Genomic DNA, 144,179 nt, shown 5'->3' on the forward strand with positions numbered 1-144,179 from the left:
GAGAAGAAAAGGACCTACAAGGAAAAACCTCCAAAAATTAAGAAAATAGTAATAGGAACATATATATCGATAATTACCTTAAATGTGAATGTATTAAATGCTCCCACCAAAAGACACAGGCTCGCTGAATGGATACAAAAACAAGACCCATACATATGCTGTCTACAAGAGACCCACTTCAGACCTAGGGACACATACAGACTGAAAGTGAGGGGACAGAAAAAGATATTCCATGCAAATGGAAATCAAAAGGAAGCTGGAGTAGCAATACTCATATCAGATAAAATAGACTTTAAAATAAAGAATGTTACAAGAGACAAGGAAGGACACTACATAATGATCAAGGGATCAATCCAAGGAGAAGATATAACAATTATAAATATATATGCACCCAACATAGGAGCACCTCAATACCTAAGGCAAATGCTAACAGCTATAAAAGGGGAAATCGACAGTAACACAATAATATTGGGGGACTTTAACACCTCACTTAGACCGATGGACAGATCATCCAGACAGAAAATTAATAAGGAAACAGAAGCTTTAAATGACACAATAGACCAAATAGATTTAATTGATATTTATAGGACATTCCATCCAAAAACAGCAGATTTCACTTTCTTCTCAAGTGCACATGGAACATTCTCCAGGATAGACCACATCTTGGGTCACAAATCAAGCCTCGGTAAACTTAAGAAAATTGAAATCATATCAAGCATCTTTTCCAACCACAACGCTATGAGATTAGAAATAAATTACAAGGAAAAAAACGTAAAAAACACAAACACATGGAGGCCAAACAATACGTGGCTAAATAACCAAGAGATCACTGAAGAAATCAAGAGGAAATCAAAAAATACCTAGAGACAAATGACAATGAAAACACAACGATCCAAAACCTATAGGATACAGCAAAGCAGTTCTAAGAGGGAAGTTTATAGCAATACAATCCTACCTCAAGAAACAAGAAAAGTCTCAAATAAACAATCTAACCTTACAGCTAAAGAACTAGAGAAAGAAGAACAAACAAAACCCAAAGGTAGTAGAAGGAAAGATATCATAAAGATCAGAGCAAAAATAAATGAAAGAGAGATTAAAAAAAAATAGGAAAGATCAATAAAACTAAAAGCTGATTCTTTGAGAAGATAAACAAAATTGATAAAACTTTAGCCAGACTAATCAAGAAAAAGAGGGAGAGGACTCAAATCAGTAAAATTAGAAATGAAAAAGGAGAGGTTACAATGGACACTGCAGAAATACAAAGCATCATAAGAGACTACTACAAGCAACTCTATTACAATAAAATGGACAACCTGGAAGAAATGAACAAATTCTTAGAAAGGTATAACCTTCCAAGACTGACCCAGGAAGAAATAGAAAATATGAACAGACGAATCACAAGTAATGAAATTGAAACTGTGATTAAAAATCTTCCAACAAACAAAAGTCCAGGACCAGATGGCTTCACAGGTGAATTCTGTCCAACAGTTAGAGAAGAGCTAACACTCATCCTTCTCAAACTCTTCCAGAAAATTGCAAAGGAAGGAACACTCCCAAATTCTTTCTATAAGGCCACCATCACCCTGATACCAAAACCAGACAGAGATACTACAAAAAAAGAAAATTACAGACCAATATCACTGATGAATATAGATGAAAAACTCCTCAACAGAATACTAGCAAACAGAATCCAACAACACATTAAAAGGATCATGCAACATGATTAAGTGGGATTTATCCCAGGGAGGCAAAGATTCTTCAATATATGCAAACCAATCAATGTGATACACCATATTAACAAAATGAAGAATAAAAACCATATGATCATCTCAATAGATGCAGAAAAAGCTTTTGACAAAGTTCAACACCCATTTATGATAAAAACTCTCCATAAAGTGGGCATAGAGGGAAACTGCTTCAACATAATAAAGGCCATATATGACAAACCCACAGCAAACATTCTCAATGGTGAAAAACTGAAAGCATTTCCTCTAAGATCAGGAACAAGAGAAGGATGTCCACTCTCGCCACTATTATTCACCATAGTTTTGGAAGTTCTAGCCATGGCAATCAGGGAAGAAGAAGTAATAAAAGAAATAAAAATTGGAAAAGAAGAAGTAAAACTGTCACTGCTTGCAGATGACATGATACTATACATAGAGAATCCTAAAGACTCTACCAGAAAACTACTAGAGCTAATGAATGAATTTGGTAAAGTAGCAGGATACAAAATTAATGCACAGAAATCTCTTGCATTCCTATACACTAACAATGAACGATCAGAAAGAGAAATTAAGGAAACAATCCCATTCACCATTGCAACAGAAAGTAAAATACCTAGGAATAAACCTACCTAAGGAGGTAAAAGACCTGTACTCAGAAAACTATAAGACACTGATGAAAGAAATCAAATATGACACAAACAGATGGAGAGATATACCATGTTCTTGGATTGGAAGAATCAATATTGTGAAAATGACTATACTACCCAAAGCAATCTACAGATTCAATGCAATCCCTATCAAATTACCAATGGCATCTTTTACAGAACTAGAACAAAAAATCTTAAAATTTGTATGGAGACACAGAAGACCCCTAATAGCCGAAGCAGTCTTGCAGGAAAAAAACGGAGCTGGAGGAATCAGACTCCTTGACTTCAGACCATACTACAAAGCTACAGTAATCAAGACAATATGGTACTGGCACAAAAACAGAAATAGAGATCAATGCAACAGGATAGAAAGCCCAGAGATAAACCCATGCACCTATGGTCAACTAACCTATGACAAAGGAGGCAAGGATATCCAATGGAGAAAAGACAGTCTCTTCAATAAGTGGTGCTGGGAAAACTGGATGGCTACATGTAAAAGAATGAAATTAGAACACTCCCTAACACCATACACAAAAATAAACTCAAAATGGATTAAAGACCTAAATGTAAGACCAGACACTATCAAACTCTTAGAGGAAAACATAGGAAGAACACTCTTTGACATAAATCATAGCAAGATCTTTTTTGACCCACCTCCTAGAGAAATGGAAATAAAAACAAAAATAAACAAATGGGACCTAATGAAACTTAAAAGCTTTTGCAGAGCAAAGGAAACTATAAACAAGATGAAAAGACAACCTTCAGAATGGCAGAAAATATTTGCAAATGAATCAACGGGCAAAGGATTAATCTCCAAAATATATAAACAGCTCATGCAGCTCAATATTAAAAAAACAAAGAACCCAATCCAAAAATGGGCAGAAGACCTAAATAGACATTTCTCCAAAGAAGACATACAGATGGCCAAGAAGCACATGAAAAGCTGCTCAACATCACTAATTATTAGAGAAATGCAAATCAAAACTACAATGAGGTATCACCTCACACCAGTCAGAATGGCCATCATCAGAAAATCTACAAACAACAAATGCTGGAGAGGGTGTGGAGAAAAGGGAACGCTTTTGCACTGTTGGTGGGAATGTAAATGGATACAGCCACTATGGAGAACAGTATGGAGGTTCCTTACAAAACTAAAAGTAAAATTACCGTATGACCCAGCAATCCCACTCCTGGGCATATACCCAGAGAACACCATAATTCAAAAAGACACATGCACTCCAATGTTCATTGCAGCACTATTTACAATAACCAGGTCATGGCAGTAACCTAAATGCCCATCGACAGACGAATGGATAAAGAAGATGTGGTACATATATACAATGGAATATTACTCAGCCATAAAAAGGAACGAAATTAGGTCATTTGTAGAGACGTGGATGGACCTAGAGACTGTCATACAGACTGAAGTAAGTCAGAAAGAGAAAAACAAGTATCGTATATTAACGCATATATGTGGAATCCAGAACAATGGTACAGATGAACCGGTTTGCAGGGCAGAAATAGAGACACAGATGTAGAAAACAAACATATGGACACCAAGGGGGGAAAGCAGCGGGGGTGGTGGTGGTGGTGTGATGAATTGGGAGATTGGGATTGACATGTATACACTAATATGTATAAAATATATAACTAATAAGAACCTGCTGTATTAAAAAAAATTAAAAAAAAGATGCAGTGGCCCCTGTTATTATGACTGCTGCTCCAGGGATACCCCCATTTACCCCCCCACACACACACTCACATACACCATGATCTGTGTTTCCAAAGTGATCTCTATAGTAAAAAGGAACCTGTCCTCAGATGGGGCCATCATTGAATATGGAAGCTGTTGTCAGGAAGCCACATAGATCTGGATGTTCTCTGGTTCTGGGCCCCTAGGTCCTTAAGGGCCCTACTGAGGGGCCAGCCCAAATGACCAAGACAAACATTAACTGAGCCTTTAAAATTGTTTTAACAGATGTTGTCGCTACCGTAGCTGTATTCCTTCAACACTTATTGCAGTCCTTGCCAACAACCTCATTTTGCAAGCAACCAAAACTCTCCACCTGATGGAATCACTTCACTGAAGCATGGGCAGGCCAGAAGTGCTAAGGGGTTAATGCCTCCAGGAATGGTGCTCAGCCAATGATGGGTGGAGTTGGAGGGTGAGTACCTAGCTTCGTCATTCCTTCAGTGGGCTCATTGTGAGGTATGAATTCTATACCCTCTCTCAGAGGTGTCCAGCAGGACTGAGTCTCAGTTTTCTACAGTGGTAGCCTGACCATTAACTCCCTCTTTGTCCGTTTCCTTCCCTTCCCTGTCACATTTCTCCACTCCTCTACCAGTACTTCCTGGGATATTTTCCTTGGATATTTCCCTAATGAACTCCTTGCACCCAAATCCTTCTCTTGGGGTCTGCTTCTGGGTTCAACAACCTGAGACAGTTGTCTATTTCTGGTTCCACTGATTTCGATTGCTTGTGGCATGTCAGGCACTGTTATCTGCATTTGACTATTATCATCTCAGTTTTGCAGATGAGGAAACCGAGGCTCAGTGAAATCAAATAACCTCCCTGAACTCTCACAACTAGAAAGCAGCAGAGACAGGATGTGAACAACATGGTCAGACTCCAGAACCCACACGATTGATCGTTGAGCTCTAATTGCATTATATGTGGCCAAAAGGCCCAGGCTTAGCTTGGGCTTAGAGTCCAATAGCAGAGGAGTACAGGGTTTTAGGAATCGGGTTTGAAACCCCCATCTACCATTTTCTACTTGTCTGACCCTCCATGCTCTTCCTTATACATTGACAATAATAATAGCAACTACCTTCCAGAGTTGTTGGGGGAAATTAAATGACATGATACATTCACTGTGCTTTGCACCATGCCAGGCACGTGGGACGTGTCCTGCTCCTGTGTTAGTCGGCTTCCCCATTCCCTCCTCCTCTCCATCAGGCCCCTTCCCTGGGTTGTCAGGAGGACGGGTAATGGCAGAGGAGAACGCAGCCTCAAAAGCCTGTTGTTGCCAGCAAGGATCTGGCTAATTTATTTCAAAAGGTTTTGCTTCTATGAAGTTTAATAGAGTTGATGAGTATTAAAGGAATCATTTAATCTTCATTTGAATGTGAGCAGTAAATGTGTTTTGGAGATTATATTCATTCCCCAGTGACTCCAAGTACTTTCCCATTCCAAAGCTGATTTTCATCCATCAGAGCAAAGGGTTTTCAGGTCTGTGGATGTGTCTGAATGAAAAGCAGGAGTTCCAAACAGAGGGTGCTGCTTAGCCTCGTCTCAAGCAAGATGGCAGAGTCACCTTCTGGGTGTAGGGACACATGTGACCCCTGCCTGACCCATCTAGTCCTGTCCGAAGCTGCTTCCCAACATGTCCAAGGCTTCGAGGCTCTCTAAGCGGGCTTCAGAAGCACAGGACGTAGAGACTGGCAGCCTGCTGTCCTCACCTTGGCAGCCTGCTGTCTCTTCCACTTTGCTGCACCTAATGGAAGGTCAGCCACATCCGCTAAAGGTGAAGAGGCTAAGATCCATCTGGGGAGGCATTTCACCAAATGAATTTTAACAGCTTGGAATCAGGTTAAACTCGTGTAGAAGGAAAGAAAGGGAGCCTTACTTGTTATCAAATGTGTAATAGGACATTTTTCCATCCTGCAAGCACTTGGGATGTGCATGTTACTTCGAGAGTAGGAGGAGTTTGTGCTCCCTGCCAGGAGCAATTCAGTCTTTCTGGGTTTTTTTGTTTGTTTGTTTGTTTGTTTGTTTTTATTTATGGCTGTGTTGGGTCTTCGTTTCTGTGTGAGGGCTTTCTCCAGTTGTGGCAAGCGGGGGCCACTCTTCATCGCGGTGCGCGGGCCTCTCACTATCGCGGCCTCTCTTGTTGCGGAGCACAGGCTCCAGACGCGCAGGGTCAGTAGTTGTGGCTCACGGGCCCAGTTGCTCCGCGGCATGTGGGATCTTCCCAGACCAGGGCTCGAACCCGTGTCCCCTGCATTGGCAGGCAGATTCTCAACCACTGCGCCACCAGGGAAGCCCAGCAATTCAGTCTTTAGCTAAGCCCAGTAGCGTCTGAGGAAGGGCTTGGAGTTTAGGGTTTCTCCTCTGGGCTAGCAAAACATCCCCGAATCAGGGCAGAACACTGATGGGGTAGTTATATAATACGTATGCGATGAGTGCAGTGGTGGGGTGTAAGGGGCAGTTGATCAAGGGGGAACATGGCCAAGGGTTTCCAAGGATGTCTAGTGGGCCTCATGCCTTCCCGCTTCCCACACTGTGTCTCTCATCCTCCCAGGCACCCTCTGAACTGTGCCTCAGACACACCTGAGCCTTGTTTTTTCAAAAGGGAACACCTAATTGGAGAGGTTAAAAAACTGACCAAATTCCATTCCCAACTGGGATTCGAACCCAAACCTTTCTGTGACCAAACCTGTGTACTTTCTCAGACGTCATGCCGCCTGTTGCCCAGGAGTTATGAAGACCTGAATTCAAGGTTAGCTTCAGCACTCATGTGGCCTTGACCAAGTCACTTACTCTGTTAGACACCCAGTTCCATCTGTAAAATGGGAATGATAGTGCTGACTTATATACACGATAAGATTGTCATGAGGAGCAAATACACGTGAAAGTGCTTGAAAGGCAGTTAAATGCTCTTCAAATATAACGCATTGTCATTTATCAAGGACGGTGATAAGGAGGACGACAATAATGGTAATCACTGGATCACCAGAGACATGCAAAAGGAGAATACTTTACCTTGGGGCACGCAAGAGCATGTGGCTGTTTGTGGAGAAAGCCGTGGGATATGGTTTCTGGAAGGCTGCTGCTAATCAAGTAGAAAGATGGAGCTAGATGCCAGGGAATCAAAGGCAGCGTAAGGCAGGAGGAAATGCATCCGTGTTCAAGTATTCTGGTGGTGAACTCAGACCAAGAAGCAAGAAATAGGGCAAGAGCTGAGGGGTCAGCTGGGTCAGAGGCCAGCAAGGCAGCAAAGGAGGGGGCAGGGGAGCAGCCGGATGGGATGCAGGCCCTGAGCAGCGGTGAGATCTGACTGTCTTTGTTAGCTGTCAGTTTCAGGTCATATTTTTGAACAGCAAGTGAGCAGCCTTATGCCAAAACCATCTGGGCCTGTTCTGGGACAAGCCCCCAGCTGCAAAAGTACATGGAGGTGGAGTCTTACAATATTTATGGATTTCAGATGCGTGCTCTCTGGAGCTCCAGGGGGCGAAAGCACACTCCAGATGCATAAAGGCTGAGTATCCGTGTGTGAAACACCACAGGAGGCTCTGGCTAAGACAGTTGTTCCCAGCTGAGCCTGGGTGGCTGCAGATGGAGAGGAGGCGTCCAGAGCCTCAGGCCAAGCACACTTCGGGGCGGGCAGGCTCTGGGGTGACTCCTCATGCTGCTTTTGGCTGAAGTACCGCAGGGGGACCCTGACTCAAGGACTTTCTTTCACGTGGCCACGTTAGCGTTCTCCTGTGGGAGCATGCGTATAGCCATCTGTTGGCTCTTTCTCCCCTGTTAAAAGCTGAACCCCTCAGGGTGACAGAAATAGGTTACACTTGTTTCCGAAGGTGCTAGAACTCAATCCAGCGCTTCATCGGTGTTTACTAAACAAAAGGCGGCTTGTTCTCGGAGGCTGGGGTGGCTGCAGTGCCTTTGGCCCTGGACCTTGGTCTCAAGCCCTTTGGCAGAGAGATTTTTACAAAGGAGTGACTGTAAGAAAATATAAAAGAGCACAGTCTGCTGAAGGTGAAGGGGTAAAGAACAGGAACTTTTGTCTTTTGGGGGCCAGGAGGAGCCACCTGGGGTTTCTCAGGTGTGAGTTTAATCTGCCCATGACTCGGATAAGGTGTCTGTTCTCCAGATACATTATCTGCCACCTTTCCACACCAGCCCTTCAACAGCTGAGAGAGTAGCAGGGACCCTGCAGAGGCTGTGAAGGCGACGTCAGGAGAGCAGAAATCAGGCATTTGGTGATTTAAGACAAGTTCGGCTTCTGGTAGGTAAAACGGAGATGAAAGTAGGGCACTGGGGCGGCTGGTTCACCGTGAGAGAGGTTCCTCCTTACCTCAGGAAAGGGGAAAACAGCCCAGGTGGTGCTTGTCAGTGAGGACTGAGGCATGGGAGGGTCCTGGCAAGTGTGAGAACAGCCTTTTCCCATGAACTTGAGATATTTGGACCTCTCAACAGCAGGCCTCGTCTAAAATGAGTGGAGGACCCAAAGCAACAAGGGGTACTTTGAAGCCTCGACCCTGAGGCTATTTTCCTGCCACCACAGAACCACACAATGCTGACCTCAGGGGGCCCTCAAGAGTCATGGAGCTCAATGTCTGTATCTGACCAACCTGGAGAGTGGGGAGCAGAGACCCCAGTTCTCAGCTTCTGTATTCCAGGCCATCTTTCCACTGCTCCCTTGTGTCTGCTCTACTTGGCAGGGTGCTTTTGAGGATAAACATAGCAAACTAAACAGCCGCCATGATTTTGATGTGTAATGACCTTACTAGCTGTGATTTCAATGTGTAACAACCTTATTCGTTGAACTTGTCCAGTGGCGGTAACTTTGAGAAACTCTTGACGATGTTCCGCTGCTCAAGTCCACAGATCTGTGCACGTTTCTCCCTCCCAGGGTCTGTTGCTCGGCTCCAGAGTATGGAGTATGGAGCACCCTTCTAGTGAATACCTTTCTGCCAGGGTTGACTTCTAGTGCTTCTAAGTGAAGAAACCTAACTGACATTCCCATTCATTCATTCATCCAGTAATCATTTATTTAGCACTACCATCTGTCAGGAACAGATGTCATTACAGGTAAAGCATGGCACCTGCCTTCAAGGACCTTAGAATCTAATGGGAAAGAGATACGAGTTAGAAGAGAGGCCGTACGTGTGTAACAGGGAAGGCTTCCAGAGGAGTGGAGGCTTGAGTTAAGTTCTGATGGGCGGGCAGAGGTGGCCCAAGCAGAGAAAAGGGGGAAAGATGTATCCCCTTTAGGCAGGAAAGCATTGTGCAAAGGCCCGAAGGTGTGTGGCAGCAGGGCACATCGGAGGCTCTGCTGGCAGCTTAGCTGGGACCTAGACAGACATGCAAATGCTGCAGGAGGGGCCGCGAGAGAGGTTGGCAGGCAGGCAGCGGACCAGGATGTCTACTGGTGATTAGCCAAAGAGACTGAACGTTGGCCCGGAGGAGTCACTGAAAACAGTTTGAACCAGAGATTGCTTTGGTCATGCTTGTGTGTGAGAAAGGTCACCCCAGCCTCAACTGCAGACTGATTTAGGAGAGGCCTTGGTGGAAGAAGGGAGACCAGTCATTCAGGGGGCAAGGATGGGAGTCTGAACCAAGCTGCTTGTTATGGGAATTGGAGTGCTAAGGTTCAGACCAAGGAGAGAGCCATTTGGAAAGCAGACTATTTAGAATATACTCATCTAGATAGGCAGAGGAGAACAAAGAAAAAGCCAGAAGATGGAGTCACGCTGGGCTCTTTCTTCCCTCTCACCTCCTATAGCTAATCTAATCGTGTCTTTCTTCTGGTGAAACTCTTTCTGTGACTTGCCTTAGCTTTCAGGAAAAAGTTCAAATTCTTAGGTTAATCAAATAAAGATTTTTCTAATCTGGTCCCTGATAACCTTTATGTTAGCAGGAGCGGGGGACAGAGTTTGCTTGCTTGATTCCCCATATTGTGCTTAAATGTATAAACCTGCAGAATAGCTGAAAGGATAGGACATGAATCCCTCTATATGCTTCCTCTAGATGCACCGGTTGTTAACATTTTGCTGCATCTGCTTTATCTCTCCCTCTATCTGTCTCTCGTTCTCAATGTATGCACATTCACACACCGAAACATTTTTTAACTGGACCATTTGTAAGTTGCAGACATCACGATATCTCACATCTAGATACATCAGGGAGTATCTCCTAAGAGTAAGGACATTCTCCTCCAAAACTGCAATACTCAATAAATTTAACATCAATCCGATAATATTATCTAATATACAATCCACTTTTACATTTCCCCAGCTGTCCCCAAATGTGTGCTTAATAGCTTTTAAAAACATCTAGAACTCAAGGATCATGAATTGCATGTGGTAATCATGTCCCTTTAGTCTCCTTTAATTTATAACCGTCTCCTCTGCCTTTTTCTGTTTTTTCATGACATGACCTTTTCTGAGAGTCCAGGCCAGTTGCCTTGTTGAATGAGTTGCAGTCTGAGTGTGGCTGATTGTTTCTTCATGATCAGATTCATTATGTATTTTGGGCAAGAATTCTACATGGGTGACCTTATATCTTTCCTGCTGTGTCATGTCAGGGACACATAATAGCTGTTTGTCCTGTTAGTAATGATGCTAAGTTTCATCTCTCCACAAAAAAGCCACCTTTCCCCCTTTGTAATTAATCAGTAATTTGGGGTGTGATATTACGTGTAAATATCTTGTTCTGAACAATGTTTCACCCTTTATCTATTAATGGTCCTTGCTTGAATCAATTACTCTGTTGTTGGTTACAAAATACTGATTTCCTAAATCTATCATACCTTATACATGTATTAGCTGTTCATCTGTAAAGAAGAGCTTTCCTTCTCCACTTCTCCCTCCTTCCCCTCACCATTTTGTAAAAGTACTGCCGTGGACTCCTGGATGCCTTTAAATTTCTATATGTATATAGGTGTATATAGGTGTATATATATATATAACTCTCATCATTCTTTCTGATGTTCTAATTGTCCCAAATCTAGCCAGTGGGAGCTTCTTTAAGCCAATTACTGTGTCCTTTTTGCATATCCCCAGTAGCCTTTGAGCATGTCTTTGCTTTCTGACATATTATTTTCCAGCAGCATTTGGTACTCTCCTAAAGGGCAGAGTTTTGGGGGCGAAGATGATGAATTATTTTTGCACATGCTGTATTTGAATTTGGCATACCTCTATGATATCTAGTGTCTGGTAGGCAATTGTGTGCACACGTACACACATACACACACACATGCACGCTCCTATATATATCTTCAGTTTTATCTTCAGTGTGTTTGAATGATGGTCTTTTCTCTTGACAGTCTAGGTAGCCCCTCGCAGCTGTGCTGCAACTGTGGAAGGGGAACATGTATTGGTGGTGGACTGCTGACTGTCTGTGCCATAGGGAGTAATCGGTTTGCCAATCAGTACTCTCTAAGAATGATGTGAGCAAGATAATCCATTGGGAGGGAGGAGAAATGATTAGAGCCTCATATTTAGATTTTTTCAAAATTCAACTTTCACATTTTATTACATACAAGTTTTAAAACACACAGAGTAAATAAGTACAATAATGCATGCATGTTACCCTATAAATAAAAAAATTATACATACAGAGGAGTCTGTGCCCAATTCTTAAAATAATAGCATGGACAAAAATATTTGGAGGGTCTTGGTATAATTGTAGTTGAAAGTGTGGATTGAAAGAAGTCATCTGGAGGTGTTTATAGAAGAAGAAGAGCAGAGGGTCTAGAATGGAAGCACAGGGAAGCCTCAATCTTTAGGACATGAGAAAAGTACTAGAGTAGACACCTAGAAAGGAGACAAGCCAACCAAGAAGTGGGAGGAAAACCTGGGTGGGTGATGTCACCAAAACATACAAAATGGTGGAAGTGCCACCAGTCCCAAATACCGGAGAGAGGCCAGAAGTGTGTCCACTTGATTTGGCGATATGGAGGCCATCATACTGCCGATTGATTGCAGTGTAGAAAGTAGGGGCAACTTAAAAACTGTGTCTGTGAAGGGCAGGAGAGCCATCAGACAGTTAGAGTATATGGAACCAGCTAGCATGATAGTCATATTAGCTGCTGTAACAAATAGCCCCCAGCTGTGAAGTGGGGATGATGATAGAAAATGGTGTGGACTTTTGAGAGACCTGTGAAATAGTCTAAAGGCTTTGAGAGAAAGGGGCTGAAGAAATCTGACTCGACATGGCTAAAGGCAGAAAGCAGCACAAATACACTTTGGGGGCATGTGTTTTGACATCACAGTTCCAGGCACAGAGTATGTCCTCAATCAGTATTTGCTGAATAACAGTGACCTTCAACTCTGCTCCACCATGGCTGGGCCCAGTGTGAGGTGTTCCAATGTTATGTCTTACATGGCCTAGACTGGCCTGGGAAAAACCTGGGATGGACTCTGTTCGGTCTTTAGCACAGCCTGTCTTCCATCTGGGGTCTTCTGTCCTGTTGAAGTGTCATGCCCATTCCAGGGCACACAGTCCTGTTCTGTGCCCCACAGTCCTGAGCAGAACCTTTCACTCTGGACCTCTTCTTACATTTCCTCCATCAGCATCGGCTGCTCTTGGGAGACTTGTTCTCTGCCAGATGATAATAGGAAAAGAATCTGTGCTAACGTGTGTTTGCTAATGTGCTCGTGGGAAGTGAGCTTTGGCCGTGCCTCAGGTGAGGATTCAGAGAAAGAGCCCAGGTGGACCAGTCAAAGAGGCTTCGGTTCTCATCTGGACCCTGCCACTTCCTGCATGGAAGGCCTGGAGCAGGTGCTTAAGTCTGCCAGGCCCAGTTTTCTCACCCATAAAATGGGGATGATGATGGTAATAATATCTAGCCTGTAGGTTACAAGGTTACTTATGAGAAGTAAATGAAGTAATCCTCAAAAAAGCTCTAGCTTGTCCTAGTAAACATGTTAATAAATTCATTCATCCACTAAATAGGTATTAAGCCTGTTTGGGGGCCAGGCATTGTTTCAGGCACTGGATAGATGACAGTGGAAGAAAAAAAAAAAGAACAAATACAGTCCTTGCCCTCAGGGAGCTCGCATTCTAGTGAGGGAGGGGAAAAGTAAACAAATAAATGTATAATAGAAAGCCAGATATTAATAAGTTCTAAGAAGGAAAAGAAAGGAGGGTGGGGCCCAGGGAATGGTGGGAGTGTGAACTGGGAAAGGTACAAGGAAGACCTCCCTGAGGGCCTGAATGTGAGTAGAGGCTCACCTGAAGTGAGCCTGTGAGCTACATGCCAATGGGGGTGGGAGCATTCCAGGCACAGGGGACAGCAGGCGTGAGGGTGCTCAGGCAGGAGCACCCAGGAGGGCACCAAGAGCACGCCTGTGCGTGGTAGGGGTAAAAGGAGATGCGACCAGAGGGGTAAGGAGCGGCCAGACCTTTTGAGTCTTGTAAGCCACTGTCAGAACTTTTGATACCCTTTTATTCTAAAGATGTTAGGAACCACTGGAGGGTGAGACCAGAGAGAGATGACATGTTTTCAATGACCTTTTTGGTGGCTGTGTGGAGAGCAGATGGCAGGGCAAGAAGGGAGCAGAAGACCTTTTAGGAGGCTCTCCGAGGGGTCAGGTGGGAGATGGAGCTGGCGTGCACCAGGGTGGGAAGAGCAGGCATGGTGAGAAGTGGTCAGATTCAGGACATGTTTCAAAGTTAGAGCTGACGGCATGTGCTGATGAGTTGAGAGTAGAATCAAAGAGCAGAAACAAGGGTAACGCTGAGGCTTCTGGCCTGAGCAACTAGGTAGATGGTAGTACCATTTGAAAGAATATTAGATATTAGCAGCAGCAGCAGCAGCAGTAGCACCTTGACATTGAATCCTATTTCATGACTACCTGGAACACTGCCTTGATAAGACAAGGGTTCCAAGGCTGTGATCAGGGTTAGCAGAAAAGTGAATGTTGACTTGTGAGCTCTTTCTGCCATCTTATATACTGAATAGTTAACAACCTGGGTCTACATCAGTGGCTCTCCAAGTGTGGTCCATGGACCTGTGGCATCAGCATCACCTGGGAACTTGTTGGAAATGAAAATTCTTGGATCCCACCCCTGACCTATTGAATCAGAAACTCCGGAACTGGGCCTGAACCCGTGTAACTCAGATTGGGACTCAAACCTGGATGAAACCCAGATTGGGACTTGAACCCATGGTCTTTTAACTGAGATCACACACCTGGTCTCAGGTTCTTGATGTCTTATTGCAGAAAGAATTCAGTGAGAGACAAAGTGACAGGTAAGAAGTGGATTTATTTAGAGAGAAACACTCCACAGACAGAGTGTGGGCCATCTCACAAGGCGAGAGTGGCCCCAGGGTATGGGGCTGTCAGTTTTTATAGGCATGGGTAATTTCATAGGCTAATGATGGGAGGAGTATTCCAGCTATTTTGGGGAAGGGGTGGGGATTTCCAGGAATTGGGCCACCACTTTTTGACCTTTATGGTTGGCCTTGGAACTGTCATGGTGCCTGTGGGTGTGTCATTTAGCTTGCTGATGTGTTAATAGTGAGCGTATACTGAGGCTCAAGGTCTAGTGGAAGTTGACTCGTCCGCCATCTTGGACCTATTTGGTTCTAATCAGTTTATGTTGTGTCCTTGGGCTATGTCATTCTTTTAAAGGTTGTGCCCTGCACCCTTCCTTCCTGTTTCAGGCCCAGTGCTCTTTTAACCAGCCTTCCAGGTGATTCTGATGTGAGATACCTTAGGTCAGTGTGAGGACCACTGACCTCAGGTATTTTTGTGATTTCTTTGCTGTTGGGCACCGCGTGAAAGCTGCAGTGTTCCCCAGGAATGGATCGTCATTCCTCTGTATCCCCAGAGGGTCTGTGTGACAAGACACCTCTGCTTAAAAGGAAAAGAAAGGAAAGAAAGTGAGGGGAGAACCTAGGATCCAAAAAAAAAGGGATTGCCTGGGGGTGTTGGGGCCCTTGGAAATGGGTCTAAGGGCTGAGTTGAAGAATCAGCCAAAGTAGAGCTAGAATCCTTTACTTGATAAACATGGCTTGTTTGTACTTTGTGTGTGTGTGTGTGTGTGTGTGTGTGTGTGAGTGTTTTCCTTTTTTTGCCCTTAGAATTTTAGATTTTATTTTTCAAATTCATAATCTTCTCAGCAGTCTGCACAGTTAAAAGGAAAGGCCTTTTCTCCCCACCAGGGACAGAGTTTTCAAGAGAGCCACCCCCGAGACTGGCTGCTGAAGTAATGGCGGCTGTGTGGGAGCTGGAGGGCCCCAAGGGGAAGGTAGAACCTAAGGTGGAGGCCCCTCCGCCACCCCACAACCTATTCTAAAGATGTTCCTTCTAGACAGTTGACTGAGCTCAAACCTTAGAGGGATCGAGGCTTTATTTTTATAAAGAAGGCCTCTTCTCCTCCCGCCAAATAAATAACAAACAAAAAAGGAGCCTCTTTCAAAGAAGGTGCTAAAGGTGGGAATTTTCAGGCCTGCCAGGCGATGTTTGTGGTGCGGCTCGCCTGCTTCCCTCACTCCAGTTGGCAGTTGGTGAAGCAGCCTCCACGGCCTGGGGGTGAAGTGGACCCTGTGATCCCTCAGCTTCCCTGGCAGGCAGCTGCAGGACTTCTGATGGGCTGACCCGTTAGTTCCAGTTCCTTAGAGTCATCACAGGATGCTTGCACACACGTGGGCCCCAAGGTGCCAAGGAACACCCCGGGCAGCGCGAGGTCTCCATTGTCTCTGCAACCGGAGCCGAGTCAGTGTCAAGGAAAACAACCTCCCAGGCTAAAGCTGCAAATGCGCATTGCTGTGGGCTGGCTTGCCCTCTGCACTCTGGCCAGGGTCTCTGCAACTGGCTTGCCGGCCTTGAAAGGCCCCCTGCTTCTCTTTAAGACTTTCTCCCTCTTCCACCTTCGAGGTTGGCCACGTGCCGTGGGCCCTGCTTGTATCACGGTCCCTTTCCATTTCTCAGCCCACCTGGCTTCTCAGCAGCATTTGGCACTGATGACCACGCTCCACTTTGAAAATGACGTTCCTCCTTGGCATCTGTGACCTCCAGTCCACTCCCGACCTCGCTGGCTGCTAGCAGGCTCCTTCCCACCCCAAACGTTCCTTAAGGGCTGATCTTCAGGATTCTGTCCTGGGCCCCCTTTTCTTGTCTGTGGTGCTCTCATCCATTTCTGGGATTTCAACCACTGTCTGCCTATATTCTCATGTGTCCCAATCTTCACCTCCAGTCCAGACCTCTCTCCTGAGTTTCGGACCCTCTGTCCACCTGGAGTCCCATGGCCGTCTCAAATGCAGCGTGTTGAAAATGCGCTCATCCCCTGCCCTGGAGACCTGTTCCTGGCCATTGTCCCTGATAGCTGTGAATTGCTCCGCCGTCCCTCCAGCCCTCGAGCCTGACACCTGCTCGCTGTCCTCACCTGCACCCTCTGCCTCCCTCCCCATTGCCAATGACTCACCAAGTCTATCGAGTCCACCTACAAAATGTCTCCAGTTCCGTGACCTCTGCCCACTCCCCTTCTCATCCTCTCAGCCCGACTCTGCACAGACCCTCTCTTGCCTCCAGGTCTGATATCATTCCACGTGTGACTTCCTTTCTCGGTCACGCTTGGATCTTCTCTGCCTCGCCACCGTTCCCCTTTGCTGGCTAGTGCCTCAGCTCAGGTGGCATATCTCCTCTGGGCAGCAAGACTGGAGTAGGCGCCCTGTTCTCCCTCTACTGCTCCTGCCCATTTATCTGTCTGTGTCCCACTCCAGCCCTAAATGTTGAGTCTATCTTATTCACAATTGTCCCTGCACTCAGCAGGGTGTCTGGCACATAGGGGCACAGAATAAACAAGACAGAGATGCTATTTCCCAGCGGACCTTTAAACCAGGTCTGGGACTGGTCTGGGGCTTAGAGCCACATGGGTTCACCTGGAGACCCTCTGGGTGTGGGGCCGGTGGCAGTTCTTTATCTCGATTGGCATCAGTACAGGGGGGAAAGAAGACCCAGCAGGGACTCCAGGTATACCTGCACGCCCCCTTCCTCTGGGCAGCTGGCCCTTATGGGCTGGCGGACTATACATCAGCTCCCATTACCGAGCATATTGTAAATGAGCGTGCACTGATGAGAAATGGTCTTATTTGGCTGGCTCAGTAATCTTCAGCTCATGAGCGAGGTGAGAACATGGCACCTGTTTCCAAGCCATTGTCTATGGTGCCTGGAACCCCCTTCTTTCGTCAAGTCCCTTAGTCAGCAGGTCTCAAAACCCTAATATGACATTTGTCACACTGGTTTGTAATTGTATCTTTACATCTCTGACCTTGGGAGCTTGGCAGGGACCAGATTTTACTCCTCTCTCAGGTCTCGGCTGGTGGCATGGAGGCTGGTGCAGACTAGAGGAATAGCCCGGGTATATACCATTTTGTTAAGGGATAGAAGCCAGGAGCGGTAGTGATGCCAGATGCTGCCAGAGCCCCCTTCCCATTCCACGAGGTTTGTCCTGCCCTCTCTCGGCATTATTCAGAGGAAAGATTCCACAAGCTCCTTTCAGGGGTGCTGGCGCCACTAGTTAGGTAACAACAGGTCATGATGCAATGTTACTGGGTCTCTGAAACAAGGAGGAAGCCATGCGAGAGGAGACGGGGTAGACGCCCCTGGACCAGGGCCAGAGCTTTCAGAACCTGTGCTTCAGAGAGTCTATCTGGGTGTTGTTGCCTCTGTGAGTTTCACAAATCTGTGTGTCCTGTCAGGAAAGGAATTCAAATGCTGGGCCTTCCACCCTCTTCACAGTATTGGGGCCGATGTAAAACCGGACCCAAAGGATTGCCCTTTCGCTTTGCCAGAAGGTCACTGCATAAGTTATGGGAATTCAGGGAGGAAACTATTCCCAAACATGGCCCACCCACCGAGCCACAATTCCTTTAGCCAGGGCTGAAGCCTTTCTTGCCCCTAAAAGAAATGAGATGCCTTAGGTTGGGTTTCCTGGGAAAGACACTCGGAGTCGGAGATTGGCGCACGGGAAGTTTATCAGGAGTGCCCTGGGGAGCAACACGTATTAGGAGGGAGGGAAGCGGGACGAGGCAGAGGCAGAAGTCATAATGTGATGTTGTTGCTAAAGAGTCCTCAGCTCAAGAGCTCCAGAGCTGGGAGTGTCTTGCAAAATTGTCCCAAATTGAGGGAAAGGGGCTGAACCTTTGTACCGCCTCCCCTTCCCACCCCGGAAGGAGGTGTGACTTTGGACAAAGAGGCTACCATCAGCTGAGAGCGGTTCCCGGAGTGGGGCTCAGCAGCTGACAGTCCCAGGGGCTAGCGGCTGGAGGGCCTCAGAGGAGGGGTCCGGACATTATAGCACCCACCATGTGAGGCTAAAAATGCAAATCTACCTGAGAAACACAACAAACTGTCTTCAATGGATACCAAGGGCTGATACTGGAGCCTTTTTTGGATAAAGTTTGGAAAAGGGTTGTTGGAGTGGATTTGAGGTTGAGGTGAACAGGACCAGGGTCAGGGAAGAGGAGAAGAGGATGCGGTGAGGGACAAGGAAGGGGGATCCGGGTTCCTGTGGCTTCCTTTCTGCGGAGTTCTGCTCCAAGTGCCTCGCTAAAGATTCCCGAGGACCCAGAGTTTCACCTGGCCCTCAGAGAGACCTTGGGCAGAAGATAATCTCTCGGCTTCAGCCCTCCCACTTGGCAAACAAGGACTGGTGATGGCACCCTAATCTGGGGGCTTCAGTGTTTAGGAGAAAAGAGGCAAACTACGCATGTATGTTTGCTGCAAGGGACACACAGGTAAAAATCAGCTCTTTGTTAATTTGAAATAAGATAGAAATTATCTGAATCATAGAGACTCAGAGGCGGAAGGGGTCATTCAACCCACTCATCTCACAGATGAGGCAACAGGTTCAGGGAGCAGAAGCAACTTGCCCGAGATCACCCAGCTTGTTAGTGTCAAAATCAAAAATAAGCCCAAGGTCCCTGACTTGTGGCTCAGTGCTCATTCATAACACCCAACTTCTGTGATCTTAACTAGGCTGGCTGCCTTCTTAAAAGCAACCCCAAAGTCCGGCAGAATCTGAATTTTCTAAGCCGGTTTTGTCGAAGGCGGCCCGCCCTCTTGGAAGCGCGTATTCTTTGCAGAGTTCTGTGGCTGCTACTCCTGCCAGCAGACGGCCAGCCAGCCAGCCAGAGAGGCCTTGGAGACATTTGCATTTGGGTGAAAGGGGCTGATGGTCTTGGACTCACAGCTGAAGGTTTTCTGGGGTGGAAATTAAAGTGGCAGCAGGAAGCAGAATGCGACCTAATTAGCAGTTTGGTCTCTGAGGCTGACCTCCTTTCGGGAAAGCTGGCACTCAGAGGAGCATAAAGCAGCTGTCGCCTCTTCCCTGCCTGGCCAGGTGGGCTTAGAGCAGTGCCAGCCCAGCCGTCACCCCACGCCAGTTGCCCTCCTGGAAAGAAGTCTCACCTCACGACCCCCCAACCCCCAAGAGCTCTCCATCTAGGGCTCCAAGGGGTTGTGCAAACAGGCAGCACTCCCAGCATGAAACCCTTAAAAAGGAGGGAAGGAAGAGAGAGAAGACAAAAGCCTTTCCCGGCTCTGGGGTGGAGGGAGGAGGCTGAGGACTTGACTGGAGCCCAGGAGGCTGAGCTGGGGGGGGCGGGGCATGGGGAGGGGAGGGGGGCAGAGGGCTGCGCAGGGGACAGTAGATGCGTTCACCAGCGTCTCGCACCTGTTGTCGTCTGCTGTGACCACACGTGCAGGCGACCCCAGGAGCTCCAGCTAAACAGGCGAGGAGTGTAATTAATCCATTGTTTAGCATTATTGAAGCTCACCGCTGTGCGGATCCTTCCTGGCAGTTCTCCCAGACCAGGGGAGGTTCGGCAGCGGGAAGGGAGTCGGAAGGATTGAGATGTCAGGTCTGAGGAGGGAGGCTCATAGCTGGGGGAGAGGGGAGGACAGTGCCCAGCTCCCCTCCCTGTTACCCTGTTACAGGGGCGCTTCCCACTGCTAGGCAATAGTCTATGTGTTTGGCGCCTGCTGAGAAAGCACGCTTTCCACCTTGGTCCCCAGGGGCTGGCTGAGCTGTGGGCGCAGCGTGGATGAGGTCTGTCCAGAGATCGGAGTTGCTTCCTACTGCCGGGCTTCTCATCTGCTGTGGGGTCAGCGGCTTTCCCTTGGCATAAATGGCCCAGCATCAGCCGTGACAGGATCTTAGCGGCCTCCCCAGGAGTAAGAGCCAACACTTTGACAGCTCTTACTAAATGCCAGGCACTGTTCTAAGCCCTGGACCTGTATCATCTCACTGAATCTTCACAACAACCCTACAAGATAGGTGTCCTCATCATCCACATTTTACAGATGGGGTTAGGGAGGGAGGCACAGAGAGGCTCAGTAACTTACTGAAAGTAGCACAGCTAGTAAGAAGGAGAAGTGGGATTCAAATACAGAGCCTGTGCACCCAGCCTCTGCATGTGCAGCCTTTTCCTGGGGTCGTGGTTCTCGGCTCACACGCCTGGCACCAGGGGAGCAGGAAGAATTGTTCTTGGTACCTCAGCCTCCACATCCACCTGCCAGGGCGCATTTCCATTTCTGCCCTATGGATTCAGGTCATCCATAGAGGGGCCTGGGCGTCTGAATTTTTAACAAGTACTCGGCATGCCTTCTAGGATCTGGTCTGTTTGGGAGATCCTGGAGATAAGGGGGTACTTCAGCTCAGTGGTTCTCAAACTTCGATGTGAAGAACAAACACACACCATGGAGGTTATTAACACTACCGATTCCTGACCCCTCAAGCCCCCAGATTTCTGTTTTAGACCTACTGGTTGGGTTTTCATCTCCCTCGCTTTCGTGGATAAAATATAACTTAAATATACATGCCTCTGGGCTCCATGCTGGTGCGTGTGGCCAGGAGGGCCAGAGCGGCCTGTGCATCTTGATTGAGCAGCCCTGGGCTGAGGCAGCCCTGCAGGGCTCACCAAGTCTCAGGGGCGGAGGGAGGGCTGGGCGAGGGATCAGGGAGAGCTCCAGCAACCTCCGCTTCTTAACTGGATGGTTACTGGATTGCCAGGGCTGGGCCTGCTGGCTCCTTACTTAGCAGAATGGAGCCACCCTGGTCCAGACAGCTAGGGAGGCTTTTTGCTTCACTGGACCCGCGTGGACTGTGGACGGTGCTTGTCTTTCTCTCCCAATTCCAACGCACTGGGAGGAGAAAGCACACTCCCGGAACTTGACAGCATCAAAGAACAAAACAAAAGACCACTGGAGCTTAAAAATATACATTTGCAAACCTGAGTCTATTCACTTGCCAGGCAAGGCAGCACAGGCCAATGAGTGGTTCTCTGAGTTAAGCGCTAGAAGGGGAAGTCCTCGGTGGTTATGCTAATTAAGGATCCAAAAGTAGCCCTTGGGATAGGACACTGTTGGTTAAAGCTCTGGACGCAGTTGGTTAAAACAAGTCCCTCGTTCCTTGATTGGGAAGGGGTCTTCAGGTGGGTCCAGTGAGGGGCTGGCATCATACAGCGTTCAGTTTTGATACCTCACAGGCAAGTGTGGCTACCAATGAAAAATTGTCCTTTTATAACTTGTTGGGATTGTGGCTGCCATAGGCCTGCAATGACCCAAATCTGTTCCCTGAGGTCACTTTGAGCCCCTTCATGGGAAGAAAGGGCAGCTGCTCACAGGTCACCAAATGGCCCAGGTTGGGGATCCTTCCCTAGCCAGGCAGAGCAAAGTAGGCAAGGTGCCCAAGGGGGGCAAAGTTTAAAGAGGCACAGACTCTCAAGGTTGTGCAAGTGCAGAGTAAGTACCTCCTTCAATTTTGTGCTGGCCTCAGCCTAGTCCCACTGCCTTCCAAGCTGTAAGGGAGACGTTTTCAGTGTGTTGGGCTCCATAGACAGCATTCTTGCTGGATGAGCGATGGTTTCAGTACCTCGAGATACGTGTTATTCCTAGTTGCTCTTGTTTCCCCCATGGTAGAAATGGATAGTGTGTGTTTCCTGGGACCAGGAAAGGAGAGTGGGGAAGGATGAATCTCAGGGCATGTCAACTTTGGCTCTGGATCTCCCTAGTTCCATGGATTTTACTCTTATGGCACAGGCCGTCTGTCCCACTACAGGCCTGTACTCGGGGTTCTCTCGTGTTCCCTCGGGCCAGAGACATTTTTTTCAGGAGCTATTTATTTGAAGTTTCAGGTCACCTGGAAATTACTCACATCAGATCAGATTCATGGGATTCTTTTCTCCTGGCCATTCATAAAACAGCACCAGCAGAATAAGTGTAGGAAAAGAGTTTCCTGATTCCAGTTTCCTCCTACAATTTCTAGAAAAGCCCTTGAGTTCAATCCCAGGTACACTGATTTGCAAAGAAACAGGGACCTCTGGGGGCTTCGGCAGGCAAGTGAATCATGCATGCCCTGGACTCTGGGCTGGAGTGGGCCTCGATTGTTCTGAGCAGAAAAAACTCTGTTCTATTTGTCACAGTCCATCATGAAGGCATGCTATAGTCTAGGACAGCCCTGGCTTCAGTGATTAAGCGCCCCCAACATGCTGAGCCAAGGCTGACTCATGATAGCATCTTCACCCCTGGAAGAAACAGTCCTTTCTGTGTAATGGAAATTGTCCATTAGTAGACCTCATTTTGTGGCCATTTTCAGCTGTTCCTTCTTGTTCCATCCTTCAGAGACACAGAGAGCAGCCAAGTGCCAGCTGCTAAGTCACTTCCTTCATTTGGGGCACTGGAAAAACACATAGGCAAGTGCACGGTTAATGTGCGAGCCTCACTTCAATTCACCCATGCAGGGATCTCAGGAAGTTTTGCTGCTGAATTTCTTCCTGAACATCAACGACGCATAATGAAGTCAGTTCAGGATGGGCTTTAAGCCCAAATTCACTTGCTTTGGGATTCGTCACTCAGGCTCCTATATTAAATTCACCTTGGGGTGTATGGTAAATTTTATGAAATGTTACTTTCGTCTTTACGGCTAGCATAAACATTTATGATACATCCTGTGATATATGTTTCTAGGAAGTAAGGAAATGCTGTTGTGGAAAGATAGGATTCCCAACTGATTTGAAATATAGACGAATAGCATGTTTTAGAAAGGGGCTGGGACTTTAATGGAAAAAAGTAGTTATCAGATTGTTTTTTCTTGTCTTTCTCTGCCTTCTCTTCTGGCACCAGTTAAAGGAACATTTCTCAGCCCTTCTCCCCATGCACACAAAAGATGATACTTGATATGAAATGCTGTCAAATCCTGCTTCATTAAAGCCCACAAAAGCTAATGCACAGAGCTCCCCTCGCACTGCCCTAAAATGGGAACAAAGAGGCAGAATAATGTCAAAATAGAACACAAAGGAAAAGAGTTTGTCCTCTGGGCCTGGGAGATGAAAGATAGGAGAAATCATCTGTGAATGTTGGGCTGGGCCAGAGTTTCTAGGGCTCATTTCAGAGATGATGGGGGATTGTCAGACTGGGCAGCTTGTGTAAACATAGCAAGAAGGCAGTGAGGGCCCTGCAACAAGAGCCCAGGCGGTGCTCCTGTTATCAATTCAGTCACGGGCAACAAGGAGGAGTATCGACCTCACGACGGGGACAGATGAACAGTTGGGGCATCCAGACTGCCACTCCCTTGCTGTGCAGTAGAATACCCCCTAGGTGAGGAATGAGGTCTGGGGATCTGAGCTCGGTTGGGAGACCCAGGAAACCAATGATTTTGAGGGGTGTGCTGGGTTCTCGAAGGGAGGTGACTGTAAGAAAAAGCAAGTCATAAAAAAAGCTCTCTCTCTTTCACGGTAGCATCATCAACCGTGAAGACCACGATACTTGGCTTCGTGGTGTATTAACAAAGTTCAGTAGATCACTGACAGGGTGAATGTATTCCACCAGGTCAGAATATGGCCTCTGGAGAGGTAAGAGGGCAAATTCAGGGTAACCTAGTTGACACTACCAGCTAGGATTTGAAATCGAGCACCATGGGATGCAGTTATGTGATACTGTCAGTAAAAGCAGTGACAGAACATAGCCCAGACCCTTCCCACCATCCACACCACCTCTTCACTTAGACTCCTGGCTTCCCCTCCTCCCTCCTTCACTATTCCACCATCCACAACTAAAGCCAGTTCCTGCGGTGCTGTCTCTGGGCCCTGTGAGGAGAGAAGCAGTGAGGGCTGGACAGCCACTGTGAGGGGTCACAGCCTCTTTGGTTGGCAAGCGAGACCATGTCTTACTTGGGTCACCCAAAGCAGAGCCTGAAACAAGTCTGTGAGAACAGGTAGTTTGGGAAGTGATTCCAAAGAGCAGGAGTGTGGGAGTGGGGAGTGTGAGCCAGGGGTGGAGAGAAAGCCAATATAAAGGCGCATCATCAGGGGCCAGTTCTGCCAGGACGTCTTACAAAAGCATCTGGGTTACCTCTAAAAAAGGTTCAACTAAAACATGGGAAGCAGGAACATTAGTTTACTGCCTCCCATCTGCCGTTGGTTGAGAGCTGCTTCTGTGTGTGTGTTGACATTTCTGAACTTCTGAGCTGGAAATGCAGTGTCCTGAGCCTCCTAAGTGCCTTGGGGCAGAGAGCAAAGGCGTGGTGCTCACTCCTGGTGAGACACGTGAACCTAAGCTCACATAGAACTGTCCACCCCAGTCACTGCTGGAATCAGAGCTGTGACCACTAGAATGTGTGACCGGGCGCCAGACGCATCTACTACAGGATGTAAGACTGCTGAGGGGAGAGAGAACAAGGAGATAATGTACTACCACATGGGAGCCCCCAAGTGAAGGGATCTTGGGTAAAAGTCCTCTCAGAAAATACGCTGATCTGGGATGATTCAAGCTGACAGAAGTAAGGAGGCTTAAAAGAAGAGTTGAGGATGGTGACTGGGAGTTGGGTGGGGGCTACTGTCAGAGGAAAGGGCAGAAGTCCTTCTGGATACCCAGCATCCTGCGCATTAGGATGCACTTGAGCCCTGACCCTGCAGAGTCCTCAACGTGAACTCACAGAGGAGGTGAGACCATACTATAATGAGATTTTCTGGTTCTAACCGTAATCAACCTCTGTGAGTAGGGACCAGGATGGCTTATGGAGTATTGATTTCAGGGCTACAGCAGGGTCATGCCTTTGTGAGGGTATTTCAAAAACTTGGAGTGCAAGGGATGGGGTGTTGGGAAACAGAGAAGGCTTGAGCTGGAATCTTGATGAGACTTTTGGAGCTGTTTGCCCTACAAAGCCAGAGCCTAGACATTGTCCTTCCTAACTGCAGCAAAGCACCTTGGGAGCAAGTCAAGGGTCTCTGAGGCACTGCAAACCCAAACTTGTAAATAGAAAGGAAACCTTCACTCCATCTCCATTTGGATGTGAATGAGAATGCTGATAAGCGCTGTTGGGAGCTGTTGACTGTTAGGGGATCCAGACTTAATGTGAGGATAAACTCTAGAGAAGGAAGAGCAGAGAGATGGATAGAACCTCCATGTGGCTGACAGGGTCTTGGTGCTTCGGCCGGGTGTCAGGCCTGTGCCTCTGAGGTGGGAGAGCTGAGTTCAGGACATTGGTGCACCAGAGACCTCCTGGCTTCACATAATATGAAACGGCAAAAGCTCTCCCAGAGATCTCCATCTCAACGCTAAGACCTAGCTCCACTCAACGACCAGCAAGCTACACTGCTGGACACCCTATGCCAAACAACTAGCAAGACAGGAACACAGCCCCACCCATTAGCAGAGACGCTGCCTAAAATCATAATAACTTCACTGACACCCCAAAACACACCACTGGACACAGCCCTGACCACCAGAAAGACAAGATCCAGCCTCATCCGCCAGAACACAGGCACCAGTCCCCTCCACCAGGAAGCCTACACAACCCACTGGACCAACCTTAGCGACTGGGGGCAGACACCAAAAACAACGGGAACTACGAACCTGCAGCCTGCAAAAAGGCGACCCCAAACACAGTAAGTGAAGCAAAATGAGAAGACAGGGAAACACACAGCAGAGGAAGGAGCAAGGTAAAAACCCACCAGACGAAACAAATGAAGAAGAAGTAGGCAGTCTACCTGAAAAAGAATTCAGAGTAATGATAGTAAACATGATCCAAAATCCTGGAAATAGGATGGAGAAAATACAAGAAACATTTAACAAGGAACTAGAAGAACTAAAGAGCAAACAAACAATGATGAACAACACAATAAATGAAATTAAAAATTCTCTAGAAAGAATCAATAGCAGAATAACTGAGGCAGAAGAACAGATAAGTGACCTGGAAGATAAAATAGTGGAAATAAATAGCACAGAGCAGAATAAAGAAAAAAGAATCAAAAGAATTGAGGACAGTCTCAGAGACCTCTGGGACAACATTAAACGCACCAACATTCGAATTATAGGGGTCCCAGAAGAAGAAGAGAAAAAGAAAGGGGCTGAGAAAATATTTGAAGAGATTATAGTTGAAAACTTCCCTAATATGGGAAAGGACATAGTCAGTCAAGGCCAGGAAGCACAGAGAGTCCCATACAGGATAAATCCAAGGAGAAACACGCCAAGACACATATTAATCAGACTATCACAAATTAAATACCAAGAAAAAATATTAAAAGCAGCAATGGAAAAACAACAAATAACATACAAGGGAATCCCCATAAGGTTAACAGCTGATCTTTCAGCAGAAACTCTGCAAGCCAGAAGGGTGGCAGGACATATTTAAAGTGATGAAAGGGAAAAACCTAAAACCAAGATTACTCTACCCAGCAAGGATCTCATTCAGATTCAACAGAGAAATTAAAACCTTTACAGACAAGCAAAAGCTAAAAGAATTCAGCACCACCAAACCAGCTTTACAACAAATGCTAAAGGAACTTCTCAAGGCAGGAAACACAAGAGAAGGGAAAGACCTACAATAACAAACCCAAAACAATTAAGAAAATGGTAATAGGGACATACATATCGATAACTACCTTAAATGTAAATGGATTAAATGCTCCAACCAAAAGACATAGACTGGCTGAATGGATCCAAAAACAAAACCCATATATATGCTGTCTACAAGAGACCCACTTCAGACCTAGGGACACATACAGACTGAAAGTGAGGGGATGGAAAAAGATATTCCATGCAAATGGAAATCAAAAGAAAGCTGGAGTAGCAATTCTCATATCAGACAAAATAGACTTCAAAATAAAGACTATTACAAGAGACAGAGAAGGACACTACATAATGATCAAGGGATCAATCCAAGAAGAAGATATAACAATTGTGAATATTTATGCACCCATAGGAACACCTCAATACATAACGCAAATGCTAACAGCCATAAAAGGGGAAATTGACAGTAACACGTTAACAGTAGGAGACTTTAACACCAACTTTCACCAATGGCCAAATCATCCAAAATGAATGAATAAATAAGGAAACACAAGCTTTAAATGATACATTAAACAAGTTGGACTTAATTGATACTTATAGGACATTCCATTGAAAAACAACAGAATACGCTTTCTTCTCAAGTGCTCAAGGAACATTCTCCAGGATAGATCATACCTTGGGTCACAAATCAAGCCTTGGTAAATTTAAGAAAATTGAAATCGTATCAAGTATCTTTTCCGACCACAACGCTATGAGACTAGATATCAATCAGAGGAAAAAATCTGTAAAAAATACAAATACGTGGAGGCTAAACAATACACTACTAAATAACCAAGAGATCACTGAAGAAATCAAAGAGGAAATCAAAAAATACCTAGAAACAAATGACAATGAAAACATGATGACCCAAAACCTATGGGATGCAGCAAGAGCAGTTCTAAGAGGGAAGTTTATAGCAATACAATCCTACCTCAAGAAACAAGAAACATCTCAAATAAACAAGCTAACCTTACACCTAGAGCAATAAGAGAAAGAAGAACAAAAAACCCCCAAAGTTAGCAGAAGGAAAGAAATCATAAAGGTCAGATCAGAAATAAATGAAAGAAACAATAGCAAAGATCAATAAAACGAAAAGCTGGTTCTTTGAGAAGATAAACAAAATTGATAAACCATTAGCCAGACTCATCAAGAAGAAAACGGAGAAGACTCAAATCAATAGAATTAGAAATGAAAAAGGAGAAGTAACAACTGACACTGCAGAAATAAAAGGATCATGAGAGATTACTACAAGCAACTATATGCCAGTAAAATGGACAACCTGGAAGAAATGGACAAATTCTTAGCAAAGCACAACCTTCTGAGACTGAACCAGGAAGAAATGGAAAATATAAACAGACCAATCACAAGCAATGAAATTGAGATAGTGATTAAAAATCTTCCAACAAACAAAAGCCCAGGACCAGATGGCTTCACAGGCGAATTCTATCAAACATTTAGAGAAGAGCTAAAACCTACCCTTCTCAAACTCTTCCGAAATATAGCAGAGGGAGGAACACTCCCAAACTCATTCTACGAGGCCACCATCACCCTGATACCAAAACCAGACAAAGATGTCACAAAGAAAGAAAACTACAGGCCAATATCACTGATGAACATAGATGCAAAAATCCCCAACAAAATACTAGCAAACAGAATCCAACAGCACATTAAAAGGATCATACACCATGATCAAGTGGGGTTTATCCCAGGAATGCAAGGATTCTTCAATATACGCAAATCAGTCAATGTGATACACCATCTTAACAAATTGAAGGAGAAAAACCATATGATCATCTCAATAGATGTAGAAAAAGCTTTCAGCAAAATTCAACACCCATTTATGATAAAAAGCCTCCAGAAAGTAGGCATAGAGGGAACTTACCTCTACATAATAAAGGCCATATAAGACAAACCCACAGCCAACATTGTTCTCAATGGTGAAAAACTGAAACCATTTCCACTAAGATCAGGAACAAGACAAAGTTGCGCACTCTCACCACTATTATTCAACATAGTTTTGGAAGTTTTAGCCACAGCAATCAGAGAAGAAAAAGAAATAAAAGGAATCCAAATCAGGAAAGAAGAAGTAAAGCTGTCACTGTTTGCAGATGACATGATACCATACATAGAGGATCCTAAAGATGCTACCAGAAAACTACTAGAGCTAATCAATGAATTTGGTAAAGTAGCAGGATACAAAATTAATGCACAGAAATCTCTTGCATTCCTATACACTAACGATGAAAAATCTGAAAGGGAAATTAAGGAAACACTCCCATTTACCATTGCAACAAAAAGAATAAAATATCTAGGAATAAACCTACCTAAGGAGACAAAAGACCTGTATGCAGAAAACTATAAGACACTGGTGAAAGAAATTAAAGATGATACCAACAGATGGAGAGATATACCATGTTCTTGGATTGGAAGAATCAACATTGTGAAAATGACTCTACTACCCAAAGCAATCTACAGATTCAGTGCAATCCCTATCAAACTACAATGGCATTTTTCACAGAACTAGAACAAAAAATTTCACAATTTGTATGGAAACACAAAAGACCCCAAATAGGCATAGCAATCTTGAGAAAAAAAAAACGGAGCTGGAGGAATCAGGCTCCCAGACTTTTGACTATACTACAAAGCTGCCGTAATCAAGACAGTATGGTACTGGCACAACAACAGAAATAGAGATCAATGAAACAGGATAGAAAGCCCAGAGATAAACCCATGCACATATGGTCACCTTATTTTTGATAAAGGAGGCAAGAATATACAATGGAGAAAAGACAGCCTTTTCAATAAGTGGTGCTGGGAAAACTGGATAGCTACATGTAAAAGAATGAATTAGAACACTCCCTAACACCATACACAAAAATAAACTCCAAATGGATGAAAGACCTAAATGTAAGGCCAGACACTATAAAACTCTTAGAGGAAAACATAGGCAGAACACTCTATGACATAAATCACAACAAGATCCTTTTGGACCCACCTGCTAGAGAAATGGAAATAAAAACAGAAATGAACAAATGGGACCTAATGAAACTTAAAAGCTTTTGCACAGCAAAGGAAACCATAAACAAGACCAAAAGACAACCCTCAGAATGGGAGAAGATGTTTGCAAGCAAAGCAACTGACAAAGGATTCATCTTCAAAATATACAAACAGCTCATGCATCTCAGTATCAAAAAAACAAACAACCCAATCCAAAAATGGGCAGAAGACCTAAATAGACATTTCTCCAAAGAAGATATACAGATTGCCAACAAACACATGAAAGGATGCTCAACATCACTAATGATTAGAGAAATGCAAATCAAAACCACAATGAGGTATCACCTCACACCTGTCAGAATGGCCATCATCAAAAAATCTACAAACAATACATGCTGGAGAGGGTGTGGAGAAAAGGGAACCCTCTTGCACTGTTGGTGGGAATGTAAATTGATACAGCCACTATGGAGAACAGTATGGAGGTTCCTTAAAAAACTAAAAATAGAACTACCATACAACCCCACAATCCCACTACCGGGTATGTACCCTGAGAAAACCATAATTCAAAAAGGGTCATGTACCACAATGTTCATTGCAGCTCTATTTACAATAGCCAGGACATGGAAGCAACCTATGTGTCCATCGACAGATGAATGGGTAAAGATGATGTGGCACATATATACAATGGAGTATTACTCAGCCATAAAAAGAAATGAAATTGAGTTATTTGTAGTGAGGTGGATGGACCTAGAGTCTGTCATACAGAGTGAAGTAAGTCAGAAAGAGAAAAACAAATACTGTATACTAACATATATATATATGGAATCTAGAAAAAAAAAAGGTTCTGAAAACCTAGGGGCAGGACAGGAATAAAGACGCAGATGTAGAGAACGGACTTGAGGGTGGGGGGAGGGGGAAGGGTAAGCTGGGACAAAGTGAGAGAGTGGCATGGACTTATATACACTACCAAATGTAAAATAGATAGCTAGTGGGAAGCAGCTGCATAGCACAGGGAGATCAGCTCGGTGCTTTGTGACTATCTAGAGGGGTGGGATAGGGAGGGTGGGAGGGAGACGCAAGAGGGAGGAGATATGGGGATATATGTATATGTATAGCTGATTCACTTTGTTATAAAGCAGAAACTAACACACCATTGTAAAGGAATTATACTCCAATAAAGATGTTAAAAAAAAAGAAAAGAAAAGAAAGGAAACCTCCCCCATGCATCTATATTCTAAATACTTAGCTTATAGAGAGAGTCTGAAGATGACAAGCCTCGGAGATGAGTAAGGTAAAGTCTGTTGGATTGAGCTAATTAAGCATATGAAAGGATCATAAAAGGTACACATAGGAGAGACCTATTAAGTCATTCATCAGCAATGCACCTGTGCCTCCAAATACCATAGTCTCAGAAGTTATAGCGACCATATGTTATTAGCCTTCTCAATGTCTTCTCTGGAGAACTGACTCGTCTCCATTCTATATGGTTCTGATAGGATATTAATCACAATGCCTTGTTCCTTGCCCACCTCGACCACCACATACCCCCGCCACAGAGGGGTCGTGCAAGGATTGGCCAATCAAATACCTCCATTCCTCTGGTTACAGTGTTTCATTCAAGGATGGGTTGTGAATTAAACAGGAATAATCGAAGTCTTCACTGAGATTTGATAAATGGATGCTGGCAGAATGAAGGTCTCTCATCTTTTTGATGGTGGATCTTCTTGAAAATAAAGTGGTACCCAGAAGGTAGAAAAGTTGAAAGATGGAGAGACTGAAAGATACTGTTGAGTCCTTGGATGCAAGCATGTCTGATGCCAGAAGTACCCTCCAACTTGCCAGTTATGTGAACAAGTAAATTCCCTTTTTGCTTAAGCTAGTCTGATTTGAATTTATGTCATTTGCAATGGAGAAATGTCTGACTAATACAGTATTTACAGAGCATATAATATGGCCTTTGCTAGGTATAGTGGGTTAAAGATATGTCCATGTCCCAGAAGCTGTGAATGTGACTTATTTGGATCAAGGGTCTTTGCAGACATAATTATATTAAGAACCTCAAAATGAGATCTCCTGGATTATTGAGACAGACCCTAAATCTAATGATGAGTGTCCTTATTAGAAACACACAGATCAGAGACACACAGACACAAGGGGAGAAGACATGGACACATAGAGGAGAAAACCGTATGAAGACGGAGGCAGAGACTGGAGCGATATATCCACAAAGAGTGCTGACAGCCACCACACACTAGAAGAGGCAAGGAAGCATTGTCCCCTAGAGCCTCCAGAGGGAGTACAGACCTGCTGACACCTTGATTTCAGACTTCTGAGCTCGAGAACTGTAAGAGAATAAATTTCTTTTATTTTAAGCCACCTAGTTTGTGGTAATTTGTTATGGAAGCCCTAGGGGACTAATACACTTGGTGCTTGACAATAGCTCAAATTTGAAAAGAGAGACTCATTGCTTTGGAGATAGTGGATAAAAATTATTATTTATTATTTATTTTAAATAATCATTATACATAATTGATTTAATGGAAGTGTGTGCAAAGTAGGGTGGGAGCAAAGAAGAATGGCTCATACAATGGGGTCACATTATAGTTACAGAACTGTATAATGGTTAAGAGAACTTCTTGTGTTCAAATGCTGGCCCACTACTTACTCCGCCATATATACCTGTGCATCCTTAGGTAAGTTGCCTCACCTTTCTGGGCCTCAGTTTCCCAATCTGTAAAACGGGAATGGCAATAATAATACCTTCTTCATAGGGTTTTTGTGAGCGTTAAATGAGGTAATACATGTACAGTGCTTAGACTAGAACCTAGCACATGGTAGGTACTTGGTAAATGTTATTCTGGAAGAACTGCCCTGTAATGAGGTATTCTATGCTATAGCGTACCCATTAGTGTGCTCTAGATGCTTTATGGTTATGTCTGGCTAGAGGACTGAAAAGGGGAGCCCTAGGGAAGTGGGAAAAAACTGGGGAGCCCACAGAGAAGGAGAAGCTTGTGCAAGTGACCCCATAAAGTTGTTTATGAATTCCTGGAATCATTCCAAACCTGTGCATTCATGGATGTGATCCTAAACATCATACCAAAGATTTTGAAAACTGAACAAAGAGATAGAACAATGTAAAGGTCAAAGACTGGCCCCTGAGTTGCGCACACATGAGACAGATCCAAATTGTACTGCAAAGGCTTTGAAAACAGAACTGACATTGAAAGCACAACTCACAGAAGGCTGGTCAGAATTTGCAGGCTGAATGCAACCAGGTTGATTGCCTGCTAAAACAAAAAATGGCAACACTCTCCATAAGATTTAAAGACCCAGAATATAATAACATAATATTCAAAACATCTAGGGTACAATGCAAAATTACTCAGTATACAAAAAACCAGGATTTAATGGTAAGATGACACAGATGCTGGAATTGTCAAGCTAAGATTTTAAGATGGCTATTATAGAAATACTCTAAGAAATAAGGATGAACACTCTTGGAATGAATGAAAGGATGAAAGGATAGAAAGTCTAAACAACAACAACAAATAGAAGATATATAGAAAAACTAGTAGAAATTGTAGAACAGAAAATATAATAACCCGTATTTTAAAAAAAAAAAACCTCACTTGATAGGCTCAATAGTAGAATGTAGATGATGGAGGAAATGATCAACAGAAATTAACCAACTTGAATATTGAAAAAAATAAACAGAGCCGCAGGAACCTCTGGGACAATACCAAGAGGCCTAATAATTGTGTCATCAGAGTCTCAGAAGAGGAGGAGAAAGAACTCTATGTTGAAAAAATATTTGAAGAAATAATGGTTGAAAATTGCCCCAGTTTGGTAAAATAGATAAATCTTTAGATTCAAGAAGATAAGTAAACTCCAAATAAGATAAACTCAAAAAAAAAAAAAATCCATAAGCAGACACAACATCATCAAACTACTAAAAACTAAAAACAAAGAAAAAAAATCTCAAAATCAGAGAAAATCAATGCTTCATTTATAAGAGAACAGTTGTTCCAATGACTGTGAATTTCTCCTCAGAAACCATGGAGGCCAGCAGAAAGTGACATAATATTTTTGAAGTGCTGGAAAAAAGATCAGTTAACCTAGAATTCCATATCCAGTGAAAGTGTTCTTCAGGAGTGAAGGTGAACTAAAGATATTCTCAGATGAAGAAAAAGTAAGAGAATTCATTGCCAGAAAAACTGTTCTAAAATAATTGCAATTTGGACAGAAGAAAATAATAAGGATAAGACAAAATAATGAAATTGAGAACAGAAAAATAGAGAAAATCAATGAAACCAAAAGCTGTTCTTTGAAAAGATTTATAAAATTGACAAATGTCTACCCATATTGACAAAGAAGGTAAAAAGAATCCAAATCACCAATGTCAGGAGTGAACAAAAGGATATTACAACAAACAAGTCATTAAACAGATAATAAGGAGATATTATGAACAACTCTACCCACATGGATTTGACAGTTTAGATGAAATGGATCAATTTCTTGCAAACTACAAATGACCAAATTCACCTAAGATGAAATAAGTAACTTGTATAGTCCTTTAACAATTAAATAAATTATAAATTTAGTTGAAAGCTTGTCAAAAAAGAAATCTCCAGGCCTAGATGGTTTCACTGGAGATACCAAACACTAAATAAGAAATAATACCAATTCTATGCAATCTCTTCTAGAATCTAGAGGAGTATGGAACACTTCCAAATTCATATTGTAAGGCCAGAATTACCTGATACCAAAATCAGACAAAGCCAGTATAAGAATAGAAAATTACAGATGAATATCTTTCATAAGCAAAGGCCCAAGCATCCTCAACAAAATACTAGAAAATTGAATCCAGTAATGTTAATTGCAGTCCTCCCCAGAGTCCTCTAGAACCAGTGGGCACTTTCCCCACATTACCCCTCTGGCTCTCTCCGACAATAAAACCAAGTTGACAGCATTTCCCTGGAAGGAGCTTGTCCACACCTCTAGTGCCCCAAATTTTATGGCTGTCACCCAAGCGATGGGCCCCCAAGTCATCTAGCTCTGGTAGCCAATGGGGCTTGCATTCATGAGCCCCACAGGACTAAAACAAAAAAGTAGTTTTCAAATGGGCACAGGAACACCCTCTGTGGCTATATACCTGGGCTCAGCACAGAGGGAGCAAGCAAATATGCCCATCTCCAGCCGCTGCCTGAGGATCCAGCTTCTAATTACCACACATCTAGGTGCTGATTGGGATCCTCTCCTTTGGGACACTGATGGGCCTTGGCACACCCTCAACTACTGGAAGCCACTAAGAACAAAGATAGCAGCTTGGACAATCACAAAGGTTTGATAGGCAGCCTGGAGCTTGGGCCAGGAAGATTGATGAGGTTCATCTCCTACATGAGACCAGTCTGCGTCAAGACTGGGAGAGAGGTGGCTGTTTTATCTAATGTGCAGAAACCAACAAAGAGAATCAAGAAAAATGAAGAAACAAGGGAATATGTTCCAAGCAAAAGAATAAGATAAATCTCCAGAAACTGATCTTGATGAAATGGAGATGAGTGATTTACCCAACAGAGAGTTCAAAACAGCAGTCATTAAGATGCTTCCTGAGGTCAGGAGAGAAATGCATGAACAAAGTGAGGATTTCAACAAAGATACAAAGAAAGTACTTTAAAAGTTCCAAACAGAAATTACAGAGCTGAAGAGTACAATAACTGAGACGAAAAATTCAATAGAGAGGTTCAACAAAAGACGGGATCCAACAAAAGAAAGGATCAGCAAACTCAAAAATAGGGCAGTGGAATTCATCCAAACAGAGGAGAGAAAAGAATGAAAGTGTGAAGATAACCTAATGGACTTATGGGACACCATCAAGTGGACCAATATATGCCTTATAGCACAATAGCAATAGTTAAGGTACGGAAACAACCTCAGTAATCCATGGACAGATGAACTGATAAAGAAAATGTTGTATATATAGTCAGTGGAATACTATTCAGTCTTAAAAAAAAAGAAGGAGATCCTGCCATTTGTGACAACATGGATGAACCTGGAGGGCATTACGCTACGTGAAATAAGCCAGACACAGAAAGACAAATATTGCATAATATCACTTATATGTGGAATCTAAAAAAAAAAGTCAAACTCATAGAAACAGAGTAGAAAAGTGGATGCCAGGGGCTGGGGGGTGGGGGAAATAGAGGTTGGTAAACGGGTACAAACTTTCAGTTATAAGATGAATAAGATCTGAGGATCTAATGTATCACATGATGATTACAGTTGATAACACTGTATTGAAATTTACTAAAGGGATTCTCACCAACAAAAAAAAAAAGAAAAGAAAAATAAATATGTGAGGTGATGAATGTTTTAATTATCTGGATGGCAGGAATCTTTTCATAATGTGCACGTATATCAAATCATCACATTGTATGCTTTAAATACACTACAATTTTATTTGTCAATTATACCTCAAGAAAGCTGAAAAAAGGCAGGTGAATAGATAAATTCTGCTACATTCATACAATGGAATATTATTCAGCAATAAAAAGAAGTGAACTGTTGATAAGCGCAACTTGTATAACTCTCAGAGGGTGAGTGAAAGAAGCCAGTCTCAAAAGACAACCTACTGCACGATCTCATTTATATGACATCCTCTAAAATACGAAACTATAGTGACAGAGAACAGATCAGTGATTGCCGGGGGTTAGAGGTAGGGACAGGAGCAGCTACAAAGGGATTTTGTGAGAGAGTTTCTTGGAGTAATGGAAATGTTCTGTATCCTGATATTGGTGGTGGTTACATGAATCAATGTATGTGTTAAAATTCATAGAAATGTATGTCCTCCCCCCCCCAGTCAATTTCCCTTTATGTTAATCTAAAACATAAAATTAAAAAAGAACAATATACTAATTATTAATGTGGTATTAGCACCGCTTACACAGCACTTGCTCTGTTCTAGACAGTGTTCTAAGTTCTCTCCATGTATTAACTCACATGTGGAAAATAAGACCCAGTGATTTGCCTAAGTCAGTGTTTCTCAGCTTCACCTGGGGATCTTGTTAAAATGCAGATTCAAATACAGTGGTGTCAGATGAGTCCTGAGTTTCTCTATGGAATGCCCATGCCGCTGGTCCATGGACCACATTTTAAGTAGCCCGAGCCTAACGTTCCACACCTAGTAAGTCAAGACCAAGAGCCACATTCTGATCATCAGAGACAGAGCCCAGTGTTCTTTCTGTTCCACCACTTCTATCTCCAGAGATTTTTTCCCTCCTACTGCAGTTTGATAGAAGGCAACAGGTCAGTTAATTACAGGCTGTCAGTTCCAGAGTGCAGTGCTGTGCTGCAGAAAACAGAAAGCGCCCTTTTTCACAGTCAGTGCCCTGCGCCACTAGTTGCCCTGGTGATGAGTAGCGGTCTAACCCCCAGTCGAGTTAACCACAGGCACATCGTGCTTCAAGATTGAACTTTTAAAAATGTGTTGATACTGATAAGCCAGCTGTAGACATTGGTGCGGGCCTTTGGAGGAGAAAGGAGAGAAGGAAGAAATGAACAGGCTTAGAAAAGAGAATTCGTGGACAATAGAAGAGAATGGAGGTCGGAGGAGGGGAATTTCTAAATGCCTTCGGTGGTCTGCTAGGGAATGCTTACTATAATAAGGGAATCACAAGGATGCCGCTAATGCTTCCTGTCAGGAGCAAGTCACAGCGGTTCAGGTGGACTGCTGAGCAGCGCCTCTGTCGAAGGAGCCTGGTGATTATTTATTTGCATCACGGAGTCCTCGTGTTGCAGGCCCGGCTCTCTCAGCCTGCATGCTGACTGGCTGTCCAGACATGGTCCCATCTCTGATGTTGGTGGATTTCTGAGTTAGTCCCATTCTCTTCCTTTGTGGCATGCCACACACTCATAAAGGAGCATGCTGTAGAACTCTGCATGACCCTCCTGCTCCTGGAACACAGTGCCAAGGACCGATGAGAGGCTCATCTCAGCAGGGCCTGGCACGTTTGAGATGTACACAGGGCCCCTGTATTTCTTCTTGCTGGATTTTGGTTTAAAAGAAGATCCTGGGTTATACTGGCATAGGCTTTTTTCTTTTCCTGTTTTATTTACTTTTTAAAATGAGATACAACTTACATACAATAAAATAAATGAATCTCAAGTTTGATGGATTTTTACATGTATATAACCCGCCATAGGCTTTTGAATCTGTCAACCCCTATAGACAGAATATCTTCAATACTCATAGCACAGTGGATATACTAATGGGAGTCACCTTCATGGTAATGAATCAAATTCCACTAGCTCTTATCCCATCACTGATAGAGGGCTCCTCTACAAGTGGTCCTTCAGGAGATGTTCTTTATGTGCTCATAAGCTGAATCAGCTACCTATTTCCATAATATTTCTTCATAACATATTAAACACCTCCATGGCATTCAACTATAATATTTATTGCTTATGCAGCTTGGGGTATGATGAGTATTGGCTGATCTAGGCTGGGATTCTCACACTTCTTGGCTAGAGTTTGGCTAATCTAAGCTGGGTCCAGTGGGGGTGACTCAACTACACTCCATATGAGGCCAATGGCTATCCCGGGCATGTTTTGTCCCATGGCAATGGCAAAAGGATGAGAAAGGAGACTTGAAGCTGGCACATCATCACTTCTGCCTCACTCTATTGGACAAAGCAATAACATGGCTGAACCCAGAATCAAGAAGTACGCTCTGCCTCTTGATGGCAAAAGGTACAGATACAAGGAATGATGAAGTGTTGTGTTCATTAATGCCATGCACCACAGTTGCCAAGAGATACTGCTTTCCCTCTTTCACCAGAATCTCCCACCACTGCTCTGCACCATGGTCAGGCCCAGGCCCAATGTGGTGGCACCAGACTCATGGCAGGGCCCAAGGTGCGGGGAAGGAAAGAGAAATGGAGTGCTCCCTCCTCTCTGTTACGGTTTGAGAGATGGATGTTTATAACCCTGAGTCTTTCAGAAAACTTAATGAAATGGTCTTTACTTATGGCCCTCTTCTCTCTAGGAACAGTATCACCATTAGAGTTGGGATAGGGATGAGTTTAAGTGAGAGCCATTAAGTATACTCAGAATCACTAATTTCCTCCAAAAATGTCATCAAACTGGAGCCTATCTTCTTTCCTTCCCTAGATGATCTCAGAGAATACCAGTGAGGTTGTACCTAATATCCCTGCTTCATTAAAAGAACTTCAGCTATTTCAGCATGACTCGGGCTTAAAATATATAAATTGACTTATCATAATGACTGTTCAATTAATGACTTTTTGTCATAACAGCAATTAGACACCTAATATCACTTTTAGAGCAATGGTTTCTTTTTTTATTATTCCTCTATTTAACTTATTTTATTTTGGTATAATTATTTTCTCACCCCAAACACACTAAATAAATATACTCTAAGAAGTTATATTTTGACATTGAAATTCCAGGAAAAGACACATTCACCAAATTAACTGACACATCAGCTTTTAGTCTGAGTATATCATTTGGAACAAGTTTGTATTGCACACCATGTTCGGATGAACCCAAAATGTTTTGCCTCGCATATGCAGACCTAGCAGGAAGGCTGAAGACGTAGCATCTTCTGCAACTGTTCTCTGTGGTTCATGTGAGCTACTTCCATGCTTCCAAAGCACTCTTTTGCTCAGTCTTTACTTTGTCCTAGAGGTGTTTTTCTACACTATAACATTATTTTTAAGGCACTTTGAATGTAAGATAACCATGTGCCCAAATAAGTTGAAAAATTGATGAAGAAAATGGTAGAGAAAAAAGGAAACAGCTTACAAAGAATGACTCTCTTGTACCCTTCCTCCATCACCCACCACTACTATTAAATCTTCTCTTCTTCCTTTGACAAGAACACTAAACCTTCATGACATGATATTTTATGTACCAACTGGATTTATTTACTTTCAAATTGTTATTTATAGAAACTTGTTTTATCGTTTAATTGATATATTTGTCTCTCTATGGATATTTCTTCTGTATCTTAGGTTGAGATGGAACACATCATAATTTTCCTCATTAAAATAAATGGAACTGATGGCATGGAACTCCAGACAGAATAAACACAATTCACCTTTTTTCCCCTAAAAACCCTGGAAAAACTATATAAAGCAAATGTCAGAAGCCACTGAAAATTAGAGAAAAAAAATGTGGTCTGTCTAGGAACCTTGGAATTTGAAGAGCAACCATTTTGCTTCCTCTGTATCCTGGCCTGGATGCCATAGAAATTCATAAGCCAGAAACACCAAGCACAGAAAAGTCAAATCAAAACAAAACCATAAAACAAGATAAGCCTTCTTTCTCTACACAAAGGACTGGGAGAGTGGAAACCCTTGCAGAACAAAACCCTTTTGACACATGAGCCCTACACCATCTGAACACCAGAAAAAAGCATGTGTCCTGGGCTTCCCTGGTGGCGCAGTGGTTGAGAATCTGCCTGCCAATGCAGGGGACACGGGTTCGAGCCCTGGTCTGGGAAGATCCCACATGCCGCGGAGCAACTAGGCCCGTGAGCCACAATTACTGAGCCTGCGCGTCTGGAGCCTGTGCTCCGCAAAGAGAGAGGCCGCAATAGTGAGAGGCCCACGCACCGCGATGAAGAGTGGCCCCCGCTTGCCACAACTAGAGAAAGCCCTCGCACAGAAATGAAGACCCAACACAGCCAAAAATAAATAATAAATAAATTAATTTAAAAAAATGTACTAAGAGTGGCCCCCGCTTGCCGCAACTAGAGAAAGCCCTCGCACAGAAACGAAGACCCAACACAGCCATAAATAAATAAATAATTTAAAAAAAATAATAAGCAGGACTACTAGTGACTTCCTTATTAAAAAAAAAAAAAAAGCAAAAAAAAAAAAAGCATGTGTCCTCTCCAACCCAACTATGCGTGACAGCCAACACCAGGACTGTGTGAGCACCATTTTAAAATGCCCACCAACAGTGCACAAAGATTCTCGACATCCTCACCAACACTTGCTATTTTCTGTTTTTTCGCTAGTGGGCATCCTAATGCATGTGAGGAGATATCTCATTGTGGTTTTGATTTATATTTCCCTGACGAATAGTGATATTGAACATCTTTTCATATGCCTGTTGGCCATTTGTATATCTTCTCTGGAGAAATGTGAAATACAAAGTTCCCATGTCCATTCTCCAGGCTGCTGGGTGTTGAGAGGCACTGGTGGCAGTGGGTTCAGGGGCAATGGTTCCTTCTTGATTCTGGTTTTCCAATCCCTGGATCACAGCTGTAATGCTCTGTTCTTGAACTCAGTATTCCAGTGGTGAACTCAGAGGCACTGCTACTCTGGTGGGTCAGTACTGTATTATTCCACAAAACATTCATGGGGGTGCAGCTTAGAGATTACTCCTTCAGGCCTTCCAGTGATATCATAAGCTGCGAATTCCCTGTCTTCAGTTCCTTCTTTTGCATAACACATACAGGGGTTTCTGTTTCCTGCAATGAACTGGACTGTTTCTTCTTCTAAAACACATAGCAATTAAACATACATGCTTATGCCCAAGTAAACAAGGGTCTCTTTGGATGTCAGCACTACCCGGGCATTTCCCTACTCTGCTTTCTGATATCATAGCTATATTCTTATCCATCTTTACCCTGCAATCCTTGTGGCATCTTTACTCAAGCGGACCTGGAGGTATAATGGGAGGACTACATAGAGAGGCAAACAGGAATCTCCCATGTGGCTAGTTCCTCCTGAGTCTCCAGAAAGGAGGGCTCTAAAACAAAGATCTTGACCATGAAAGGTTTTATGGATTAGAATTTGTTGCCACATTAGGAAATAAGCACCCTCACCTTCTTACATTATTTTCTTTTCCAAAGTTTTTCTGACTGCTGGTTAGGCAAAGTCTCCCTAGAACTTAACTCAAGAGGTCAGGTGGATATGGACCAATGCTTTGGTTTGGAGATGCTAAGTGACTCCTGAATTGTGGTGTGAAAAGCCAAAGGTTCACTTTCTACTGCTACCTGTGAGGGCTTTTTTTTTTTTTTTCCCTCTCTAGCTCCAGATTTCAGTAAACAAGTGAAACTCAGAATATACATTTAAGAAGCAGATTCTATCAAGGCGAGTGTTGTATTTCTACATGACGCAGAAATTGATGTAGCTAAAAGAACAACAGGAGAGGTAGGTGGGCCAAGAAGCCTTGTTATGAGTGAAAGGGGTCTTCATGGTGGGAATACACCAGTGGTGAGATACTTTAGGAAGAAGTCATTTGGATATTTGAAACCTAAATGCCTTGGGGTGGGTTTTTTATCAGACCTCTTCCTTCAAACGTATTTCACTTTGTAATAAATAGCTCCATAGAGATGACTCAGTGAATTAATAAAAGGACTAAAATATCTTGCTAAGCTAGAATTGTTAAAACTCTTCAATTTGCTCTTGTCTATGTTTTTTCAATCTGTAGAGAAGGGAAGATTATATGGACTATAGTTGGATTCTGGAAATAGTTATCAAGGGTTTTATTTTAAAGAATACCCTGATAATGTGAGGAAATGGACATACTTATACACTGTTGGTGAGTGTAAGCTGGCACAAGATTTCTGGAGGGTAATCTGGCAATACGTATCAAAATTTTAAATGGGTGCTTCTTGATCCAGAAATTCAACTTGTAGAAATTTATCCTAAGGAAAGAACCAGGCAACTGCAAAAAAGATGTCCAAGGATGTTCACTGAAGGAGTCTTTATAAAATATAAAAAGTGGAAATAGCCAAAAGGTCTGTTGGTAGAAGATTGGTTTAATAAAATATGATGGAGCTTTCCAGTGGAATATTATGCTGGGTCAGGGGGATTTATATGTTTTAACAAAAAGATATCTACAGTAAACTGGGTATTGATAAAAGCTAGTTAGGGAGAGTTTTTTTGTATATCCTGTATATTTTGCTATCACTTATACTTGACTCATGACAGATGCTTAATAATATTTAGTAAATTAATTCATGTAAATCTATTTTTATATATTTATATATGCATTATACATTCTGGAAGGATATACGCCTATCTGTTAACCGTGGTTATTTTTATCATCATTGGGTGGAGCTTGAGGCCATAGTGGAGATTATTAGAAACAACTTTTACTTTCTATTTTTTTTCTTCTGCATTATTTAAAATTTAGATAAACGTGTGTTATTTTTAAATGGTATTTCTATTTTGAAACAATGTGTGGTTTTCAATTTTTATAACAGACCAAGCCACCTAGAATATACTAGAATTCCTGCAAATCAAATAGAAAAAGGAAAACAGCCCAACAGAAGAAAGGGCAAACAGGTTATTCACAGAATAGGAAACTGAAAGGACCACAAACATATGTCAAGGTGTCAAAGTCACATAATGGCTTACCACTTCTCAGCCACTAGATTGGCAAAACTTTAAGTCTGACGATGTCACAGATTTTCAAGAATGTAGGGAACCAGGCACTGTCAATCACTGCTGGTGGAACTGTGAATGAGTGCAAGCACTTTGGAGGGCACCTGGTAAGATGGAAACTGTCCACGTTCCAGGAGCCCCAAATTGCCCTAAGTATATACCTTCGAAAGAATGCCTCTTCCCTGCAGCTACGGGAGGCCCCCACGGGTGAACCGGGGTTAAGTCGCTGTGCTCTCAGAGTGTGTGTGGTAGTGATTTGTGGAAGAAGTACCTCCCCCCACCAGAAGCCAGTGAGGGAAGAGGCGAGCAGCATAAAGGAGAGACTGAAGCCAAGCAAGGGTGTTTTCAGGTCAGGTCCCTGCAGCCTCAGCTGGCCCAAGAAGGGGAGCTCTGGGCTTTCATTTCCTCACACCAGTCATTGGCTAAGGGCCCCCTTGGAGGATATAAATGCCCAGGCACTTGTGACTTTCCGTGACTTCAGGCAAAGTGGCTCCAGAAACTCATGGGGAATCTCCAAAGAGTCTTCACTGTGGGCTGTTAGAAGCAAAAGCCCACAGAAGCTGGGAAGGGACAATAGAACTGGTGAAAAAAGGCCCTGGAAGATCTGGATGGAGGACTGAGGGCATAGATTAAAGGTGCAAAAATATGCTGGAACCATATGTGATAAATTCATGACTTTCACTGAGAGGTAGGAAAGATAATGGGACCTTATCTATCTGTAATGTTTTATTTATTTAATTTTTTTAAAAGATGAAGACAACGAATATGAATAATAGCCAATTCCAGGTGGTAGAAAGATTGGTGAAACCAGTGTCCTTATGTGTGCTTACACTGGGCATCAAGCACACCCAGGCGTGGTTGGTGAAGAGGTGAGGGGGAATCCAAAAACTGGATTTGCAGTAGGAACCGGGGAGCTTTCTGGGTGTAAAATCCACCTGGGCCTCAAGTCTTAGTGCTGGCACAGAACCTGACACATAGCAGGTGCTAAATAAATAGCTAATGAGTAATGCAGCTTGGGAACCCCTTGAAATGATAAAGAGCCCCCCTTCGGCTTTGCTACAGACCACAGCCTAACTTTGGCACTTCAAGGACCTTACGTATTGGTGACAACACCCGGCAAAGATTTCAGAGTTTGAGAGGAGCAGACATGTTCATATACACCTGGGAGACACCCCCTGTGCACTTCTAGAAAGCTCCAGGACGGGGAGGCATAAGGATGGTAATTTGTTAGCAGCTGAGGTACCTCAGAAGCAGGAGTGGGTTAAAATGAAGTTTTGCGGGGGGGAAGGGGTGATAGAAATATTCTATAATTAGATTGTGGTGTTGGTTGCACAACTCTGTAAATATACTAAATTTGGTTGAATTGCTTACATAAAACGAGTGAATTTATGCTATGTAAATTATCCCTCAATCAAGCTATTTTTTAAAAATGGAGTTATTCTTAAAGAGACCTTAGTAAGTAGCAGAACTGAGATCTACAGGGAACCTGAGGCTTCTGAGAAGAACCACCTGTGCTTTGGCCTCACACTGTGACTTTCTATGGTATAAACTCAAAATAGTTGTTAATACCCTGTTAATACAATTGACACGTGACAAATGGGTTACAGATATGCTGGGACATTACTGATCCTCACAGCCCTTGGGAAGGCTGCCTGGGGCTTGGGGCACAGAAAATCCTCTGTCAGTTGCCTCTGGCCAAGAGGATCCTCGTCCATTTGCCCCAGTGTGTCAAACAAATAGTATAAATCTTCTTTGAGTGCCATGATGTGAAAGAGGCTAGAAAGCATTGCCCTAAAGAAATGCTCTATTTTTTGACCTTTTCTGTATTTCTTCATGAGGACCTGGGCCTCGCAGAGGTGAGAATGGTGGGGGAACTCCTGCTGTTGACAGATTTGGGGCTTTATGAAACCAAAGGGCATGGGGCTGGCCAGCTAGGAGAGGGTGGCCTGAGTGGACGTGAGGGCTGCCAGCACAACTGTGGGAATTGACTTGGACGCTTCCCTTACCCCTGCAGAGAATTATGTTTATTCACCTGGAAAGCAGAAACTGTTGCTAACCGGAGCAGAAAAGTAATTTCCATTTGGATGTGGCAACAGAAGACCAGAGCATCAAGAAAAGGAACCCTCACACAAAAGAGACAGGTTCACCTGCGCCTCCATTTTCAAAGGCAAAAACCTAGTACAGGAGTAACTCCAGGGCTGAGGGAGCCTCCTGGGAGGTATTGGAGGAGTGTGGAAATTCAGAGTCTCTTAGGCCTGCCTTCAGTCAGATTGCAAAAGCCCCTTGCTAGGCTTTTCTAAGCTTGGCTTCCTTCTATGACCTACCTATCTTTGGAGAACGTTAGAACAGGCTTCCCTCCCAGAATCTAGAGATTGCACAGGTGAAGAATGTTTCTCAGGATATAATTTGCCACCAGGAGCCCTTTCCGGTGTCTTAGTTTGAGTTCCCCAGAAGCAGGCTGTGAGACAATGAATTGACTGCAAGTTGTTTATTCGGGGAGCCCAGGAAGGGGTGTAAGGAAGTGAGGCAGGGAAGAGAAGGAAGGAAGTGAAGAAAGGGTGTGTTATCAAGCAAGTTACTACTTGGGGCAACAGGAGCTGTTGCTGGCGATGTCCGGGAGACAGTGCAGGGTACACATCTCAGAACCGTCCCCACTGAGGGGCGAGGAAGTGCTCCACTAGCTCCCCATTGCTTGAGGACTACTCTCAGGGGCAATTCATTCCCCAGCCTTCTGGGCCTATTATACAGGTGGGCGAAGTAGGGCCTGAGGATAGAGAAAGCGCTGGGGAAAGGGGCGCAGGTGCTGGCGATTGCGAGTTGGGCCTGTGAGCCCTGATGCAGTAATAGAGGAGGATATGGGTGGGCGCCAGGGGCCTCTGGTACACCCGGCTCGGGGCTTCCTGTGTTCTGGACACCCTCTGCCCCCTCTCGGAAAAATCACAGAACTAAGTTTCTACCAACCACTGGTTCTCAGAGCATGGGCCTGGGAACCACTGACTTCTGGCCCAGAGCAATGTGGAACTTGTAACCACCACGGGTGCCGCCTGTGCTGTTGGCCGTTCTGATAACATGATTGGTGATCCACCCAGAGAAAGGCTCAGGTGGGAGGAGCCTGCATTGCCCTGTTGAGGACTTGGTTGTCTGCATCCATACGCCCGGCCGAGATCACCGACAAATCAGAGCCTCCGACCACAGCGGTCAGATCAGTCTCTAATCTGGAGGAAACTCAGTGGCCAAAGAAAGTGGGTCACTGGGCTCTCGGTAGATGTTTCTCAACTGTCATGACATCCTTGTGAAATGACAGTGGGGATCTGGGTCTTTCTTGTCCTCTCTTCCCCCGCTCCCACACACACACTTTAGTAAAGCAGTGCAGCGGAGTGATTAAGAATGTGTGTGTGTGTGTGTGTGTGTGTGTGTGTGTGTGTGTGTGTGTGTGTACACACTCTGGGGTTAAACTACCTGGCTTCAAATGCCAGGTTTGCTACCCATGCAAGTCACTAAAATCTCTCTGTGCCCCAGTTTCACTCTCCTAATACCACCTCAGAGGACTGGCACGAGGATAAAGTTATAGAGAACATCTAGAACATTCTAAGAGCACCTAGCCAATGCTTGGCAAATGTTGACTTTTTTTTTTTTTATTCTGCCTATGAGAAAATGAAAACCCTGGAAGTGGGGAGATGCACCCAAGGTCAAAAGGCAAGCTGGATTTACAGCAGAAAAGAAATGTGCTTGGCAGTCCCTGCCCAACCTCTAGCCCTCCTTCCACACACATTTGGAGTCACCTGTCATCCCGATTCTCGTGGCTCACCCCAATCCTTATAACAGCTCCAGCCATGGAGCCGGATTTCAGCATTGACTTCCCTGCAGCTGAAATTCTGATCAGATGTCCCAAACCCGACTCTCCCCTTGCTCCCCAGTCCCAGCTCCACAGCCCTGTGCCCCAATTCCCATGCCTCAGCTTGTCCCATGGGCCCTGTTCCCTTTCCTTTGTGCATTCAGCACCATGCCTGGCACCAGGTAGGTCCTCGGGCAGGGGGCGTTGGTTGCAGTAGTCTCTGCCTAAGGTCTTAAGTACAAGGAGCAATACCATGATGCCTACCTGGAACTAAAGTCCTGCCAGTCACAGGAGACTGCTCTCCATTTCTGGGCCCTTGGTGTCAGACCCTGTTTCCTTGGACTTCTATGCCCAACCCACCATGGGTTCCTGGGCCCCATGCTCTTAGTTCCCTTGTCCTGATTATTGGATGTTTGCCTGGATAGAGGCCAGAAGTGGCTGTGACTTCTGATGCCAGACTCAGCTTCCAGGATAAACCTCTCCCAGCAGCACCTGCAGCTGGGGCAGCACCCCCAGAAGTGCCCCAGTCCAGTGGCTGGGTCTGCAGTCCGTCCCCAATTCCTCCTCACCTCTCCATTCTATTTGGTGATAGCGCTTCTGGTCTAGCAGGCACCTCAGGCCACACTGGCTGCATCCTACTCATTTCTTGTCCCCAAATAAGAAACGAAATGCCTCAGAGTTTGGAGTCCATTTCCAGAGTCAGAACCTCTATTCCACCCAATCAGACACTGGCTGAAACCACTGTATTTATAGATTAAATTCAAACTAGAGTAATTCTTGAGGCCCTACAACATATGTCTGTTTAAACTCACCATTAATTTTTTTCATCACCAATTCTAGGTGCCAGAGGTACAAAAATTAATAAGTCACATCCGTTATCTCCTGATGGAGAAGGCAGATGTGTAAGCAAATAGCTATTATACGAGGTTATAAACGCTAAAATAAAACTATCATTAAAATGCTATGTCAATAAAGGCAGAATTAATCCTATGGGAAAAAGTCAAAGAAAGCTTCAAAATGGAGATTATGTCTGAGCTAAGCTGGAAGGATGAGTGGGAACATGGCAGATGGAGAAAGGGGAAAGGGCATTTTATTTCTTTTTCTCCTTTTAAACCCGAGATCTGTTTGCCAACCCTATCTTCGTTGGCCCATTGAACTTCTCCCTTTTTTCTTTCCCTCTCTTCTCCTTTAAATCTTCAATCCTCCACTTCCATTCCCTTCCCTCAGAGACACCCTCTTGAGGGTGTATAGTAGTACCCTTAAATATTCTTTTGTATTTGCATAATGCATAGTGTTGTTTTGTGCATATGTTTTTAATTTCCATAAAAGGTATTGTGCTGTGTCATTCTCTTTCCTACACCGTTCACTCAACACTCCTTTTAAAGATCTATGCCTGTTGCTGTATGAGCACTTTGTTTTTTCTTCCAGCTGCAGCATCGTGTTGTATGGTACGCACACACCTCGTTTTTCTCATCATCTCCTTCAATAAGGGACACCTAGGTTGCTTATAACTCTCTCCTCCCATAGAGAACCTCCTCATGTATGCCCTCTTACAGATAGACCTGTGCATGACTTTTTCTTGGCAACATTGCTCGGTCATGGGCCATCTACATACTTAATTTTCCAAGGTATTGCCAAATTGCTTTCAGAATGCACACCCTCTGCAAAGATTCACTGAGCACCAATCACATGCCAGGCACTGTTCTCGCCACATGGGATTGAGCCGTGAACAAAAAGTCCCTGCTCTCGATGAGCTTAGAGTCGAATGCGGGAGACGGCAATGAACTAAGAAGTAGCATGTGATGAATAGAGCCATGAAGAAAATGAGGCAGGGCAGGGGACAGAGAGTGACAGCGAGTCACCTCTCTGAGGGGAGGTATTTGATGGGAGGCCTGAATGAAGTGAAGGGGTGAGCCAGGTACTGGGCCTGGGTAAGAACATGCCAGGCACAGGGAACAGCAAGGCTCCGGGGTGGGAGCACGTTGGGTGTGTGTGAGCAGGAGGGCAGTGTTTGGAGCTTTTAAGCAATGGATTTAAATTCGACTATAATGCTAGTAAAATGCTTCACACAGTGCCAGGTGCAGTGTAAGTGCTCAATTTCGACAAACGATGACTGTTATTGGAGTGCTGTGATTAGATTGGAGGTTTGGAAAGGTCCCTTTCATTGCAGAAGAAAGATGGGGGGATTAGAGACCAATGAGAGGGGTGGGCGCCTGGCTTGGGGTAGTGTCAGTGGGGTTTCAGTTTCGAGTTATTTAGACAGCCCTAGCTAACTTTGTAATTTTTCATTTTCACAAGTGTTTTCTGAACAACCCTTGGGGTCCGGTTTTGGAGCCAGCAGTTGAGTTGATGGTCATCGTCCATCTTCATGACCATTAGGGAGAGCACTCAGAGTATGGCCCCTTCAGAATAGGAAGCTCCTCCAAGGACCAAGAGGTACTCAGAAAATAAGCTGGACCAAAGTACAGCCTTTGCTTGTTGGGAGCTTAGAGAGAACAGCATCTTGGCAGGATGTTCTAGCTAAATGCCCAGACAATCAACTAATTACTTGGGTCTGAACACAGCTGAACAAATCCACCTTCCCAAGTCACTGCCAGAGGTTTTAGCAACTTCATTCTGGCTGGATTTCAGTACCACACACCAAGAACCAGATGACTGGGCCAGGAGGGGCATTTCTTACTTACCTGCTTCCTTCTGTTAAAAAAAAATACTACAGTACAATCAGTTTTCCTACCTACAGATTTGATGAGGGATAGAAAAAAATATGAAGAGATATTCAGCCTCACTAGAAATCAGACCTATGCAATTATAAACAGGAATGAGGGGCCATTTTTCATCCACCAGGTTGGCAAACATTAAAAGGATTGATAATACCTAGTCCTGGGGAGAGTGGGGGGGAAATGGGCACTGTTTTATGTTCTTGGTGGGAGTTTTAATTGGCAAAGACATTTTGGAGGGCAATTTGGCAGCTTCTAGCAACATTTAAAATGGTCACAGTCTTTGGCCCAGCAAGCCCTCTTCCAAGCCAGCCACTGGAAACTCTCTCCCATAGATATAATTGCATGTGTACCCAGATACACACACACACACACACACACACACACACACACACACACACACAGTGAAAAATACGATTGATCTAAATTCTCATCCATAGGGGAGAGATTAAATAAAGCATGGCATGCCTGTACTGTGAAGTCCTTGGTATGTACTGACAGGGGAAGATGTTCAAGATATGCTATCATGAAACAAAGGCAAACTCTGGGTAATATGTAGGATAAAATCACATTAATATAAAAAATTTATATATGTTCATTTATGTGTGTAAATTCTTTTCTAGAAGGCCTGAGAGGACACACTTCAACTGCTAACTCCAGCTACTCCCTGGAGAGGGGACTAGGAAGAGGGAAGGGTAGTTTGAAAGGTTTTTCTCTACATACTTCTAATATATATAATATATATTTAGCATTCATGTATTATATGTGAATTTAAAGGTAATTTTATAAGAAAAACAGAAAATAAGGGACTACGTGGCATTTGAATTTAATAGGCTTCGTCTTCTTCCTCTTCACTACCCGTCATCACCCTGATCATCACTTTCAAACCCCTGAGCCTTTTCTCTTCCTTGGCACATGACAAACCCTGAATCCTAAGCATACTCTTATTGTGGCTGATAGCTCTGTCAGCTGTTAATTATTCATGCTAATGGAAGGGGCTGGAGGCACAGATAATGCAAAATCAAGAAGAGTAAATCTTTCAGAGTCTTGGTCTACTCCCCTCCTGGATCCCCTGGGAACACCTTGCATACTGTAGGTATTTACTCAGCAATAAATATTGATTGATATGGATTGATATTTGTCTCTGCAATTTTGAATCACTCACATTCTCAGACTTGCAGATACACACTCCTGGGCAGTGCCTTCCTCACATCTTCACTGGCCTGGTCCTGCTGGTGGGGACCTGACCCCTGTAGGCCCCCCACCCCGCAACCATGAGGACTGATAAGACCCAGGCATTATCCACCAACAGGCTATTCTGTTCATGGATAAAGCAGAGATGACAGGAATGCTTGATCTTATTTGTTTATTTTTTACATGAACTGATTGGTATGCTGACTGGTGGCCTTGCCTCTCTAGTGGCAAATAAGGTCAGGGTTAGAACTTCAACATATCTTTTTGAGGGACACAATTCAACTCATAACACCATCCAAATGGAAAATGAAATCATATACTACGAACTCTTTTGTGGTTGGCTTCTTTCACTCAATGCAGTGTTTGTGAGATTCCTTCATATTGTAATATGTAGTTAGTTCAATCTCACTGTGACATAGTATTCCATTTTGTGAATATACCATCATTTAGTTATCCATTCTTCTGTTGATGGGCATGTGTGTAGTTTCCTGTTTGGTGCTAGTATGAATAATGTTGCTATGGATATTCAAGTATATGTATTCTGGTTAACTTACGTGTACATCTTTGTTGGTATATATGTGGGAGCGGAATTGCTGGGTCACAAGGTAGACATTTGGTCAGCCCTCGTAGAGAATAGCAAACAGTATTCCAAAGGGATTTGACCAATTTACCCTTCCACCAGCAGCATCTGAGAGTTCCGGTTGCTCTCCTCCAACACTTGGTATTGTCTTTCTTTTTCATTCTAGCTGTTCTGATGGGTGTGTATTGACATCACATCATGTTTTTAATTGGCTTCCTTTTGTTTTTTATTCCAGCTTCCCATCCCTCTTTGATCATCTTGGGCACTTCCTGGTCTTTTCATCATCCATTACCACCACTAGCATCTCAAAATTCCTTCCTTACCATCAGATGTCTTGATCTATAGGAAAACAATGTTTCCCCATTTATCACCCTCTTACAGAAGAATTTCTCTTGCAGCAACTTTGAACTGCCTCTGAACACATGCTGCAGAAGAATCCATGCCTGTTTGTTGATTGTGTGATTATTTTGTTTATGCCTTAAAATCACAGCTGGAACAAACACGAAGTTGCAGAGCAAGATGCTTGCCATAACAAATTGATAGGGTCTGTATTGCATACAAATCTACTTCTAACAAAGTCATCCCCCCAGCTTGGCTCTATGGGTGTCTTTCTCATTGTATGACTGTTAAATGCATTTCATGGTGAAGTTATGTTAGGGCGTCAGGTCTTTAATGGAGATAAAGCAATTCCTGAGCATCATGGGTGGGTGCGAGGAGGCAGCCATTCCCTGTTCAAATTGCCACAGCCAGGCCTTTCACTTAGGGGAAGAATTGGGTCTCTCAGACTGGAGACTGGGACTGGCCCCTTTCTTTCCTCCTGCCCTCACTATCTGTCTAGAATGAAGCAGGATGTAGCAAGTTTGAGTCTATTATAACAAGGAAACAAAATGGCATCCTGGAAAAGATATGGGCTTGGGGGACAGGGTCAGTCACCTTCACTTCAACCCTTGTCCTGCCAACCCCTGGTGGTGTGAGAGGGGGACAGGGAGCTGAGCGGATGGGCATCCTTGAGGAAGCAGGTGGCTCAGCGAGAGTGGAATGAGTCTCAGCCTGAGACCAGAAGCCCACCTGCATGAGCCATAATGGACTATGGTCTTAGTGAGTTCTGGGCTTGCTCACGTGTTGCCCCTCAAGTGTTCTCTAAAGTCTTTTTGAAGAAGCCAGTCTGTCTGCGTACTGTCCAGACTTGGGTTGGAGATTTAAAGAGGAGCCACTGCAGTGGGGCCATGAGTGTGCTCCATGGTTAAAGAGTGCTGGCTTCTTGGTCCAGCTTTTCCTCCATCTCCAAGTGTCTCCTCTCAGAACTGATAGACAAGGAAGGGCACTCGCCTACCAGCTCTCAGTTTTGAACCTGTATTTCCAAAACTGGCCTCGAGTGAGTCAGGCTCTTGATATTTGCCATTTATTGAATGTCCCAGTGCATTTGGTATGGTAGAGATTATAAATAAATATATCATAACCTGGCCCTATAAGGACTTTTTATTAAACATTTACGAAGAAACTTACATGTGTAAAGGGGATCTCAGAACCATCCACACGCATCCACAGGGCTGACTGATGAGGACTGCCAAGCCTTAAGGTAAGTGGAATAAAGACTTTCCTCAACAGGCCCAACAAACCAGTGCCAGACCATAGAGTTAGACCCTTTCTGCCATTTCCCTTAGCTTTAGCTTTCCTGTCTGGAAACAGCTGGTCTCTGTGACTTACTTATTTAGGTAGAATTTCCCCCAAGCATTGTGTTCTTGTATTTTTCTTCCAAAGGTGAGAGAATAATTGAGTTTGATGTGAAGCTGTGTAGTAGTGGCCCCTTCAGGGAGGACAGGATTGGGAGGACAGTTTGTGGGCTGGGCTTAAGGTACAGAGCCATGAGGGAATTGTGGAGGGGGTAGACTGAGGAAGGGAGGAACCACCTTGCTTATCTGTGGCTTGTCTCAAATCTGTGCAGACGTGGTGGCTACACAAGGAGCCTCCCTTGACAGGAGGGAATGATTGAGGGCCATTGCCATATTGTGGCCAATATGATAAGGTGGAGAACTGACAAACGGGTTACAATTTCAGCCTACAGACTGAGCACTGCCCACCAAGCTGGAGACAGGCCCACCACCTAATATCAGGAGGAAAGGATAGAACGCCATTTCACAGTTGATACTTCTCATGTATGTCAAGATATCAACCTCCCAGTGGCCGGGACTCAGCGTCAGTTTTCTCACTGACATTCTTCTATGATTTACTCAATGATTAGTAGATAAACTAAGTTGTAAGAAAATACATTTTTATTTTCCCACGTGGGAATAAATAGAGCTATTTTTCATTTAAATAAATGCTATCAAGAAGCATTTCTTCTTTTTTTTAAACCTGAATTGGCAAGAGTTTGTCCATCACTGCTCTATCAGCCCCCATGGAGGAGGGCAGCCTCTGGGTCTCCAGTATGATTAGTGGAGCAATCTAGAACAACCACTTATATTTTCTGAGTAGGTCATGGGACTAAGAGCTTGTGGTAGCTGTTGCCAATTCTTCAGCCCTTCCCTGTAGCCATACCTTTTGCCATGTCACTTTGCAGTGCCTCCCCTCTCCACTGAGATTGGAATTGACCACGTGACTTGCTGTGGCCAATGAGATAATGGCAGATGTGATGCCAACAGAGACTTGAAATGGCCTTGCCCTCTCATGTGGTGCCTGCTGCCCTTTGTCTTGGCCTCAGAATGAAAACAAGTGGAGCAGCAGACCTGCTTGCCCCCCGCTAGCTTAGATTCAAGCCCAGCTGAACCTGCAGCTTGAAGTGGACCTGCCCAGCAGAGCCTCACCTGGGTCCACTGATACACGCACACCTGCAGATCCATAAATGTGAGATTAAATGGTGATTTTTGTTTGCCATTGAGTTTGAGGATGTGTCGTGATAGCTGAATGTCACAGAACTCTTAAGTATTTTTTCATTTAACTCAATAATGCTATATGTGGGCACTACTACTATTATTCTCATTTTAAAGATGTATAAACTGATTCTTAGAGAGGTTAATTAATTTGCTCAGGTCCACATTGCTAGGAAATGTCAGAATGGCAATTCAAGCAGATGTGTGGGATTCCAAGGCTTGAGCTCTTAGCAACTATGTCTTCTTCGTAGAGTGCAAACCCACGGGGTGTAGGGCAAGGAGAGACAACCTACCTGCTTCATTTCCTGCACAGCTTAACTGCCAGCCAACTGATTTCCTGTTTTTGCATCACTGGACAATTTGAGATCTTGAGATTCTGAACTTCTCTTCCCTCTTCTGCCCAGAAGATGGGTCTTGTTCTTAAGAAAGCTAGAGCTTACAGTGTCATTGACTTTTCAAAGTTTGGGGAAATTCCCTGGTGATGTGTTTTTCTCACAGACCATTAGCCATTTACTTGCCAAGGGATGCAGGGGGTATACCCCTGGCAGTTGAAGGTCAATCTGGAGTGATGACAAAGAAGCTCTGAAGCCTTAATCCAAATCTGTGGAAAACCAGGATTTTTAAAATAACATATCCATTTCACTATAATTTTCTAGGAATATTGGTATATATAAACCCACTTGCCTTTACTTTTACTGGCTTAGAATGTGGATTTTTAAAAATAACTTTATTGGAGTATAATTCCTTTACAATGGTGTGTTAGTTTCTGCTTTATAACAAAGTGAATCAGTTATACATATACATATGTTCCCACATCTCTTCCCTCTTGCATCTCCCTCCCTCCCACCCTCCCCATCCCACCCCTCTAGGTGGTCACAAAGCACCGAGCTGATCTCCCTGTGCTATGCAGCAGCTTCCCACTAGCTATCTATTTTACATTTGGTAGTGTATATATGTCCACGCTACTCTCTCACTTCGTCCCAGCTTCCCCTTCTGCTACTGTGTCCACAAGTCCATTCTCTACGTCTGCGTCTTTATTCTTGCCCTGCCACTGGGTTCATCAGTACTGTCTTTTTAGATTCCATATATGTAGGTTAGCATACGGTATTTGTTTTTCTCTTTCTGACTTACTTCACTCTGTATGACAGACGCTAGGTCCATCCACCTTATTACAAATAACTCAATTTCGTTCCTTTTTATGGCTGAGTAATATTCCATTGTATATATGTGCCACATCTTCTTTATCCATTCATTTGTCGATGGACATTTAGGTTGCTTCTATGTCCTGGCTATTGTAAATAGTGCTGCAATGGACATTGTGGTACATGTATCTTTTTGAATTCTGGTTTTCTCAGGGAATATGCCCACTAGTGGGATTGCTGGGTCATATGGTAGTTCTATTTTTAGTTTTTTAAGGAACCTCCATACTGTTCTCCATAGTGGCTGTATCAATTTACATCCCCACCAAAAGTGCAGGAGGGTTCCCTTTTCTCCACACCCTCTCCAGCATTTATTGTTTCTAGATTTTTTGGTGATGGCCATTCTGACTGGTGTGAGGTGATACCTCATTGTGGTTTTGATTTGCATTTCTCTAATGATTGGTGATGTTGAGCATCTTTTCATGTGTTTGTTGGCAATCTGTATATCTTCTTTGGAGAAATGTCTATTTAGGTCTTCTGCCCACTTTTGGATTGGGTTTTTTGTGGGTTTTTTTGATATTGAGCTGCATGAGCTGCTTGTATATTTTGAAGATTAATCCTTTGTCAGTTGCTTCGTTTGCAAGTATTTTCTCCCAGAATGTGGATTTTGGAGACAGATGACGGAATTCAGTAACTGACTCCGAGCAAGTTACTTAACTTTCTCATGCCGTTTTTTCACCTATAAGATGGAGATAATAATACTACCTCCTCTAGGGTGGTATGTGGATAAAATGAGATAATGCATATAAAGTACTTACTTAACACAGTATCTGGCTTTAAGATGCTTTGGGTTGTAAGTGACAGAGATCCTGAGTGGAAATGGCTTAAACAATTAGGAAATGTATTATGTCACATAGTCCAGTGAGGGAAAAGACCTCCAGGTGCAATCCAACCGGGGCTCTGGTCCTGATCTATCAGCCATTTTCTTGACTTGGCTATCGCCCCCCTTGAAGCAAGATAGCTGTTGGCAGCAACCAGGGCAGTGGAATTGCTTGTCCATCGCCAGTGGAAGAGAAAGAGCAAACCACTCCCAAATATGGAAAGAAATGCCTTCCCTTCAATCTCATTGGGCCAACCTAGGTTACTGCCATCTTCTTGAATCAATATCAGTTGCCAGAGGAGCGCCCCATGGCAATGGGCTTTAGCCTGGGTCTGTGAACCAATCAGGGGAGAAGAGGAATGGATTATGGTGATTGATTCGATTCACATGAATCAGGATTCATCTTTGTGGCTAGAGGTAGGAGTCGCCTTTGCCTAAGTTACATGGTTTGGGTGGAGAAGGGATGATTACTTGAACAAGATCAAGATCTTTTTAGCAAAGAGAAAGGGGGAAATAGATTTGGTGAAGGCATTCAGCAGTGGTGACCACAGCTGGCAGAGAGTAGATACTCAATAATTGCCAACTCTACTATTCGACTTTTGCAAGCATCAGGTTTCTTTTTAAATAGTCAGTTGTGGTGTTTCATGATAAGGCAACTAATATCTGGCCTCTAACCATTCCCTAAAAAGATAAATTTGGGAACTCTGGGGTGACAAATGATTTGCATTGAAAGCTTGTCTTGCCTCCTCTTTTTTGGAAATTAATCTACCTGGAAAACAAACTCCAATGGCCTGTAAAGATTTGGGAGGTCTAAGCTCAATTCTTCACATCATTATCACTTTGAAAGTTGAAAAAGCACAGCAACTTTTCCTTCCTTGGGCCAAGCAATATATTTTCCTTCAAAAATATACTTCAATAATTTTTGTGCAGAACCTTGGCACTTTGTGGTGGACACCTATTGTTTCTGCCTACCCACCTACCTTTCCCTCTTTTCCACCTAACAGAACTTCTGTTTCCTATGAGAAACCTATTCTGTGTGATTTGGATGAAACTGACCTCATCTACACACACACACACACACACACACACACACACACACACACACACACACACACATGCACACGAGCCAGCTTGACCAATCAGAAAACATTATCCCTTCCTTTGGAAACAGTGATTATTTCCAGGTTGGGTACATGACTCAAGCTCAGCCAATCATCTACTCTCTCTCCTGAAAATTTGAACCTTGAGTTGAATGAACAAGTGTCAAAGGAACCACAGCTAAATCTTTATAAGGCCGGTGCCTGGAAAATATACTTTATGCATTCTTTTTATTTATATCCAGAGCTGACATGGTTTCCATCAGTCCCAAATTCTGATTGTCTTGATTATTTAGCTCTGTGAGCGTTCTAGAATTTCTCTAATAAAACTGCTATGGATTGAATTGTATCTCCCCAAAATTCATATGTTGAAGCTTTAACCTCCACCATGACTACATTTGGAGACAGGGCTTTTAGGTGGTGATTAACGTTAAATGAGGTCATAAGGGTGGGGCCCTAATCAAATAGGATTGGTGATCTTCTAAGTAGGAGAGAGGGAACCATCTCTCTCTCCACACACAATCCCTGAGGAAAGACTATTTGAGCACACAGTGAGAAGGTGGCTGTCTATAAGCCAGGAAGAGGGTCCCCACCAGAATCGACCATGTTGGCACCCTGATCTCAGACTTCTAGCCTTCAGAACTGTGAGAAAGAAATTTCTGTTGTTTAAGCCCCCCAGTCTATGGTATTTTATTATGGTAGCCTGAGCAGAGAGACACATACCATCTTCCTTCTCGTGTCAATGTCTATAACTTGCCAACCAAATAAGTCCTCATTTAGAAGTGGCAAAACAGCTGGTTAAATTGCCATCCCCTGTATCTTCAGAGACAAGCAATATGCCTATCCACACCAACTACCGGGCTTAGTAGGAAAATATCAGGATGTTGTAGTGTGGGGGCTACTTCTTGTAGCTTTCCCCAAGGTCCTACAAGAAAGCCTATTCCATCTGAAAGCTTAAAAGGAGTAGCATATGCCTCTGCTAAGAGACTCTGCCTAATGTGGCCAGCAACCCCAAATGGCTGAGAAACATGATCCAGACCCTTAGGAGAACTGAAAAGGCCCTATTTTATGCCCCAAGCTAAAGTTAGAGCTCCTAAGGCAGTGGGGAGGGAAGCACAATGGGGGATAAAATTGGTCCCAGGAAGAGATTTGTGGAAAATTGAAAATCTTTGACTACTTCCAAATATCTCCAGATGAGTACTCTTTGCCTGACAAAGGTAATAATTATCCTCATTGTAATGAGTCATTCACTCAAATTGAATTGGAGCTTTGAACTTGGAAGCAAGGGGCAAATTAACTGGGCTTTACAACCTGTTGTTTTTATTGCCCAAATAACCGAGGCCAAAATGGAAGCTATTAGACTAAGAATGAGGGGTTACCTGCTGCACACTGAGACCAATTATGAAAAAAAAGAAGCCGCAAGACCGGGGTACAGGTTCAAGAACTGCAACTCAACAAGGCCTTCAGCCTTGATTAGAGCCACCCCTAGGTTGTGCAGGGGCACCCACTCAAGTGCAGTAAGTCCCCTACATACGAACCTCCAAGTTGCGAACTCTCAAGGATGCGAATGTGTGTGCCATCAACGTCAGGCGTGAGTGAAACTGCAGCTTGCCCTCCATCTCCTATTGCTGATGATCCTTCAGCTCTGCCATCTCCCACCTCCTCTCCCTCCTCCAGTCAGTAACTCTTCTTCCCTGTTCACTCGATGCCAGCCCTTGTATGCCAGCTGTTGTACTGTACTACTGTACTTTTCAAGGTACTGTACTGTGAGATTAAAAATATTTCCTTTTTTTTTGTGTTTGTTTGTTTTTTATGTATTATTTGTGTGAAAAGTATTATAAGCCTATTACAGTACAGTACTATATAGCCGATTGTGCTGGTTGGGTACCTAGGCTAACTTTGTTGGATTTACAAACAAATTGGACTTACGAACACGCTCTCGGGATGGAACTCGTTCGTATGTAGGGGACTTACTATATTGTTTTGGAGGGGGATGGGAGCTGTCCATATAAACAATTTAATTTTTTAATGTGCTATACAGTTCATGGGCTCATGTGAGGTGTAGTGACTTATTGATGAAGATATAGAGTGATGGGTATAGAAGAGGTACTTACATATTTGTTCACTGTCCAATCAGTGCTTGTGAAGAGTCTTCATAGTATCCTGGCACCATCTCTTCCTATTTCAGGTCCAGGAACCATTCTTTGTGTTCTTTATTGCTGAATGTGTCATTCCTGGACAATTTTTTATCTCTCACTATAAGAAAAAGTTAACAATGCTGTCATTACTCACAATGCCACGGCTGTTTGGAATCTGTTTGTACTGAAACTATATAGATCTTCTTGCCTCTTCAGTTCCCTCGTAGTACTTATTCCATTTATTCAAACCTGGTTACATTACCCAGGACACTGCATCATCCACAGTGCCACCCATGGACCACGGTGTCCAATGACTCTCTCAAAGGTCATTATTGTGTTTCATTGAGGATCATCACAAATGCAAGTCTTACTGAGTCTATGCAAGAAAATGTAAATGATAATTCGTTGTCTGGTCATATTAAATCTACTGTTTAGAATTTTATAGTTTAAACATAGAACAAAACATCTTCCACTCCTAGCTTCCCTTGATTTCTTTAGGCTGCCATCATTGCATTTCTAGAATGTGATCTCTTTTGATGTTGACCTCGCGCCTGCTTTTCACACATCACCACCAGTAGGGAGATAGGCGAAGGGTCCATGGGCTAATAGAGAAGAGTAGTCTCATTTGTGCAAGGAATGTCCATCCCTTGTCTTGCATGGCTTGATATCAGCCCGGGAGAGCACAAAATTGCATCCATTGCAGACAAGAGAGGACATAGATCAGAAAGGTCCATTGACATTATGGAGCAACAGTCAGAGCATTGCATCCTCTTGGCCAGAGTGATTGGTTCAGAGCAGGACGTGTCCCAAAACAGACCAGTGAGTCTTCCCTGGGATATTTCTACTGAAACAATCAATTTAGTGTTTGTTTTTTGAAATTATAAGTTGTAAGGACAGAAAAACTGGAGCGGCTTGAAGCAATATTTCCCAGCTGTTTTTAGTAGGAGAGAATGAGGTTTAGGAAGAAAAAGCAAGGACAAGCCACGCAAAGACCAGAGATGAGAGCCCAATAAGATCAGTTACTTGAGCTAATAAATCCCCTTCGGCTTGTTGTTTTCCCGGTTTCTGGTTTAAAAAGGGTCTCTGTCACTTGCAACCAGAAGATTCTTGACTCATACATTGAGAGAGAAAGTGTGTGTGTGTGTGATCCCAGCAGAAACTAAGAATGATTGAGTATTGGATTTCTATGTAATTGGTAGTTAGGTGTTTATTGTTCTTGTTTTAATAAATGAAGAAATGAAGACAGAGATTAAATAATCCTTCCAATATCACACAGATAGAAAGTGACAAAGCCAGGATTTGATATATTTTGTTCCTAAGCCGATATTCAATATGAATTCAAATGGGATAATGAGACAAGAAAAAGCCTTTAGCACTTGGGTTCCCCAAACTTATCTAGTGTTTGACCTGGTGGGTGGGAAGAGCGTAGAAGGAGCACAGCAAAAATTCCCTTACTCAGGGATGCCTTCACCATCTAAGTTCTCTTTTTCTTTTCTGACTTTCTCCCCCTAGCCTAGTGCTGGGAGGCCTGATCTCACAGCATTACGCTGTCTCATGTCTGAGGGCTTTGGAAGTCTAGGCTCTGTAACCTTCATGACTGAGCTAGCAAAATTCTTTTCTCTAATTATTTGCTCGATTATTTCTGGCATAGGTCAACAAATATCGCTGATTAGAAATGAAGGGTTCCTTTTGGAACCTGGGGATTTCTTTCTTGTTTTGTTCATTCTTCGCTTTCTCCTCCCTCCCTCCTTCCCTCCCTCCCTCCCTCCCTCTCTCCCTTCCTTTCTTCCTTCCTTCCTTCCTTCCTTCCTTCCTTCCTTCCTTCCTTCCTTCCTTCCCAATCTGTATACTTATTTATTTTTTCATTATGTTTGATCAGATACCTCTGTGTGTCTGCAGTGGGAGGGCGGTGAGTGCCATCCTGGTTTGCTCTGTCCACCAAGTTATTGAAACACCGCAGATCTTTCGCACCCCTACCTCCCACCAGGTTCTTGGTTCACTCGGACTGCCTTCATTCTGAGTTTAAGGAAACCTGAATCGTCGGGGTTCCAGATGTGATATCAAGGGGTGAGTTTGGAGAAGCGGGGTTTGCAGGGCTTGGGTCTGCCCAGGGATAGATTGTGGTCCGGAGTTGGTGAGCCTGGCCCTGCCTCTATCCCGAGAGGCATTGAGTCTATCAGATAAATCCTTTCTGTTATGAGGAGCCCTAATTAATGCGTGAGCTGATTTGTTCTTCCCTGCCGAGGATTTCAGATGAATGATTACTGGGTGCCACATGTGTTATCTCTTATGTATCTTTAATAAAAATAACAATGGCTACAATTTCCAGTCCCCTCGCTGAGTTCGGGAGCCCTGGGCCAAGCCCTTCACATTCATTATTCCATTTAACCCTTGCACCACCCTATGAGGCAACTCTTGGGCATTATTTCCCTCACCGCATAGAGGAAGGAACTGAGGCTCAAAGAGTTTCAGTAAATTTCTCAAGGTCACACTGTTAGAAAGAGGTAAGGCGGGTTTCACACCAAGGCTTGTTTGATTTCATAGCACTTAACCACTTGCCATCGTGCTGTTATGTTTTAATGTTAAGGGGAAGTGAGAAATTTAATAATAGAACTTGGGCAAGGTGGCAATAACAATGAGGTAGTGCTGTTGCATCACTCTTACAACTACCCTCTTTCAATCCCCTTATATTCCAGAGGTGCTCAGAATACTGATGGGGCTGAATGAGCAAGGAGGTATGCCTAGGAAGGCAGCAGACTCCTGATTCCAAAGTTGGTCCAGCCAAGTGGGGGATGCCATTCCTGCCTTAAGGTTGTGTCATGGAGGGAAGGGGAAGGGGATGGGCTGGGAACTCCTGCTGGTCTAGAGAGCTAGACACCAGCCAGCTCTGCGACCTTGGGGAAGTTCCTTAACCTCTCTGGGCTTCCCTCTGTTTTGTACCACGGGGAGGTTAGGCTATGTGTGTTGCTGGTTTGGGCAGCCTATGATGCCCTGATTGTAAGAGAGGCAAACAGAGATGGCTGTCCCAGATAACACAGGCTAGGAAAGTTTCTGAGCCTACCGGCCCCACCTGGGTGCTTGCCCTCCAATGTTGTGTCTGTTCTCCTCTGGCTTTCTGACGCTGCCTTGTGTCACCATACGGTTCCTCTTCACTGTGAGCCATCAGCTATCAGCTGTGTCCAGTGATTTGCTCCAGCAGGGTGGTGAGGGGCTCGGGCTCACATTCTCACGCCCTTGCTTATTAACTCTCTGTGCCTCGGTTTCCTCATCTGCAAAATGGGAATAATCCTGGTGCTTTCCTCATGGGGTTGTCTGAGGACTAAATGAAATATTCATGTGAAATGCTCAGCCTTCTTCCTTTGGTGCCAGGCACATGGACCTACTCCTTTAAAGTTAGCTATTCCTAGCAGCAGTTAGACTTAAGTCAGCACACATTTGCTGAGTGCCTCCTAAGAGCCAGCCCTGCAGGTCTGTGCTGGGGGGACGCAGAGAAACACAGCCGTGGCCCCTTATCCCAGAGTAGCAGGTTGTGCTCACTAGAAATGGATGCTAAGGCAGAGTCTGGGGTATGAGGTATCTGTTGGGGATCAACACCTATGAAAAGGAGGAGTTGAAAACAAGACTGTACAGAGGAAGAACTGGAAATGTGATGCAGGCCTGAAAAAACCCCAGCCAGCCCAGCAGGGAGCTCTGGAATGAGTGTTGTCCCTAAGCGTGTCCCACGTTGGACCGAAATGGCAAGACCTTCATATCCCTGCCTCACCCACTCACCAGAGGAGGGCCACCCTGGAAAGGCCATGACCCTGGGTGAGGCGGCTCGGGCAGACCCTGAAGGGCTGACGTCTGGAGGCTGTGTGCGGGGCTGGACAGCAAGTCCACCCTTGAACGGGGATCTGAGCAGCGTGATGGAGTATTGACCACGCTTAAGGAGTTTATAAACGGCAGAGGGCACAGGGAGGGGACAAACCGATGACAGGTTGACCAGGGAAAGGTTCCCAGAGCTTGGCTGAGCCCAAGACAGCCTTGCTACAGGGAGATCTCAGGTTCTCATAGAGAACCAGTGGAAAAGTAGATCTGTGCCCTATGCCCGGTTGGAGTGGCACACTGAAGACCTACGGAGGGAAGTTAAGCCCAAGGTCAGAAACCTGGGGGACCAGGGGGCCTGGGAGAAGAAAAAGCCAGGGCAAGCAGGCCTCATGTCCTGACCTACCTGCGAGCCACGGATGGGTGTCAGCTGCCTGGCACAGTGGGGAGCCTGAAGGCCTTAAGCCTGGACCTAGGCCTGATTAGGTAAAGACTCAATTAAATAGGTGTTATGAGAGAGAATCCAAAAACTTTCTATGGTCCCCCTAAGATACCTGTAAGGAAAACTGAGGCCAAATTTTTAAATCGGCAAGAAAGACCATACAAATGGCCCCAGACACTCTCTGACTCCCTGTTCAATGTGTTTCCTTCGTCTGTTGTCTGTGCATCATGATCTTAAGCACAGCGGTGATCTCAACATATTAAAATAGCCCATTTGGGGTGAATGTGCTGAGTGGGAGGAGGGGGCAGTGGCTTCCCATCTCGGTCCTGTTAGGAATTTGGAGATGCAGGCTGGAGGCAGGTTGGCGAGGGCCGTGCCTGCCAGACAAGGAAGGTGCACTTGCTTTGGCAAGGACTGGGAAGTGTCTGAAGACTTGGGGGCCTGGGGAGTGATGGAGAGATTAAACCTGGGCTTCAGCAGGGTCCATTTGCTAGCAGTGTGCTAGATGTTCTGGAACAGTGGGAGGCGGGAGGTGGACCGCAGTACGGAGGTCTGATCATCTCAGGCAAGGAGGTGAAGGAAGGGGGCCTGAGCTGGGGGAGGGGGTTGGTAGGGAGACGGACTGGGTATGAGAGACAATGCGAGGCACCCGCGTTTCTGAATTTGGTGATGAAGGGAATGCCGGGTCCCTCCTACAGCAATGGGGTCTAGAGCAGGAGCTGGTTGATGGAGAAGGGAGCTGGAGTGAGAGAGCAAGAGGGAGGGGAACAGAGCATTTCCTTTGCTTGGGAGATGTTAATAGGAGGAAAATTCAGAATTTCTTATGCGTAACCTAGGTTGTGTCTCCCAGAAGGAAACCATGAGATGGGGATTTGTGTGCAAGTGATTTAGTAAGGAAGTGCTTCCGGGGGAGACCCGCAAGGGAGAAGGGGAAGCAGGAAAAAGAAAAGAGAAGGGAAGGAACCAAGCAGGGCAGGCACTCAAGCAAGTCCCCTCCTGGCCTGACCCCCACGAGAGCTCTTCACTGGAGCCGTGCCTCCCAGTCTAAGCGAGCTGGGCTTCCACACTCCTGCCCTCATCAGTCCAAGAGCCACCAAGGGGGTAGGGCAACTCCAGGCACGTCCGGCTACCTGCACAGGTGTGCAAGGTGGCTCTCGTCTCCTAATCTGAGGGCCATCCTCCTAAAGCACAGCGTGGGTGCTGGGTGTTAGGAGTAAAAGCACAGTGAGCGAGCAGGGCGCTCACACAGAGGGTCAAAAGGGATCCAGAGGGGATCTGGGTGGGACACCAACACTGTCTGCTGGCACAAGGAGTGCTGTCTTGAGAAAGAACAGTGGCGCCAGCGAGTGTCCTAGCCGCGCTGATTCTCGCCCTCCTCCAGCCACCTGCTGCTTCAAGTAATCGAGTTTGGAATCCTGGGTCAGTGTCTGTTTTGCTATTTCACCTCAGATTCGCCCTTCTCCATAGAAATCGGGGAGCCAGAAAGAGCATTTCTCGATGCCAAGCACCTAATGGGCTGCGATGTGCCCTGATGCTCTGGTTTGGGGGGAGGCGTCCACCCAGCCCTGCAGAGGGCTCTGGGTTCCAGCTCGTTATCAAGGCCAGTGCCGCGGCTTCTGAGATGGCCGTGAGTGCCTCGGCCCCCTGGCAGCCCTCTCTAAGGCAGCCACTTGTCAGCCGTCAGAGACTGGCCCCGGGCCCCTGGCTGATGCTTCTAGCCCGTTAGAACTTGCTGGAAGACTCAGGAAACGGAGGATACAGGCGCGCCGCAACCACATGTGAATTGTGTTGGCCTGGACTACACTGAGCTCAAATCCAAAGTGAATTAAGCCAGGCCCCTGGCAGGGAGGATGCCTCCTCCTTCCTCGAAGAGAAATAACAATGAGAGCCACAGGAATACAAAGCCAGGCTAAAGAGCCGCCTCCTCGGACCCTCCCACTTATTCAGGCCTGCGCTGTGAGTGCTGGGCAAAGCACAGGGCCAGGGCCTCTGAAAGGTTAACTCCTGAAACAAAGGAGTTGGTCAGGCTCCTGCTCCAGCCTCCTCTGGCTGCCTTCTCTTCTGACAGGTCCGTGTCTAAGCCATACGGCTTGTTCTATATTTTGCGTCCCGCTCCTGCTTATGTGCACTCCTGGTCCCAATCCCCCATGGCCCCTGCCCACCTCACTCCTAGAGAGAGAGGGAAGCAGGCCTGGCTTTGCCCTCAGCTTCCAAGCAGCAAAAAAGAAAACAGGAGGCAGCCAGGAGTCAGCTGTCTTTTCCCAAAGGCCCCGCCACCATCGCTCTGTCCACCTTCCTGTGGGAGAGCAGTGCCCTGTGAGCTCGCTGCTGCCCATCTCTGGGACTGCCTTGTCCCCGGTGGGGGCCAGCCTGGAGCCAGGTTGTCAAGGTGGCGCTTTTTCCCCTGTGTGGACCATGCTGACATTCCTCAACCCCCCCTACTTCTTCCCGCTCTCCGGTTTTTCTTAGGTTTGGCATCCTTCCAATCCCGCAGGAATTCAGCTGATAAATGAATTCATACTCAAAGGTTATTGACTTAATTTGTCACCCCCATCCAGGAGCTATTTGCACTGAAAAGAGATCCACCAGGGAGAGGGCGATGTTTAACTGCAAAGCACGCCTTTCTAAGGGGGCTGGGGGGAGTTAGGCAGTGTGGCCTTCGGGCAGCCCCCTTCAGATCACCACCAAGGTGATCCTGTCTCTCCGCAAATTCCAGCTGCAGGGATTTCCCAACTTGAGTGTGCACTGGGATGGCCTGGGGTGCTTGAGACAGACTACGGATTCCTGAGCCCTAGAGATTTGATTAAGTAGGTCTGAATGGGGCCCAGGCATCTAAATTTTAATCCACTCATCACTTTCTGATGAAAGTGGTCCATGGACCATATTGTGAAAAATATTTGGGTATCAGTTTCCTCGGGCTGTCATAACAGAGTACCACAGACTGGGTGGTTTAAACAGAAATTTCTTTTGTCACAGTTCTGGAGGTTAGAAGTCCAAGATCAGGGTGTCAGCAGGGTTGGTTTCTCCCGAGACCTCTCTCTCTAGCCTGCAGACGGCTGCCTTCTCACTGTGTCCCCACATGGTATTTGCTCTGTCTGTGCACACTCCTGGGGTCTCTTTGCGCGTTCAAATTTCCTCTTATATGGACACCAGTCAGATGGGATTAAGGCCCACCCTAAGGGCCTTATTTTAATTTAATCATCTATGTAGTGGCTCCAAATGCAGTCACATTCTGAAGTCCTGGGGGTTAGGGCTTCAACATATCAATCTGGGGGCAGGGGGCACAGTCCAGTCCCTAACAGGCATGTAGGAACAACAAAAACAAAAAGGCAGGGCCAGCAGAAACCAAGTTCTCCATTCTTTCCGGCAACTGCAAGAGAGAAAATCTACCCAGGTTGAAAGAGGTTGTGCAGAAAGCACTGGGGAGCCGCAGCCACCTCGGCTCACCCTCTCAATTGCCTTTTCTGCTGTTATTCCTGTTATTCCTCCTCAGTTTAGAAACAGCCTTTCTTCTTTGAGCTTCTTGGGAGAGAACAGTCTTTGGCGCTGGCACCAGCGTGGCCGCCCGAGGCAGCCCTCGCCTCTGCCTTCGAGGATGTTTCTGCCCCCAGAAAGAAGCCGAGGACCCTTCACCCTCCCCATTCATCATCACCACGGGCAATCTAATTACAACCTTGTCTTAAAAGAGGTACTCACTTCCAATGGAGACTTCTTCCTTATGAAAACGTAACATCTTGAACTATGTTTTTATGGCCCCCTTTTTGAAAAATAAAAAAGGAAATTAATTAATTTCCTTGTACACGGGAAAGACTCATGAGGTCTTGCTTGGGTTTGCGCGGAAGGGATGCTCTCTCCCTCCCTCCCTCCCTCTCTCTGCCTCCTGCTGTGTGACAGTGAAATGCTAAAATGATTTTGGCAGGAGAATATTCTCAAAGGCTGTTTTTATTTCAGCAGCAGAAGAGTATCTCAGAACGCAGGCTGCACCTCTGCCCTGTGGGGCTGTTTCTAATTGCACGAGGTGAGCTGCAGAAATCCTTCCCCCAGCTGGGTGGGGAGAAAGCGGCCAGAAACCTAAGAAAGATAATCGTGTCTGCCATGCTCAGCGCTCACCACTTAAAGGAATTAACTTGTTGGAATAAAATATTTCTATGGGTTCAGAAAACTATGCTTTAGAATAATGAGGCTGACCCCTTCCTCACGTAGCGCAATCACTGGGGTTTGTTTCTTCTCTCTCTAATCACAACATGTGATCTTCCTCTTTGCTCACACCTCTGTAGGCAAGACTGGCTGCGAATACTTTAGATTATCACCTTCTCATTTTCAGTGTGAAATAATTGCCCAAGGATGGAAACTGACAAACAAGCATGTGGATTTCAGAAAGCAGCCCACTTGTTATTTCGGATAGCCTAAGCGGAATGGAGACAGGTGCATTCTGTCTCAACTGCTCCCACCTCATGCTCACCCCTTTAGAAAATGAGTTGCGCTTTCACAGACCTGGATTGATTTAAAATTTTGAAGACGGTGGGGATGCTGATATGTTTAATTAAAAACCTGTACTATCCAGCAGTGTAAAGGTATGAGGTTCTGGGGTGGGGCGGGGGGGGGGGGTAAGCCCCAAGGGATTCATTCTTATCACCGCTTCTTACTGGCTGTGTGGCCTTGGGCAAATTATCTAACCTCTCTGGGCCTCAGTATTTTAATCTACAGGAATGAGACAATGATGATGATACTTTATGAGATGGTGAGGGCTGAATGAGTTAGTACAGGTAAAATGCTTAGAACAATGATCAGCCTATAGTAAATAGTAGATATTCTTACTTATGCTCTTGGAAAAGAAAGAGGGGATGCCTTCTTTCCATCAAAAATATTTGTTAAGCACTGTGCTCAGGTATAAGGAAAAGTAACTAAGGCCCCTGGCCCTCAAGGAGCTCAGAGTTCAGTGCATGTGCCCGATGTGTAAACAACTTACTATAATACACGACAAATTGGAGTAAGTGCTGAGTGAGGGTAATAGGAATATCGAATGGAGGCCATAAGAGGAGAAACACTTAATTGGAGGAGAAGGTGGAGGATGGCGTCATGAAGGAGGTGGCATTTAAGCTGGATCTTGGCAGGATAAAAGGTCTCTGTAAGCAGAGAACAAAAGAAAGATGTTCCAGACTGTGGGTTAACCAGGGACACTGGCAAGGGAGGAGGAGTCCATGGCACCTTTAGAGAAAGGCAAGGATCCTGTGATGTTGAGACGAAGGAATGGAGGGGACCTGGGGCTGGAAGGGTAGTTGGAGGCCTCCCCTGTCCTGCAGCAACCTGGCATCCTGATTTTTATTTCCAGGAGAAAGAACTGGAAACGATATCGGAGTAGTAAGTGTTCCCCATATTTTCCCCCTGAAAGAGTTAGAGAAAAAAATTTTGAATAATGAGCAAAATCCTATAGTTACCAACTCTCAGTTAGCAGAAAGAGCCCCCCGATTCTGTCCATACAGGTCATTTATTGCACCCAGAGAAATCTTTGTAGTCACTACAGAAGTGCAGCTACCTCTGGGGTACGATGCAGCCGCTATTTAACTGTCACGTAACATGACAATCGAGTGTCCTATTAGAGCAAAAATTTAATTGTGAAGACGGGTACCATATTTAACTGCAATCCTGGGGGGAATTTAGGTTGACAGGCTGTAATTACCCAAACTGGAACCTGGCCAGGACACACCTACTCTTTGCCAAAAGAGCTACGGGGGTTTCAACCACGGCAGGCGGGCCGGAGGAAGCTGCGGGTTCTGGAGGGTGGGGAATCGGCACTTGCGGCACCACAGCGCCCCCTAACAGAGCTCCGGGCCAGCGCAGGCGCTGCGGGGAGCCGGCCTCTCCTGACCCTCCGCACTCCCGGTGGCTTCCCAAGCCCCTCCCCGCGTCCACCTGGCTGCAATCCATCATGGGTTATCAGAAACTTTCCATTTAAGGTTGCGTGGCCGTGGGTTCTGCAGGCAGGCTTTTTTGCTGGGTCTTAATCTGTGTCTGTCTGTCTGTTTGGCCCTCTCTGTGTGCCTCTCCCCAGGTCCTGCTGTTTCTCTCTTATCATGACGGAAGTGCTTGTCCTGATAAAATAATTACCCACCAGAGCACAGTGGTTCTGATCACCAGCTGCTGTTTCTACATAGAGATCAATTAGAGGCATGTTTTCACCGGGGAAGTGGGCTGGTAGGGCCCGTTTACTAAAAATCCCATTAGGATTCTTACTGTGAAATGCATTATACTTTGGTCTTCCAATGCAGTTGCTACCAGCAAAAAGAAAAATTGGGCCAAGATGAGGTGGAAACGTGGCTTGCTGATGTCACTGAAGGGTTAAAAGGGAGAAAGTTCTGGGCCGCGAGCAGCAGTGTGAATAAATGTGGTCTTAATTTAAGGTTATGGATTTTTTAAAAAGCCTTGCTTTTTGTCCTCAGAAGTCTTTGCATTCATATCAGTTAAAAAATAATTTAGACAGAAAATAAATGTTGGAGCAAACTCAAATTATTATGTGCATTTTAAATAAACCTTTGTTTTCTGCCGCAGACGTAGCGTATGAATAATAACATTAATAATGATCACTATAATTTGTCAACTGATGATCTTTTCCCTCAGACCTTCCAGGCTCTTGGTTCCCAGCCTGGCTATTTAACTTAGCCGATCCTCCTTCAAGAGGGGAGCTGATGATAACAGCCCTTACTCCCTCTGCAGGGTGGAAAAGCCCAAAAGCCCAGCGTTCTAGTCCCAGCTCTGCGCTAATTAGCTGTGTGACCTTGGGCAAGTTGTTTAACATCTCTGGCCAGCTGTCAAAGGACGGCATGGTCTCTCAGGGGGATGAGTGGAGCTGTAATGTGAAAAATGAAAGGCAATGTAGTAATATCACCTGGGAAGATATTTTTTCCTTTTTTTTTTAAAGATAAAAGTTCTGAAAAATAGAAACAGACTCAAAAAGCAACTTCAACAAAGCAGTTATTAGATGGGGCACAGGAGAAAGTTAGATTAAGACTAATTTTTTTTTTTAACGTATGGGATGTTTTCTATTTCATTTCTAAGGACACGCACACATGCATACACACATAGGTATACTTTGGTCATAGGGAAATCCACTTAAAACGGTCACTTTTCTGCTTCCCTGGAAAGAGATTTCTTTTGCGCTACAAAAGCAACAACAACAACATTGTAGTATTAGTTTCTATTTAATTCTTCTAATTGTATAAAACTGTCCAGATACTACCAACAGAAGAATAATATGTAAGGTTGAACCATATGAAATTGCCATTTCTATAGGTCAAAAAGAGTTGAATATAAGAAATTTCATATGGTTCAAACTAAAAATTATATATGTATATGGTGTATGTATGTATTAATGTATCTGCTTTATGATATATAATACAGCTGAGAGGAGTGTGATTCTTCTGTATTCTTATTTCTCTAGCAAATATTTCCTCAGTGAAAGAGTGGTACGCCGTTCATATTCCTGTCCTCATACTAAGACGACATAAGACTTACTAACAGAAGACACTTTAGCATCCCAGGTTACATTTCTAAACATGAGGACGGGCCCCGATTTGGTCCTATAAGAATGGAACGAGAAGCTAATACGTGGGAAGATCACTAGAGGCACTAGCAGGGCTGCTGGCTCCCAGCGAAGGGAAAGGGTGCCCTGTACACCTGCGGACAGTGATCCCAGCGGAGTTGGCCCAGCGGGACCTCTTTGCACAGCTTCACTCAGAGGATTGAGATCATAATATGTGTCCCTGGGGAGAGATGCTTTTTAGCAGAGTTTATTGGCAATTATTTTTTATTAGAGATTTTAAAAATTAAAAATACAAGTAGTATACCCAAGAATGATTTCAGGAGCAACTAATGTAATAGAATATTCCAGGATATTTTCGAAAGAAAAAGATGGGGCTGCTGGGGGTAGGGAAGCTTCCATGTGAGTGCAATCCAAAATGAGTAATGAAATAATAATTCCAGAGAGGGACAATCAAATTTTACTTCCTTATTTTAATTTATGTACTTACGTCTTTATTTGTTGCTTCTCCCACCTCCGTAAAACAGCCAGAGTAACCAGACCGAGGGCTCCTAAAACATATTTTTCAATGGCGATAACTATAAATTTTCATTGTGAAAAGTCAATAAGTTATGGAAAAGTATAAAAGAAGAAAGTAAAAATCACCTGTAACCTCATCCTTCAAAAAGTATGATTTTAGAGCACTTTTACTGAGACGTTTTTCTACACGCACACACTTTAAAAAATGCTCAAAAGAAACAAATCATTCTACACCTCCAGTCTCCAACTTTCTTTGTTTCCTTTAGTGACACCTACATGTCATGGACACCTTGCCATGTCAATAGGTATAAAGCTATTGATCTTTTTAAAGTGACCACATAGTATTCAACTGTATGCTTAACCAATCAGTCACTGATACACATTTAGGTAGCTTCCAGTTTTGCTACTATAAACCTCGCTGAGGTAACCAGTCTTATCGTACACATCTTTGTGTACTTGTTTGATTATTCCTTAGGATTCATTCCTAGAGGTGGAATCTGTAACTCAAAGGACAAGGCTTCTGTTATTCATTGCCAAATTGCTCTCCAGAAAGACTGTGCCTATTTACAGTCCCATTAGTGGCAGATGTAAATACCCATTCCCGTTCACTTGGCCTGGTGATGTGATGATCTATATGTTTTATCTTTGCCAATCTGATAAATGAAGAATTATATTCATTCAGCCTCACTGGTAATCAAAGAGATGCCAAATAACACAATACATCTTTACATATGTAGTCAACTGGTATTTCTTCTTTTCTGGATTACCTACTTATGCCTTTTGCCCATTTTTCTATTTGGATATTCCTTACTTTCTTATTGATTTTAAGAGCACTTTACATATTAAGGGTCCTCTTCTTTCAATTGCCATGTATGTAAAACATTTTCCCCAGTTTTTCATTTGTCCTTTCATTGTTTATGGCTTTTTATAGTTTTTACAGTGCTGAAGTTTTTACATTTTTATGTATTAAAGCAGTGAACATTTTTCTTAGAATTTCAGTCTTCAGGGTCACTCTAGCAAGGCAACATATTTATCTGCATTTTATTTTTCCACTCATACTGAGGTACACTACAGTTACAGCTCTCTTTTCCCTCCAAATCACGTTTCTCGTTACTTTCCAGAGGTTCTGGAATGAAAGCATAAGGGACTTTGGAAACCAGAGCAGAGGAAACATGACTATTAATAGTAACACTTGACATTTCTATTTTCAGTGTGCTATAGGATGACTAATTAGTCTCCCCTTCAACTTAGCCCCGAGGGTCACCCTGGCCACCATTTGTTCACACTACAGGCCACTGAGGCACAGGACAGAGAAAGGTGTGGCATTCCACTTGGTGGGTAACACTCTACCTGGCCAGGACTTAAATCCAAGCTCCCCATCTGGGCTTAAATCAAGGTGAGGCAATTTCCTCCACAGAGGCTGGTAGAGTCCCAGGATGCACTCAGCTGGTGGGGATGAGTTCTCTGGATGAAACTCCATACTTTCCCTTCCCCCTCCCCCCAAAAGGGAAATCATATAATATATAGGATGGTTTGCAACCTGGGGTTTTCTGACTTTAACTTGAGCCTCAGAAGGTATTGTACCACTTGTTAATTCACCGTTAGAATTTGACTATCAGGATGCCTGCTGCAAGAGTTAAGGAAGATGAAGAAAAAAGGGGGAAGTGAGTGGACAGAAAATGCCTTCTAACTTGGTGAAAGGTGTGCTCCCAAGGCCACCTCCCTTGAAACTCATTCCTACCACAGAGGTCGATTGCATGCTGGGAGCTGGGCTAGGGGCTGGGGAAACAAAGATGTTTTGCAGCTGCAACGGAGTCTGACGTGTCCTGTTGTGTGGATTGTATGGACAGTACAAGGTTCTACAGCAGCACAGAGGAGAGGCTTCCTGGAGGGGTGGCCTCTCTGCTGAGATCCGATAGATGCACAGGATTTCGTCAGGAAAGGGCAAATCTTTGGGGTGGGAGAGATGCAGGCAACATGCAAACGTTCGAGAGGCGTGGAGTGGGAGGGAAGCCAGGAGAGCCAGATTCAGAAAAAATAAAGGCCTATAGCAGTGCTTCTTCTATTATCTTTGGAGAAGGACTAGGCTTTTTTCCCCTCCAATATGTCACAGACAATATTTTTGTAATCAGATGCAAGAAAAATGGATTAACACAAAATCAACAGACATTCAAAATACAAACTCTATTTTTATTATTAGATTCAGCAGACAAAAATTATTATCAAATTGCTATAAAAGTTTTGATTATTCTTAGTTTCTGTACTTATCTCGTTGCAGACCAGCAGCAGTTTGCCTTCTGGTACGGGTCCACAAAACTTGCTGTTTGAGCAGTGCTGAGCCAGAGCATTCTGGGAAGGAGATGGGGTTGGCAGTGTCAAATGCTGCCAAGGCGGTAAGTAAAATGCAGTTTGGTAATCCTTCGAATGTAGCAACAGATACATAGTTGCAAAGAGTACTTTCACTGGAGTGGTTGAAGAGTTCAGCAGCATTCACAGCGACTAAAAAAAGTGGAAGTGAAGACGAACTAAAACATGAAATGCTTAGGCTTTATATTGATAAACATCAGCCTTGTTTACACAAAACAGTTAACCAAAAAAATCTATGTTGTGACAAGGAGTAAGGACAGATAGTAACCAGATAAAGTGTATCATGTAGTAGAAAATGTATCAGTTTAAGAGTCTGGGGACCTAGATTATCTAGTGGAGCCAGGCAGTCGTAAGCTGTGTGACCTTGGGTAAGTCATTCACCCCACTCTGGTCCTCAGTTTTCTTCTCTGCCAAATGAGGGGATTGTGCAAGATCCCTTCTCTGTGTTTACTTCCCACTTTGGCATTCTATGATTTTAGTGTTAAATAATCACTGTAAATATTGATGCTTCTCAAAATGGTACAATCTGGGGGGAGTCACTGAGTTCTGTTGAATCTGGCTGTGCATCTTCAAGAGCTCATCCATTGCCTGCAGCCAGGTGCCAGCCAGCAAAAACCTTCTCGCTTGGTTACGACTAGTAAGACGAACCTGTCCCCCAAACATTAGCAACCAGAATACGTGCTAAGATCCTACATGTTCATGCTGTTGGTGTAGAACCCACTTCAGGGTTTAGCTGGGAAGGAGAAGAAAGAGTCCGAAAGCATCCTTGAACTGCTCTGAGTTTTGAGAAAACCCAGAGCAAAGGTGGTGGGAGAGTGGGAGTGGGGAGCAAAGTCATGGTTGTGATGCAAGCTGGGCAGGGGTCGGGGAGACTCTGCAGTGGGGCGATTTTTCCTTTTCTGCCCAAACCACTCTGAAGTGTCGGGGACTCTGGCTGGATCATTGGTCCTCATCCTTGTCCTTTCTATAGCTAAGAAATTGACCTGTCGTTCTGTCTTTACAGTCCCTGATATCACAGCGTCCAAATTCAGCAAATCATGAAGTGTCCTGCAGGTCTTTCTCACATCCACTGTGTATTATCTTTGAATGTCACTCCTACCTTTATAGACCTTACTAGGACTGTCTCCTGCATTTCCTTCTGGGTAGAATTAGCAGAGGCACTGTGTGATCACAGACACACCCACCCACACAGACACACACAAAGACACACACACACACACACACACACACACACACACACACACACACACATGCTTTGTTCAGTCAGAGCAGAAGAAAGCAATCCAGTGGGCCCAGGTAAACAATGAATTGCCACATGCTCCCTGCAGAGTGGCTTCCCGATAATGGGCAGGGTTGAAAGCAGGGGCTGTTTTCTGTGGGTCCCCTCGTAGCTTCACATCGCTCTCTGCCCATTAAGTGAAACTGGAACAAGCCATTTGGGTGGTTGCAACCACATCTGGCTGAAGTGCCCAGCTGTTACTCTCTCCTCTCTCTGGTTCCCAGTCCCCGTGATGCGGGCTCATTATGGCTGTGATGGTTGCTGATGACATTAACGCGCTGTGCTGCTTCTCCATCACACGTGCCATCTGCTCCCATAAGCCCTGTGGGGTAAGTGGTAGGTAATTGTTTCCCATCGGTAGTCAATTTTCTCAGATAAAGGATGCAAGATTCAAAAATAAACATCCGCTCTGAGCCGTTGCAATGAGGCCAGTGTGGATCTGGGGGCAGTCACCCCATCTACTACGAGTAGTGGGTGAGGCTGCTTTCCCCGTAATTCAAGTCGAAGGGCAATTTGATTCATTAACAGTGGCTCTGGGAGACGAAGAGGTTCAGAAAGAGAGCAGAGGCAAAAAAAAAACAATCCCTGAGAGTTCTTATAAAGCAGCAGGGTCAGTGCAAGAGAGAAAGGGAAAGATGGAGAGAGAAATTGGTGATTCATCAGCGAAGGCTTACTCGTGGATGGGAATGAAAGATAAGAGCCCATGTAGTTTTAGCAGTGGGAAATGGGCTTGGGCTCCATGACCTCAGCTTCTTAGCTGTTGTTAGCTATGGCTTCGGCTCTCTCACCAAGGACCATAGGTTCCAGACCAGAATTGAAAGTGCAGCATGTCAGGGAGTGCCAGGCACGGCTGAGAAAATGGGCACGCAGAGAGCATAAGATGGGGTGATGCCAGAGAGGAACCCAAAGGCCAGCTTACGGAAATTATGACGGGAGAAATGTGATTTAGCTGCGTCCTCCCAGACTCCCAAGATGATTGATAGGGCTTGATTTTTTTTTTTAAGGAAATTGCATCCTGTGGTTCACTTTTAACCTGTTTTCCCTTAAGAACTGCCACACAGCATCCTCGGTTTGACTTTCACCTCCCCTCAAAGCTCATCCCCACATACATCAGTCATTTATTCAACAAATACTTATTGCTCTCCTGCCAGCTGCCAGGCGCTGTTCTCACTGGGAGCTTGCTATGGGCCTCTGGAGCTGGGCAGGCCCAGGTTTGCCATTTGCTGCTGCAAATCTGTAACCCCTCCGAACTTATGTTTTTGAATCTCTACAGTGGGGTAATTGCACCAGTTTCCTGTGATTGTTATGAGAACCAAATGAGACTATGTGCGGCTCAGGCCAGAGGCAGAAAAGGCCCTCGATAAACATGGGGGCTGAGATGATGAGCATCCCTCCTTTGCCACACCGGACCCGTCTCTTCGCATCCTTTCATCCGTGTGGTCCTCTCACGCCTCCTCCACTAGCTGGGGTCTGCTGCTCGCATCTGCTCAGGCCCTGATTTCATACCGACTGTGCCCAACTGCTAGTCCCTACTTTTGGGAAGGGCCCCATCCCTCCTCGGGGCAGGGTGAGGGCAGAGCTTTCCTCCCTGGGGCAGCTGGTCTGGTCTGGAGGGGTCGCCTTCCAGCAGCCTTCCTGCCCACCCGGTGCTCCTGAGTTAGGAGGATTCCCTAACACCAGGCTTGCTCCAATTGCAGTCAGCCCCGCTAATTGATTCATGTTATTTTATTTTCTGTACCGGTGGTTAGGGCCTCAAGCAATTTTATGCAAATTAATGAACCTTATGCAAATGAGGGCATCCCTAGACTAATTGCACACAGAATGGAAGCTTTGTGGGCACCTCCCCCATGCAAGTGTGCCCTGACTCCTTCTCATCCTTTAAATCACTCCCAAACTCCCCCAGCTCCGCAAGCCCCCAAGATCAACAGTCTCCCCTTCCACCAGCCTCCCCACCTGCAGGCTCCTCAGCAGCCGGTTTGGAATGTTTGAGGTACTGTGTCAGCCCTGTTTGCAAGGGCTGGTGGCTGCCTGATGTCCCAGGAAACCATAGCCTTGCGGGATACCCCTCCCAGCTTGTTTTTACTTTAAGTCATTTGAATCCCACCCAGCTTCCTTTTCCTATCTTCCCAGGACAGGTGAGACCAGCCCAGGGCAGCCTGGAACCTGCCAGAGGTTCACAGAGCTGACCTGATATGGCCGCTTTGGGTAAGAGCAGGGCTGTGTGTGGCCCTTCTATCTCCAGGGGACCCTGTCGCCAATGTTAGGCCCATTTTTGGTCCCAGCACATTGACAACTAGTCCTCAGGAAGGTGCTGTCTTAAGTGGGGTTCCCTAGAAGCAAGCAGAGCCTGAGATAGGAATTGAGGTGTGAGTGGCTTGTTGGAAGAGGGCTCTCAGGAGAAGCCTGCGAGGGAGTGAGGGAAGCAGGATGGGGCAGGGGAAAGCTGAATGGATGTGGGTTCAGATAAGTCTTGACTTAGCCTGATCCCTTGGGGAGCTCTGGAGTTGCCCACCTTGAGGCAAGGGGGTGGGTTTGTACCACTTCCAGCCCCTGCTTAGAGAGGCATTGGCTGCCAGTAGCCCCAGGGGGCAGAGGTGGTAATCTCCCAGGCATTTGGGGGCAAGGGGGCTCCCGTCTGAGAAGGGGTCAGCCAACACACAGCAGTTGGGGGATGGGTGTGCCAGCCCAGGTCAGGCACCAATGTGCATCTCTACAAGCACCAAATGAAATGCTAGGTCATGACCTCTGAGATCAAGGTCCATTTCTTTCCATTTCTTTGTTTGTTTGTTTAACCTAATTTAACATCCCTATAAAGCAGGCATTTAAATCATCCCCATTTTATAAATGTGATAACTAGTGCTCAGGGCAAGTTGCCACCTTCTTCCAAGGTCATATGCCCCGTGAACCTCCTAGACAGAAGAGGAATATGAACTTGGACTCACTGACTTTCCCTGGGGGGGGGGGCCTGTCTGGCCTGGCCGTGGGCCAGGACCTTTGTATCCAGTCCCTCAGATGTCCAAGGTCAGTATGTGCCACCTCAGAGCTCTTACACACCTAGCTTTTCTCAAGAGCCCTCTTTCCCTATGGCTCCTTTTTACAGAATCCTTCATGGAAATGTGTGTAGGGGGGTGTCGGGGGTACTGAGGTCATAGGAGACACGAAGCAGAGCCCAAGCTTTCCCATCCTCTTTCCCCCTTCCATCCTGCTCCTTCCTCTCCTTCTAGATCCCGTGGTCCCATTTCCCCTTCCCCTCTCACCCCCTCTCCTCCCTTCCTTCCCCTCTTGGACCCCTTACCCCACCTTCGTTTCCTCCTCCTTTCTCCCCTTTCACTCTCTTCCCTCCAGCTTTGCCTTCCCCCTCCCCCCTTCCTCTTCACCCCCCCCCCTTTGCCTGCCTTTCTCCTCCCCCTCCTCCTCCCCCACTCTCCTTTGCCATCCCTCTCTTCCTTTCCCTTCCCTTTCCACCTCCTCTTTCCCCTCCCCCTTTCCCTCTCACGCATCACCTTTCCCGTTCCTTTCCACCCTCTCTTATTTCCCCCTCCTTTTACTTCCCCTCCCCCCATTTCCACCCCCATCATCTTCCTATTCCCTTCCTTCCTTACCACGCCTTCACTCCCTCACCCCCTCCCCGCCCCCCTGCCTCCCAGAGGGCCGACACCCCCTCCCCAGCCCTTGCCCCTAGATGAGCCAAAGTCTGTCCCTCTCAGCCCAGGGCGGATTATCCAGACTAGCGTGCGAGGCACGCTCTGCACTGAAGGCAGCATCTCAGCTCTGGGCGCTCCCGCCCTCCCCCCGCCCGCTGGGGGAGGGGAGCAGGAAGGGAGGCCCTGGGCCTCCCTGAGTCCCCGGCCGGTGCTTGGCTCGCGGGGCACGCAGGGTTTCGAGCAGCCCGGGCCGACTCGGAGACGGTAGCTGGATCCGCCTCCGCATGGCAGTCTAGCTCGAGAGAGGGCGCAGGCAGGGAAGTGAGTGAAAGCGCGGCTGGAGGGGATCACTGTATCGTGACTCGGGGGGCAGCCTGCTGCCAGGCTGCGCCCCCCCCCCACCCCCGCCAGAGAATGGACAAGCGAGGAGCACGCTGCGAATCCACGTGGCTGCAAGAAGCTAAAAGTAAACCGTGACGGTGGGTGCTCCGCGCATGGGCCCCACGCTCCCCGCCCTTTGCATCAGCAGCAAAGCCCGAGTTGACCCGCCCTCCTCCCGAGAGGTGTTCCCAATGCTGGGCAGCTGGCCAAGGAGTGTAATCATTAAAGCCAATATTGAAAGAGCGCTTACCATGTATCTGGCGTTGTGCTAAGTCATCCCATTTTACAGATAAGGAAACGGAAGCATATTGAAATTAAGTCACACAGCCCCGGTAAGTTGCAGAATTCAAACACAGGAGGTCTGCCTCCAGAATCTGGATCCCTAAAGACAGCACTGACAGCCTCCCTGTGCTCAATCAAGATGCCCCAGAGGCTCAGAGAATGGATGAGAGAATGATCTGGAAACACTTTCTCAAGACAGCAGCCAGAGAGGCAGTCCCATTTCTCTAGGGAAGGTGGCCACAGAGCTGGGAGTTTCTCTCTACCCTTTCCCTGTGTGGATGGGCTGCATGCCTGTGGCTCCCTGTGGCTCTGGTCCTCCTGATGGTTCTGGCCAAACCTCAAGCCATCGGAAAACTATTTCCCCAGGGGCAGGAAAAAACTGTGCATTTCTTCTCTCCTTGGAGCTTGTCCTGGGACCCCCTCACACCACTGCCTTAACCTTATACGCTGCCCTCCCCAGCGCTCCATCCCTGTGGGTGACAGTGTAACCTGCAACCCCTGCCACTCTTCCCACCATCGCCGGGGTGACTGGACATCTGGAATGAGTCACGAGGGGCACGGCTTTGCCATAAAGGAAGGCAGCGCATCACCATGTGTCCTACATCGTCCCCTATGAATGGGGCCCAGAACTGACACCCTCCAAGATTCCTTCTCATTTAGGCGCCGTGATAATAGCAGCCATTTGTTGAGGCTTCTCTCTGTTCCAGGCTCCTTATAAACATTATTGCTCCTCCTCCGAGCACCTCTGAAAGACAAGTGTCATTATCCCCGCTTTAGAGGTAGGAAAACTGAGACTTGGAGAGGTTAAGTGACCTCCTGGCCAAAGGTCCCGGCAGGAAGTCTCCTGACTCCCAAACCTCTCCTTTCCCCACATCGTGTCTCCCTGCTGGGGTCAGAGAAGAGCTCTGAGGTCAGCCTCCAAGCACCTCCCACTCCAATTTGTCAACCCTCGGCAGGGCCACTGTGTCTCCCACAGCCCTCCTCCCCGCTCCTCCCACCTCTCCCGCTCCCTCTCCTTCCTTTCTTCTTCTAATTTTCCAAAAGTTCAATTTCCATCTGCCCTTAGTTGGGGTGCCCAACTAAGGACAGGAATGGGACCATTCCCTCTGCTCAAAGGGGGAGCAATTGGAATGGCAGGGGGAATGGTCCCATTCCTTTCCCTCCATCATCTCTCTCAGTCCTGACAGTTACCCAGTTGTAATAGGATTCACATCTAAAGCTGGAGGTATCACAGGGCTGAGGGCACCACCAGCACATGCGTGAGAGTGAGTGTGCCTGTCTGAGTGCGCGGGAGAGCGTGTCTGGAGTGGGTGTGTGCCTACACGCCCAGCAGTATCTGTAACAGGGAGCAGAGTAGATTTGAGCAGATCAGGAAAGGACTTTTCCTGCAGGTTCGTCCGGCACTCAGTTTTCATGGCGATGCAGGTAGCTGAAAGCTGGAGCCGGAGAGCTGGGTGGCTGAGGGCTGTGCACACCCCAGCTTCATGGGGCCCATCTTCCAGTTGCCCGCAGAGCTGAGAAGCAAGGCTCTGGGTTGCCTTTACAATGGAATTGTGTTTTGTTTGCTTGGAGTGTCCGAAGGGGCCCAAGCCAGAAAGGAAGGCTGGGACTGGGAAACCTCATGGCAGTTCTGGGTAGGAGGAGGGAGAGGGAGGACTCCTGAAGAAGATCAGACTTCCCCACCCCTAACCAGGGCAGATGCCTTTGACTTCTGGGACCTCAGCGGCGGGGAAGTGTGTTGAGAGGATATACAGCGGCAGCTTAAGCTCTGCAGGAAGACTTTGGCTGGGACCTCCCAGCCCGTTGCCTCAGCATGGAACTAAGGGAGGAAGGAGAAGCAGGAGTGGCCGCTTATCTTGTCGTAGGAGGACCCAGATTGCATAAGCGCTTGTTCCCAGAGGCCTTGGGAAACCTCTCTGTGTGGTCCAACGCCTCACCCCCACCCCCCTGTCCCTGCCAACCGAGCTGGACCTCGCTGCATTCTCATTACGAGGGCTGCCATCTGCAATGCAGGCAAGGGCGAGGTGCTTCCTCTCCCGCTGGTGTGCTGAGAAATTAGGTCCAGGGGCACATCAATCTCTTTCACAGCACAGTTATGTGCTAAGAACAGATAGCTTCTGATAGGGAACCCACCAGCAAGTGGCAAAACACCTCTCTCAGATGCAGTCTTGGGTATTGTAGACACGTGCTTCCAGAAGGCAGAGACTGAGGCCTAATCCCAGCAGACGTGCGTCTCCATCCCTTCATCTTCGCTCTGCTCTGGCACACACACTGGAGTTATTAGGGGGAGTGTCGATATAATGATAAGGCCACTGAGTGGCCTCTGTGTGTCCCATGGCCAGGAAGAGAGGAAAGCTGGGGACATCCGTGTTTCAGATTTCTGAACATACCCTGGGAGCTGGAGCGACCCTGGAGCTTCCCATGCCCGGGGCCCAGCAGAATTTCTGGACACCAGAGCGCTTCCTGAGTCTTTGTCCCATTCCGATCTGACCTGTGTGGGCAAGATTTGCTAGAAGGAAAGCTTTTGCTGCCCCCCACTCAGAGTTTTCTTTCAGGCAGTGCCTCCCCACCCCCATTTACAGGAAAGATGAGGGATGGAGTCTTAGAGAAAAGTGCTCCCTGCGTCCATCCTCCCCTCTCATCCAAGACCGTGTCCCTCCAAGAAGGCTGAGTCAGCCTGGCCAAGGCCCGCCTGCTTGAGGCCCCTGCTGACTCCAGCTTCTGAGTGGATTTATATTGAAATTCAAATGAGATCGAGGTTATCCAGGGTGAATGAGGCTGCTCCTCATCCCTCCTTTCTCTGGAGGGGGCTGCAGACCGTAGATCTTAACCTTCTTCAAGAATTGTTTTTGAAAGCAGAGTTAGACAGGATGGAGTAGATACAGGCCAGGGTAGGAGGGGGAGAGGCCCTTGTGGTCCATTCAAGCCCTGTGGTTGCAATTCCTTAGCTAAAAAGAATAGGAACGGGGCACTTCCGATCCTCATCGAAACACCTGTGTGCCCTTGAGATCTTCAGGAGGCTTCTGGAGCGAGCTCACCATTGCTGTGCACGCAGGCATAGGCTGGGTGTGAACCCCAGGCCCATTGCAGTCATCAGATGGGGAATTGAACTCAGCACAGTGGGAAGGGCATATGCTTCATGGCCTCTGCTGGCTGAGACTGCTGTTTTCATTTTCAGCTGCACGTTTTCTTTTACCACCTGAAGCAGTAGCCGGTCTCTGGGTTCTTCCTGAGCAGACAGAATGCAGTCTGACGACCCCGGGAGCATCCATGCAGAAGCACACTGGCCAGGACTAAAAGCCTAGTGCCTTCTGCCCTGGAGTTGGCCCCATTTCCTGAGACCCCGGGCAGGCCCAGCCCGCAGGCAGTGCTGCGGAAGTCTGGCCTCCAGTCTGCGGGATTCCAGCAAGGTGCCATTTCCATATTCTCTGGCAATAACTAATTAGCGATTATAAAGCTCTTTGAAATATGAAGTGCTGCATGATAATATCTGTAATGAGCCTGATTCTTTCCCTCTTGCATGCGAGGCGGGGGAGTAGGTTTAACACCCATTAGGGGGAGTTGGGCTGCAAGGCAGCTTCTTCCCCAAGGGGCATGAGAGTCCTGGTCTGATCAAGTGGTCCTGGGGAGGGGGCCTGGGAGAGCAGCCCACTGGCAAAGCAGCACTTTGATGCCCGCCCTCCTCCAATCTTCTAACCGCCCCCATCAGCTGCTTACCAGCTTCCGAATTACCCTCTGCTGGGTGGGAGAAGGAGCGGGGCAGTGAGGATGGTGGATGGAAAGGGGAGAAGAGAAAGGTGGAGTCGGGGCGAGGAGAATGAGTTGGGCTCGTGATCTCCTTAATGTGACTTGGAATTTCATATTAATATATCACCTCAGAAAAAAATTAATGAGAAACATGAAGAAAATAGGATAATGAATATGATAATATATGGGGAGTGCTTTGGGCTTCTTGGAACAAAGGTACAAGGAATTATTGCTGTGATTTTCTCATGATGCATATATATTTTTATTAAACTCTAAAAAAAATGCCAGCAGATTCACTTCTTTGCAAGGTACTAACGCCCCGCAGAGGAGTCGTTCTTCAGTTAGTTTCCTGAGCCTCTGCCCACCCCTTGGCTCTTGCTGCGCTTCTGGAGACTTCCAGCTTAAGGGATGCGGAGTGTAGATTAGAATAGTCAGTGGCTTTGCCCGGAGTGTCTGGTGCACACGTGCCTGGAGAGATGGCTTTCTGAGCAAGTGGGGCTCAGGAGGGCTGGGGGCTGGGATGGAGGGGAATTGAATGCAAAACAGAAATAGAAGTCAGGGTTCTGGCTGCATGAAAACTTGGGGAAAGAGCAACTTACTTGTGTTCAGTCTCCTGGCCGCCCTGCCCAAGGGTCCACTCAGGCCAGACTTCTTTTTAAAGATTCAAGCATCATTAAATATAAGTTCTCAGTTGGAAGGGAACTTTGTGGGGCTACCTTGGCAAGGGACTACAGAGACTAGAATGAAGATGAGACCATCACAATTTCTACTTCTCGCGTCCCTATACCAGCGGTTCTCACTACACAGTCCCCAGGCAGCAGCCTCAACATCACCCGGAACTTGTCAGAAATGCACGTCCGTAGCCCCCACCCCAGACCCAGTGAATCAGAAATTCTGGGTGTGAGGCCCAGCAATCTGTGTTTTAACAAGTCCTTCAACACACTCAAGTTGGAGAACCCGGACTCGGGAATGAGTTCTGCTCCAGGAAAAAAAAAGGGATGGGGTGGGCGGTGCCCTTGGTAAAAGTGCATTAACTATGTGCAAAAGCTAAGTTAAGTGATAGGAAGGTCTGGAGACTTGAGTGTCACAGGTTGGATGTCCCACAAAGCTGACTCTGAGATCGAGTTTAACAAGTGGAATGTCTACTAGGGAATGCCCTTTTTATAAAAAACTTTTTATTTTATATTGGGGTATAGCCCATTAACATCCATTAACATCCATTCTCCCCCAAACTACCCTCCCATCTAGGCTGCCACATAACACTGAGCAGAGTTCTCTGTGCTACACAGTAGTAGGTCCTTGTTGGTTATCCATCTTAAATACAGCAGTGTGTACATGTCGATCCCAAACTCCCTAACTATCCCTTCTCCCTACCCTTCCCCCTGGGTAACCATAAGTTTGTTTTCTACATCTGTGACTCTACTTCTGTTCTGTAAATAAGTTCATTTGTGCCCCCTGTTTTTTTTAAGATTCCACATATGAGCAATATCATATGATAGCTATCTTTCTCTGTCTGACTTACTTCACTCAGTATGACAATCTCTAGGTCCATCCATGTTGCTGCAAATGGCACAGTTTTGTTCCTTTTTATGGCTGAGTAATATTCCATTGCATATATATATGTATATACCACATCTTCTTCATCCATTCCTCTGTCGATGGACATTTAGGTTGCTTCCATGTCATGGCTATTGTTAACAGCGCTTCAATGAACATTGGGGCGCATGTATCCTTTTGGACCACGTTTTTCTCCAGATATATGCCCAGGAGTGGGACTGCAGGGTCATATGGTAGCTCTAGTTTTAGTTTTTTAAGGAACCTCCATACTGTTCTACATAGTGGCTGTACCAATTTACATTCTACTAGGGAATGCCCTTGAGATCGGTACCTACGGTGGGGATGGGAGGGTGGGGGGAGGAAGCGGGAGAGGGCAGGAGGAGAAGTTGAGTTGTGATCCATGCCTGGGGACAGCCTTAGTGGTCCCACGGGGAGCTCTGGAGCTTGGATGGCCCGCCAGTGATGCAATGAGTTGAAGTAAGATGGCTAGACCTTTATACCCCATGTCAGACAGTCACTGAGTGTGGGTTGCTCTGGGAGTGGCGTGCTCTTGGCCTAGGCTGAGGCTGTCCCTGAAGGTTCCACCACTGACCAGCTGGGCGACCTTGGCCGAATTTCTCTCTGCCTCTCTGAGCCTGTTTCTCAGTAGGAGTTGCTGAGTATTAGATGTAGCTATTCAGAAAGGACCTAGGAAATTGTAAATGCTTTCATTCATTCAATAAATATTTCTTGAGGGCCAACTATATGTCAGGCTAGAAATGCCCTCCTCCCTGACCTTACAGAATTGAAAATCTCATGGAGGGGGGTAGATCAGAAGTCCATAAACACACAAATATTTGACTACAAATTGTGGTGTTACCACACTTTGGAACAGAACAGGCTGTCAAAGAAGATACAAAGGGACCTAATTTAGATGGGGGATGGTGAGGCAGTGCTCTCTCCAGATGCTACATTAAGTGGAAGAATGAAGGATGAGGAGTTTTCTAGGGGTGGAGGGTGTGGAGGTCATTTCCAGCCAAAGGAACAGCAGATGCAAAGGGCCCGAGGCAGGAAGGGGCTTGGCTTGTTAAGGAGGGCAAGGATAGAAGGAGCTGGATGCAGAGCCCTGAGGGCTGTGCTAAGGAGTTTGGGTTTTCTGCCTAGTGAAGCAGGAAGCCATCGGGAAGGTTTAAGTAGGGGAGCGACAATGACAGTGACTGCTCTGGCTGCTATGTGGAGAGCAGATCGTAGAGGCAGGAGTGAGAACAGTTAGGGACAATGGCTAAGTCCTGGTGAGATGATGGTGTCTGGGACTGGGTGGTATCATGGAGGTGGAGAGCTGTGGGCAGGTTCCAGACACACTCTGGAGGGAGCGCTGAAGGGACTTGGTGGTGGTTTGGAAGTGAGGGGTGAAGGAGAGGAAGATGTCAGCTCCGGTTCCTTGGTTTCTGGCTCGAGCGGCTGAGTGGAGGCTAAATGCCTGTTGAACTGAATCGAGGAGGTTCTGAGGCAGCTCAGGGGCTGTTGCAATACAGGCAGCATGGAATTCGGATGGCTAACAGGAAGGAGCCCACTAATGCACAGTGAGAAGGAAAAGGAGAAGAAGAAGGAGGAGGAAGAGGAGAAGGAAGAAAAGCAGATGATGTAGCAAGTCATCAACACCTAATATTCATTGAGTACTTGCCACCGGCTATGTGCTATTCTAAGCACTTTATTATCTTACTATTCTTGACAGCTATTCTATGAAGCCTATAAAATTATTATCCTCATTTTACATACAAGGAAAAGAGGGCCAGAGAGGTTATGTAACTTGCCTGAGGTCACACAGCCAGGAAGTAGTGCAGCCAGGCTTTGAACCAGGCAATGCAGCTTCTGGAGCCTGAGCTTGAACACCCTATACCTTCATGCCCCTCACAATGCCAGCTGCTGCTCAACAGGCATCCACATGGACCCCGTGAGCCATCTCACATACCTTGTCTCTGTCCTTCCACAACCCTCATTTCACCACTGAGAAACCTGAAGGCTCAGAGGTTCGATAACTTGCCCAAGGTCACTCAACTTGAAAAGGGCTGAACCAGGGTTCAAACTCTAATCTGTCTGACTTCAAAGGCCCTGCTGTAACCACAATACTGCACCTTTCCCCAGAGGCATTCAGACCCTCTTCAAGAGGAAAGAGACAAAATAAGTTTGTTATATTTCATTCTAATGGCCAGCTTTCATGCCTGTGATAGCACAGAGACACACTGGCTGTCCTCCCCCTCCTATTCCTTGATAAGCTCTCAGAATTTCCTTGGAGCTCAAGTCTTCATCCCTCGTCCGTCTATCCATCCTTCAATGCATCCAGCCAGCCTTCCTTGACACGCAGCCATGTGCTTAGTTCTGTTCTAGGTCCCATGGTGCATCCAAAATGAATATAACACAGTGTCCCTGACCTTGGGAATTTTACCATCTAGTTGGAGAATAATAAGAACCATTTGTGTAGATCTTTTTGGTATCCCAAACAACTTCCCCTATTTGTACCATTAATTCTTATCATGTTTGGCATGATCCCTTCACGGATGAGGAGACTGAATTCTGCCAACAACCACATGAGCTTGGAAGAGGATCCCAAACCCCAGATAGGAAGGCAATCTGGCTGACACCCCTGATTGCAGCCTTACAAGATTCAGCAGAGGACCGAGCCAAGCTGTGCTCTAGCTCCTGACCCATAGGAATGGTAAAATTGTACATGATGGCGAGCCACTAAGTGTGTGGAAAATTCGTCTAAATGGCCAAACAATATATCCCATCCCACACTCTCCCCTACAACTGTGACTTTAACATGTCTCCCATCAATAGGCGGAGTCTAATTCCCCTCACCTTGAGTCCAGATGGGTTTGTGACTACTTTGACGACAGAGGACCATGGAAGTGACACTGATTTTCACGACTGGGTCATAAAAGGCAATGCAGCATCCACCTTGTCACTGGATCACTTGCTCTTGGAGCCCTGAGCTGCCATGTAAGAAGTCTGACTATGCTGAGGCCGCCATGTTGTGAGGAAGCCCAGGCTCTACACGTGAGAGAGAACGAAGTTTCCAGCGACCCCAGCCTCCAGGCATTGACTCACTCCCAGCCCTCTAGTCTTTCCAACTGAGGTTCTAGATGTCAGGGAGCAGAGACAAGCTATCCCCACTGTGCCCTAACCAAATTCCTCACCCACTGAATCCATGAAGGTAAGAAAATTGTTGTTGTTTTACATTACTAAGTTTGGGGGCAGTTTGTTACACAATACTAGCGATCAGAAAACAGGCCAAACCCCAAATCCGTGAGGTGGGAAAGGAAACTTTGCCTACTCCAATGTGCAGATTCACATGGCAAAGGGCATACATGTGTAATTTTCAAATAGCAAGGGCCTGAAGGTTTGGGAGCAATACCAGGATCTATCAGACAGCCTTGTATCCAATTATATTAAGGATTCAGCTGAGGCCCAGAGAAGGTTCGTGCTTTGTTCATAATCACACAGCATCAGCATCAAGGCTTCAGAGCCAGCCCTGGTGGGCATCTAGGGCTATCCATATCTGTGTGTTTGCCACACCCAGAGCTGGAACTGGTTGAATAAACTTGACCTGAGAATGACCTTCCCAGTGAAAGAGGAACCCAGTGAATGTACCCTGAATGATTTCCTTAGCTTTTAAAAGCCTGGGCTGGTACCTGTTGTAAATGGTTGTGCAGTATTGATATTTATTGGATTTTGCACCCTGTGAGTCGGTTTTGTGCCTGCACACCAGTGATGGGTCACCTTTTTTTTTTTTTTTAAGATTATAAATGTAACATGCAAAAATCATATTTGTTACACTTATACATATTTATATCATACATTTGCAGTATATAGAGGCACTCAGAATATATATTATTTATAAGCATTGCTGCATCTCAGGTTTGTTAGAAAGGCTCAGAATGAGAGTGTGTTTGTAAAGTGCTCCAGGGTCCTCTGGGATGAGGGCAGCTATGTAAGTGTAAGTCATTATCATTAAACTAAACTGCCTTCTCCGATTACTGACAGCACCAAAGAGGTTCTCCCAACTCCCCGGCCCCTGCACACGGCCTGGTAATGCTGGGGTAATATAAAGATAATATTACTGTAATAAGTGCCTTGCAGCAGTTACACTTTTATTAGCAGCGGCCATATTGTAAGGAAGGGAGAGGCCCCCAGAAGTTAGCCAAAGGGTTGGTGAGGAAGGCGGAACACTCAGAAAGGCAAGCAGAATTCTGGGTCCAAGCTAAGTGCGGGGCCGTGTAGCATGAGGTAAAATGGTCGCTCCTCATCCCCACCCACAGAGCTGATTTTCAATTTCAGTTGATCCTCAAATAGGCTGTTGAGTCCAGCTAAATGGGGTACTGGGTGGTGTGTAATTGATACAGGGGGGCTCCTGGAATTCTAGCCCCAGGGACACCCTACTGCATTTTAAGTGGCCTCCAAACTGAGGGGAGGCCCCAAATTGACGGCAGAAGCCCTCACTTTGATTGGGGTGTAATGGAGAGGGCCACAAAGCCATGGACTTCCCAGAATGAAATTAATCTCCATGGCTGATGGCTTCATTGGTTGCCCCCAAGTAACCTATGATCGAGCATAAAAGTTAGAAGGAGCTTCTGAATGGTTCTTGTATTTTACAATGGGCCCCTTTCCTCTTAGAGTTGCATCTATGTTACACTTGCTGCAGGTTGCATAGATCTTCCGGCCATATACTTGTGATGTGGAGAAACCTGTTATTTATAGATCTTGTGTCTCAGGGTGTTGGGAAATCTAAGAGTTACATCCACCGTCTCATTTGACCTTTCTAACATCTCTGTGAAGCCAGCCTTAGCTATCACCCCCATTTTATAGATATGGAAACTGAGGTCCAGAAGGGTTGAGTGAGTGGACCAAGGTGTTATGTCAGGAAGAGTCAGAACTGGAATTCAGGAATTTTGGCCTGAGGTCAGCAGCCCATTCCTTCGGGCTGTCCTGTCAAGGGAGGATTTGTACAGCAAAAGGGGACCTACCTTCTACAATTTTGCTTTGAAGGAGACAAAATCAGGAGGCAGAGGTCCAAGGTACTGGTTATCTATCACTGCATAACAAACCACCCCAAACTTAATGGGGTAACACAGCAGCAGCCATTTTATCATTACCCCTCGTGGTTCTGGGGTGACTGGGCTTAGGCAAGGCAGCCTCTCCAGCCGCTGCAGTCAGATGGCTGGAGGAGGGGACGTCTTGAAGGCTTCTTCTCTCAGATGTATGCTGCTTGGGTTGGGAAGACCCCAACAGCTGGGGGCTGGCACAGCCGGGCTCCTGCTCTCTCTGTGTGGTCTCTCCACCTGGTCCCTCCAGCATGACGACTTTGGGACAGCTGGATCTCTTCCGTGGCCGCTCAGGGTACCCAAGGTGGCTGTCCTTCAAGAGAGAGCCAGGTGGAAGGTGTATGGCCTTTTATCATCGAGCCTTGGAAATCACCCAGCATCACTTTTGGTTACTTTTCGAACTCTTTGTTAGACGTGAGTCATGAAAGCCAGCCCACCCTCAAGGGGAGGGCGTGAGGCTCCACCCTGCCCTGGGGGGACTGTTGCAGACTTTGGAGGCCTCTTTTAAAACCACCACAGTGTTGTTCAGACCACTGCTCCTTGAGGCTCCTTTCAGGACCCCCAAGCAGGACTCAGGCAGGGGTTAACCGCCCACCTCCCAACCTTTCCTCCCACCTGCCTCCAAACCGGCCAAACTGCCCTCAGCTCCAGCATGATCTGATGAGGCCACCCGGGCACTGTCTGCTTGTGTGTTGATGATGTCAAAAGGCACAGCCGGGCCAGGCTCCCAGGGGCGACCCGTGTCGTGGTTAAGGAACCACAGCGACCCATCATCAAAAGCCCCTGGGCCAGAGCTGCTGAGAAGGTGTGTTTGCCTTTTGGCTGAGATGCTTTAAAACCCCAGCGACTCGGTTTCATTTTGAACCTGACAGATAAAAGGCCGACTTTGACTGAGAATATTAACTTTCTGGCTCCCGCCCAAGAAAGCTGAACAGATGAGGAAATAATATAAAATAAAAGGCGTCTGCAAACACTGATTGTCGGCTGCTTTCCATAAAATACGCCCACTGTTATGCGTAGCACTCTCCGAGTCTTTCATTTCTTGGCCCCCTCCCTCTTTTTCGCTCCCGGTACCAAAGGAACTGCCTTCTTTTATTTAGAAAAAAAAAAAAAAAACAGACAGAGAGGAAAGGGTGCATGTGCTAAAAACAGCCCCTCGTTCCTCTCCTGGAGGCGCCAAGCAGGTGCGCCCACAGGCTAACGCTTCTGGCTCCTTGAGCTTCTGGCTCCTTGATGAGGATCGTGGGCGGTCCCTGGACCAGCCCCACACGAACCTGGGTTCTGAGGCCCAGGAAGAAGGCTGTTCCTCAGGACCAGCCCCTCCCTGGGCCTCTACCTGCAGCTGCTTTCAGGCGGCCAGGGGAGCAACTTCTAGCTGTGAGGTCTCCTGCAGGCAGCGCAGAGGTCCTGGAAAGTTCTCCTGCAGCCGCTCCTGGACTGCCCTCGTGGACTGCCCGTGACTGGCCCTCTGGGAAGAGAGGGGAGGGATGCTGAGAGCAGAGGCTTCGGGAAGTGTTCTACATGGCACCTCTCCAGTCCCCACTCTGTGGCTGCTGCTGTCTCTGTGGTTGCCCCTTAACTGGGGGCATGAGGCCTGGACTGGGAGGGACTGCACTTGTCATGCCTTGACCTGAAACTTTAGAAAATCGGATGATTCATGTACTGGGTTGGCCAAAAAGTTCGTTTGGGTTTTCCCACAAGATGTTATGGGAAAACCTGAACGAACTTTTTGGCCAACCCAATATTAGTTCGCTCTGGCTGCTGTAACAAAGTAACCCACGCTGGGGGGCTTAAACCACAGAAATGTACTGTCTCACTGTTCCAGAGGCAGGAAGTCTGAGATCAAGGTGTGGGCAGGCTTGGTTCCTTCTGAGGGAAGGATCTGTTCCAGGCCTCTCTCCTTGGCCTGTAGATGGCTGTCGTCTCCCTGTGTCTTCACATGGTCTTCCCTCTGTGCCATCTGTGTCCCAACTTCCTCATCTTCTAAGGGCAGTTGTATTGGATTTGGGCCCACCCTAAGGACCTCATTTTATCTTAATCACTTCTATAAAGACTCTGTCTCCAAATGTAGCCACTTTCTGACGTCCTGAGGATTAGGGCTTCAACATATGAATTTGCAGAGGACACAATTCAGCCCATAACAACTCTGAAGCCTAAAAAGAAGAGTTACAACCGGCGGTGGCCCTCAGCTGTGTTTCAGAGCAGCAGTCTAGGCACAGCACGCTACTTGATGGACACCCCACACCATTCATCACCCCGCTTTGGCCTGTCACCTCTGCTGTTTGTCTACCTTCCCCGCCTGGATCCGTGGAGGCCCAGACCTTGCAGGCAGACAGCCAAGGGGCTACTTGCAAAGCAGGATACTTGAGGGCATCAACTCCCTGCACTGCCACCCTGCCCACCGCACAGTGGGCCTGGTTCACAAGGGAAGCCCTCTTGGCTGTCTAGAAAGGTCAGATCAGTAAGGGCAGCAAGAACGAGAAGGTGGCTGTCAGCCTGGAGCACCTCCCACGCGTGGTCAGAGCAACAGACAAACTGCCGCCAACTCGAGCTGGGATACTGGGTGCGTCACCATAGTTCTCCACACCTAATTTTTTTCATCTATAAAATGAAGAAAAGGCAATCTGTCCATTTGTGATCTGAAACCCTACTGAGTGGGTCCAGCCTACGAGAGTCTGGCTGGCTTCATGAGGTCCAGCAATCCAGTGGGTCACCTGACATGAGGGTGACTCTTCTTCCACAGACCTCAGGGGGAAAGGCCAGACGTTCCCATGAAGCCAAGACAGTGACCCTCTGCTTGCCTCACCCATTACAGGCATACACTCCCGAGTCTTGGCCATCCAGGGGCTCAAAGCAGTTGTGAGACCTCTGAGTCAGCCTTCCAGTGAGCAGAATGGAGGGGAAATATAATCGCTCCAAGAGCAGTCTTCTTGAACTTTTTTTTTTTTACTGCAACAGTAAGAAATTCTCATCACAACCCCTAACACACACACACACACACACACACACACACCACAACCTGTACCTTCAAATTATGTCCAGAACCGACCACTTTTCCCCACCATCACTGCTTCCACGTTGGTCCAGGCCACCATCATCTGTCACCAGGTTTATCTGAGAAGCCTCCTAACTGGTTTCCCTGCTTCCTCCTCCCCGCACTCCATCACCCGGTTCAGTCATTTCTCAACCCGGCAGTAAGAATGAGTCTATTAAAAGGTTAAGTCAGATTGTGTCACTCTCTGGCTCAAAACCCTCTCATGGCACAACTCAGAGGAAAGTCCAAGTCCTCCCAGGGACCGACCAGGTCCCTTGCCACCTCTGTCCTCACCTCCTCTTCTTGCCCTCACTCCCCGTGCTCCAGCCATACTGACCTCCTCGTTCCTCACACATGCCAGGGCCTTCCTGATTCCTCTGCTGAGGACCCTTTTCTCCACTTTGTTGGCTGTTTCTGAAAAGGCTATGGTCGGTGGGAAGGGTCTCCAACTGTCTTCTCAGGAGCCAAGGGGAGAGTTAAAGTCCCTTCAGTTCAGGATTCCCCGTGCCCACCTCTGCCCTACCCACAGAATGCTGAAAAGGGCCAGTGCCTGCTCCTTGCAACTTCATTAAAAATCAGTTGGCCATGCTGCTATGAGTTTATTTCTAGATGCTCCATTCGGTTTCGTTGATCTATGTGTCTATCCTTTGCCAATACCACACTGTCTTGATTATTATAGCTATCTAGTGAGACTGAAAATGGAGAATTATCATACTTGATATCTTTATTCTTTTTCAAATTTGTTTCAGCTCCTCTAGTTCCTTTGTCTTTCTATATGAGTTTTAGAACCAGCTTGTTTGTATGTACAGAAATCCTGCTGGGGTTTTGACTGGTGTTGCATTAAATCTATAAATCATTTCAGTGAGAATTGATGTATTTATTATGTTGAACTTTAACAATCCATAGGCATGGTCTATCATTCTGTTTCTCTAATTCTTTTAGGTTTTCTTTGATTTCTTTTATCACTGCTTTGTATTTTTCAGCATACAGATCCTGTACCTATTTTGTTATATTTATGCCTAAAAAGTTCATTCTTTTGGAATGATTATAAATTATACTGCTTTTTTAAGTTTTCGTTTACAATTTTACATTGCTAGTGCATAGAATTACAGTTTATTTTTCTATATTGACCTTATATCTGCACCCTTGCTATTATTAGTTCTAGGAGGTTTGGTTTTGTTTTGCAGATTCCTTGGGATTTTCTATATAGGCAATCATGTTACCTGTAAATAGGGACAATTTTATTTCTTCCTTTCCAATACATAAACCTTTATTTCTTTTTCTTGCCTTATTGCACTGCTTAATCCACTGGTGTTGAATCGGAGGGGTAACTGTGGGCATCCTTGCCTTGTTCCTGATCATAGGGAGAAAGCAATCCATCTTTCATCATTAAGTATGATGTTAACTGCAGGGTTTTTGTAGATGCCTCTTTGTCAGGTTGAAGAAGAGCCCTTCTATTTCTTGTTTGCTGAGATTTTTAAAAAAATCATGAATAGATATTGAATTTTATCAAGTACTTTTTCTGCATCAATTGATAGAATCTTGTGGTTTTTCTTCTTTAGACTGTCAATATTGTGAATTACATTTATCCATTTTTTAACATTGCGCTTCTGAGCTAAATCCCACTTGGTTGTGCTATGGTTTTATATACTGATGGGTTCAATTTGCTTATATTTCATTGAGGATTTTTGTGTCTGTGTTTATGAGAAATATTAGTGTGTAGTTTTCTATTTTTCTACCCTCTTCGTCTTTGGTATCAGAGTAGTGTTGGCCACACAAAATGTGTTGGGAAGTGTTCCATGCTCTGCTATTCTCTGGAAGATATTTTATAGAATTGATGTTATTTCTTCTTTAAATGTTTGGTAGAATTTACCATCTGATCCTAGAGATTTCTCTTTTGGAAGGTTTTTAATGACAGCTTTAATTTCTTAAATAGTTAATTGACTATTCAGAGGATCTATTTCGTCTTGGGTGAGTTTTGCTAATTTGTGATTTGCAAGGAATTGGTTGGTCCATTTTATCTAAGTTATCAAATTCATATGCATAGAGTGGCCCATATTATTCCCTTATTATCTTTTTAATATTTGCAGAGTCTGTAGTGATATTCCCTCTTTCTTCCCTGGGATTGGAAATTTGTGTTTTCTCTCTCTTTTTCCCTTTTTGTCAGTCCTGCTAGAGATTTATCCATTGTTTTGATCTTTTCAAAGAACTAGTTTTTGGTTTGATTGGTTTTATCTATTGCTTATTTGTTTTCCATTTTATTGATTTCTAATCTTTATTATTTCCTTCCTTCTGCTTGATTTGGATTTAGATTGTTTTTCTATTTCTAAGATGGAAGCTATTGGTTATTATTTGAGAACTCTCCTTTTCTAATGTAAGCATTTAATGCTATAAATTTCCCTCTAAGCACTGCCATAGATATATCACACAAATTTCAATATGTTGCCTTTTTATTTTCATGCAGTTCAAAATATATTTAAATTTTCCCTGATATTTCCTTTTTGATCCAAAGATTATTTTGAAGTATGTTGTTAACTTTCCCAGTGTTTGATGCTTTTCCTATTACCTTTCTATTACTGATTTTTAGTTTAATTCCATTATGGTATGAGAGCACACTTTGTATAATTTCAATTCTTTTAAATTTGTTAAGACTTGTAGTATACTGTCTATCTTGGTGAATGTTTCATGTTCACTTGAAAAAACTGTGTATTCTCCTGTTGTTGCATGGAATGTTCGATAAATGTTGATTAGATCCAGTTGTTTGACATCATTGTTTAATCTATATGCTTGCTGGTTTTCTGCCTACCAGTTCTATCTATTAAGTGTTGAAAAGTTTCTAACTATAATTGTGGATTTGTCTGTTTCTCTTTTCGGTTTTGTCAGTTTTTGCTTCATGTAGCAGAAACTCTTTCGTTAGGTGCATGCACATTTAGCACTGTTCTGTCTCCTTGGTGAATTGATCCTTTTATTGTTATGTAATGTCCCTCTTGATCTTTGGTAATTTTCTCTTCTCTGAAATCTCTTTTGTCTGATATTAATAGAGCCACTCCAGCTTTCTTTTGATTAGTGTTTGCATGGTACATCTTTTTTCTCCTTTAATTTTTACCCTACCTGTATCATTATATTTGAAATGAGTTTCTTGTAGACAGTGTATAGTTGGGTCATGTTTTTCTTTTATTTATCAATTCTGACCATCTTTCTTTTAATCAGTGTTTTTAGACCATCTATATTAATGTAATTATTGATATGTTTGATTAACTCTACCATTTTATTATTTGGTTCCTATTGGTTCCCTCTGGCTTTTGTTCTTCTGTTTGCCCTTTCTTGCCTAACTGGGGGTTATTTGAACATTTTCTAAGTAAAGCCTTTATTTTAGAAAACTTTTAGATTGACAGAAAAGTTGCAGTGATAATACAGAGAGTTCTCATATCGCTCACCCAGTTTCCTCTAATGTCAACAGCTTACATTATTATGACGTTTGTCAAAATCAAGAAACCAAAAATTGGCACATTTTTATTAATTAAACTCCAGAATTTATTTAGATTTCACCAATTTTTCTACTCATCCCGTTTTTCTATTCTGAGAGTCAATCCAGAATACCACACTGCATTGAGTCATAGTGTTATTTGAACTTTTTGGTACTCAATTTTAATTTATCTATTGTGATTTTGACTGTATCTCATATAGTTATTTTAGTGGTTGCTCTGGGTATTATAAAATATATACATAACTTTTCACCATCAATTTGGAATGAATGTTTTGCCACTTTAATTGGGATGTACAAAATCTACCACTGTTTAAAATCTTTTACCTTCCCTCTTCTGTGCTGTATCCATCTTGTATATTATATCAATGTGTGTCCAAACTCCCAGAAGATAATGTTATAATTTTTGTTTTCAACGGTCAAACATATTTTAAGTATCTCAAAATAGAAGAATAATCTATTATATTTACGCAGATGTTGACCATTTCTGTTGCTCTTCCTTTATTTCTGATATTCCAAGTTTTCTTCTGTTATCATTTCCTTTTGGTTTGAAAAACTTCCTTTAGTAATTCTTTGAGAGCTCTGTGGTTACAAATTCTCTTAATTTTCTATCATCTGAGAATATCTTAATTTCACCTTCATTTATTTCTGAAGTATACTTTTGCTCAATTTAGAACTGTGTTCACAGGTTTTTTGTTGTTGTTTTTAGCACTTTAAAAATGTTGTGCCACTTCCTTTTGGCCTCCATCATTTGTGTGAGCTATCTGCAGTCATTCAAATTGTTAAATTGTTGTTTCCCTATAGGTAATGCTTTGTTTTTCTCAGGCAGCTTTCAGTAGTTTTTCATTTTTAGTTTTCACCAGTTTATGAGGTGTCTAGTCATGGATTTCTTTGGGTCTGTCCTATTTTGGATTCACTCAGCTTCTTGAATACATAGGTTTATGTCCTTTGCCAAACTTGGGAAGCTTTCAGCCATTATTTCTTCAAATATTTTCTCAGTGTTGCACTCTTTCTCCTCTCCTCTGGGTCTCTGATGACATAAATGCTAGACCACACAGCTCCCTGAGGCTCTATTCATTTTTTTCCAGTATTTTTTCTGTCTGTTTTTCAGATTGGATAGTTTCCATTGATCTATCTTTACATTCACAGACTCTTTTTGCCCAACCTCTGCTATAGTCTGTTCTAAGTACAGCAGCCAGAATGATCCATTTAAAGCTGAAGTTGGAGCAATTCCTTCCTCTGTTTGGAACCCTCCATCTCCCTTAGAGTCAAAGCCCTCACAATGTCCTTACAGAGTCCAAGTTTTACAGTGGCCTACAGGGACCTACATAATCTAGCCCTTACTGCCTCCCTAGTTTCATCTCATAGTTCTAGCCTCCCTTGCTCATTTGATTCTGGCCACATTGGCCTCTTTGCCGTTCCTCTAATACTCCAGCATGCTTCTGCTTCCTAGCCTTTGCATTGGCTGGTCTTGTTCCCTAGGACTGACTTTCCAGCTACCCACAGAGCTGACTCCCTCAGCTCTAAAAGTCTTTGCTTAACTGTCCTCTTTTCAATGAGATCTTTCATGACCACCCTCTCTAAAATTGCAGCCCCACTTTTGCCATTTTCTGCTTTATTTTTCTCCTACTATATTATCTAACATAATATATAATGTATTCATTAATCCTCTAGAATGTGAGCTCCATGAAGGTAGGGGTTTTTTTGTCCTGTTTCCTCCTGTACATTCATGGCCTGACCCATGGTAGATGTTTGATAAATATACATTGAAAGAATGAGTTAAAATATCCCTGGGGTCTGCTTCAACTGTAGCCCGTAGAAGACAGAAGTTTTAGCTTCTTATTGAGTGTTTTGAGTCTGGCCATTGAAAAGTTCCTGAGTATTTACAAGAGCAGATTGGATGTCATTGATGGTGTAGGATCTTCTAAAAGAAATCAATGGTTTAGACACCTGCTGTTACTGCATCCTCCTAGAACTGAGTACCAGAAATGCCAAGAGTGTGAGGTTCTGCACAGATTGACTCTTCGCAAGGTGTTGGAAACAGGTACCCAAATTAGAAACTGAGAGCTTTGTACTTGGACTGATTCACAGGTTTCAGCTTTTCAACTTCCCAAGCACTGCTGCTGCTGCTAGTTTCTGAAATATCTCACGAAGCCCCAGCACAGCGCTTGCGGGTGTGTGCACATGCTCACACAGGCACACACGTGCTGCCTTACCCCAGGTGCTGCTCTGACATAACCCATTCCCCAGCCCAGCTGAAGTCTGGAGTGCTCAGATGACTGTTCAAAGGGGCTTCTTCCAGGACAGAATTTCCCAAGCTCCCCAGTTCCCGAGGGAATGAGGTGTGTCTGATGGTGTCCGCAGTTCCCTCCCACATCTGTCAGCACAGTAATATATGGCAGATAATAGGATTTCACTGCATTGTGGTGGTTTAAACAGGCATGACAAGATTGTGACTTCAAACCTGTGTAAGTTGTAGACACCTAAGCGATTGTGGCTTCTCCTCCATCTTCCTGGCAGGCAAGGTGAAACAGCCTGGTGATTCTTAGGGTCTAGACCTGACCTTCAGCCCTTTCTCCCCTCCACAGTGGGAGATTGGCCTTGTACCCCATTTTGGAACCTCTCCCTTTCTGCCATGGCCCTGCGTCTGCAGGAATCTAGCCCCCAAAGACTACCAAGTTCTGTGAAGGAAATCGTCGGCTGGGTTTGTCATGCAGAATGGTTATTTTAGGTGCTTTGTTTCTTGTGTGTCTATGTTAACATTGAGTTGCAGACACTCTTGTCACAGTAGAACCTGAGGAAGATGAGAGCCCTTTTCCTGTAATATGCACCTATGCTCACAATTGCGTGTATTGTTTCATGGATCCCAGAGACTCCAGAGAACACAGGTCAAGAATACCACGTCCACTGGGTCAGTGATGTATTTTTTTAAATCAGCTTTACGGATGTATAATTAACATACAAAATGCACCCATTTGAAGTGTACAGTTTGATGAGTTTTGACAAATGTGTGCACCTATGGAAACACTACCCCACTAAGATAAAGGAAATTTCCATCTCCCTAGAAAATTCCCCGTGCCCCTCTCCAGTCAAAACATCCACCAGCGAAGGTAATCACTATTCTGACCTCCATCAACATAGATGCGTTTCGCCTGCTCTAGAACTTTATGTAAATGGAATCACACAGTTTGTGTTTTTTTGTATCTGGCTCCTTTCACTCACCATGTTTTTGAGATTCATCCATGTTGTTGCATGGATCTATAGTTTGTTCCTTTTTATTGCTGAAAAATATAGATATACCACAAATAGTTTATCTATTCACCAGTTGATGGACATTTGGGTTATTTCCAGGTCTGGGGCATTGCACATAAAGCTGCTCTGAGCATTCATGGACAAGTCTTTGGATGTATGATTTTTTTTCCCCTTGGGTAAATACCCAGGAGTGGGAATGAAAAGCGTATGTTTAACTCTTTAAGAAACTGTTCAACTTTTGCAAATTTTCCGAAGTTTCTTTTAAAACCATTTTACATTTCCATTAGCATTGTAGAAGAGTTCCAGTTGCTTTTTGCATGTCAAAAGATTTCAAGGAAAAGGTAAACATTAGCTCTCAGGGCTGACTGTAGTGGTGGAATTTCAGGTTTCAGTGGTGGAAGGGAGCATTTAGAGTTTAGGGAGTTTATCAGAACCCCACAAATCACACCAATTGCTGTCCCTGATTCCTCCAGGAGTTAACTTCCTGTTACATATGTGCACAACAGGAAGGGAGCCAAGGATAGAAAGTGGTTGTATGGAGACTGAGCAGGGCACGGCAAGGTGGAAAGAGCACGGGACTTATAACAAAAAAACCTAAGTTCAAGTCCCAGTTCTGCCATGGACCGGCTAGTGATTTGACCCTTGCCCTGTGTCTCAGTGTTCCCATCTGTGGAATAGGGATCACAAGGCCCACGCTGCCTGATTCACAGGATGACAGGGAGGTCTAAGCCTGACAGAGGGGCCGCATGTGCAGAAGCTTTACCAAGGGCTGGATTATGATGGCATTGATGGCGCCCGTACAACTGCTCAGACTCTCAGAATTCTAGAGCTTTGGGGTTCAGGCAGAGAGGCGGAGTGAAGCTGCAGATGGCACCACTTCCTGGGCAGGAGCAAACTCTTATATAGAAGAGCATCCTGCCCTGCTCCCAACCTAAAGTCTTGGACGGGGCGTGAGCAGGTTGCAGGGCTGGGCCTGGGGCTGCCAAGCAAGCCAAGAGACCCAGACTCAAAGTCTGCTGAAGCCCCCATCCCCTTGCTTAACATCTCGAGCCTCAGGCCCCTGTGTGCAGAATGGGGGTAGTGATATCCCGAAGGTTGAAGGACTAAATGAGTCAAAGAGGGAATTCCCTGGTGGTCCAGCGATTAGGACTCTGCACTTCCACTGCAGAGGGCACGGTTCGATCCCTGGTCCGGGAACTAACATCCCTCATGCTGCACAGCACGGCCAAAATAAATAAATGAGTCAAAGAATATGGATAAAGTACCAGGCCCAGGGTTGAGCAGAGAAGAGCTTCCCACACATTAGTGGCCGCCGGATAAGAAGGTAGAAGCTACCTTCACAGCGCACTAGCCACATGTCCTTGACGAGCTGGAGGTTACTTCTCCTCCTACCTCAGGTGTGAGCCCTGGGAGACACACTCTGAAATGGAGATGGAGATGTGAGTGCAAGAGGTTCATTGAGGAGGGCCCTTGGGATACACAGCAATGGAGTGGGGGCGGGGTAAAAGAGGCAGGACTGGGCTAAGCGAGGGGTTGAGCTTCGATGCAGTCACAAAGGAGACCTCGGTGGACCCGCAGGGAGCAGACGATCTGGGGTGGCTCTGTGGAGTTGGTCTGAAGAATTGAGGCAAGATGGCGGGCCTTTATACCCCTGCGTGAGCCTGTCATTGAATATGGGTCGCCCCCAGGAAGGGGGTGTGACCTTAATGACAGTTTCTAGAGGGGCATTAAGTGTTGTACACCTTAAATACATACAATCTTCATTTAAAATTTTTTATATGTGAACTGTCTGCTGTCCATACTCCCAGCAGCTGGGGGAATGAATGCCTCAGTCATGAAGGGCCGCCTGGACAGCACACCACAACATACCTCGCCACACCTCAGTTTCCTCATCTGTAAAATGGGGATACTAATAGTGTCTACCTCACTGGATTAAAATGAGGATAAAAAGAGTTAATAGGTACAAAGTCGTTTAAACAGTGGCTGGTGCATATTATTCCTGGTACCAGCATTTTAGAAAACATTCAATAAATCCTTCTTTATCAAATGAATAGATAGATGAAGGAGCTCTCTCAACCCTGCCCAGAATAAAAGACAAATGTCATGTTTGCCCATTTGGGAAATAAACTCACTAGCCAGGTGACAAAGCATTTGGCTGGAAAGCAGAGGGTTCAATATATTTGAAACCTTGGGACTCATGCTTAGAGGAAATTGAAATCTCCCTTTCCAAACCTTAGCTGCACTTGAGGGTCCGGCATTCCCCGTGTAGGCATTGCCAAAGTCCTTTACCCTCAGTGTGCTGAGCTGCAGTATGGGGATCTGACAGCTGAAGACAGCTCGGCAGGGCGCAGGAAGGCAGACATTTAATGTGCTTTGACAATATAAAGGGTTATATAAACGACCCAGTTTCTATAATTTTGCTGTAACTGTCATGGGAATTGCTATAGACAGATACGGAGAAGGCCCTGTTTATGCACTTAAACTTTAAAAGGTTTAACCACTAAACACACAGTCTTCTCTTCCCCTCCCCTTCTCCCAATCCTGCATTTAAATTGTTTCAGAGCTGGGGTGTGGGGAGAGGGGACAACAGCTGGAATAATGGGTCGCCTGTATCTGCCCCCTGCCCGGACCAGAGCCCCACTGGCCAGCCTCATCGGGGAGATTGCCTTACCTGCCCCCCCACCCCCCCGCCCCGCGACAAGATGCAGAGACGGGGGAGGGATGGCAGGAAGTGAAATGCGCCCGCTCTGAGCTCAGGGCTTTTGCCCAATTTAAATCTGGTTCCCGTCCCAGTGTTCAAAGCACGTCGCTGTTTGATTCTTGCCATCTCATCTTAGAAGACTTTTCCCAGGGTGGAGGTGGGGAGAGTTCTGAAACCAGAGAGGCAGGAGGCGGAGGGTTTATACAGGCAGATACCACAGGCTTCCAAGCTAAGTGCCTTAGCGGGGAAAGCTCCTGGCTGCTGCTGACTTTTCTCAGACAAGAGATCAATAAGTGGGCAGAGCTTGAAAAGCAAATCATGCTTCCACCTGCCCTGGGGAACCCTCAGCAACTGTCATGGCAGAGGAGGCATCCCAGAGGAGGCCAGAAAAGACGGGGGGGGGGGGGGGTGGGGACTCAGATAGCCTTGATAAAGCCGCGAGGGGGGCCAGGTAAATCGGGACCGCCCATGGAGATGAAAGGGGCAAATGCCGGGATTCCCACCACCCCTACCCTTCCTTCACAGCTCTTGCTGAGTGTGTGAAGAGCCCTGGCTTCTGCCTCCCAGGTAAAACCAGACACTTGGAGATGAGTTTGCAGCTGATGTGCCTTTTCCAGCCCGAATGAGCCTGGCGCAAGCATGGAAAGCTGCCCCAGCTGGGAGACCCTGTCTCTGTGGACGAGTCCCTCCAAATTCCCTGCCCCACTAGCAGTCATGCAGATTTCTCCATGCTCCACTCAGATCTGCAAAGGAATTTTCTATAGCAGACTGGAGCTCTCTCGTGAGCCCAACGTGCCTTTGCACAGGGGGGTGTGTCCATGGGAGGGCACATGCACACACATGGAAGTGGGCCACAGAACTGGAAGTCAGTATTAAACTTGGCTCTGACCTGGTAAGCCTGGTTTACTCCAATCAGTTAAACAGTGTCTTTTGGAAATCCAGTCTCCTTTGCTTGAAATAGTTACTCTTTCCACTTTGTTCTCCCCCTCTTGATCCTCTCCAAGCTCGCACCTGGGTATGGGGAGGGAGTATGCCACATCCTTGTGGTTAGGGGGGTCGGGGTCCATTCAGCGCCACTGTTCCGCTCTCTGGGTCCTTCATGGCGCCACAGCAATAGACGTTCACAGTGCCAGCAACTGCTGAAGTCAGTGGTTAGTGATCTTGTGGTACCCTCTCCCAGGGCCTTGTGGCATCCTCTCCCAGGGCCTTGTGGCATCCTCTCCCAGGGCCTTGTGGCCCTCCCTGGTGGCTCGGGTCCTCCTCAGCCCTGGCTGCTATTGAAGACCACGTGAGGCATGGCCATGATCCTATTTAGTCTCCCGCTCAGGTAGCCCAACCAATTCCCTTGACTCTAGGATCTCTTTCAGTCCATGGTGGTGACCCCTCTGGTGAGCTCTTCAGCTAGCATCTTGCCAACATCTGTGTTCTCCTAGGGGCTTGTAGGCATGTGTGGGATCTCTCGCATGCCAAACATTTCCCAGGATATCTCAGGGGTGCTAACTCGGGCTTGCTGTCTGCCTAACCACTCCCTGCCCGAGGTGATTGCAGGTGTACCGTGCTGGGTGGGCTCCTCCTGGAGTCCCAGACAGAGTGGATGACTGAACTTCTGCTCTTGGCTTTCACTTTCACTCCCATCAGACAACTCTCTGCTCTGCGACTTTGGTACAGAGAGGGCCAGAAGGAGGAGACTTCTCTGGTCTGGTTAGGACTCCACTCATGTCACATTTTTGTCTTCGTGACCCAAGCTTCTGCATGGTGTAGCTTTAATGGTGAAAGATGGGCAGAGAAAGAAATGGCTTCCTTCTTAGCCTGGGTTCTCTTGAAAGGAGAGCATGACACAAGGTCCTGGGTGAAGGTCGTTTATTTAGGAGGTGATTCCAGCAATTAAGAGTGAAGAAAAGGAGAGAGTGATTTAGGGAGGGAAGAAACACGAATATAACAGAGGGCAACAGGGGCTGATTTCACAAGAAGTGTAGAAAATGCCTTGCAGAACTGTCCACTGGAAGGACAGAAGGCTGAGGCATTTAGCCACTAGCTGCCATCTGACCCTGGCTGAGGATTGCCGCTGGGGGTGCTAACTCCATCCGACTTCTGAACTGCACACACACACACAGACCAGGCAAACTCCCATACGGGTGGAGAAGGCCCGGGGGCAGAAAGAAGGTGAACACTCTCGGCTTGAGATGAGGGTACCCACTGCAGATGCGGCTGAAATTACACGTGGGCCAAGGGGATGATGAGGGTCACCAGATGTGTCTGATACACTTCCTCAAAGGGAATTTAAATGAGGAGGAATTTTTTAGAACATATTACTGATTACAGTAGCCTTAAAGAACTTCTGGTCTAATCTCCTTGTTTTAAAGGGGGGAAAGCCAAGGCCCTAAGAAGTTGCGACATACCCAAGGTCAAAATAGTTGGATGCTGAAGCCAAAAGTAGAACTTGGATGCCAGAGACCCATGTAGAGCTCTTTCTGGTGTATCACACTGATCCATTCAACAACAATTATACATTTATTGACTGCATGTGGTTTTCAGAGCATTACAAAGTATAAGACAGAATTCCTGCTTTCAAGGAATTTGCAACTTAGATGATGAGAGAAGTTTGGTCTTTGGTCATCATGTATACTTGTTAGGAAGGAGACTGGCTTATGTACCCTATTCAATCAGACGGTGCTCCAGAAACATAAGGAAGAGACAAAAGGGGCCCAGAAAATACAGAGTACCCGTGGTAAATATGCATTCAGAAAACTCTGAGTATTAATCTGAGCTCAGGTGTAGAACTTCAAGAAAGCGGCCCCATGATCCCTGCCTTTGGGCATTGATGCCTTTGTGAAATCCTCTCCCCCTCAAGGGTGGGCTGGACCCAGTGACTCACTTCTAACAGATAGAATATGGCAGAAGTGCTGGGATGTCACTTCCAAGATTAAGCTGTGAAAAGACTGGCTCCTGTTCTGGGTCCTTTCCCTCACTCTCTCTTGCGTTGCTTGCTCTAGGAGTAACCACCCACCGTGTCGTAAGGCAACCCTGCAAAGAGGCCCATGTGCGTGAGCCGGAGGCATATCTTCGGAGGCCTGCCAGCAGCCGGGCGAGTGGGCTTGGGAGCAGATCCTCCGCCAGTCGAGCCTTGAGATGGGGCTGCAACCCTAGCGATACTTTGATTGCAGCCTTGTGAGGGACGCTGAGCCAGAGGACATGGCTAAGCCACATCCAGATTCCTGACCGTCAGAGGCTGTGAGGTAATTGGTTTTTTTTTTTTCCTGTCTTTTTTTAGCTGCTGCGTTTTGGAGTAATTTGTTACACAGCAATAGATAACTGATACAGAAGGCATTGCATTAGAAGTTGGCAATGAAAGTATGAGTAGTATATGGACTTGGGAGCAAGTGACAGAAATCTATTCAAACTATCTTAAGCAAAAAGGAGCACATGTTGGAAGGGTTTGTGCTTCTCTCCCAGAACTCAAGGGCAGGGAGAGCAGCAGGACTCATAAGCAATGGAACCAGGACTTAAAACCTACTGGGAAACAGGTTAGTGAGCCATTTTCCCCTGACTCTCTCTATGAGGCCCTTAAATCCTTGTGTCTCAGCAACTGGCATTTTCTATTTCTTCTTGTACATGGGAAAAATCGGACCTACCTTGAGGACCTGACACGTTCTCTCCATTTAGGCACGACAGATACCTATTTAAATTCCCAGTTCCTGGAAGAGACTTATCAAATAGTACAACTTAGATCAGCCATCCATTTTTGGTCCTCACCAACAGAGGCTAGCAGATGGGGTTATGGGGCTGGCTGCCCACCCAGAAGGGACTTCGAGAAGAAGGTATGGGAAATGCAGGCAAAGTAAGCAACAAATTAGTTGAACTGCCCTCAAGAAGCTTGCAATGGATTTTGAGTGAGTCTGGTAAGAGAACCGTATTCCAGGGTCTACCTGGCTGGCTTCTCAAGAGCCAGCACTCTTCCTTGGGCTTTAGTTTTCTCATCTATAAGATGAGCAAGTTGACCCCAGATGATCTCTAATGGCCCTGCCAGCTTTGAAGTTCTGTGTCTCTAAGAGAAAGAGAAAGCAGAGGTGGCATCTCCAGACATACTCATGGAATCGTGGTGCCCGGCATTGTACGACCCATGGCTGAGGTCTCTGGCATGTGGGGAAGGTGCTCAGCACAGGGAAAGGGCAAGTGAGGTCAACACAGAGGTCGGCCTTAAGAACAATCAAACCACAAAACAAAGCTTTTATAACAAAAGTCGTGTTTGGGGCAAAGACACAGATACACAGAGGTTTATAAGCAGCTCACTGGCCTTGTGCCTTATGTAGTCAAAAGCTTCCTGGACAATTGACAAAGCAGAACATTTTAAAAATAGAAAACCAATTTTACCCCCAAGGCTGTGCTGTCTTCCTGCAGAAGGTTCTTGGGATGACCAGAGTGGCTTTTCAAATCATGGGCTAGGGCGCACCCACAGGCAGTGTTGGTCTCGTGCACCCACCCTCCCACTTTTCCATCCTGCACACACGCACGCACACGTGCACGCACGCACGCGTGTGTTCTCCCGAGTCTTGGTCTCAATCATTCCTCGCCATGCTTTCTCCCAGCCACTCAGAGCTCAGTGTGCTACTGACATCATCACATCTGGAGAGCAGCCCCCATCAGCCCGCTCCCTGCCTTGGGTCATTTGCATGTCACTGCCTCATTCCAGCATTGGTGGAGATTTGGGGTTTTTTTTCATTATTCTCAGTGTTGAAACGCCCTCCTACCCTTCACATTGCCATTAGCTGGAAGGAGAAATGGGTGGAAAGAATTACCTCTGTGTGGTTCATACCTCAAATAGGAGCTGTGACTCAGGTCTGGAATCTGATAAGGAGGTGCCTTTCTAGGAAACGGGAGTTGTGCAAGGAATACCAATTTAACGTGGCAGACGCATTTTTCCTTTCCTGTTTTCCCCCCTTTCACAAAGCAAAGCACAGGGTATGCTAAGGGGCTGAGAACCCAGCCCCTCTGTGAGAGCGGGGAGCCACCTCCCTCACCAGTGAAGATGGATTAGTTAATGCCTGTTAAATACTTTAAAATGAAATATCTCCTGTACCCAAATACTCAGTCTGATCATAGCCCTAGGTCTGATGTCATGGGCAGGGAAATGTAGTCCTAGGCAGACATGTGGGAAAAGGGAAAGGCATTAGGGCCTTGCCCAATGGTGAGGGATGGGAAGGGAGGGGCAGAGAGAGAGAAAGAGACACAGGGGCAAGACTCAGAGAAGAGGGAGGCAGAGCGTGGGGTGGAGAGGAGAGGGAGGGAGGGCGGTTAGGGAGAATTCCAATTATTAGCAGGATCAGAGAGTTGTAGCCTTCCCTTATATTTCTGTGGAACCTGCCGAAAACAAATGCAGTCTTGGAAAAGATAAGGTTTACCCTTAAAAAGAAAAGCTGCTTTTCTAAGTTAAGGTGTCAGGGATTGTTTTCGTTGGCTTTGCTTTATCTGTTTACTTATTTGGTTAGTAAGTCGCTTGGTTGGCTGCATTTTGTTGTTTCAGTTTAGCATCCAACAAAATAGGACGCATTTGTATTTTGCCAAGGTGGTTCTTTCTTTTGGCCTGAAATGCGGCCTGATTACCCGCCCCAGCTGTGGGAAGACACAGGCCTTCCCTCATGTTAATGGCAGGTCCAGTCTGCCTGGACACCCCTGGCCTCTGTGCCTGTCTTTGTCCCTCTTGGAAAGACGTGTGCTTGGCTGTCACTCCAGCTGCCCTCTGGTTGATCTGTGGGGAGAGGACACAGGGCAGCTCGGCGATAGCAAAGATACCGAGCAATGACGAGAGGGTCCCTGTCAGGGAAAATCCGACAAAGAGAAGGTGTGAGTGCTGCTGGGTCTGTGAGTTATCCACCCTGGAGGCTGTCAAGGCTGAGGCCGGAAGATGCTCACCCAGGAGTAGCACGATCATTTATTTATTCACTCATTCATTTGTTCATTCATCCTTTTCTCTTTCTTTCCCTTTCTTTCTTCCTTCCTTCCTTCCTTCCTTCCTTTCTTTCTTTCTCATTCTTTCTCTCTTCATTCATTCATTCTCCATTCTTTTATATGTTCATCCATTCACTCCGCATTCACGAACTATAATAGCTATTCATTCTGCATTTTTTATATATCTATTCTGTCAACAAACATGTATTGAGTACCTTCTGTGTACCGGGTACTACTCTAGGTTCTGGACTTACATTGATCTGAAACTAACACAGTATTGTAAATCAACTATACATCAATTTTTTTTAAAAGATTAAAAAAAGATAAATAAGACAAAGATGCTCACTTAAAGGAATCAGACACATGCCCAAATAACCATAATATGGATGAAGCATAATACTTGTCCTAATAGAGGTACCATTGAAGTTCTCTGGGAGCTCGGACAAGAAGGGCTGCATCAAGCTGGAGGGAGCTCAGAGACTTCGTAGAGGAGGCGGCATCTGCGTTGAGCCTGGAGAGATGGAAGGAATTTTCCCACACGGCCGCAGGGGATTGGCAAGAATACAACTGGCAGCAGTTCAAGGAAGGCCGTGGAGGCAAGATGTTGGATGAATGCCAGGAAGGGCAGGCCACTCAGGCTGACTGGAGAACAGGGCAAAACAAGCAGGACCAGGAGATGGGCCAGAAGGCTGGGGGGCTCCAGAGGCTGCACCACTGTCCTCTCCAACATGGCCCACCACATGGGCATGGGAAAGCAGAAGTGTCTCCAAAGGCCACGGTTAGCACCTGGTCACTCGAGAGAAGCAGGAGGAAAAGGCCGCGTGCATGGAGGGCAGGTCTCCTAGACTCTTTTCCCATCAGCCATGCAGCCTAGATGAGTTTGTCACATTTGCTAATTTTTATCAAAGAATAGTGTATCCTAGTCCAAGCTTGTACGGCAAAATGATTAAGAGCGCTGGGTCTGGGTTTTGTATTTCACAGACCAATATAATGTTTTAAAAATCAAGGGGACTGCCATAATGATGTCAACTTTTAATTCTGGCAAGAAAGAATATACTCACAATTTGCCAATTTACTATCACCATCTGTGGTGAGGACTGCTAATTGCCTACGGAGTATCCATTTTCCTCTCCTGCCTGATAAACAAAATACTATTTTATTTGGGGCAGCAATATGGCCAAATCAAAACCACATTTTCCAGCCTATATTGGTCACTGGGTAGAACGTCTGGGACAGCTCTTAAAGGGGGCTGACTGATCAGCATGCATTTTTCCCCTTCGTCTCTGGTTCCTTCTTCCGATTTAAAATCACGACCTTTGTGAGACCACGTGTACCAGCATCAGGTTGAACACGGGGCTCGCTCTGAGGGGCTTGCAACTTTCCATAGGAAGCAAGGAGCAACGCACCCCCCCGCCCCGTGCTTAGAACCCTCCACACCTCTCTTGGTGTTTCTAGTTCCTTCCACTGCTGCCCTCCTCATGTTTGACCCCGGTATGTGTGTGAGGGGAGTGAGCATGCTGGCAGCTGACCTCTGGCCCTTTTCTCTCTTTCGGAGACTCCAACTTCCATCACCACATGAGCTTTCATTTGCTCCTCTTGTCTGGTAGTAACTGCCCTTGAATAATGACCAGAGTCGCAGTTTGTCTTCTCCCTCTACCCGATCCTGCTGCCTCCTGCTCCCTCCCACAGATGTTGATCCTTAATAAATATCCTGTCCCCCAAACTCCACAGCAGCATCGGATTCCAGACAACGCAACCTATGACATGAGGTAAGCTAGAGATTAGCAACTCACTGTGGAAAGTCACAGACACTCCTAGGCTGAGCGACGGTCGGCAGGAGGCACATCATCAGAGCCCGGAGGCCTGCTCTCCACTGACGCAGCTGGAGAATTTGCTGGAACAGAGCCATTGCTGAAACTCCAGAAGCCCCTGTAGAATCACCAAAGTCCCTAGAGTCTGGAGCCAGCCCCTCCCCCCGCTGATAAAGATGCCACTCTCAGGAGAAAAAAAGAAAAATGTCTTCTACCTCCTTCTCACCTTCGCAGTCACCCACCACTTCTTCCCGTTAGAAGAACCTGCCTGGGAGCCAGCTGGCGAAGGAGTCTGGGAAATTGGTTTTGCAGGATTCCAACCCTGAGTGACACAGAGCAGAGCACAGGGCAGAAACGGAGCTGAGAGAAAAAGAGGCAAATAACTGGCAGTAAACCCCCATCTCAGGAAGGACTGAAGGGGAAGGGGGAGGGATGAGTTTTCAGATGAACCCCCAGGCCTGGCTGACATCTTGATAGCAGCCTCATGAAAAAACTCTGAAGCAGAGGACCCAGCTAAGCCACGCTCAGACTCTCAATCTCCAGACATTGGGAGATGAGAAATGCAACGTTGCTTTAAGCTGCTAGTTTTGTGGCAATTTGTTATGAAGCAATAGATAACTAATACAGTGGGTGATTAACAACGTGGGGTGAGAGAAGCCCAGGAAAGCATCTTAGCGAACGTTTGGAATAAAGAATAATGCTTCAGTAGATAGCACAGGGAGCGAGGATATTGCAAGTAGAGAGAACAGTAAATACACGTGATTGGAGGTGTGAAGCTGCCTGGTGTGTTCCAGGACCTACAAGCACTTAGTATTGCTAGATTGCAAAATGTAGAGTACACCCAGGGCAGGAGATGAAGCCAAGAAGTCAGGAAAGTTAGACTGTGGTTCTCAAAGTGGAAATAGAATCAACCAGGAAGCTTCCAAAATACTAATGCCTGGTTCCCACCTCCAGAGATTCCGCTGTAGTAAGTGTGGGTTGCTGTGTTGACACAGGGACTTTAAAAAGTTCTCCAGGTAGCAGGGGAGGGACTAGAGTGAAACAGATGAGGTACTTGCCTTGGCTACAAAATTTAATGGGACACCAACAAACCCAGTCATCAAGATAAGTAATATGTGAATGCAGTAGTGTAAAAAGTAAAAATTAATGCAAAAACTCCATGAACAAAATATAAAAATTTTAAATAAAGGTAGAATCCTCAGGTGGTTCTAATGGGCAGCCAGCATTGAGAACCACCGTTCCAGACCCTGAAGGAACTTGTGTACCTTCCCGTAGATCTCGGGATTTGTACTGGGCAAAGGAACCAGGCTTGGGTCTCAAGCAGCAGGGAGACGTGTTCAGATTGGTAGTTTGAAATCAGCAGCGGCGAAGGTATTTACACCAAAGAAATTGGCCGGCACTACAAATCATAGGTCCCTGGTTTTTGTTTTGTTTCCTTTTCCTTTTTTTTTTTGGTAGAGTCAGTTGTTAAACATTCACCAGTACACCCATGGCGGAGAGGTGTGTTTATGAGCATTAGAGAGGATTTGGTGATGAGTTAGACATGGAAGGTAGAGGGAGAGAAGGACTAAAGTGACCCACAAGATGACTGTATGGTGTCAACCAGTAAATTCTGAACGCTAAGGAGAGGGAATTGGCCCCAGGTTAATTGTTAGTTGCGAAGGGTAGTATACAGGGAGGCATCTGAGGTCACCCTTAGTCTCGTAAGCTCAGCAGCTGGAAGGAATATTTCTATGGTGCCTTTTATTATAGTTCAAAGCAGCTCTGAAGAGTCACAGGCCCTGAAAGATTTAGGGTCTGCTAGAGGATGCCAGGGGACAGGCGACTAGGAAGAAATTCAAGCCTCCTTGTTCTAATCCCTTGGTCTATGATTTTGTGTCTGGGGAGGAACCATGAGCATCCCTAGTATAAAGCTGGTGTTCACTCGAGCGCCATAGAAACAGTTGCAGGATTAATATTATCTGGTTAACTAGGAATTAGGCTGGGAGTGTTGATTCTAGGGGCAGGCCTGCCAAGACGTTGTTGGCTAACTAGGACACTATATTAACCCTCCTGAGTGCCTCATTTTCTTTATCTGTAAGATGGACTTATTAGTGCTGCCCATCTTATGGTGTGATTATGAAGATAAAATGAGTTAATAGCTGTTAAGATCTCTCAAAAAATTTAAAGGAACTCTTCAAATACAGATGATCCCATAATTATGGAAATCATCATTATGCTAATAACATTATGCTAATCACCTAATAACTTTCAAAGACCTGGATGGACCACTGTGAAGTCATGGAATCCAGGCTCCTAGAAGGATTGGGAAAGCTATTTAAGTTTAAATTCTATGGATGGCAACTCACTAAAATTTTGGTTTATTTTTCACTTCCTACTTCCTTTGGAATTTAAGAAACTACAGCTCTGCCTCAAAGAGAGGTAATTTATTTGGTCTCATGATAAGAAATTTCAGCTTAGCTTGCCTGCTTGCATTTGAGTTCAAAGTTTCTCTAGATATATTATCATTTAAACTGGAGGGAAACAATCTTCCTTAACTAGAGCATGGGCCATGACCTTGCCTACATGATGGGCAGCTAATCCACTTAGAACCAGTGACTTGCTTTGTATAATTTATAAGACCTCATGAAAAGACAGGCCTCCATAGATTAATATTTCAGCTCTCTTCCCTTCCATTTCATCCTCTGGATGTGGCAGCAACAATCACATGAATCATTCCTGAACTGAGTCGATATCAAACACCCGGAGCTTCATCTGCATTCGATGAAGGTTCAGCTCATTCAAGGGAAGTTCCTATAGGATTTCAAATACATGGATGATTTACCTTTGACACCTCTTACCCCATCCTGGCTGTGGTGGTTTTTTTAAAAAAAAGCTTTAAATTCTTTGGCACTCCTCTTATTTAGAGATGGGAGTCTAGGTCCCTTCCCCTTGAATCTAGGCAGGCTTGGGACTGCTTTGCCCAGTAGAGTATGGAGGAAGTATGTTATGTATGTGAGTTCTGAGATCTGGTCATAAAGGGCCGTGCAGCTTCCTCTATGGCTCTTGAAATGCTTATTCTCTGAATACTCTCTCTCTTTGGATGCTCCCTTTCCGAACCCAGCTCTCATGCTGAGAGAATCCAAGCTACAAGGAGAGACCATATGTAGATGCTTTGGTCAACCATCCCAGAGAAGCCCCGCCTCTGACACCTTGCATATAAGTGAAGAAGCCTCCAGATGATTCTAGACCCCAGCCATGGATTCACCCAGCCTTTCAAGTCATCTTACCTGTGGCACGTTGTGGAACAGGGACATTGTAGGGCAAGAACAAGCCATCCCAGTTAGAAGGTGTGGCAGGTTCCAGACAGGGATGCTAGACTGCTTGGTCCAGAGGTGATGGAGGGAGGAAGAATTTGAGAATAACTTAAATCAACGGACCTGTTAGAAAGTCCAGTGACTCAGGACACAGTATAGGTTTGGTTAATTGTAGAAAAACATGGACAATGTAAAATTTTCATGTGTGTAAGTATGAGTTTTAATTTAGAAATCTGGGTGCAAGAAGTGAAATTTATATTTTACTAAATTCAGCTTAATCTGTTCTGAGCTGGGGGGGAATTCAATCTCAGTTACTACTAATTCTTCCTTCCTGCTTTCCCAAGGCTGTGTGAAAGGTCTGAGTACTTTATACAGATGACATTTGAGGAAGGACCCTGGGGTGTGTTAAGTGCTCAGCAGTCTCCGCTTACATATATATATATATCTTGGTGTTCAGTAGCTTGTTTCCCTGTAATTTCAAAGCAATCTATGCCAACATGCACAGCTCTTTGGTTCTTTTTGGTTCTCTTGGCCATTGTAGCCAAGAGAAACTTTGAGATGAGGAAGCATTAACTACCCTTCCTATAACCTTGCCAAAAGAATGCAAGTCTTTAAACAAATTCTGCTACTTACATGGACATTTATTAACTTTTTTTAAAAGGAAAGCACAGGAACAATTCATACAACCTGCAGGCTTGGAAGCCCTGGGTCTCTGTCCTTTCTGGTGCTCCAACCACCACCTTGCTTGAAAGGTTTACCAGAGGCAAATCTCAAAACTCCAGAGGCAGGATTCTTGAATGATGCAATTGAATCTCTCCTGTTCAAGGTTAGGTACAAGATCGTTTCAAGCTTGAGTTTAGAGCTGGCAGTGAATGTGGGCTACAGGCCTTGCTAGCCTCTTATGGCCTGTTCAGGCTTCCATTTGGGTTCTCCCATAAGCCAGGTAGTCCATTTAGGAGGTGAAGGAACCACCAGTAGGAGACTGGATTAGTGAGCCTCGTATGTTGTCAAGTTCATTACCACTGTAAGTTACTAGAGGTTAAATCTGTAAGAACAATACATGGAGCCAGTGTAGAGCACAGGCCTCAGAGTTATCCCATCTGAGGGGCAAGAGAGCTGGGGTATTTATGCACCAACTCTGGTTAATGATTGATTGAAGGCTACGCAAGAATTAATTTCCTGGCACTTGTGACCAGACACACAGACAACAAAGTGGACTTCAGTGACAAAAGAAAGCCCATAGGCTGGGCAATGCAGCTGTTGGCACTGGGCAGTGGGCTGGTATGCCCAAAGCGTACAGGTGAGGGGACCACAGGTGGCATGCCAACAGCATCTGCTACAGGTGGGAAGAGAGCCCATTTCTGGCACTCCTCCTGCTAGCTAACAAGTCACTAATTCCACCAATGAAAACCCATTTCTGATACTCACTGTGTACTAATTAGGAAAGCCTCCAGTGTTGATTGGAACACTATGGATGGCGTGCTTGAAGGAGCCACCTTCGGAAGGTGGCCTTTTTGATCAAATGTCGGCCGAGTACTCCTGGCGTGGGGAGTCTCCAACAGACACCTGATGGCCCCTAGAGCTGAAGCTTAAACTCTCACATACATCCAATCACATGGTCTATTCTGGAATCACTTAGAGTGAGTGACAGACATCATCATACTTGCCATCCCAGAGCCCTTTAATCAGAGGACCTCACCCTGCTCAGTTACCGGGTACGGGAACAGGGCTTGGGTGCCCTCCTGCTAGCGGGACCTGCCAGAAACCAATCCCTTTCATCAAAGAGTCCCAGACAGTCTCTAACCCTCCTCCCTCTTAAGGGGGATTTTGCCTTCTTAAAATCTTTGAACTCCAATATTCTCCTCCATTTCCTCCCGTCCATCTCCCCTCCCCCTTCCCCCAGCACACATGTGGAGATACACACTTTGTCAGGGCAATTCTTTTCAGTGGCTCGAGGTTTCTGTAAAACAACAGACTGGAGTTATAATTCCTATCCCGTGTCCTGGGACCAGCATTCTCTAGTTTTCAGCCATTCCACACAGAGCCCCTGAGGCAAAGGAGCCCCCAACTCATCTTCCCGTGGGGGACCCTGGAAAAGGAAAAATACCTAAAGCAGCAAGATCAAACTACAAGTTAATATCGTAATAAATTATCCTGCCACGTTTATGTAAAACTTGTGTGCTGTGCTTTCGTTTAAAAAAAAAAAAGGTAATTTAAAAATACATAACATAGATTGATGCCTCCACATCATCGATGCCAATCTATGGGATGTCACCTCTGTTTTAGGGTCTATGCCAAGATCAGTATATACATTATGTCATCAAATCCTCATGAATCTTACGTGAGGCGTGATTATCCCCTTCTTACAGATAAGAAAACTGATTTTCATAGGGATTCTTAAAAAAAAACACCATTTTTTATAATCACAAAAAAAGTTAATTGGCAAGAAAATTAAAAAGCTCGATGACGGAAATGGAAATCCCTATAATCCCTCAATCCATAGATTACAATTTATCGTATTTTGATGATATCATTCCATCTTTTTTTTTGATGTCCATTTGCACATATATTTTGAAAAACCAAAATTGGGCTCTTTAGGTAGCAATCTTTTAAATGTATTCTCTGAGAATGCTGAAGGACGATTTTCTGACGTGGTTTTTCTTGAGCCAGAAACTAAATCTTCATGAGGGCAATCCAAAAGCATGCAGCCTTCAAATCATTCATGGTGTAAAGAGATGTGTGGTGAAAAAGGGGGGATGGGGCTTAATTGTGCAATTTTTCTGGGTTCTTTGTAAGACTCTTGGCCTGCAGCTTAGAAAACCTTTGCTTGGTTTGCTAAATAGCCCTTCTCACTTGGCCCGGGATCTTCCATCTGATTGAACACCAGCAATTTAGATTGTGTTACGTTAAAATTTGAGGCCATGCTCATGGGTCGTCTGGGACCATAACAAAAATCTACACATTTGATTCTTCCTCTTTTCTACTTTCTCAAATACAGACTAGTTTGAGAACTCTCATTAAGTAGAAAACAACATTTTTTAGAGTGGCTCTCAAAGGCTAAAAGGAAAGAAAAGAAACCCTTCTTGAGCCTCCTCGCCAAGCTCCCCACAAGCCCACGATTGTCTTGGGTTTGAGTCTCAGCTGAGCGAGCACATTCCCGGCCTGGGGCAAAGACAGGGCCTGGCTTCTTCCCAGCCCCGCTCATTGTGATGGGAGGCTGAGCCCTGCCACTGTTGCAGTGGGAGGAGTGGGGAGGATGGGAGCCCCACGCAATGGGGAGTGTGTGGCCTCGCCCCTAGCAACCAGGCTCTCTGTGGCTGCAGTTCCTTTCAGGGGTACTCACAGCCTCCCCCCGCTGCTTGCCTCCTTGCTACAGACCACAGTACCCCAGGCTGTGAATTCCCTTAGAGCGGGGACTGTGTCTGACCTATTTTTGAGTCAGTCCCGTAGCAGTGCTCGAAGTATGCTTATCGAATGAATGAATGAACGAAAGATCTAATTTCCATAACACCAAGGCATTTCCCAGAGGCAACAGGCCCTTTGACCTTCAAGGAACCAAATGCACGGGATGTATTTCACAATACCCACCCCTATGGAAACAGGGGTCTCGATGCCAGATTAAACAAACCCCTGGCCCCAAAGCCAGACCGAACTAACCAGGGCCGGAGACTCCCGTCATGCTCGCCTTCTTGCTTTCTTTCTCCCATGTCCCGTCTGCCACCAGCCAACCTCAGAAGAGGGACTCAGATGTGGCCTCTGCTTACTTGTCAACCTCAAGAGCCACTTTAGCCAAGACCTTCATCCCATCTCTCCTATTACAGTGTGATCTAATCAGTCTTAGAGCAAAACACTCCCATGAAATGAAATTTTACAGATGTCCAACTGCTGAAAGCTGTTGCTCTGGATAAAAATGATGATGTCCCACACACCCACCTATGGTAAACCCATTGTCAATCTTGCGTTCTAAGGATACGCTTTGAAACCAACCGACCAAGACTTCTACAGCAGCCTTGAACCTGGTGTCTCTGCCTCAGCTTGATAAAATGAACACCTAACCATGAAACACTCCTGCTTAAAAATTTATATTGCTTCCTGTTATGGATAGGAAAACCATCATAAATTCTTAGCTTGCATGCAAAATCCTTCTGGATCTGGCCCCAGCCTGCTCTTCTTCCAGAAGGCATTCTGTAGGCTTCACAGAAGCGCCTGCACAATCAAAATCCTGATGATGATACCCCGTCGATAACGCACTCTTATATACTGGCTTGCTTTCCTTTCCTGTCTCACTCTTTCTGCTTCTTCACTCCTGATTCCTGGGATGACCTCTCAAATAAACTACCTGCACTCTGTTTCAGACTCTGCTTTCTGGAAAAACAGACCAAGACACCGGGAGAGTCTGACAGAGACCCAAATCCGGGCTCCGCACGTGGAGCAGTGCCTCACCCACGGTCATGCCAGACCCTCAGGCCCACTGGTGCTTTAATAAAGCTTCCCTATTTGACCTTGGCGACCACAAAGTCCACGGCGGAAAGTAATTCCCATCAGAAGTGGGAACCATTTTTCTCTCTTCACCTTCTAGGACCCAGCACGGCCAGCGCCTTCTCTCATTTGTGATCTTTGTCTCCCAGCACCTCTCCCCAACACCCAAACCCACAGAACGGAAGCCGGAGGAATGGAAAAGTCCACCTTCGTCCTTGAGGCAATGTTAGTGATCTGCTGCTACATAACCAATTCCCACACCTTTAGAGGCTTTAGACAACACGTACATATCTCACATTTGCCATGGGTCAGGAGTCTGATACAGCTTAACTCGGTCCTCTGCTCAGGGTCTCATGAGGCTGCAGTCAAGGTGTTGACTGGGGTTGAGGGTCTTATCTGAGGCTCCGGGTCTTCTTCCAAGCTCATGTGGTCGTTGGGTGAATTTAGTTCCTTGCAGCTATAGGGCTTGTGAGGGCTTGCTTCTTCAAGGCCAACAGCAGAATCTCCCTGACTTCTTCCATCTCTGACTTCTAGACCCTGTTTAAAGGGCTTATCTGATTAAGTCTGGTCCACCCACACTCAAAGAGAGGGGATTACACAGGGGTGTGAGTCATCGAGGATCTTAGAATTCTGCCCCACACCCACCTGAATGACCACCTCTGAGAAATACAAACTGAGGGAGGGGATTGCAGAGAGAGGAAGAAGCTGATCTGATCTTAGTTGTTCTCTCCACTTGTCATCCTCTATGAGTAATGCCTTCTCTAATGAGCAAACATTTTTCATTTTTTTTTAAGTTTATTTATTTATTTATGGCTGTGTTGGGTCTTCGTTTCTGTGTGAGGGCTTTCTCTAGTTGCAGCGAGCAGGGGCCACTCTTCATCGCGGTGCGCGGGCCTCTCACTATCGCGGCCTCTTTTGTTGCGGAGCACAGGCTCCAGACGCGCAGGCTCAGTAGTTGTGGCTCACGGGCCCAGCCGCTCCGTGGCATGTGGGATCTTCCCAGACCAGGGCTCGAACCCGTGTCCCCTGCATTGGCAGGCAGATTCTCAACCACTGCGCCACCAGGGAAGCCCCCATTTTTCATTTTTAAATTAGCCATCAATGAGAGAGGAAAGCCCAAAGAGTTCGGAGGATACAATTAATTTCTTTGGTGAGATTAAGCAGAAACAAAACCTCACGTGGCCCTCTTTACCTTTGCTATCACCGGGTCCTCAAGTCTGAAACCGGGGGTCACCCTTGAAAGTGTCATCTTCTTCCTCTGCCGTATAAATCATTAAATTCTGTCCATTTTACCTCCTTAGTGTCTCATGAGGGTATGACTGCTACAGAGGCCTTCTAATTGTCCCTCAACTTCCACCCTAACCCTCTCCACTCCATTCCACCCACAGCAGTCTGAGCTGGGTGATCACACTCTTGACCCAGGACAGAGTGGTCCCCTGCGACCATCCTCTCAAGCGGCTCAGTTCAAATCCCTAAGGACAGCTCTGTGAGTGGCTCCATCACTGTATTAATTTCCTAGGGTTGCTGTAACCAAGTGCCGTAATGTGGAGGCTAGCTGTCCGAAATCAGGATGTTAGCAGGACCATGCTCCCTCCAAAGGCTCCAGGGAAGGATCCTTCCTTGCCTCGTTGAGCTTCTGGTGCTTCCAGGTATTTCTTGGCTTTTGGCCGCATCACTCCATTCTCTGCCTTAATCTTCACATGGCTGTCTTCCTTCTGTGTCTCTCTGTGTCTTCACACAGCATTCTCCCTAAGTGTCTGTCCAAATTTCCCCTTTTTTATGTAGACACCAATCATATTAGGTTAAAGCCCACTCTAACGACCTCATCTTTATTTTTTTAAATTGCCGTATAGTTGATTTACACTACTCTGTTAGTTTCAGTGTACAGCAAAGTGATTCAGTTATACATATATATATGTTTACATTTTTTTTCAGATTCTTTTCCATTATAGGTTATTACAAGATATTGAATATTGTTCCCTGTGCTATACAGTAGGTCCTTGTTGTTTATTTTATATATAATTGTGTGTAGATGTTAATCCCAAACTCCTAATTTATCCCTCCCCCCTCCTTTCCCCTTTGGTAACCATAAGTTTGTTTTCTATGTCTGTGAGTCTGTTTCTGTTTTGTAAATAAGTTCATTTGTATCATACTTTAGATTCCACATATAAGTGATATCATGGGTATTTGTCTTTCTCTTTCTGACTTACTTAGTATGATAATCTCTAGGTCCATCTATGTTGCTTCAAATGGCATTATTTCATTCTTTCTTATGGCTGAGTAGTATTCCATTGTATATATGTACCACATCTTCTTTATCCATTCTTCTGTTGATGGACACTTAGGTTGCTTCCATGTCCTGGCTATTGTAAATAGGGCTGCTGCGAACATTGGGGTGCATGTATCTTTTCGAATTAGAGTTTTTGCCTAATGACCTCATCTTAATTTCACCCTCTGCAAAGACCCTATTTGCAAACAAGGTTACATTTGCAGGTACTGAGTGTTAGGGCTTCAGCATATGTTTTTGCAGGAGGAGAAGGTGGAGAGAACACAGTGCCTCGCATAGCAATCACTCTTACAGAAATCCAGGTATCCCACTGGCCTATGGTTGTCCTCACAGGGCGACTGGACAGAAGAACACAGGCTTGAGGAACAATCTAGCACTACTCCCTCTGGGTAGATACCTCCAAGGCCTTACTTTTGTGAAGACTGGAAAGTAGCCTGACTAGAGCCACAGCATGGGTGCTGTGACATTCCCACCCACAGGAAGATGGGGTTTGGAGCTGGCAAGAACATTAAGTGTGCCTCTGGCAGTGGCCTTCCTCTGGCGTCCACCTGTCCATCCTTCAGATATCAGTTTGAGCTATCCTTTCTCAGCAAAGCCAGCCTTGACTCCCAAGGCTGGTCCCCTGTCACTTGCTCTCCCAGAACCCATTCTCCTCCTTCACAGCAGCTTCATGGGCTATAATATCACACTGGTGTGACTATTGGATTCATGTTTACTTCTCTTTCTAGACTATAAGCTCCACGAGTTTAGGACCCATGAGAATTTTGCTGGGTTTTTATCCCTACCCAGCACCCAAGCACGTACCTGGCAGTGAGGGGGTATTCGATCAATACTTGTTTTATGACTAAATGAATGAATAAATGAATGAATGCCTAGGGAACCATTTTGCTTCCTCGACATCTTGATGAATGGTACAGAGGTGAGGACAGCTGGAGAACTATATAGCCCTGATGTTTGTGATGGAAGCATCTTTTGTGAATCGCCAAGTCTCTGAAAAGAGGAATGTTTATATGGGCGTTCGCCAAAATTACATTCCCATGGAAGCCAAGTGACTCCCTCACCCTAGCCTCAAAGTAGCTGTAATTTAAGCACGGGCTTTGGCAAAAGGGCGATACAGTGTAATGGGTCTTCAGGGCTGCTTGTGAAAAACTGGTGCTCCTTATGCTAGACCAGGAGATGGCTGGGATGCACGGGAACTCAGTACAGAGGAACGTGGAGCCCCATTACTCAGTGTGATCCTCAGAACAGCAGCAACAGGAGCATTTGGGAGCCGGTTAGAGAAGCCGACTCTCAGGTCCTCCTACCACCTACGTAATCAGGGCCTGCATAATGGGCTAGGCTGTTATATGTTTGCCTACTACCAGGGGATTTCTAAAGGTGATATCTTAACACTGAAGAGAAGATTGGAGTTTCAGGAGGCATTATATATATTCCATTATATATGGAAATGGAGGGGAAGATATTTCTGAGGTTAGAGATTTTTCTGTGGATGCTGCCTTGGCCAACACCTGATTCATGGTTGCCTTTGACACGTCCTGCTTTCTGGAGTTCCTGGGGGTAAGACTAGCATCACGGTCACAGCCATTAACAGCAGAGTGCCTCTGGCTCTACTCCCACTCACTCTGCAGAGACTAGGGGCCCCTCAGATTCCTCCCAAATGGTTCTGAGCCCTCCTGCTATGTTCAGCAGGCTTGTGTTCTTGGCGGCCTGTGGTATCACCTCCACCACCGCCTCCACGGCAGCTGCTGTGGCAGAGTCTCTCATCTCTGCCTAAGCCGAAATGGCCCCTTCATCCTTAGTGCCTGACAAAGGCACTGTCGCTGCTACCCACCCCACCAGAGATGCCTCAACAGCCACTGGCAACCACCAATGTCTGATAGGGGTGCCCAGACCCTATGCCAGATGGCTGGTGTGCGGGCAGAGGAACCACCTTCCGTAGGCTGTCAAGGGGCTGCCCTCGGAACTGCCAGCCTCTCCCCACATGTTCAGTGCCCCACTGAGGGTAGAGAATTTCCATGCCCTTTTATTTCCTATTCCTTCCCCTTGCCTCAGGGCTCAGAGGCAGGGTCATCTTCGTGAAGGTTGTTGGTGTTGGCCAGCTCTGGCCCATTGTCCAAGAACCAAGGCAGTGTGGTAAGAGGTTAGGGGCGCAGGCTCTACAATCAGCCAACTGGGGCTGAAATCCTTGTCTCCACTCTCACTAGCTGTCTGACTTTGGTTAGTAACTTGACCTCTCTGAGCCTCAGTTTTCTCAACTGCAAAGAAAGATACTGGTAGCACCTACTTTCTAGGATAGTTGTGAAGCCTAAATGAGATAACCCATGTAATGCACTTAGCAAAGTGTCTGGCACATAATAAGTACTCAATAAATGCAAACTATTACTATTTACTACCATCCTTCACACTTAGGGTGAGTTCTTTCCCAGGGGTCTCTTTGATCATAAATGCTAACAGATGGTTGGTGGGACCCTGCCACCCCCTACAGACATGATTGGATAAGTTTGAATCCTACCATGACCATAGCCTAAGTTCAACCTGTGACAATTACTATAGTCAAAACCACTGTTCTTGGATTCAACACAGAGTTTAGATTTATTTCACATAGCATGGGTGCTAATACTAATAGTTATAGTAGGTAACACTTATTGAGTCCTTGCTTATGCCAAGGACTGGGCATACAATGAGCTTTTAGCTTATTTAATCCTCATGACAATCCTACAAGATAGTTGCTATTATTATCCCCACTTGACAGATGGGAAAACTGAAGCACAGAGAAATTAAATAACTGTCCCAAGGACACCCATCTGACTAAGCAGTGGAACCTGGGCTCAAGTCCAACTTTCTGGCTCCAGAGCCCCAACTCTCTTCCCAAGCATAAGACTTTTATCCCCTTGTTAATGGACAGATAAAATTTGGATGCTAAAAAGCATTAAGTACCTTTTGCTTTATGCTCAGTACCAATGCTGAGTGGCTTAAAACAATGATTTATTATTTTTTTAACATCTTTATTGGAGTATAATTGCTTTACAATGGTGTGTTAGTTTCTGCTTTATAACGAAGTGGATCAGCTATACATATACATATATCCCCATATCTCCTCCCTTTTGCATCTCCCTCCCACCCTCCCTATCCCACCCCTCTAGGTGGACACAAAGCACCTGATCTCCCTGTGCTATGCGACTGCTTCCCACTAGCTATCTATTTTACATTTGGTAGTGTATATATGCCCATGCCACTCTCTCACTTTGTCCCAGCTTACCCTTCCCCCTCCCCGGGTCCTCAAGTCCATTCTCTACATCTGCGTCTTGATTCCCGTCGTGCCCCTAGGTTCTTCAGAACCATTTTTTTTTTTTTTTTAGATTCCATATATATGTGTTAGGATATGGTATTTGCTTTTCTCTTTCTGACTTACTTCACTCTGTATGACAGACTCTAGGTCCATCCACCTCACTACAAATAACTCAATTTCATTTCTTTTTATGGCTGAGTAATATTCCATTGTATATATGTGCCACCTCTTCTTTATCCATTCATCTGTCAGTGGACACTTAGGTTGCTTCCAAGACCTGGCTATTGTACATAGAGCTGCAATGAACATTGTGGTACATGACTCTTTTTGAATTATGGTTTTCTCAGGGTATATGCCCAGTAGTGGGATTGCTGGGTCGTATGGTAGTTCTATTTTTAGTTTTGTAAGGAAACTCCATACTGTTCTCCATAGTGGCTGTATCAATTTACATTCCCACCAACAGTGCAAGAGTGTTCCCTTTTCTCCACACCCTCTCCAAGATTTATTGTTTGTAGATTTTTTGATGATGGCCATTCTGACTGGTGGGAGGTCATGCCTCAGTGTAGTTTTGATCTGCATTTCTCTAATGATTAGTGATGTTGAGCATTCTTTCATGTGTTTGTTGGCAATCTGTATGTCTTCTTTGGAGAAATGTCTATTTAGGTCTTCTGCCTGTTTTTGGATTGGGTTGTTTGGGTTTTTGGTATTGAGCTGCATGAGCTGCTTGTAAATTTTGGAGATTAATCCTTTGTCAGTTGTTTCGTTTGCAAATATTTTCTCCCATTCTGAGGGTTGTCTTTTCGTTTGGCTTATGGTTTCCTTCGCTGTGCAAAACCTGTTAAGTTTCCCTTAGGTCCCATGTGTTTATTTTTCTTTTTATTTCCATTTCTCTAGGAGGTGGGTCAAAAAGGATCTTGCTGTGATTTATGTTGTAGTGTGTTCTGCTTATGTTTTCCTCTAAGAGTTTTATAGTGTCTGGCCTTACATTGAGGTCTTTAATCCATTTTGAGTTTATTTTTGTGTATGGTGTTAGGGAGTGTTCTAATTTCATTCTTTTACATGTAGCTGTCCAGTTTTCCCAGCACCACTTATTGAAGAGGCTGTCTTTTCTCCATTGTATATCCTTGCCTCCTTCATCATAGATTAGTTGGCCATAGGTGCGTGGGTTTATCTCTGGGCTTTCTATCCTTTTCCATTGATCTATATTTCTGTTTTGGTGCCAGTACCATACTGTCTTGATTACTGTAGCTTTGTAGTATAGTCTGAAGTGCAGGAGCCTGATTCCTCCATCTCCATTTTTCTTTCTCAAGATTGCTTTGGCTGTTCGGGGTCTTTTGTGTTTCCATATAAATTATGAAATATTTTGCTCTAGTTTTGTGAAAAATGCCATTGGTAGTTTGATAGGGATTGTATTGAATCTGTAGATTGCTTTGGGTAGTAGAGTCATTTTCACAATGTTGATTCTTCCAATCCAAGAACATGGTATATGTCTCCATCTGTTTGTATCATCTTTAATTTCTTTCATCAGCGTCCTATAGTTTTCTGCATACAGGTCTTTTGTCTCCTCAGGTAGGTTTATTCCTAGGTATTTTATTCTTTTTGTTGCAGTGGTAAATGGGTGTGTTTCCTTAATTTCTCTTTCAGATTTTTCATCATTAGTGTATAGAAATGCAAGAGATTTCTGTGCATTAATTTTATATCCTACTACTTTACCAGATTCATTGATTAGCTCTAGTAGCTTGCTGGTAGCATCTTTAGGATTCTCTATGTGTAGTACCATGTCATCTGAAAACAGTGACAGTTTTACTTCTTCTTTTCCAATTTGGATTCCTTTTATTTCTTTTTCTTCTCTGGTTATTGCAGCTAAAACTTCCAAAACTATGTTGAATACTAGTGGTGAGAGTGGGCAGCCTTGTCTTGTTCCTGATCTTAGAGGAAATGGTTTCAGTTTTTCACCATTGAGAATGATGTTGGCTGTGGGTTTGTCTTATATGGCCTTTATTACATTGAGGTACGTTCCCTCTATGCCTACATTCTGGAGGATTTTTACCATAAGTCAGTGTTGAATTTTGTCCAAAGCTTTTTCTGCATCTCTTGAGATGGTCATATGTTTTTTCTCCTTCAATTTGTTACAATGGATTATCACATTGATTGATTTGCGTATATTGCAGAATCCTTGCATTCCTGGGATAAACCCCACTTGGTCATGGTGTATGATCCTTTTAATGTGCTGTTGGATTCTGTTTGCTAGTATTTTGTTGAGGTTTTTTGCATCTATGTTCATCAGTGATATTGTCCTGTAGTGTTTTTTTTTGTGGCATCTTTGTCTGGTTTTGGTATCACGGTGATGGTGGCGTCTTAAAATGAGTTTGGGAGTGTTCCTCTCTCTGCTATATTTTGGAAGAGTTTGAGAAGGGTAGGTGTTAGCTCTTCTCTAAGTGTTTGATAGAATTCACCTGTGAAGCCATCTGGTCCTGGACTTTTGTTTATTGGAAGATTTTTAATCACAGTTTCAATTTCAGTGCTTGTGATTCATCTCTTTATATTTTCTATTTCTTCTTGGTTCAGTCTCAGAAGGTTGTGCTTTTCTAAGAATTTGTCCATTTTTCCAGGTTGTCCATTTTATTGGCATACAGTTGCTTGTAGTAATCTCTCATGATCCTTTGTACTTCTGCAGTGTCAGTTGTTACTTCTCCTTTTTCATTTCTAATTCTATTGATTTGAGTCTTCTCCCTTTTTTTCTTGATGAGTCTGGCTAATGGTTTATCAATTTTGTTTATTTTCTCAAAGAATCAGGTTTTAGTTTGATTGATCTTTGCAATCATTTCCTTCATTTCTTTTTCATTTATTTCTGATCTGATCTTCATGTTTCCTTTCCTTCTGCTAACTTTGGGGTTTTTTAGTTCTTCTTTCTCTAATTGCTTTAGGTGTAAGTTTAGGTTGTTTATTTGAGATGTTTCTTGTTTCTTGAGGTAGGATTGTATTGCTATAAACTTCCCTCTTAGAACTGCTTTTGCTGCATCCCATAGGTTTTGGGTTGTCGTGTTTTCATTGTCATTTGTTTCTAGGTATTTTTTGATTTCCTCTTTGATTTCTTCAGTGATCTCTTGGTTATTTAGTAGTCTATTGTCTAGCCTCCATGTGTTTGTATTTTTTACAGATTTTTTCCTGTAATTGATATCTAGTCTCATAACGTTCTTGTCAGAAAAGATACTTGATAGGATTTCAATTTTCTTACATTTACCAAGGCTTGATTTGTGACCCAAGATATGATCTAGCCTGAGAATGTTCCATGAGCACTTGAGAAGAAAGTGTATTCTGTTGTTTTTCGTTGGAATGTCCTATAAATATCAAGTAAGTCCATCTTGTTTAATGTGTCATTTAAAGCTTGTGTTTCCTTATTTATTTTCATTTTGGATGATCTGTCCATTGGTGAAAGCGGGGTGTTAAAGTCCCCTACTGTTTGTGTTACTGTCAGTTTCCCCTTTTATGGCTGTTAGCATTTGCGTTATGTATTGAGGTGCTCCTATGTTGGGTGCATAAACATTCACAATTGTTATATCTTCTTTTTGGATTGATCCCTTCATCATTATGCAGTGTCCTTCTTTGTCTCTTGTAATAGTCTTTATTTTAAAGTCTATTTTGTCTGATATGAGAATTGCTACTCCAGCTTTCTTTTGATTTCCATTTGCATGGAATATCTTTTTCCATCCCCTCACTTTCAGTCTGAATGTGTCCCTAGGTGTGAAGTGGGTCTCTTGTAGACAGCATATATACGGGTCTTGCTTTTGGATCCATTCAGCCAGTCTATGTCTTTTGGTTGGAGCATTTAATCCATTTACATTTAAGGAGGTTATCGATATGTATGTCCCTATTACCATTTTCTTAATTGTTTTGGGTTTGTTATTGTAGGTCTTTCCCTTCTCTTGTGTTTCCTACCTAGAGAAGTTCTTTTAGCATTTGTTGTAAAGCTGGTTTGGTGGTGCTGAACTCTCTTAGCTTTTGCTTGTCTGTAAAGGTTTTAATTTCTCTGTCGAATCTGAATGAGATCCTTGCTGGGTAGAGTAATCTTGGTTGTAGGTTTTTCCCTTTCATCACTTTAAATATGTCCTGCCACTCCCTTCTGGCTTGCAGAATTTCTGCTGAAAGATCAGCTGTTAACCTTATGGGGATTCCCTTTTATGTTATTTTTTGTTTTTCCATTGCTGCTTTTAATATTTTTTCTTGGTATTTAATTTTTGATAGTCTGTTTAATATGTGTCTTGGCGTGTTTCTCCTTGGATTTATCCTGTATGGGACTCTCTGCGCTTCCTGGACTTGATTGACTATGTCGTTTCCCATGTTAGGGAAGTTTTCAACTATAATCTCTTCAAATATTTTCTCAGTCCCTTTCGTTTTCTCTTCTTCTTCTGGGACCCCTATAATTCGAATGTTGGTGCGTTTAATGTTGTCCCAGAGGTCTCTGAGACTGTCCTCAATTCTTTTCATTCTTTTTTCTTTATTCTGCTCTGTGGTATTTATTTCCACTATTTTATCTTCCAGGTCACTTATCCATTCTTCTGCCTCAGTTATTCTGCTATTGATTCCTTCTAGAGAATTTTTAATTTCATTTATTGTGTTGTTCATCATTGTTTGTTTGCTTTTTAATTCTTCCAGGTCCTTGTTAAACATTTCTTGTATTTTCTCCATTCTATTTCCAAGATTTTGGATCATGTTTACTATTGTTACTCTGAATTCTTTTTCAGGTAGACTGCCTATTTCCTCTTCATTTGTTAGGTCTGGTGGGTTTTTGCCTTGCTCCTTCATCTGCTATGTGTTTCTCTGTCTTCTCACTTTGCTTAACTTACTGTGTTTGCTGGTCTCCTTTTCTCAGGCTGCAGGTTCGTAGTTCCCGTTGTTTTTGGTGTCTGCCCCCAGTGGCTAAGGTTGGTTCAGTGGGTTTTGTAGGCTTCCTGGTGGAGGGGACTGGTGCCTTTGTTCTGGTGGGTGGGGTGGATCTTGTCTTTCTGGTGGGCAGGACAACGTCTGGTGGTGTGTTTTGGGGTGTCTGTGACCTTATTATGATTTTAGGCAGCCTCTCTGCTAATGGGTGGGGTTGTGTTCCTGTCTTGTTAGTTGTTTGGCATAGGGTGTCCAGCACTGTAGCTTGCTGGTTGTTGAATGGAGCTGGGTCTTAGTGTTGAGATGGAGATCTCTGGGAAAGCTTTCACTGTTTGATATTACTTGGAGCCGGGAGGTCTCTGGTGGACCAATGTCCTGAACTCGGCTCTCCCACCTCAGAGGCTCAGGCCTGACCCCCGGCCGGAGCACCAAGACCCTGTCAGCCACACGGCCAGTTATGTGGGGAGTTTCTTGTCTTTTGGGAAGTTTGAGGTCTTTTGCCAGCGTTCGGTAGATGTTCTGTAGGAGTTGTTCCACATGTAGGTGTATTTCTGATGTATTTGTGGGGAGGTAGGTGATCTCCACGTCTTACTCATCCGCCATCTTGAAGGTCCCTCCAGTGATTTATTATTTTTCTTGATTCTGTGCATTGGCTGCAGGTTCTTTGTTGGTCTTGACTAGGCTCGCTCCATGGGCTGCGTTCAGCTCTAGAGTTGGCTGGGCGTTGGGCTCAGTAGGGATACCTGGGTCAGCTGAGCATCCCTTTCTTTGTGCTCCTTCACCCCACATGGATGGTGGTGTCAGATCATAGTGGTCTCAGGGTTCCAAGCGAGCAGAGGTGGAGGCCACAAGATCTCCAGGAGCCTATTTCAGAAGTTGTAGAGGATCGCTACTGGTACATTCTGTCAGCCAAAACAAGTCACAAGCCCAGCTCAGATTCCAGGGAGAGTCTACTATTTGAAGGAAGAAGCTGCAAAATCACATTGCAAAGGAGTATGCCTACTGGGAGAGGAGGAATTTGTAGCCATTAAAGTATCTACCACAAATAGATAAAACCTGACGTGAGATAACGTGTAACACAGCTCTGTTATTGTGGATCCTGGGTTGCACATGACAGAACTCTAACTCCAACTGGCTTATCAAGAAAAAGGAGGGGAGAATTTATTGTGTCACTTTCCTTTTAAATCCAAGGGTTAGTCCAGCCTAGTCACCAGCACTTGGTATCTTGTTCTTTCCTTCTTTCAGGTGGGACCACCTCCATATATTGGTAAATTCGACATTACCAGTTTCATGCATACATTCCCACTAAAAAGAACCTTTTCTCCGAATTTTTCCAACAAACGTCTCAAGATTGCCTGTCATTGGCCTGGCTCTGGACATGCATCCATCTCTGAACCTGTCACTAAAGCTAGGAAGTTGAAATATGCTGATTGGCCATTCTTGGATCATATGTCTATGGAATGGGGTATAAGCCCAGGGTTGTGCTGGTAAACTTTTAACAACCAGCTCTGGGGTGAGAGGAGGAAGTTGCTTATTTGTAGGCTTTGCCAAGGTCAGTGGTATAAATACTCTCACCATGGCTGAGTTCAAGTTGCCGTCATGATGCATATTGAACACGGAGTTTGGAAGAGATGGCACGATCACAAGCAGAGCTAGTAGAAGTGGTCGCCAGCACACCACTACATAACCCTGCCCAAATCACAGGACTAAGAGTGGGGGAAGGGTGGTGCCCTGGGGGAAATCAGGAAATAGAAACTAAATAGACCAAAAAAACCCCACCGGATTTCCAATCTAATTCCTTTATTTTCTTTCCCCACAAATGGACAATATTTAAAGGACTAGTACTTTGCTTGCTATTGTGGTTCTTTTTAATAATCAAAGTCAATAGGAAGTTTGGAGATCGAAGAAATCAAATCAACTTTATGAGGTTGCTGCAATTATTGCCCCCATTTAACAGATGCAGAAACTGAGGCATAGAGCTGAAAGGTGACTTGCTTATGGTCACATAGCTAGTCAGTGGCAGTGTTAAGAATGAGCCTAAATGACAGTCCCTCCTGTCAATGGTCTCAACTTCTACCTTCTATTGCGTTCTCACTGCTAGAGTCGGGTATCTCATAACCCCAGAGAGCCCCTTAGTGGATATTTTGCAAAGCTGAGGATCCCTTCATAATCTGTCTGTGACATCATGTCCCATGTTTGAATATGGGTTTTTATTAAAGAGGGAAAGGCAAGCCTTTTAAAAGAGCAGGCTCTAGATGGCTTCTTCTGGGAGGACAAATCCCATCCGGACACGTGTGGGTAGGTCGTGGCTCAGGCTGCATCTGCTCACAGCAGGGAACTCTGGCCCTTGCGCGTGTGTGGGTGTGTGAGGTCTTCTGGCCTCCACCTCAGGAGCTGAAACCAACCTGTGGTTGGTGGCTCAGGAGACTAGAGTTAGCTGCCTGGAACCGACAATTCCAGGGAGGACCCAGGTCTCCCTTAGAACCTCCCGGACCATTTATTTGACCACCAGTCCTGGGGCAATCAGAGGAGAGTGGAAGTGACAGGACCCTGAGGTGGGGAGGGCCACTCCGATGACTAATGTGTGTCCAGAAAGACCTTGGCTGGGTTGGGTGTCTCCTTCAGGCTGGAAACGATGATTTGTGGGTCTGGGAGTTTGGATTTTATGACCTGAACCTTTAGCCTTTCTGGGGCCTGCGAGAGAGGCCCAAGAGGAGAAGTTGCCAGGGGCAGTTAACGTTTGGCCTTGGTTTGATTTGTTCCAGTTGTTTTGCAGCTGCCCCTCAGTCTGTTGTCATCGATCGTGGGGAGTCCCTGGGCACCCAACTCCCCAGCTGGAGTCAGGCTGTAGGAAGAAGAGGGCAAGAAATAAAACAAGGATGAGGACCCCCGTCTTCCGGAAGGAGGGTGCAAGGACAGAACGGGGACCTGCACAGTGGCAGGGCGTCTCCGGGCAGCCCTTGTGCTTAGAGCCGTAGGAGCTCAGTGGAGGGAGGGAGGGAGGGAAGCCTTTTTGGAGGAAGGGGGCTTCCCGACTATTCAAAGGGCATACATAGGCATCTTGAGAGCAAGGCGGGAAGCACTGGAGCTGAAGGAACAGCCTGTGGAGGGGTAGCAGCGGAGAAGGAAGTGGGAAGCAGAGGACAGAATTGAGGAGAGGAGGTGGGGGTGGGGAAGTTAGATGGGGACCGCTTCAAGCCTAGGGCAGAAGGGAGGACAGAACACAGATATAAATGAAAATAGGATCCCTGTCTTCCAGGAGCTCGCCAGTCAGTCTCTGATGTTTTTGAGGAGAATCCATGTTATCCAGGAAATCCAGAAAATTGAAGAAATTTAGAGGAACCCCTTGGAGGGAGACATTGTCCAGGCATCTGCTGTACAGGAAGCGTCTAAGTTACACATTCGGGTGCTTTTCCTCCACCCAGACAATGTTTTTCTTCTCCCATAACAACAAGCCTACAGCTGGGGAAGGGGAGGGGTGATTTAAAAAAAACCATTCCAAGAGATAAATCTTGTAATACTAACCACTGAACAGCTGGCCCTTTAAAGCATAGAACAGCCATTTAGCCATTAATCCATCCCTTTAAAATGCAGAACCAGCCCACCCCTAACACACACACACACACACACACACACACACACACACCCATGCACGCACACGCGCGCGCGCGCGCGCGCGTACACACACAAAGGATAGTTCCATTTCATTCAGCGCAGCTACAGCTGCCACTGCTCTTGTACTTTTCAGGTTCACACATACAGCCCTGGGTCCAGTTGAAAGAGTTTAAGCCAGCAATGGGAACCAGAAAAGGGGAATGAAAGAGAAGCCACAAATTCTAAATGCCTTTTCACCAGATTCCTCTCTGGGTGCTCCCCGTGATCCTGGATCCTGACACAGCAGTACCTGGTGCCCTTTCCAGAACCTCCTGCCTTGCCTGAGCTTCTCGCTTTCCTGGAAACAATCTGCAAGGGCAGCTGTCACCACCAGGCCCCACAGCCCACCAGACATTCACCAGATCTCCTTGCAGGTCCGACTCTTTCGTTTCTCTGTCTTATTCCCCATGGTCACCTTGAGTGATCTATACCACGTGTTGTCCTGGTTGTGCCTAGTTGCCCTAGGACTTTGATGAGACCATTCTGTCTGTCCTTCCCAGCTTGGAATCTTAGTAGCCTCTTTGCATCTGTGATTTGTAACCTTCCTGAGAGGCAAAGAAATACAATTAAGCCCCATCTCTCTCCCTCTCTCTCTCTCTCACGCACACACACACACTCACTCACTCATGCACATGTGTGCATGCACGAACACATGGCTGTGACTGACAGGTTTGGAAAAGAGGAGTGTTGTGTGTTTGTGTTTTTGAGAGAGAGAGGGAGAGGGAGAGGGAGAAGGGGGGAATCAGATGAGTAACTGTTTGGGATGGGATGAATTGGTTAGCTGTCAGGTATAAGAAAATTAAGGCCATTAGCTATTTTCGATTTTTTTCTGTCCTGTCAACAAGATTAGCAAGCCAAATGCTCAAGGAGCACATTTGGGGGAGTTTTGAGTGCTCCATGAAACCCGCAAACCTCTGCTGAGGGAGATTGCCTGGAATTCTCTCCCGCCTGCCCTTTCAGTGGGTAATAATAACGGGAGAATTAGTGAGCAGACAGATGCCGCGCGCACTGGTGCACAGCGCTCGGCATTGTATAATAATGAATATATTCACAATGGCTGTTTCAATGGTTGTTTCTTAAAATGATAAAGTTAATTTTGCTGGGCCCTTCTTTATGTTTTAAATCTGAGCCTCACAAAGGATGGAAGCTGAAATCACCTCTTATTCTTTTATTCACAATGGTTTCATTATGGCATTTGGAAATACAAACAAAAAAAAATTGTATTCTGCAGGGAGCTGGGAAACACGCAAAGCCTGGTATGTTCTCCCAGCATCTGGATGTCCAGTGATTGCTGCTTTGTTTTGATCTTGGTTGGTGTTTAGACGAGTAAACAGGGTCCTTGGGCAGTGGGATGTTATTATCAGTATTTATTCAAAATCTGAGTAGGGTTTTATACTTTTTACAGTGTGATCTCCGTAAGATATTATCTCAATAATAATAGTCATAGCAGCTACAATGGTACATTGGGTGCCTACAATGTGCGTGTCAGTATACTAGATGCTTTTCGGTTATTAATTTAAATCCTCACATCAACCTTTGCAAGATAGGTCTTAGGTTGAACCACATGAAATTGCCGTTTCTGTAGCTCAGAATATCAAATGTAGGCGATGTCATGTGATTCCAATTAATGTTATTTCTCTATTTTATAAAGACAGGGTCTCAGAGATATTAGGTAATTGGCACAAGGTCAGCCAGCAACGAAAGGGCAAAACAGAGGTTTAGACCCAGGCCTGCAGAGCCTGGGGGTTCTTCTTTACCCCAGGCTCCTTACAGCTTGGTTCAATGTGCATTATTATTATCTCCAATTACATCCAAGGACATCACTGAAAAACAAAATGACTAGGATATACACCCAGGAAAAGGCAAGGCAAAACTCAAACCCTATGTCTTAAGGGAACCCATTCATCTTTCCCATTTAGCAATGAAAACCCAAGAATAGGATAAACTTCAAGCAGAACTGCAATGACAGATGAGCTGGCATCTTTCCACCTGGCAATCAGCGACCTGTGTCACACGTCCTGCACCTAGTTCCCACAGCCCCGCAACACGCCCTCTACTCCCATCCTTGCCCAGGGGATTATCCTGAGTTCCTCTGCCACATTTCCCTCATAATGTGTTCACTCAGAAAGCCCCACTCATTCCTGAACCCCTGAATCTGTGCCACGCTGGAGTGGTAGCATTTTAATGGAGGACGTTTGGGACACTGTCTTAGCTTGGGGTCCCCCAGAAGCAGATCCTAAGACAAAGATTTGAGTGTGAGGTGTTTATTTAGAAGTTAATCCTAAGAAGCTCTGATAGAGGAATGAAGAAGTGAGGCGGGGAAAGAAAGGACACCGATACAAGGTGTGTTATCGAGCAAGTGACCTCTGTGGGCTCCCCATTGGAGCTCAATCCAGCTGGGGACCTCTGGGCGATAGTAGAATATGCCCCAGAGTTATCCCAATCAAGAAGTGAGGAGGCCAGTGTATATATCCACCAACTCATTGGCTGAGGACAGCTTCCAGGGTATAGACTCCAGTTTGCCTTCTTAGAGTCCTGAATGTGCTCCCATGGCCAGAATCCTTGGCAGGTGTTCGCTGTAAATGCCTGCAGGATAGAGGAGTGCGTGCCAAGGGGAGCTCTTTGAGAAGAGCTGGCCCGAGAGATTCCAGATCTGATCACCACATCTGTGACAGGCACCTGAACACCATCTGAACTTAAAGGACTCTGTCTTCATGAAACTCAAGAACATCTCTAAACTCAAGGACAGGCAGTCAGGTCAGGACATCCTGAGGCATGAGCCCCAGTGCCATTCACCTAGTACCCCCAAAGCCACCTATTCCTCAGGTGTGTCCTAACCGAAGTAGGACTTCCAGCATTTCACTCCCTCCTTTTTCCAGAACCCCTTACCCACAAATGTGAGACTTCTCTGTAGTGCATCCAATGGGATTTTTCAGCCCGTGGTCCCTCTTGAGGTCCCTTTCACGCTAGTAAAATGGGTGATTCCTTGGGGATACTGGGAGAAGGCACCTTGCAAGTTTCAGAACTTGATTGGTGGTAGAATTTTTTCTGTCTCTTCCCAACTTTAATGTGGCTCTAATTCTGACTTCGTTGCAGAGCCGTGAAATCAAATTAGGAAGTGGGAGGGGGCCAGCAACCCCTTCAAGCACAATCAACTTCTGATGGCTTCCCCAAAGCTCTAATGAATTTGCGTAGACCTCCAGTAATACAAGATTGCTTTTTGCAGCCCTTGGTTTTTCTCCTTTCCTAACGAGAAAATGGGCCAGAGCATAGGTATGCAGGTAGCTAATGCAACAAGGTGTCGGAGAACCTTGGCTTTTTACTGAGTCGGGCAGCCTTGGGGAAGGGAGAGGAGGCTGATTAGGAGGAAGGGAAGGCAGGAGGGACAGCAGCAACTTCCAACCCCGATGGTGGGTCTGTTATGTATCAGCTAACGTGCGAGACATTGTGTGGAAACAAAGAGAAGGAAAACATAATCCCTGACCCTGAATGGCTAGCAGGCTGTTTGCTCAGAGCCTTGCAACTCCAAGTGTGAAAGAGCAGCGTCACCATCACCAGAGAGCTTGTTGAAATGCAGAATCCCAGGCTCCCCCACAAGACTTCCTGAATCAGAATCTGAATTTCAACAAGATCCCCAGGGGATTTGTATGCACGACAAAGTTTGAGAAGAGCTGGCCCAAGAGATTCCAAATCTGATCATGTCACATCCGTGCTCACAACTCCATTCTGATCTCATCCTGACTTCCCATCCTCAGCTCTCACCACTCCTTATCATCCCTTGGAACTCTCCACTCCAGTCTCGTGATCACATCACATCCTTCCATCCATCCTCGCGCTGTTTCCTGCAGCAGCAATGCCCTGACTTTTGTCTCTGCCTATCAAAAATCCTCTTCATCTTCATGCCCAGATATCCCCTCTGTGACACCTGACCCAACCCCCCAGTCAGAATGTCATTACTATTCGTTTGCCGCTGCCTGACTTCCTTGTTCTTAGATGTTTGCATGCAGCCTAATGATTAGAAGGATGGGCTTTAGAGCCTGATCATTCTGAGTCCGAATCCCAGTTCTACCCATTTTGATCTGTGTGTGCAGATTAGATCACTGTTTTAAATTTTTTGCACCCTCCCTCTATTAGAATTACACACCCACGGCCTTTTCTATGTGACTTTACAATTTCTCCCACTTGGTTGGGCATAAAATACTTCCCTGTCCATTGATGTTAGTCTTGCCATGTGACTTGTATTGGTTAATAGAATATGAGTGAAAGTGACAGTGAGTGAGTTCTGAGCCTATCGTATGTTTCCAGTTGTCGCCCTGTGATTCTACCATCATCATGAGTAGAACACACCCCAGGTTAGCTGTTGGGTCCAAAGAGGATGAGATACACAGGAACAGACTTGAACTCATCCTGCAGCCAAGCCAGGATGACCCACATCTTGAAGCAGAACTTCCCAAGTGGACCCACGGACCCATGCCCAATAAAAATAAGCCTTATTATGGTATGTCACTGAGTTTTGTGGTGGGTTGCACAGCATAATTTGTGGCACTAGGTAACTGATATACTATGCCTCTCTAAACCTCAATTTTCCCATCTGTGTAATGGACAGATAAATATCTACCTCATATTATTGTTGTGATGATTAAAATGTGATAATATAGGTAAACTGAGTTCACAGTAGTGCCTGATAAATACTAGGTATTTATAAATACTAGGTATTTAATATTAATAGTATTATTATGTCTTCCCACTAAACTGGAGACTTTTTTACAGTAGGATCTTTGTCTTACCCATCTTTTTCTCCTCCCAAATGTGTATTGGGCTCCTAGAAAGCACTCATTCAGTGAATGAATCAAGCATTAATGCAGAAAGTTGCTCTTTTGCTTGGGCAGTTCTTGCCCTGCAAATCCTTACTCAGCCTTTAGTGACGAGCCTGAGCTTGTCACAGCAGATAGATGAAAGCTTCAGGATTGAGGGTGTTCTGTTCAAAGCAGTGGTTATAGTAGGCCTTGGGGGTATTTTCCTGAGTTTTGTGTGTAGTTAAGGAATCTAATAGTGTTTTGATTTGTTTCTCAATTAGAAATGCTACACATAGAATTTCACGGAAAAGAAGCATTTCTTCTTCAAAGGAAGTTGTGGGAAATACAGAAATACCCACCCCTCTGCCTTCCAAATTCAAGTGTGAGCCTTACGTGTATTCTCCACCCAGTCTGGAGTTTAACCTCTGAAAAGCTGGCTGTGGAGGTGGGAGGGAGTGATGACTGGGGCAGGGCCCCGTGGCATCTGTCTCTTTAAGAAACAGAAATGAAACCTAATTAGCATAGACTGGCTGCAATTAACATTATAAGTCCCAGTTCTGGGAGTTGGAGGAAGGGAAAAGGATAGAGCTAAAACTTAATGGGGTTTTGTTAGACAAAATTAGCTCCCACAGAACAGCCATAAAAATATCTAAATTATGAGAGCCTCTTGCCATTTGCCATTAACGTGAAGGGACATGCTAATATTTAGTGGCGCCATGTCCTGGAAATTAACTGCAGTGAAGAAAGCCCCAGGGGCATCCCCGTGAGTAATAAGGGCAAGTCCACTGACTCGACTGTTACCCAACTGCTTGACTAAATGTTTTACAGAAACTTAGACTCTGCAGATCACACGGGTCTCAGCCAGTCTTTTTGGCAATGGTTCCAGAACTGTCGGATGACACCTCCATGGGTGATATATGGAAAGCTGAAGTCTCTTTGTATAGTCTTTGAATTTGGGTACTATTTTCCTCAAAAGAAGACATTCCTAAGGCTGATTTGTGGACATTTGAAGATGCCTCCAATTCTTTCTCTCTCCATCTTTATGCTCTCAAAGAAAATTAGCCCCTTTGCTTTTAGAATAGTGCCAAACCAACTGGTGTGTTTCATTGTAGTCTCCTCCCATGGTTTTACTTCTTGCCTTCCCTTGGGGGAAAGGGGTAAACCATTATCCTCTATTTTCTTCTTCTAAAAGTCACCAATGATCACCTAAACATACAAAGGATTTTTTTCATGGTCCTCGGTCTCTTCTACCCCCATTTCATTAGACTTAGTTGACCAGTCTCCCCTGCCTTGATTTCCATACCGCGTTCTCTGAGGCTTTCACTCTGCCCTTTCTCTTTTAGTGGGTCCACTTTCTCCTTTCACATGTACAGGCATTGCCCGTGACTCCTGGCCTCTATCCTAAGGTCTTCTCTTACTACTCTCTTTGAAGATGAATTAATCATCATTTGCTGGTGTCCACCATCACTTATAGGCTAGTGTCACTCAAATCTGAAACCTTGGCCTAACTATTTAGCCCTGTGTTTCAAACTTCCAGCAGGACATCCACATTTGGAGTTCCTATTTTCATTTCCAATTCAGCCTGCCCACACCCCCATTCATTATCCTCTCCTATTTTAGGGAGATGCCCATTATTTCCTCCCTAACCCTCATCTGCCTCTTTATAGCTCTGGAGAGTACATCCTATACACTTATTATTCTCATCCTCCTCCACAGCTGATTGGATCAGGATCCACAAATACCTGACCCAGGAGCTCATCTGTTGGGTGGCCTACAGCCTCACTCTCAAGAATTCAAACTCAGTTGAGAACAAGAGCATCCTGGAATGGCATGGTGGAGTGAAGATCCAGAAAATCTTGCTACTGAGATCTCCAAGCTTAGCCTCTTTCTTGCCCTTTCTAAGGCTTGGGTTGTCAGCTTTCCCTTGCATTCTGTAGAATACACTGATTCTTCCAACAAATTACAATTTTAAGTGAGTTCTAACAATGTTTTTTTTTTTTTTTTTTTCCACACGTTTTACTTTATTTTTTTTTTTTTCACACACACACACACACACTGTATTTTATTTTTACAAGAGATAAATCGACTTCTAACAATGTTTTGACAGCCGTGAAATTTCTGACTGAATCACACTTGATTTGCTTGCCCTTCCCAACTTTCCATTCTATACCTTTGAAACCATTGTTTTCCCAGGCTTAAAAAGGATAAACTTTGGAGACATCTTTGAAGCCATCCTTTACTACTTTATACCTGATCAGTCTTAATGACTTTCTATTCCTTCCTCTGAAATACCTTTGAGATTTTAGATCCTCCTTTATCCAAGCTCTGATCACCTTCAAGCCAGGCTTCTCCACTCTAAGCTCTACCCTTCCAATCTCTCATTCATTTCTTCTTAAAATACTGCTCTCATCAAAATATCCCTCTGCCAAAGAACCTCTGAGTTCTCTCCGTGTAGCCTCTCCAATAGGTTAGTTCAAGCTCATTTACATGGTGGTCTAATGGTCCCAAGTGCAGTAAAAGGACAAACCCCAAGGTGTTAGTCCTTTTGAAACCTCTGCCTGTGTCTCATTGGTTAATGTCCCATTGGCTAAAGCCAGTCATGTAGACAACTCAGATTCAAGGAGAAAGGAAACAGACCCCATCTTCTGATGGGAGGAGCTTCAGTGTCACATTGCAGGGAAATGAATGCAGAGAGGCGAATAATTTGTAAGCATGTTTCTAATCTACCACATTCAGCATGAACTGGGAGTGGGCCTCATTAGTATTCTCTTCTTGTCCATTCTGTCATGGGAATATCCTCCCTCTCTGCTCTTTTCCCTTAATTCAAATTCTTCTTCCCATAGGTTAGGGACAAGTCTCTGAACTCTGCTCTAAGGATTCCCAAATAACCAGCTCTTCACCATTTCTGGTCTCTGGCCCCTCCCTTACTTTTTGGTCATTTTCTTGAACTCACGTGTTTCTTCTGAATTGGAATGCAAATTAACCAAGGATTACTTTTCATATCTTTATTTATGAAATATATATTTATAGCTTTCATATATCTTGACTTTCATGTCTAGTACAGGGTACAGCATCTGGGAGGTGCCAAATAATACTTGTTGGTTATTTGCTATCAAGGAATAGCTCAGAATTCTCCTCAAAGCCATTTTTCTCTGAAATTCATTAAGTTAAAAAAAAATAAATAAATTTATGCCCTTAGCACGCTGAAGAAGGTGGCAGGGAAAGCTCAGATGATGTAAAGATTTCAGCTTTCTGACTAGGTGAGGATCACAGCTCCAATTGGCATGCCTCTCCTAACCTTGGGCTCAGTGGAACTTGTGGGCCTCCTCAGCCAGTTTTCTTCAACCCCCTGGCCACGCGACCCCTCTTAGCAGTCATTCTGTAAGCTCAACGCCGTACTCCATGGCTGGCAATCAGCATCTTTCTCGCTCTTGATTTGCCTGTTGAGAGAATTCCATGAAAGATACCAATCTTCCAGGCCTCAACAGGACAGTTTAGGGACCACTATCTGAAAATACCCTCTGCGTGCAGGCTATAATTTTCCCTGGGCTCCTGCTCAGGCAGTTAGGGCTTTATTGTTTGTGCTCCCAGGGACCCTCCATAGACAGGTTGGCACAGAACCTGCCTTATGAATGCCTCTGCTCCAGTCAGATCTTTCATTGCTTAGACCCCCTTTGCCGCCCAGGCTTGCTGGTCCGGGGCCCTATTTTCCTAATTTGTTTGATCCTAGAGTATGTCGCTTGTCCCTTGGGTTGCACATCAGGCCAACTCTCAGAAATACCTTCTGAAATCTGATCGGCGTCCCTTCTCGCATTTCCCTTTCTGAGAATTTGGAAGGGAATCCAGGAAGCCCAGTCATATGTAGCCACTGATTTTATCTATACCACTGTCAGAAATAAAAACAGTCTCCAAACATCAAAACAAGGCTTAACTTCTAGACCTCTGGGGTGACGTGGAATGATGGATCGAGCTCAAGGATGCTGTGCTGTTTCTGATCCTGACACTGGGTTTTTACACTGAGGGCTCTTTCTGATGATATAAGAAAATACGTGCCTCTGGAAAGATGGAGAAGAGTGGATAAGGAAAGTGCATGTGCGCTAATGTGCTTCTGTGTGTGTATGTGTAGGGGTGTGGGTGTGTGTGTGTGTGTGTGTGTGTGTGTGTGTGTGTGTAAAGAAGAACAGCAGGTTTCCCAGTCCAAGAAATTTTTCGGCTGTGGGATGAGATTTGCATGCCCTTCTGTGTCACAGAGACTCGGTATGTTTGCAGCATATCGTCGGGGTGCCTGCATCTCAAATCACTGGCTGTGTGCAGCCTTGATGAGGCACCCGATTTACATATTCTCAATTTAATCTAAAGTAGGTACTAATTGATTACTGCTGAATGTCTGCACGCTCTGATTATCTGTTCAGATCCTGAGGGGGGTGGAGGAAAAGCAAGGGATCTTTCTTCTGTGAGTAAGATTTTGTTTTCTCTGATCCAAGGAGCACTTATTTGCTAGGCCCAGAGGTCTAGCAAACCCCTGTCCAGCCTCTCCCCAACTTCACCCCCAGTTGCTGAAAATACCACCGGCTCCAACACTGGGTTTTTTTTTTTTTATGTTGTAGAATAAACTATTCTCTATTCAGTTATTCAGCATTTATCAAACAAATATTTTGGAAATGTCTCTCAAGTATATGTTATTGTCATCTCCATAAGGACAGGATTCCATAGGGCTTGAGAGTACAGACTCTGGAGCCAGATTGCTGGCTTTAATCCAGGCTCTGTCACTTACGAGCTGTGTGACTTTGGGCAAGTTGCTTAACTTCTCTGTGCCTCGGCTTAGCTGCCTATAAATGGGATTAATAGCAGTCCCCACCTCACAGGGTTGTCATGAAGATGAAAAGAGTTCGTACATGTAAATCACCCAACACAGCATCAATCCGCTATGTAGTGCTGTTTCTTCACAGCTCTGTGGAGGGCTTGCTGGGAGAAGAAGGCAAAGATCTTGATTAAAGTTCCCCTGGGGAACTTTAGGATCTTCATTTGTTTTTGCCTTACCTGTCCTGCATCATCTCAGGTATCAACAATGACAGGGAGCAGGTATGAGAAAATATAGATCTTGCTATGGGGGTGGGTAATTATTAGCTAAGAGCCCTCTGGAAAGGCTTTTCCTGTCAGTCGAGGTAAGGAGTAGGAAGGAGGAAAGGGAGGCTAAGGGTTGGGGGGCGGGGTCAGTGAACACTCCTTGGACGCCTTCTGTATGCCAGATTTCATGTTGGTACTGGTGACACGGGCATGAAAGCTATGGCCTGTTCTCTGAAGGACTTCACTGCTCCAACTGCTAGGCACGTGTCCTCTGTTATTGCTCCTCGAGCATTTATTTTAGGTTTCAACCCCGCAGCTGAATTGCTGGTCTGCTTTTTTTTTTTTCTTGTTACTGATATGTAACATACACGCAGAAGACATGCACAAGGCAGAAGTGCACAGCTCAGTGAGTCGTCACAGGGTGAACACACTGTGCAAGCAGCACCCAGATCGAGAGAAAGGGAACATGACCGGCCCTCAGAAGCCCCCCTCCTGCCCGTGCTCCCCTCCAGTCACTACCATCCACCAATAGGTAATCAGCTTCCTGACTCTGAGTCCCACCCTCAGGTTTCCCAGCTGGGTGCTAGTCCTCGGACAAGAGAAGCTCAGGGAGCAAGGTTGGGAGATGTGACAAGATCAGGCATGATCGGGAAATGTCTGGATCTTTACGATAATGGTCTTGTCCCTGGTGTCTGTGTGGTTCCCCTTAAGACTGCTTTGACTTTTTCAAAAGGAAAGCCATTCTTGGCTGCTTCACACCAGAGCCAGCAACAGGCAGAGCAGGGCAGCCTTTCTGTGGGTCTGAGCAAGCCCCCATCCAGAAATGTATTCAGTGAAGGGCCAGGATTTCTCATCCTTGGCCAGCCTGGCTCCTGAGATCTCTTACGAAGACAGGCCTATTAGCAAAAGAAGGCCCTCTGATATCTTGTAAGGCTGACGATTAACCAGGAAATAGCTTAGCAGGGCTGAGTGCAGTTAACCCTCTCAGAATTTCCCTCTCTCATCCAGAGAGTTCAGGGTCTTAAGAGAATGGGAAACAGAAGAGGTCGATTTTGCCAGGACCATCCAGGACGTCACGGTGGGGAGTTCTGATCAATCGGGGAGGGAGGCGGGCATTGCCCGGAAAGAACTGACAGAGAATAGCAGAGCAGCTGTTCCAGTTATCTATCGCTGCATCACAAACCTCCCCAAACTTAGTGAAGTGAAACAACACCATTTTATATGTTTAGGGAGGCTGTGGGTCAGAAATTCAGACAGGGCACAGCAGGGGCGCTTGTCTCTGCTTCAGCTGGGAAGACTTGCTGGCGGAAGGCTGGATTATCTGGAAGCTTCTTCGCTACATGTGTGGCACCTGGGCGAGGAGGCTGTGTAGCCTGGGACTGTAGACAGGGGTCTACGCGCAGCTTCTCCATGTGGTCTGGGCTTTTCATAGCACAGAGGCTGAGTTTCGAGAAAGAACACCCGCAAAGAGAGTATCTAGAGAGCAAGGGTCCCAAGGGCCCCGGGCGGAAGCTGCAGGCTCTTTCCGACCTAGCTCCGAAGTCACATGGCGTCATTTCCAACGCATTCTGCTGGTTACCTGTGAATCACTAGGGCTGGCCCACATCCAAGGGGAGGGGAATTCGATTCCACCTCGATGGGTCCTAGTGTAGAACTACTTGCGGGGATGGGAGCTTTTGTTGCAGCCTGCTTTGGAAAATGCCATCTTCCACTCTAGAGAGCAGCTAGGACTCTGGAGTAAGACCCACCTGGTTTCATTTC

At 45.4% G+C, this 144,179-nt stretch overlaps 1 long non-coding RNA gene across 1 annotated transcript; it reads left to right on the plus strand.

Annotated features, from left to right (window-relative positions):
* Nucleotides 1-4,469: 4,469 nt before the first annotated feature.
* Nucleotides 4,470-105,963, plus strand: LOC132357666 (uncharacterized). The gene is made up of 3 exons (XR_009500255.1): nt 4,470-4,536; nt 74,382-74,496; nt 105,906-105,963. It is a non-coding gene; the product is annotated as an uncharacterized LOC132357666 (long non-coding RNA).
* The last annotated feature ends 38,216 nt before the right edge of the window (nt 105,964-144,179 follow it).

This window comes from Balaenoptera ricei, chromosome X, assembly GCF_028023285.1.
Source record: "Balaenoptera ricei isolate mBalRic1 chromosome X, mBalRic1.hap2, whole genome shotgun sequence".
Lineage (NCBI taxonomy): Eukaryota > Metazoa > Chordata > Mammalia > Artiodactyla > Balaenopteridae > Balaenoptera > Balaenoptera ricei.